General features: G+C 37.9%; 6 protein-coding genes across 12 annotated transcripts; 1 reads left to right on the top strand and 5 right to left on the bottom strand.

Moving 5' to 3' along the window:
* Positions 1–35,810: 35,810 nt before the first annotated feature.
* Positions 35,811–48,236, bottom strand: micall2a (mical-like 2a). 5 transcript variants are annotated; one of them, XM_031729949.2, is made up of 18 exons: positions 48,121–48,236; positions 47,816–47,982; positions 47,451–47,499; positions 45,442–45,583; positions 45,116–45,282; positions 44,773–44,903; positions 44,159–44,677; positions 43,858–44,042; positions 42,725–42,779; positions 42,098–42,297; positions 41,370–41,477; positions 41,108–41,172; positions 40,805–40,928; positions 38,003–38,105; positions 37,540–37,613; positions 37,348–37,462; positions 37,191–37,237; positions 35,811–37,112 (listed from the first exon to the last, which is right to left on the bottom strand). In XM_031729949.2, the coding sequence occupies exons 2-18, from the start codon at positions 47,956–47,958 to the stop codon at positions 37,033–37,035; spliced, it is 2,307 nt and encodes a 768-aa protein (XP_031585809.1). In that variant the 5' UTR covers positions 47,959–47,982; positions 48,121–48,236; the 3' UTR covers positions 35,811–37,032. The 5 variants fall into 5 exon arrangements, 4 of the variants coding, with proteins under 4 accessions (XP_031585809.1, XP_031585807.1, XP_039467241.1 ...); XM_031729947.2 differs by having other exon boundaries at positions 48,078–48,206; XM_039611307.1 differs by having other exon boundaries at positions 47,816–48,214.
* Positions 48,237–49,361: 1,125 nt separating this feature from the next.
* si:dkey-43p13.5 (visual system homeobox 2) lies at positions 49,362–52,531 on the bottom strand. The gene is made up of 4 exons (XM_039611097.1): positions 52,502–52,531; positions 52,015–52,264; positions 51,555–51,712; positions 49,362–51,101 (listed from the first exon to the last, which is right to left on the bottom strand). Exons 1-4 carry the CDS (start codon positions 52,529–52,531, stop codon positions 50,727–50,729), a joined length of 813 nt encoding a protein of 270 aa, XP_039467031.1. The 3' UTR covers positions 49,362–50,726.
* A 7,872-nt stretch (positions 52,532–60,403) lies between these two features.
* ints1 (integrator complex subunit 1) lies at positions 60,404–77,474 on the bottom strand. Of its 2 annotated transcripts, none has more exons than XM_039611351.1 (48): positions 77,330–77,474; positions 76,854–76,973; positions 76,461–76,736; positions 76,149–76,345; positions 75,865–76,002; positions 75,622–75,781; positions 75,432–75,537; positions 75,064–75,250; positions 74,742–74,887; positions 74,510–74,651; positions 74,245–74,421; positions 74,053–74,161; positions 73,849–73,969; positions 73,685–73,762; positions 73,428–73,585; positions 73,062–73,158; positions 72,881–72,972; positions 72,725–72,785; positions 72,442–72,639; positions 72,104–72,233; positions 71,085–71,264; positions 70,771–70,920; positions 70,502–70,681; positions 70,295–70,399; positions 70,012–70,179; positions 69,366–69,477; positions 69,126–69,284; positions 68,888–69,034; positions 68,684–68,782; positions 68,362–68,486; positions 67,897–68,151; positions 67,627–67,786; positions 67,412–67,543; positions 67,102–67,270; positions 66,400–66,526; positions 66,179–66,294; positions 65,987–66,074; positions 65,641–65,891; positions 64,025–64,154; positions 63,283–63,416; positions 62,969–63,161; positions 62,720–62,844; positions 62,504–62,613; positions 62,180–62,293; positions 62,004–62,074; positions 61,826–61,917; positions 61,508–61,617; positions 60,404–61,327 (listed from the first exon to the last, which is right to left on the bottom strand). In XM_039611351.1, the coding sequence occupies exons 2-48, from the start codon at positions 76,906–76,908 to the stop codon at positions 61,212–61,214; spliced, it is 6,546 nt and encodes a 2,181-aa protein (XP_039467285.1). In that variant the 5' UTR covers positions 76,909–76,973; positions 77,330–77,474; the 3' UTR covers positions 60,404–61,211. The 2 variants fall into 2 exon arrangements, with proteins under 2 accessions (XP_039467285.1, XP_031585806.1); XM_031729946.2 differs by having other exon boundaries at positions 76,461–76,751; positions 77,330–77,473.
* A 5,766-nt stretch (positions 77,475–83,240) lies between these two features.
* mafk (v-maf avian musculoaponeurotic fibrosarcoma oncogene homolog K) lies at positions 83,241–93,985 on the top strand. 2 transcript variants are annotated; one of them, XM_031729944.2, is made up of 3 exons: positions 83,241–83,444; positions 89,362–89,438; positions 89,518–93,985. In XM_031729944.2, the coding sequence occupies exons 2-3, from the start codon at positions 89,394–89,396 to the stop codon at positions 89,953–89,955; spliced, it is 483 nt and encodes a 160-aa protein (XP_031585804.1). In that variant the 5' UTR covers positions 83,241–83,444; positions 89,362–89,393; the 3' UTR covers positions 89,956–93,985. The 2 variants fall into 2 exon arrangements, with proteins under 2 accessions (XP_031585804.1, XP_039466787.1); XM_039610853.1 differs by lacking the exon at positions 83,241–83,444 and adding an exon at positions 83,895–83,936.
* A 102-nt stretch (positions 93,986–94,087) lies between these two features.
* Positions 94,088–113,737, bottom strand: tmem184a (transmembrane protein 184a). The gene is made up of 10 exons (XM_031729941.2): positions 113,451–113,737; positions 113,294–113,363; positions 112,879–113,085; positions 104,479–104,644; positions 103,471–103,561; positions 101,719–101,794; positions 98,742–98,833; positions 97,313–97,482; positions 97,020–97,217; positions 94,088–95,558 (listed from the first exon to the last, which is right to left on the bottom strand). Exons 3-10 carry the CDS (start codon positions 113,062–113,064, stop codon positions 95,329–95,331), a joined length of 1,209 nt encoding a protein of 402 aa, XP_031585801.1. The 5' UTR covers positions 113,065–113,085; positions 113,294–113,363; positions 113,451–113,737; the 3' UTR covers positions 94,088–95,328.
* A 3,464-nt stretch (positions 113,738–117,201) lies between these two features.
* On the bottom strand, positions 117,202–119,838 carry psmg3 (proteasome (prosome, macropain) assembly chaperone 3). The gene is made up of 3 exons (XM_031729972.2): positions 119,683–119,838; positions 118,544–118,766; positions 117,202–117,925 (listed from the first exon to the last, which is right to left on the bottom strand). The coding sequence occupies exons 2-3, from the start codon at positions 118,754–118,756 to the stop codon at positions 117,773–117,775; spliced, it is 366 nt and encodes a 121-aa protein (XP_031585832.1). The 5' UTR covers positions 118,757–118,766; positions 119,683–119,838; the 3' UTR covers positions 117,202–117,772.
* Positions 119,839–144,179: the final 24,341 nt, after the last annotated feature.

Below are 144,179 nucleotides of genomic sequence, written 5' to 3'. Positions count from 1 at the left end.
AAGTGTCTCCCAGCGGAATTCTTAGCATATTTTGGTTCCTGCAACTGGTCCGTCGGGTTATTGTCTCCCCAGAAACACTTCCTTTGTACTTTTGGAAATCTGTTTTTTCCTATTTCCGTTGTCGTTTTCCTATTTCTGTTGTGTTTTGTGTGCTTTTGCAGCGTTTTTCTTATTGCTGGTGTTTTTTAAGTTGCAGTCCGTTTGGCCTCTCAGGGCCACCATAGTATAGCATTTAACTGCGCATTGTCAGGACTGAGTAAACAATGAAAACCAAAGGTGAACATTGTACTAATCTCTAATGCACAACAAGTGAATGATAATAGATATGTAAATCACCTCATTCACTTCTGCTTAAAAGCTCATTATGGAACAGTGGTGATCATAAAGTCTTGAGCAATATATTACATTAAAATATTCACAACTAAGTTTTCCTTTCCCTTCATAACTTCCTAATTACTGCCTAAAGGTATCAAACTACTAGAGAATTTGTGATAACAAGACATCATTTTAGAGTACATATTGTTAGGAAGGATCTGAGGATTTTGTGGACAGCCTTAACCACCGCTGACAATTGGACTTTGTTGTTACATGAATGGACCACATGTATTAAATATCTATATGTTGCAATCCAACCTTTCATGTACAAAAACGTCCTTACTTACTACCAATATGCATTTATTATGAGGTCACTGGGGGAAAACAGTGGTGGTCTAGTGGGTCTGACATGAATATGACCATTCAAAATATTAATTTCTTTCAAATGCTGCTAAATTCAATGGTATAACCATCTAATCAGTGGCACTTATGCACACCCTAAAGTGTTACCAAGTATGGTAAAATAATAATAAAATCAAAATTAAAAATTAAAAGTCAATACATTGTTATTATTACGCTTATTAAGTTTGCAGTAGAATAATAGCCTCTGTGAGTGTAACACTCTTATAAATTAACTTAACATTTGACTTCTCCTCAATTCACTATGTGGTGCTAATTTAAAATAAAAAAGTATATTATCACTATTTTTCATTTAAGTGCTATGCTTTCTACTTGTGGAGCTGGATTAAAAAACATATTTTTCTTTTAATCATAACAGCTTCATATTTAAAAAAAAAAATCCTTGTGCTTGAAAGTCTCTAAGTCACCATTTATGCCTTTTTGTCTGACAACAGAGGTGAAAGATATTGAATATAAACACTCACATATTTATCATTTTCCTCACCGGTTAAGTGCATACTAGAGACAGAGACAAACACAGCTGCCACCAGAAAACAAAACCAGCTGAGTTTGTTCTGCTCCCTAAATTGTGTTGTCAGTATCATCATACTACACCTCTCCAGTGAGAATAAACTGAGGAAGAAATGACAGATCTGACAGAGAGAAACACCAGGATGAATTTCGTGGAAGATGCTATTGTACAGCATAACTGAGAAAATCCTTATTTGATTATAAATCCTTAAGCACACAGTAACATCTATCTGCAAGCCAATTCAGTCATTAGCAGTTGCAATATTTAAATATTTGGTCATGCTTGATGTTTTCCAAATGTAACCGGAGTGAGTTGTGAAATCCGAAAGTGAGAGATTTGCTTCTGCTGCTGCTATTTATTGTTTTAGCCCCGTATTTGCCCTACATGTATGTCACAGGAATTTGGCACCCAAGGAAATCCATAGAAATGGGACTACAGCCATTACACAAATTTGCATCGCAGATCTCATGAAGGCATGAAGTTGATTGATTAATAGAGACAGAGCATGCCAAGCCATATCAGGGCTCCCGCACAGGTTAAGTGGTGCTAAGATTGTTTTATATAATCTGTGATTAGGGGATGAGGAAGGAGAGTTTGATCTCTCAGACTTGCTGACCTCCTAATCACAGGGGGTCTTTCGATCCAGCCTGCACCAACAACTTCAATCAGACACACTCTGTGAGTTTAAAACTGGCAGCAGGGAAAACTAACAGGGAAAGAAATCAATGTTTTTGCATTCCTTTTAAGAATAGATATATAGGAATACATAAATATATATGTATTTGGTATTTATATAGGTATTACTGAAATCTCATGGTGTATGCAATATTCTGCCATTATAGCTGGTTGATATAGAACAGGTTCCAGCTGCTTTATATACAATTCAGATGGGTAGTTACACACAGTGTTATCTCTCCTCCAAAGTGTCAGAACTTAAGTCTGACGGGTACAAATCATACTCTATATGGTACAATGAGGCTCTTCTAGCCATCACCACAGGCATTTAACTTAGTTCTGATAACTCTGCAGCCATGTTTAAAAAGTAATTGCTGGCAGTTATGATTTTTATTTGCAAACCCAATAATTAAAACACCCTCATTTAGTGAGAAACTTAGCCATTTCAAAATTCGACACAGTATGAAACCAAAACTGGATGGAAAATTGGAAAGATATTATTTACACGGGATACTTGTCCAGAAAATACAAAGGATTCAAGGTTTTTCTGTAAATTTCCTAGTGCAAAAACTCTCCAGAGTACAACATAATTATCTACATCATCAAAAGCAATTATGGAAGCATAAATTGAATGCATGTCTACACCCCCATTGTCCCTGGCATATTTGTCCCTTGCACAGATAACGTAGCATTAACATTACAATGGAGGGGCAATAATGGAGTTGCCCAGCTGGGGTTAAAGGGACGTGACAATAGGCGTGACAAGCTTCGGTTAGATGCAGCGCACAAAAAAATAAATAAATAATTTTAACCCATTGAAATGTTGTCTTGTAGAGTCAAAGGATTCACACACATCATGGTTTAAGAGATGAGCCGCCATGACAAGCATAAACAACGTGAAATATACTCAGTAGTCTGAAGATGATTTAAATGTGCTATTTATCATCCTGAGACGAGTCATAATAGTAAGTGAGGATAAGTCGTAGTAATTAAAAAATAAATGCTGTAAGAACTTTAATGTAGGAATAGATACACTTTTAGTCCTTTGTGGGTGAAAAATACATGCAAGACGACAGTGATGCTTACTGGGCTAAAGTTTGAGTTTAATCATATAAAGAGGCCATGAGGAAAACCACTGAGCATCATCTTCTGCATAACCGTTTACTTTGAATTTGTGCACTATCCACTTTCAGGTCCAGTTTTTGTATAATGCTTTATGATTTAACAGGTGTAGATATAAAATCTGCCATAACTTCTAACAATTAACAGCATCAGTCAGAAATAAAAAAACACCAATTATCGATTAGGTTGTAAGCAAAAGAGGAAATATCAGTCGTTGTCATTGCCAAAGTCTTCCTGAGCCTCTTCCTTTGCTAATAGGTTTAAATTTTGGGACTAAAAATGTGTTACCAGGAGAAAATTACAAATAACTAATACCATAACTATGTGCCTCCTGCATTCCACGTGTTCATTTTTAATGCATCTATGAAATAAAGACAAAAACTTTCATTATGAGTTGCTCTGTCGTAATGTGTTAAGACCAGCATAGGTCAGTCAGATAAGCTGGTTTGTCATTAGCCATAGAAATAGTTTGAGTCGGTTATTTTGCACACTGCCTACAGAAATACTGCTTTTGCTTGCTGATGCTGGGAGCACCTTATTCAATGTTTTAATAACAGTGAAAGAACATTAACAGTTTGCTATCAGAAAGTAGAATTATTTTGAAGTCTCTTGAGAAATTAATAAATTTTTTCCTCTTTTTTTTATCAGAGGACCAAATTCTTTAACGGATCCATTAATGAAAGAGTCCCAAACTGCCATTTTCAGACTAATTACAAATGATTGGAGTGTAAATATTCAGACACGCTTCAGTGACTTCAAGTCCACTGACTAATTATTTGTCAGGAGAAGCTGAACATTGCTTCTTTACTTCTTTTTTTTCATCTGCAGTCTGCACAGATAAAATTCAAATGATCAACAGAACCAATAACTGTTTAGGAATATTCAATATTTGAGCTCGTCATTCAGAAGTTCGCATTTGTCAGATGGTAAAAACGGCTCTAAAATGGATCGTCAAACATCAATTCATCCTCTGATCTAACATCCTTATCCTCAATCAACAAGAAGTGATAAACGTCTCCAAATGCTTGATCCACATTATTATCACCGTCTGCTGCAGTGGCTCATTTTGGGCCCTTTTCCTGAGCTGCAGTCAGCACACCAGGCCTACTTTTCCTCAGCTGAGACACTCTGAGAATCCCTGGCAGCTCATATATCAAGGGAGATCCTCACAGCAGTACTCCTCTTCCTTTTTCAATGCACAGGGTAAGTATTTTAATTAGTTGGCTAATTGTCTAAGTAATTGGAAGACAACTTAGCTCAAAGAGTAATCAATCTCTACAGGGCTATGTTCTATCACATCAAAGGATCTGTAATTAACACTGCAAACCATGGGATGGTCTTTGACTGAGCTCGATAGCATGGGGGCGTATGATCACAGATAAAACAGAGGTTGAGGAGACAGATCTGGGAGGCCTCCGCTGAATATGGAGAGGTGTTATCATTTAGACACAAGCAGATTCAGACCCAAACAGAGGCAGTCAGGCCCTCGTGCACAAGCTGTGATGCAAGAGTTGCGCTCCTTAAACAAAAGGCAGATAAAGCCACTGGCTATTAAATAATGTGTATGTGTTTTTGTGTGTTTGGCTTTCACACATCTGAGCATCGTTGATTCTTTTAAACTCTGGGAAAACAGTGTTTTTTCATTTCTTTTTTTGTTGTTGTTGTCAGTTTAAAAAAAAATCAATCTGAACGTCCAACCGCAAAGCTTGAATGTTCAAATGTGCATCCAGCTCCCCCCTTAAATTTCCCCAAAGAATATCTGTTAGCTTGATTTTGACAATAAAATTGGCAATTCATTAAATGTTTTCATATACCGAGTATCAATTTCACTTTGCAGCAAAGCTCACGCCAGGCATTAAAAAAATTATACATTTGGGATGAACAAGACTAATCATGTCTCAGATTCATCCGTTCGAGGCCCCTTAATTTCCCCATTGTGGAAAACAAGACATATAATGAACAATTATACATAAAGTCAATTTCAGTGTTGTGTGGAAGACTTAATTAAAATCACTAATGAAAAAAAAAACGAACTGCTTACAGTGTGGAGGTTTACGTGTCAATTTCAAAATGACTAAATGCTTTGTCTTCATGGAATGTGATGAAAATGACCCGAATGGCAACACACTCTATTTTTCTGTTTACAAACAGTCATCATGAATTTAAATTACCGACCATAACCCCATCCTGTAATTCACTGAGAAAAGAAGTTGGCATAATTGGGCAAATTGTGGAAGGAAACAGCAGCTAAACATCAATACCATTATATTATTGTGGAACAGCGTCTCATACTATCAATTAACAAATGCATTCAAAATGCAGAAATGACTGTCATGCTTGTGGCAGCAGCCTAAAAAGGATAATTATGATGAAACATCCAGAGGAGAGCAGTCATTGGAAGACATGATATTCCCTGAAGTGATCCCCTCCCCCCCTCCAGCCCTGCGCTCCCTGCCACAAGGCACAATTCACACAGTGCCACTGACAGATTGACAAATAAGGTTAATAAGTACTTTCCACCCCTCCTAAAGGCTAATCAAATATTAATCCTTGAGGTGTGGTCAGCAGAAAAAAAATACAACAAACAATTGGTAGAGGGGAATTGATCGAATTGATTCTCTCGCGTAATGCTTGGGGCCGGGGAGGAAGAAGAAGAAGAAGAGGAGGAGGAGGACGAGGTGGGAGGGGTGGAGTTGAGTTGGAACTGTAGGAATTCATTTCAGGCTGAGAATGGACAAATATTTGGATATAAGCGCTTAAAGCAATTTCAATTTTTAATCCATCTCCACGTTCTGGTGGCTCTGTGGGCGCAGTTTATACGCAGCACGCTTGCAGTATTGGGTGGGTGTGAAAGTGGCTCATGACCCCCCACCCACACACAACGAGCCCTTCCCAAACCCTCTACATGTACACACACACCTACGCCTGAAAAACACTGGTTTTTATGTGCTTCTGTACTCCATGCAATGGGGATGCAATTGAAAACTCTCCTTAGTATCTATTTTTAAAACAAACAAAATGAACAGAGGTTTTCAAACATGAAAATCCACATTTATATGACTTTGAGTGTAACCTTGTTGACAAAAGGGTGAGGGTCAAAAACCTGGAACCAATAAAAAAACAAAAAAACCGCCATACTATTGGTGACAAATTTGAATTTTACACAAATCTCTTCCCCCCCTTCCTTGAACAGTTGTCACTAATCGGAAGCCTCGGGACATCTCGAGGCCTGGTGGACCATGTGAGCAGAGCCACACACACTCATGCACTGATAGGGCAAAATTGGATCCAGTGAGAATGCAAAGAAGCTTATCAACCAACACTTCCAGGCAGTGCTCTCTGCAAGAGCATATGTCAACATCATTTATTAGATGTGGCCAGGGACTAAATTATGTATGATCACAAAACGAAAAAAGAAAAAAAAAGTGGGGGGTTGGGGGGGTAGGATCACACGCAGCAGGTGGATAGAATAATATTTGGAGAGAATATGAAATTATTAATAGAGGCCCTTAAGGGAGAATATTTGTTAACATTAACCGGTGAGTCATTTGTAATGCTTGGAGTCTGTAATTAATCATATTGGACATTTCAAAATCATATATAGACTTAAGTGAATGTTTTACTTGCTCTCTGTTTTGAGAGAAGCAATCCATATTATTACTGTCACATATACTTCTATATTAATATGTACTGATACAACAAGAGGCAAATCGTGCCTTTTCAAATAGCATCCACTAAATTATATTTTTTAAAAGCTGCTTGGAATTAAAAAAAAACCTGTTAACTGTATTTCCTTCATTCCAGCCAAACATATACTAAGTAGCTTTAATATTGCCAGATGAGCAATCTCTCAAGCAAAATACTCTTCAGAGATACTATGTAATTGACTCCACATCTAACAGTATGGAACAAATCCCACTAGCAGAGGGAGTTGACAAATTGCATTAAAAACACTCAATTGGGCCAGGATTGGATAGAAGCTCATGTTCCTCCTTATCCCATTAAACATGAAACAGTTTAATCTCTAAAACTTGCTGACATACAGGGAAATGCTTAAGCGTGCAGCTTGTATTTGATTTGCAGAAAAAAGTCAAGGTACAAAAACATGGACTACTGTACGCTTCTGTATGCGCGTAACACATGTAGACATAAGCAGAATTTACACTTGCCTCAACATAGAAACTGCATTACTTTAATCAACATCAATTACAGCGTCATTTAGCAGGACCGGAACAGCAAAACCATACGCACGCACATTATTTGTTTCAGCCTCCTCAAAGTGAGCAATATTAAAGAGACTCAAACTGTCAAATCATCCAAGTTTTTTTTTCTTCAATAGCTTACCCGATTTGAACATGTTCTGCTTCTTTTCATGACATGTAAACAGGTTTTGACATGGGTCTAGTTAAATGTGTAAGACATGCTGAAAAAAAGGAAAGGGAAATGCCTGAGAAAAAAAAAAAACTCCAAACCTGTCAACACACAGTACCTGCTTTAAATCTGTTCCCCATTTCAGGCAATCTGTGGGAACCAGGCCTGTGGAGTCTAATCCTGTTTTCATCCGTACCCCTTCAACACCCCCCTCATCTGTATCACACTTTCAATTCCACTTGCTGGTGCCTTTGTGCGATTTTCATTTGATCTAGCTTTTAAAATTCTAAATCTATTCAAGGTTTTTTTAGTTGGATTCACGCTGTTGCCGTGAAGCCCTATTTATGTTCTAGATTTGGAATTGCAAATCAAGAGTGTGTGATTTAGGGGGAATGGGAGTCCAAAATTCCCCGGCATCACCTTTTATGATGCCGTAGGTTTAAAATGTTAACAAGGGTGTTTTACCAAGCTGATTTGTGCAGTATCAGTCTGTCTCTGGCAGACAAGTCTTTCAGACAATAATCATGGTAAACCTACACTTATTTACAGAGTATGGTAGTTTGTGTCACAGTTTAATTCAAAGGTCTGGACACAACCTGTGTTCCATAGTTAAGCCACATAAAATATGTGATTATGCTTTTTTTTTCTTTTTGATTTTACACCGGTGCACAAAAACAACAGTTAATGTTATAAAAATTATTTTTTGGTCTGTTTATTATTATTACTATTATTATAATTATATTATAATACAGCATTTCAAATATGAATACAACCAGAAATATAAGGCTGTAGTTAAAACTACATTTACAGTACTTTATTAGTGATACTCAGATTTATAATCATACTGTATGTACTGTATTTTAATTTTTTTGCAATACTTAATAATGCTGCAACGTAGCATGCTCCTTGACTAGATATATCAAACATGCAAGTTACAGCCATGAATACTGAGCTGCCCGAAAAATGCTCCACCGCTATATAGAGTGATTGTTATGGTGTATTTCTCTTCAAATGCCTGATTAATGTTGTCTCCAAAGTCTCAACAAGATGTCACATTTGCCAGGCTGGCTATCAGCAATGAAACAAAACCAGGAAGTAAACGCAGAGAGTATAAATAGATGATAACTGACTGCTGAAAAATAAGTGTCATTCCAAATAGTACTGTGTCCTTAATCTTGGACACTTGTGCACAATCACAATCCTTTGAATCGTAGACATCTATATCCAGTTTCTATGCAAGAGTATAACAGCATAAAGAATACATGAGACAAAAACATTAGCATCCATAAAAGGATAAAGTTTGGATTGATTTTCTCTCACACCATTATAGTGATACCAATGGGACAATATCAGTATCAATATCAACCAAATTAATGACTTCCCTACTGTGAAAGAGTTCTTGCCTGTATTGTACTTCTGTCTATTCACCGTCTATAAAAAGTAGTGAGGAAACAAACTTTGGATCTATCGAATAAATTCCTGTGAACAATTTATGCAAAGAAATTTAATATTGCTGCAGACTCTCATCCGCTCTGCAAATAAATGGTTACTTCTGCACTCAGATATGACTCTAAAGAGCACATCACAGAGAAGCCACAATCGGTCGATTCATATTCCCGAATCACAGACGTTAACATTCAAAAAAGATACACTTGGTTGTTTTTCAAATGTCAAGGCATAATAAACAAGTAAATATTTTTTATGTGTATGTTTGTGCTCAGCACTATGTTGCGTATCTGCGGCGTGAGCTTTAGTAAGCACGTGTGAACCTTTGATGATCACTTTTCAGCCAATGTTTGTTTTGGAGTAAGTTGTAACTGATAATCGTTTTACGGTAAAACAGTGTATCGGCTTATCAGAGAATAATATTGCCCCACTTGATGCCCAGTCAGGGATTTAGGTGAGCATTATGAACTCAGCTATAACAAGTCCCGCTTCCTGTGATTATCTGACACAAGGTGCTGACAGACACTCACTGTTGACATTTCTGTTCATATTGGCAGTGAAAAAGACAGCAACAGCAGAGCCTTACAGCGCTTACAGGGCTCCAACAGTTGTATTTTCTCTTTGTAGGCCTGTGTTGTGGGACTTGGCGTATCATCTGCAACTGAATGAGCTGTGTTACTGACCTGTCGTGACAGACCAGGATCGTACATTAGGGCTGTTTTCTCTTTGTCATCGCAGTTGTGTGGTCAGGCCTGACACCTGGAACAGCTGAAACATCACAAATGCAAAATGTAAAAGCCCCATTGTAGAGCTGCATGTCAAAAAGTAGTATGTGTAATGGATAGAGGGTCACAATGTCAGCGTTTTTTTTATGTTGTGGTCGGATCCTAACCTGATTGGTTTCTGTTAGAAGTTATTATTAGAATAGCACAGACCCTACTTACCATAAAATAACAGGTGAGGTTAATGGCAAATGATTTGTTGCATTAAAACCACAGTTTTTGCATTTCCATCGCTTTTTTTGCCCTAATGGATTTTATTTTTACTGAATATTATCTGAAAGCATACATAATTCTGTGTGGAAGCAAATCTGTGTTTCATGAATACAAAGCAATATTAAAAGCACAACTTAAGAGACTATGAATAGATAATTTTGTATTACTAAAAACCAAAAATGCACAATTAAGACCATTTTTCCACACCTCCTGTATGGTAGCATAGTCGATAATGTATTATAGTTTATGCTGAAATAAATTTCGAGTTGTTTAGATCCAACATGTAACAAATCCAACAAGTAACATTGGGTTTAGTTGGTACACTACATTTTTATGTACAAGACCATCCATGATGGTCAAGCATCCAAAAACACATATTTTATATATACATTACTCTGAAAGTTCACCCTTATTGCTTCTAGAGGAATTAAGAGGGTATTCGGCAGCCAAGTGCTGCTAATCAAATGTACTTGATTAACAAGTGTGAGTACCTTTATAAAAACAGCTTCCTGGTGTGGAACATTCAGGGTGTGTTAACACAATGCCTTAATTTTCCCGGGAGTGGATGTCCCAGGACATTTACATCAATGATCAATGAAAGATAAATTGCAAAAAAAAAAAAAAAAAACATGTGACAACACTTGCGATGTAAACAACTTACAGGTCAAGCTTTATCCCTTGACCTTTGACTATACAAGCCCTATCTACAATATAGCCTTGATGACTGTGATGAAGGCCACAACCCAAAACGTGTTGGCCAAGTGATAAAACTTTTCTCAGTGCACCTTGGAAGTAGCTGAAGTTGTGCCAGAAGTTGTGTTTGGAGAAGTTCACAGTAAGAGACATATCAGCACAAACACAACTAGGTTTTGTTTTGCAGCCACAGGACCTGAGTACCTTACGGTCACTGAGTTGACTACAAACTCCTCTGTATACCAAAGTATTCTAGAGTCAAGTTAGAAGAGTCAACGTCTGGCTGAAAAGGCATCATTCACCAAGACAATGATCCCAAGCACACCGGCAAATCTACAACAGAGTGGAAAAATAATCAATGCTGCAATGGCTCAGTCAAAGACCAGACCTTAACCTGACTGAAATGCTATGTATAAATGAATGCTTGTAAACCTCAATGTGTTGAACCAATCTTGTAAAGAAGAGTAGACCAAAATTCTTCATAATGATGTGAGGAAACTGATAGTCATGCAGAAAATTATTACTTCACCTTTTTGCTGCTAAATCTGGTTCTACAAGCTACTGAATGATGGGGGGTACTTGGATAGTTTGCTGTAAAGTTGCCACGCTGTGCTTCTCTGTCTGAAGGTCTACTCTTAGTATGCAGGCAACTAATTTACCACTAAGAAAAACAGTATAAAAAAAATAGGTCCCCTCAGCAAGTGTAAGTGAATAAGCGAAGAACTATTTTTAAACATGTAATTGGCAACCATTATGGCTACTTAGAGCATCAGGACAACATGGATGCTTCTTAAGTCAGAACTCATTAATAGGATATTATGGTCTAAATGGTCATTGAATCGTCCATATTTTTAACTCATTTTATAATCTCGTTTCTTCTCATTATTAGGAATACACTGTACATACCACAGACTCAACATCAATAATATAATGGGACTTTACTGCCTCTTATCATCTCACCGGCTCACAACCCAGACGACATACAACAGAATTTGTTGCCTTTTGATAAAGCATCAATATTAATTACATGTATGTATTAGATTTTAATATTTATAAAAGCCTATTAATATTGATATATGGTTCATAAATAGATACTTCAATTCCTGTGATATGCAGCTATATGTCCGCTATAGTGCAGTCACCAAGATTTATCTCTAAAGCGCATACAGTAATGATTGTGGCACTAGCTTTTCCCATGACATTTAGAGGTTAATTTGCACTGGTTTCATGGTCATTTATCGATGGAGGGTTCAGAAATTAGCATTCACCACGCTTTTTATTGACAGAAGTGTTTAATAACCCATCAAATCAAATGGGATAGTGAGCCAGGAAGTGCTTCTGCACCGAGAAAATATGGTCTATTCAAACAGCATGCATGTTTAGTTAAAAGCGTAGCCTGCTGATGTTGGCTGTTAAGACATAAAAGTTTCTGTGTAGAATAAATTTTAATGTAACACGGGAAGCTAGGAGACTGATTCTTTCAAGGGAAGAGATAAATATTCTTTAGGAAGTATGCCTTATGTGTGGAGAGATTTGCAGATGACACACCTGCATGAGATGCTTCGATCCAGATGGACCTGGTCAGTTTAGCGGAGACAGATGAGACAAGCGGAAGGAGAGGCTTCTTGTTCTCGCCACAGGTTTCCCTTTATTTTGACAGATTTACAGCATTACTCAATCTATTATATCTGTTTTCACCTTCTGCCAGGGACATTCTGTTTGCGATTTACAGTCTTTCTTCTCACTTTCTTTCACAGCCCTATTCCCAAACTTTGTCACATTCCTGTGAGTAAGAGTGAAATTGTTTACCTGTGTGGTTGAATGAAGGACAATTTTCTATTTCAGGGGCTGCAGAGGAAGCATTGTAGGCTGTGGAACAACGTAGCATGTTCACAAACATGTATTTTATTCATCAGACAAAAGTGCTCGTACTAGCTGGAATGCCAAAGCAAATCATGCACATATTTGTCTAGGAAATTAGTTCACGCCTAGGAAATGCACTGCACATAATTTCTCTGATCTCCTTTAGAATTCCTAGCTTTTTCCTCCACTCTTATCTTGCTCTAACCACTGTTTGCTCGAATGTGTATAATTTCACATCCGCAGATTCACACGGCATGTCACTAACTCAGAGTGAAATATACTTATGTTCAAAGGAGTCCTAATGTGGATTGATGGGTGGGCCTTCAGTAGCCTCAGAGCCGTTGACACACAGCTGTCTTTGCTATAAATCTTACAAATCCACAAAAAAAAGTCTCTTGAGACGCCTTTGAGTGCTAAATTACTTCAGCTCTGAAAGAAAGTGTAGCACGAATCTTCCTGTATACACAATTACGGAGCAAATCATTTTAGTCCAATAGAGTTACCCCGTCCTATCACAAAGCAGCTCTTTCATGTTACGCACATGTGACCAAATGTAAATAAGTAAACAAATCTGACTTCTAACGTGTAGTCGCTGGACAAGGTTAATCCTGCAGGTTAATAAATACAACATATTCCCCCTCTTAATAGCACACACGGCCATGTCAGAGTTCCTTTATCTACAAGCCTTGTCTTTGACTCTATTTTATAATTATATCATTGCATTTGTCATTGGGTTTCACCCTTGGGGTGAAGAACAAATTAAAGCACTATGAGTATGTTAGCTTTATATAAGCAGAACGTCGGCTACACAAACCATAACAAAAGTTCATATTTTCAGTGTAATGAATGTTACATTATTTATACTATGAATTATGGATGAACTTGTGCAGACCTATGCAGCCCTGACTGGGATGGCTTGTAATCAATCCTTGTCTGATGGACCTCTCCGACAAACATTTATTAGTGGTTACTCTCTCAAGTCTGTCTGGAAAAACCTCGCAGAACAATAATTATTACTATGATTACTCTTTTTACCTGCACTCAAGGTGTATATTACACTACTATTTGCAGAAAAAGTATTGCTGTGAATAAATATTAAGATATTGTTACTGTGATAATTTGAAGATTGTGGCAACAGAGATTAAGCAGCTCACTGGTTCAGTGTCAATGAAAAGCTTATTGAAGCAGACTGTTAATACTACTCGCAAAATACTAAAGAGAATGCACATTAAATGACAGCATCCTTTGAATTAATACACTTTGTAACTTCACAGGCAGCGATATAAGCACTGAGCTGAGATCGGAAAGAAACATTATTCATGGTGTTTTTCATCCTAACTCTACTTTATTAGCTTATTTGATTCCCCATTCTCCTCATAGTTGATTCAATACATTTCCTATTTGCATAAAACTGTCCGGTAAGATTATCTTCACTTATTCGATCTATCCTAAGAGTCACCTTGTTCAGGATCTTATATGAATAATGAGATTTTAAATTGGAAGACACTCACACAGAGAATAAGGCATTTACAGTTAATTCATCTCATTGAGTTACATTGCTTAGAGGTATTGGAGGGTTTAGATTTTCATTCAAGCATCATATTTAACAGTGTCTGCTTCCCCCACTTTACTGGCATTGAAATTTAAATGGCCTGAGCCTGACAGATCCAATATTGCGACCCACTGTTGCTATTTTCCTGGGAGCAAATATATTGTCAAAATCCGTATATTGAGAGAATGAGAAGGCACAAAAAAAGAGTGATCACATAAAACTCTCACCTTTGTGGTCTCCCCCCTTTTTTTAAACAGATATTTCAAAGGAAAAAAAGTACTTTTTATTTGCCTATCTATAAGGAACTATACATATCTAAATATTGCAGGAATTATTTCAGCATTTTTTAAATAATGCAGTTTTTTCATGGGAATACACATTTGTATATTAGCATCACATACTCATAGTGATTTGACAGAGAAAGAGACAGAGAATGAGAGAGAGGGAAAGAGCAAGGGGGGGTGGGGGGGTTAATTGGCTTTTTATGACTCCAATTAAATAACATTATGCATATACTGGCTTAACGGCTTATATGTGGCCTCCATTAACAATGTCCTCTTGATTGGTTCTTAGGCTTAAGGTCTCCTCCAACTCAGGCTTGTCAAAGTGTTAAAATCCATATGTGCAGAAAACGCTTGTGACAGGGATTTTATATATATATTTATATATTTATATACGTGTGTGAATAACTTAAAAGAAACACCAGAAATCTTTAAAATATCAATGACCCTATCTCTACCAAACACAACCTGCAACAAGACCACTTCAAATGTTCACTGTCTGAGATGACAATTGAATCAAATAAATCTCATCATTAAGGCCTTAGTGCGTTATCTTGAAAGCAAAAGAGAGAGAAAGAAAACAAGCATGTGCCTGTCCTGAAGCGGAGCTCCTGAGGTGTTAACTAATCTCTGGTGGCCAGTCTATGCAGTGCCTCCTCTAATTGCTCCCTGTATTTCAGTCTGGTGTGAGAGCAGCCATTGTAGCGAGCGCCCAGTCAGCCCCCAGAGGTCTCACACCTTCATTATCACTCTTTATTGCAGAACCTTATACGGGCACTCGGCACCAAACAGCCTGCCCGTTAAAAATAGAGCCTTCTCCTCTTCTCTCCTTTTGGTGGTTTCAGTTTTAATTACTAACACAGAGCCAAAGCCAGAGTCCTCAGCAGGCCTGGCGTTTTTGTTCACTAATTAAAGCGAGGATGGAGTTTATTGAAGGGACCCTGACTCTGCTCTCTCATCTATTATTAAGAGGGCAGGACAAATCATTTTCAAATTTATATGCTGAAACCTGTCCAGGGACAGGCAAGGGGCGGCAAAGGTTGGAGAAAGGTGGGGTGAAACGGTGCCGAGCACAAGGGAAGGTGGCTGAGACGCTGTATATGTGGAGAGTGGAGGATATCCTTGAGAAGGAGCATTGATGCAGAAAATCAGCTGTTGTATAACACAACACGAAGAAAGGAGGTGCAATAGATTAATGCTAACTGCTTTATGTGAGCAAAGTTTCTGTGATGCATTTCGCCTTAATTTTGATCATTAAGGGATGAGAGCCTGGCAGACCTGCACCAATAGTATTAGCAAAGATAATGGCATTGATTGGAGGACCCCCTCTGTGTGCTCTGTGTAAACAGTGGGCATAAATACCAAAACAGCAGGGTGGTAATGTGAGAGCACAATGTCCAGCCAGATTGATGTTCTCGGCGATTCACTAACCTCCTCTGTCTAACATTCTTAATTGTCTAAACAGCCCCGACCCTGACAGCTGCACAGGTACCTCAATGAAGGAACAACAAGACAAGGATCTGACCAGGGAGATGAGGCAGGACAGCTGGCAACAAAATGCTAAATAGAGCAGACGAGACACTGTACACAAGTAGTCTTTACAAGCTCAATTTGATGAGAAATAAAGTGTTTTTACACACACATATATAAGTAATGTTGCATTTTAAAAAACTGATATAATATGAGAATAAATGCTACATTGCTTTGCAGATATACAGCTGCTTTAAAAATCCTGCAACACTCAGTTCTTGCACAAAATTGTTGAACATGACAAAAATTGATCATAGCGCAGCATTAGAAGAAACGATTCAACTACATTTAATGTGCTGGGTTGGTTTGGGAATCCTATTAATTTGATAGCTTGAAAAAACAAAACAAAAAGGAATTAAAAATCACCACATTACGGTTGAAGTGGTCTCAGAGTTGCAGTGTGTGTGAGCTTATCCATGCTGGAAAAACACAACCGGGAACAAGTCTACATGGAAAATTAGCAACATACAATTAGAGAAAAAGAAAACCTTCATATCTGGCTTCTAACCTTTATAAGATGAGGTAGAGTGAATTGAAAAGGAGAAATAATGAATTTAGCCAGCTGAAGAGCAAGAGAGTCCTCTCTTAGCCTAACAAGCAGCTCGCATCCTCAGGGCAATTAGTCACTGTCATATGAGGGCAAATGTAAAACCCTTTGCATGCTTGTTAAGTAAAAACTTACACAGAGGTCACTGACATGTAAGAGAAATGCAGTGTAACCACTGAGATATAGACCATTTCTAGAGTAACAGACAAAAGTCCAGCATTACAATAAATCTGTTATTAAAAACAAAATCTATTATAGCCTTAATAACTGAATGTACAGCAAAACACAAAACACAAGAAAAAAATGCTTTTTTATTGCTGTACCATTAACATTACATTCAGCTTGGACCTTCTCTGAATTTTAGATTCTTTATAAGCTATTTAGTCTATAGCATAAGCACAAAAGAGCATTATTTTGGAATTATACAGAATAGCTGCTATGTTTTATACATGATTTCATGTGCTGCATCTATTGCACATATTTACATCTAGATAATTCTCTCCACTTCTTCACCCAGCAAGGCACAAGCTAAGGAATAAAGTGAATTTCATGGCCATTTAATGCACAATTGTTAAATTTGGTCACTTCTTTGCATTATAAATGTACACTTCTTTCAGGGTGAATTTTTCCAATACATACAGGGAGGGATATATAGGTCACAGACCCCAGTGCCTTATCAGTAATTCGCCATTGCCTGGTTATTAAGGACAGCTTAGGTGGAGAGGGCTGGAGTACCAGGAGGGGTTAAGGTGAATTGATTGCCTGTGGACATGTTAAACATGACCCTGTCAGGCCTCCACTCCACTCCTAAAATGCGCCAACCTGTGCACCTCACTCCAAGTAATCAGCTGTAGAGGCTTTAATAAAATTCAGAAAGCCCCGAGAACTTCCCCCCAGGGACTGTACCAAGTTGGAAATAATCGAAACCTAAGGCAAAAGACATTTGCACTGTGTTACTGTAGGAAGCATAACAAAATGCCTAGTGCTCTGGCCTCTAAAAAATGTTTTCAAGTAAGAAAAAAAAAAAAAAACAAGTTGTGGTTTATGAGCGTAATGGAAGCACATAGGTTGTTGTTGTTCACTGTTTAACAGATTGGAAAGTAATCACCAAAGTGTCTGTTCCTCTGCTGACTGGGTTCAGATGCAGCAGCTTGCAGCAGAGGGGCAGTGGCAGGGTAATTACGGGGTAACTTGGGCTCAATCTGTCTGTCGACGCCCTCCCTCTTGGAAGGGGGTGTTCCCCTTGATTAGCCGGACTCAGGGTGAAGCCCCCACTGCAAACGGCAGATTGAAGTTCATCACAGGGGTCTCAGCTGCCAGTATGTTGCAATGAATTGCTTGCTGTAAGAAGGTGTTGACAGGAGCAGCTGGACATCAGAGAGTGATGAAAAGAAAGGGAAATTCATGGACAACCCAGACAGAACAGTCCACTCGGGAAAAGACAGAGAATCGGTCATCTGGCGGTGGAGATCAGAACTGCAGCTTTTGTAGGCTAGCCTCAGGGTGCGTGTGTGTGTGTGAAAGGCATATTTGTTTATGTGTGGCCTTCTCTGAGGAGAACGCCTGCGTTTGAGTGTCGGGAATACCAAAGTGTAAGAAGTTCAGTCACACTGATTGATTGGATCACCGATGCCTCTGGCAATTACTGAAGTGATAACCTCCATGAAAAAGATATTCAAGTCAAACGATAATGCAAACCATTCAGAGTGATGACACGCCTGCAGCATGTATAAAATTACATTACCTTTAAGACTTTATAATAAATATTCCTATTATCTTTACATCATCATCACTTGGGCAGCAAAGTGAAACTGGCAGGAATGAATGTCTGAAAGTGTTAAATGTGTCACCGTTTCAAACAGATCACGCTGAACCATGTTTAGCATCCACATGATAAATAATGAGAGGTTTCAGAGGGGCTGACAGTGACTGTAAAACATTACATACATATGTGTCTGCTCCTTAGCTCAACAATGGTGACTAATGTTAGTGAAAATGAGAAATGTGTGTGTGTGTGTCTCTGTGTGTGTGTTTTGATGAATAGAGATGGTGCCCTAAGGTGAGGACAGAGTATATTGGTGTGATTCTACCATTCAGTATATTAATGAACTGCCTAAAGGTGCAAATTAGGTTTTAATGGGTGTTACTTTACTATCTTGGTAGTACCACACACAAAGCCATTTCAGTCACGTTACTCCTCCACTTAAAAAAAAAAAACAGCTATTATAAATTTTAGTCATTTTATCCAAAACGAAATACAAACATCGACTTTAGGAGAGAGAAATAAAAGCTTATTCATTTTGTTATGACTCTATGCTCCAAGTCTAGGCTAGGCACTTGAAATGCCTCAACTCATATTGCCAAATTCTGTCTTCCACCAGCTTTACTGTGAACAAAGCCGGGCTATTTTGCATGTGTGCATGTCTGCTGCATAATTTGCTGCTCTTTATTTTGAAGCAAGAGAATTTGAGGGAAAAGAACTGTGGATTGCTACATTTCAAAGAATTGTGTGACAAAAGATGAGTTTAAGAAAGACGAAAGACTCTGAGAACAAATATCTTATAAGTCAGTGGTTTGAGGGAACAGCACCCTGCCTAACATGGTCTCCTAGCACACTTGACACCAGCCACTACTTAATTAGCTGCCATCATTGCTGAGCCCTGGAGAAAGGAAGACAGGCTAATGATTAATGATAAAAAAAATTCCTGGAAAAAAAAACTTTGACGTAACACAAAGTACTTCTATTTACCTGCACTGATGCTACTGTATATGCACACAGGCTGGAACCATTTTCTTTCTCACAGTGGGTAATTGATAAGACATTTTTTGTGGCACATAATATGTGACTTTGACGGTCTACAGGGAAATCTGAGGAGTCATGTTTCTGTCTGTATGGTCAGGCTGAGTTGCATTTTTCATGCTTTAACTCCTCCACTGGATCTCTGAGCATACTGCAAAATAAATAGCTTTATTGATCTACAACTAATTAGGAGAAGATAAATGGTTCAACTGTACAAATACAGGCTCTGTAATGAGCCGATGTCTAGCAAGACGTTTTAATTGAGTTCTGCATATGAGGCTATTCTTCTGTATTAGAACTAGCACTGTGTTCAACAAGAACCAGTGTGACTGATATCCTTTGCAGATACCTGCAGCCTGAACTGATGTGGATTTCGAGTTACAGTTAATAGTATGTCTAACCTTCGCACCAAGATATTTTTTGTGCTCATGTCAGCGTAGCAACCAGATCCCGTGGTAAAACCACCTCTCGGGTGTGACTCGTGTTGTGTGCAGTCACCAGCGATCAAAGGCTAATTAGTTTCAGCTGACACGGGGTATGGCCCTCAGGTCAAAGATCATGACTGATGTTATGGAGATGATGGCGGAAAGAGGGAGAAGCAGGGAAGAGCCGAGGGATCCGAATCCTCATTAAACAGATATTGTTGCTTTTGTATCAAATCCCAGGCCAACCTTAACATAGTGAACATGCTTCTTATTCTAATCACTTGTTTTAGACTCAAAAAAAAATCTGAACTTTGAGTTGCTTATGTGAATACCTCTCCCTTCGGTCCTTTCAGTGTGTCTTATATAGAGAAGACAAAAATAGATAGGGTTTAAATGTAATCATTTTTCAGTGCGTTCCCCAAAAGTAATTAAAAATAATATATAGAGTGTGTATAGAGAGCGTACACAGTGTATATATACAGTGTAGCCAGTGTACTTTACAGACAGAGTCATGACGAGGGGCTCCCTCTACAGGCCGACCGCTAACTCCAACAGCAGGCAACTGAGGCGCTTACTGACAGCATGCTCTCTTGCAATGCTTCATTTGTCATAGCAGATGTTCAAAACTATTTTCCCTGGAAGCCTAAAATCTGAAGAAGTAAATTAATATCCCCTCCCCTCCCATTTTAAGTCCCTCAGACTCAGTTCATAGCCTGCACTAAGTGCCCTTGTTGACTCAATTGGATTAGCACTAATATGTAAACACAGGAGGTAAGAGGACTAATCCTCTAATGAGAGGAGAAAAAGTGAAATAAATAAGTTGAAATGCCATGCCTTGCCTTTAACTGAGGCATCTGTCAGGTAAGCCGGATATGTGTAGATTGAAAGTCGGTATCAAATGGGGACCAGGGGGATATTGTGAGATAAACAGTTGTGACCATTCAGTGACAGCGCAATTACTTGTTTGTAACTTAGTTGGATAATAGGAATACAGCCTCAAGGGGATAAGACAAAGACTTGTTAATTATTAAAGCTTACATCAGCCAGGCACTAGAGAGTTGCAATTATTAATGTCGTTGTTCTTGTTTGTGCTTAAACACTACCTCTGCTGTTAATATACTCATTAACCAAAATGAGTGATTTTATTACTCTTGATTTGGTTTGGGGTTTGTTAAACATATCAGCGCCCAGCTGTCGCTGTTTACTGAGGGATAAACACTTCTGGCATATGTGGACAGGTGATGAGAGAAACATCTCGTTCTATGGCATTAATTATAAAACTCGGAATTTAAAAACACCTTGTTGCTCTTTAGGTACACAGTGTTCTCTTACTTTTGGTAAAGTTAACTGTATTTCTTCTCCTTTTTTTTCATTCAGATCTAATCACACTTATTGTGCTGCAAAGATCTGCTCACAATTTAAGCAGAATATAATATTATGCTCAAAATTAAACGCTGTATTTTACCTGGAATCCTGAATATAATGCCTTCATGTATTTGTATTTTTAATCACTCTGTTAATACTTGAGCTAAAAAAAATGTCACGGCAGAAACCACTTTAACAGTCAAATATCGCGACTCTATTTTTATTATTGTATAAAAATGTGTTATAATCTGGCATATTGTAAATGAAAAAAAGATTTTATTCTGTCACGTGCAGCTCGTCAAATGTTTTGTTTGTTAAATTCTTACAAATGAATTGAAAACAAGTTTACATCTTGCCAATAGTGACTTAGGTGTCCATACCGTTCTTGCTGCTCAAGAAGTCTCTCTAATTAAACCTTTTCAGTCGAGCGCAGCGATAAGGTGGGCGCTGATATCTGAAAACAACATGATTAAGAAAACAACAGTTATTTTAACTAAAACTTGAGTTAGCATAGTATTCTCAGCTTGCGTCAGTTGCTCTGTGTTTAATTCACTACTTTTGATACTGAGCTGTAACTGCTGTGACTCTTAAAATGTGCTCCATATCTCCATGTACTGTAGCCTTTGCCTAATTTAGGAAAAAAAATTTTTTACATGAACGTATTCTTGAAATACTCAAAGAATTAAAAAAAAAAAAAAGTAAGGCAAACAAGCAATTATATTTGTTCACCCTCCATTGTGAGCTAAAGCCATATGCAGCTTTAAAGGGTGTTTCTCTTCCTAATGGGCCCCGTGAGGATGAAGGGGTTAATTGATGCAGATGTTGATCGCTTTTACACACGATGCAGGGAGCATCTCCCCGGTGGCTCCTATTAGAGGCAGTTTTAATGAAGTGCTAAACAGAAGGCTTTCCTACAGTGTGGTCTGTCCTCAGGAATACACGGCAAAGAAAGCACTTCACAGGAAAGCAAGGTCCCCTATTGATTGCCATGCCAAATAACTGAATCCCTTCCCAATCAATGCTTATTTATGGAACCTAATAGAAGACAACATGAGAGGAAGTCAATCGGAGGGGCGTTATGTTGCTTAGGGCACGTGAACGAATACAGGGTTGTCATGTGGAGAAAAACTACTGCAGATTTCTACCTCTTGATGGTAACGGTCCCCATAATTTAGCTTTAATTTGACTAATATGCTGGAGTTCCATTAGTGAATTTAATATAGTATTAATTAGGATATACTGAGGTAAACAGAAAAAACATTTAACACTTGTGGGAACTTCAATACCCCAAAGGAACAGTTTCAAGAAAGGATGAATTATTGTTTTGACCATATTAAAATTTAAGGCCAAAAATGACATTTTATATGTCTAAGATTACACACGAAGAAAATCCCCCACATACTAGTCAGTGGAGGTTGGTTAAAGTGATGGTAATGCAATGGGGCTTCTCATGCAGCGTTACCAGCCCATAGTCACTAAATTCTGCTCATTAAAATGACAAACCCAAACACACAGTTACTCAGGCGTGATCTTCAGCTGTGTATGGCATCTGGCCCTGATGCACCTCCGCCCCCAACTCCCCAGAGCATCACACGCACACATTTGTACGCACACACAGACACACACACATACAGAGAGTAACCCCAATCAAATTTTAAAACAATCAGCATCCCTTTCATTTCCAATTTAGTCACCTGCCACAGTTTCCTATTAGTGTCCACTATGATACAGTATTAGGGGTTTATAAATACGGATGGTGTCTCGCTCCCCTTCAGTCTGAAAGAGTTTTCTCCATTTCCCCCAGTCAGCCTCTCACTCCATCCTTCAGCCTCTTCCATCCTGATTATCAGGAGACACCAGTTTCAAAGAGACATCTTAATAGTGATGTCAACGTATTAATTAGAAGTGTTAATGAGCTAAAAGCAACCCAAATTAAATTAATGCAGCAATAGACAGAGAGCGAAATTAGCTTCAATTTCTGTAAATGATTCTGAAGTGTGCACAACATATCAGCCTGTCTGAACATTCCCATCCCCCAAAGCTAATCAAGAGCTACATTGCAATTAGCTGCTTAATTAAAGCAACACTCTGCTCGGAAAATCCGGCACAATTAAGTAATGGCTGTTATAGCATGAAGACAGACTGTATTTTTCTTCTGGAGGAAAAAAAAATAGAAAACAACATATTCTATCCCTAATGGCCTGCAGGGGATTGAGCCAGCCAAGATGTGCCAAGATGGAGAGGTTTCTATCTCACGCTTCAATGGGAATCTTTGCTCCAGCTGGAAGCCTTGTGAATCAATGACAGCAAGGCAGATCAAACTGCCGTGCCCAGGGTTGCTAAGACATCTGAATTGGCACTGACTGGGGTGACTGCGTCCTAATCACCAGTTCTATTTTAGCAGCTCAATAGCTTCCAGTTGGACAGAGGGGCTCCAGACTATTGACACTTTGCACATATTTCAGCAGCAGACCTGTTACTGATCCCTGTGGCTGTGGACACTGTTGTCCTTCAGTCCCTGCTGGTGTGGCTGGAATTCACCACAGTGTGGAATAAACAGTCCTAGAGCCAGAGGGAAAAGTGGTTATGGCTTTATATGCAATGTTTACACATCTAAATGGATAAATTAGGTGCATTTATCATTCAAAAATAATCTAAACAAAGAGGCATTTGGAACGCTAATTAGTCCCTGACATTGAAATTTCCATTCTGTGGATGTTAAAGCATTTGTTTTAGGTGCTCAAAGAGGGCAAAGGGTTTATACTGTTGAAAAGATATCCATATTGACCACTTTATACTACTAACTAGCAATTAATTAATTAATTAGCAATAATTAGCACTGAAACTACAAATTTTGTAGTGAATTATATTGATATACTGCTAATTCTTCAAGGTCCTTGTATAGATAAAGAATGTGGAGAGATCACAATATGATCAAGCACTTGGCAACAGTGCAAAGGAAAACCCTCCAGCAGAACTGGACTCAAGGAGCTCCCAGTTAGGGGGTGCATGGAAATAAAAGGGGAAAAAAATGGAGATAGTAACAAAACACATGATACACAGGATGCTTCAGTCATCTCAACTTTCTAAGATACAGGAGAAGAAAAGCATGTTTGTATTATTCAATGCATTTTCAACACTAATGTGAAATATAAGCAAACTACATAATAAATTGGGGGGGGTTTGCATCATCTCTTGATTTTGTCATGCTCCATGCTGCAATAAATATATCTAATTTGCGACTAACAAGAAAGAACAAAGCCAAGTCCAAGTGAGAAATCCCCTCTGCTACTCAGTTATTTTCTGTTTTTAAAACTGCCTGAATGAGTGGTGAGCTGTGATTAACAGCCTTCTCAGAGGTGGAGTCCGGGGACTGTGGTGTAAACGCCATCTTTCAGCAGGTGTAGGCCACAGCAGACCATATGCCGTCAGGTAACCAGACCGGTATGCTCTACCGAGACTCAACTGTGATCATTTCCCTGGGCCTGCTTCTACTGGGAACCAGTGTCACTCACAAACACCATCTGCCAGGAATCAGGTCTGCTGCAAAGAGCGTTTATCAACGGGTCAAGGAGTGGTGCTTTCCTTTCATAAAAAGCCCACACACCTGCTGAAGGAAACAAAAGAAGAAGCTGCTTTGCACTGCTTCAACAGCAACTAATTTCTTCCAGGAATCAGCCGTGAAAATATAAAGCAGTAATAGCACCATGCACAAGAGATGGCTCCGACCCCACAGTGCTCCAGGATACCTTTCCCTTTGCTAAAGAGAGGGGAAAAGACACCTGAAGTGTTTGACGCTAAATTAGCTTTTCAAAGACAATAATTAGACTTCCACCCTAAAGGTAAATTACCTGCTAACCAACTGAACTGTGTTCTAATTATAGGATCTTGCCTCTGAGCCATTGCCAAAGATCCTCGTTCCTTGCAAGAAGATGTAAAACACATTTGGAAAAAAAAAAACATGTTGAAGTGGTAGAGCCTACATAATACAGAGTGGAAATGTGTTCAGTGCTTCCATTGCTCTGTAACACAGAGCTGGGAAAGTGACGGATCACTTGCATAACTGCAATAACCTTTAGAGGATTTAAACAAGATAATTTCATACAGCACCCAGATGGCAGCAATCGCTCCCTATGTGCAATTCTGACAGAGGAAGTTGACTGAGCAACACTGGATGGGTGACAACTAGGTACTTATCTGTGCTTTGCATATTTTGCAGTTGATGTTGTGACACTGCAAATTGATTTGTACGACACAGTCAGTGGAAGGATATTGAATATGTACACTCGCACAGTAATAAAACCTATCATGTCTCTGATGAGGAGGGCTTCTTTGGCCTTTAAGTCGAGGTAATTTCTTATTGTTCTGCTGGGCTTAGGACTGAGCCTCCCGCAAGGTGGCACTGTGACAGTGGATCCCTGCAAAAACACAGCGAAGGGCCACACATTTGAATTCATCACCTGTGCTGATAGCCTGTCTCTAATTAATATGTAAATTTAACATTGTTTGTTTACAGCTGTGTCGAACTTTGATGTGAAGAGTGGCTTCCAGGTTAGCTGAGATTTAGTGGAGATTGAGGGTTGGAGACTTGCCACATATCCCAACCAGCCTGTAATTTAATATTTTATTTAAATACACCGACTAATACTGTACGTCTCCACAGCTTACAACCTGGGAGACAGGCTAATGATATTTTATTAAGCCAGAGTAATTGAGGATCCCATCAAAATATGTAATTAAACACTTAAGCATAATTATCCAACACAGTAGGAACCCAAATGAATTAATTAAACGTCAATACATCAATTTATCTGAATTCCTTTGTCCCTTTTCTACTTGTAATAATTAACATTTTAATTGCCTTAATTTGTGATGAGTAAAAGAAATTCACACTTTATTTGACACCAGCAATAAAGCAAAGAATTCGAGCTCGCAGTATTAGCAGGAAAATTATGATAAATGTTAGCCACATATAGCTCATTGCAGGAAAAAAAAACATGTTAAAAATGTATTTTAGCGTCTGTGTGTGTGTGTAGAATAAAAGTGGGGGATGTGATTATGGGTATATCCATTTGCGTGCATGTGTATATGCGTGTATCTTTGCTTGCTTGCCTGGGTATATGTTCATTATCAGCAGGCTGCCTGGGTTTGATGCATACCTGGAGAGCAACTTAATATCCTCGGGCCACTACTACATGTCAGGCCATGAGAAAGATACACACACAAGACAGAGGAACATCTCTGGCCCCGGTGGAGCCATTTACCTTTCTCCAAGTAGGTTCAAGATATTAATTAAGATAAATCTACCTCAATTCACACATTCTGCCATCTGCCTATTTATCAGAATTATGTTAATCATTTCTGTAGGGCAAAAGAATTATTACCCATTTTGTACGTAATTCGTATTAACATTCAGAACTAAATGATTTTGCATTCTGTTCCATATGGACTCCTTACACCATGACATCTTTTCAGCATACAGTGGAAAAATAAGGGGACACATTCATAACACTCGTACAGGGCGTATGACAGCACTTTCCCTGCGGTACTCCCACAAACAATATGGAAATGTATCCATTCTAATCATACACAGCCTCTCAGGATTTATTCGTCATGAAGCACCTCGTCCGTTTGAACAGCTTTAAACAAAACAATAATTTTATGATGATCCATGCCGTCTCCATGGCTGTGATTTCAAGTGATTCAAGGCAGCTTTTTTTTTCCTCTTTCCTTTTGGCCAATAGATGAGGTAGTTAATTAAACTCTGAGGAGATAATTAAGATGAGACGGCTGCTTGAATCACTCTGGTCATTTTGCCATTATCTGGGGCAGACCAACAGGTGGCACAGGCCTGCATCAGGTGACAGCTAAGCCAACAGATCACATGATATGCTGGTATGGGCAAATTTCATAGCATCCCTTGGTGCAAGTCACTTCATCTCACACACAGATGTCGTGAAATTCTATTCTGTGGATCTTCCAACTAGTTGTGCTTCGGAATCTCAGCTTTGAGTTTGTGCCTGTGTGGATGCTGCTCGCACGTTTGGGTCAAAGCTGGGGCTGGAAGCAGAGTGCCAGGGCGAAAACAGGGCAGATCAGACTCCTGCACAAGCCAAGGACTAATGAGGGTGAAGACGGGGCCAGGCAAGGCTATGTGATTAAATTTAGATCTGGAGGGATATCTTGACCCATGGTGGCCTATGTCTAAGTGACATTTACCCAAGAGAAACACACTGCAGCTGAGGCTTATTAACCTTTTATAGATCTAAGCACTGCCGCCTGTCTTAATTGGCAATTGGACTATTAAACAGACCAAATTCAGAGTGATTTGATCCAACAAGGTCTACAATGTGGAGGCTATTTTGGAAGGTCCAGTCTGTGACAATGTGTGCATCCAATCCATGTACGTGATTCAATCCTCCAAAGTATATTCTCTGAGATCTTCAAACTATTACAGGACTTAACAAGCCTTATTTGAGGTAAGTCATTAGGTTAACTGTGAATCACACTGTCGGTAGTACAATTTGAATCAGCTCCCATGAATTATAAGTTAGAGAGGAAATTATATCAAAAGAAGACGACAAAAGATGGACACTAGGTTGAACTCCATCCTCAAAAAGTGTTTCTTTGCAAGCACAACAGTTTGTACCAGTAGTGGTGTCAATTCAGCTCATTAAAACTTAATTGAAATAAACTAAATGATACAGCCATGAAGGTTGCAGGTATATTAAGAAGTATACCACAGCATATGATTACTCTTTGAACATTTACAAAAAGATCCGAGCTGCTGAAAACATCTTCATTTATATGTTAAATAAATACAGATTAGCCCTTAACAAAACTTGTTAATTATTTTGAGTCATGCAAATTTACACGTGTCATCGTAATTCCTAAAACATAGTTTCCAGAGGTTGTCTGTTAAAAGCATTTTTTTATAAATCTGAATTCATTAAGAGTATCATGGAAACACCGAGCGCATTTTATCTGCACCAGTTAATTCAGTGATATAATAATGACCTGAACTGGGGCAATTACAGTACAGTGCTTTTTAAATGCTGTTTTCAGAGCAAAACGCTGCCTTTGATCGTATTTGGAACTTTGTATTAATCACTATTCTGCTGCAACATCATTTTAGAAAATGCAGGTAATTGGGTTTCACTGAATTTTGAAAAAGTCACATATAAACACATAAATGGGGGCTCATGTCATGCACACAAAGTTTTTTGCACGAATGAAGAAATTTATAACTGCTTACAATATTAATCTGAATGCAGATTGATCAGTGACAACAAAGATAAGCCTTGTAGTTTATTAACGTTGCAGGTAAAATAAGTAAAAGTTTTTCATTATTTCCTTATTTAAAAAAACATAATTTACATCATGTGTCTAATGTTAAATAATGATAATCGGCGACAGAGTCAAATATAATCAGCGCAACAAATATTCCGAGCAGCTCTAAAACTCGTGTCTGCCTTGTAGTGTTGATGAAGACTCATTCAGTACATGACGGCCACTTTTATGGACTTCTTACAGTCAGTTAAGATGACCGACAAGCACTGGGAACATTAGTTCTGTGCCACAAGTCCCTCACATCAACTGTCTTGTGGCGAGTAAGGGAGGGGATCAACATATTCTAAATGAGCAGACATAATCCCACTGAATGTGGAGTTAAGCCATTTCATAATTAGCAGATTTTCTAATGTATGCCAGGCTTTAATGACCTTTGCAAATGAGAATGGTTGTTTGAATTTCCATCCTTCACATCGTTTTATCCCTGCCATATCTGCCTGATAGAATGAGTGCACCAGTTGATGATATGCATAAGCTTAATGAACAAGTGCACACACTTCTGAATGGAAACTGATGAGCTCAAGGCAGGGAGATTGGAAATGCATTTCCACACCTTGCATATCATCATCATGACCATAAGTGGTGTCTCTATGACCCGTTAACAATGCATTTCAAGCCTTTTCCTTTAATTAGGTACACTTCTCCCTCAGATTTCTCTCATCAAAATATTATTAGCAAACTATGGCTTAAAAATACACTAGAGTTATAGAGCAGCACACGCTTTTAACTATTCTAAATGACAAAATCATCATTCATTCAGCAGCACTGATGACATATTTCATTGCTAGACTGATGTTTTGTTTGTTAGATGTCTAACCTGAAGCTGAAATTCTCAGACCTAAGCTCAAGGGACACAAATGTCTGACTGATTCAGTTTAAGATTGTGCATTGCTTTTAGATTTGGGTTAAAGGATATACCAAACTGCTGGTGTGGAGGGTTATTTACTCCATGTTTTATGGTCATGTAATAAAGTTCAGGGGTTTCAAAAAAAGGGGGATAGAAAATGTCCTGGTAATTTTCCGCTAGTACATGAGCTTTATTTTATGAAAGTTTATAGAAATTTTTTGGCAAAAATAAAAGAAAAATGTAAATAAAATAGAGAAAACATCTGAAAAATGCACATATTAAAAATAAAATGTGATATTATGCTGTATGTTTGCTTGTTTGTTTGTTTTTTCCCAGTGTATCTGAATATTTGTGATATTTTATATATTCAACTCCATTCAATCCAAGTCTGTTTGTTCTGGGTGATGATACAGAATTGTCGAGAGAAAATAAACATATTAAAAATTGGCTCATACAAACAATATAGAAGGCTGAAAAATTGTTTTTAAAAATTGCAGTATCTATCTTTGTTGTTTTTTTTTTTTTTTGTTTGTTTGTTTTTGTTTTTTTGGATGAACCTGGATTTAATGATGAAATGTGCTTATAATTAATTATGAGTGATGACTAATGTTGGGTGGGTGCTTGGGTGCGTGGAAGTGTATTTATGGATTATGATATTGTAATTTGTGGTAGTAAGTCTCTGTTTATTGTTGTTTGAAATAGAAATAAAACTGTTAATCATAAAAAAATATCTCAAGCTCAATCACTGCTGTAATAAATAATAGATTAAAATTGCTTAAATTTACTCTGTGTAACATAGAACTAGACGGCAATAAAAAAAAATAAACACCTATTAGTGTTTTTATTGTTTTTAATATTTTTACTCACAGAGGGCAGATTTTAATGAAACCGATGAGATAAATCTACTTTGCAAAAAGTAAATCAGCTCAATCAGCACAATTCAAAATGAAATTAATGTTGCCCCTTCCTCTACTGGCTGTTTAGACCTTGTAAAACAGAGCAACTTACAAGAAATTAGTTATTGCACAAGTATAAGTTTGTCGTTTGCAAGTTTTTCCTCTCTGCAACTACAGCAAAGATGACGGTCATATTGTTCAGGTCATATTATCATCTACTGCAGTAAAGCTTTGCCAGATGTGATTGGACAAACATAGAAAACTGATCAAAACTTCTTTGTCACAATGTGCGCATGAAAGTAATGCATCAATATCTAGTGAAACCTAATTACCTATCTAATTATCTAACAGTTAGGGTTTCATACATCCATCTATTTTCTTCCACTTATCCAATTTAGGATTGCCGGGGGGCTGGAGCCTACGCCAGCTGTCATGGGGTAAGAGGTAGGGTATATCCTGGACAGGTCAGGTGTTGTGCATAAATAGCAATATTAATCCAACTACAAGTGGGCCTACTGTGTGTACCTTTCTTTAAACTGTAAAAAGAGACATAAATAACACATTGATAACTGAAAAATCCCACACATAAAAACAACTCACTCATGTTTAAAATACAGTCCATAAATGTATGAAGATAACATGGCCAGCAGTAGCAATTTCTTCAAGACAGAAAAGTTTCAGGATAATAAATTGGCTCACAGAAAGAAAGTTTCATTAAATTACACCAGTGATGTATTTACCACTCTACTGTCAAGCTGCCTAACTTCTAGCCCTTCACAGGATCCTGATAAGAAGCTAAATGGTGGGTTCTGCTAAAAGCCACCAGCATTCATCGTGGCTTTAATGCTATCAAACTCTAAGATGTCTGGGATTTCATGTGTGTTAACACAGCTACAAATGAAGGGAGCATACACTTCAACAACACTACATAAATGTCTCAATATCCGAACTAGACAATAAACAACCCATTCAGTTCAAGGGATTTGCATGAGAAACGTGAGCATTAGCGAACACAGAAGAGTCTTCTGCGCTTCTGCAGAGGGGAACGATGGCTTCAAACATGATTCTTTGTCAGTCAGGATGGGGGACACAGTCGTGAGCGCTTCTCAGTTTTGGCAGATCTGGGCTCACAATGCCATAGATTAGTAACAGCCTGACCACGGATCTGGAATAAGCTAATTGCTTAATTAGCTGACCCAATTCTATAAGCTTCTTTTAGCATATTAACAAGAGCTATGTAACAAATAGTAATGTTTCACAGAGGCGGTGTTTGTTTATGGAATTACAATAATGAGGATCAAATACAAAACATCCGGTCAATGGCATTTCTTTTATGGAACCTCTGCTTTAGAAAATCACTGCATTATGTGATTTCAGCAGAACACTGAGGTAAAACTTTGCTCTGATCATAATGCTTATTTGCTTCTTATTTTTTCCTTTTCTTTTAAACAATTAAGCTGCTTTGGGGTAATGGTTTGACTGCCCTCTTAATGATACTGGACATTTGAGCAATGTGGGACAAATGAGGAAAAGGATGGGGGGAAAAATGTTATTAGATTGAATGATGATTGAAATGGATTAATTTACATTTTCGGCATGCATACTTTACATACATGATCTTTGCTCAGCACAGGGAGTTCTGGGCAAAAGAGCACTATTTGTATGAGATGAACTCATCTATATGCTAATTCATTGGCATGTAGACCTGCTTCATTTCTACCATTCAGGACTGTTTACCTATTAGCTCTTATAGATGCAAAGGGAATTGGAATATTAAAATAAAGTTAAAAAAAAAAAAAATACAGGGCATTAGCAGCACATCAGCTGTTATTATATTTATAGAAGCGGTGGCATTTCTGCCCTTTGTTTAAGCTGTAACCAGCACCACAATCCAAGACTCAAAATGAAATAAGCCAACTCTTTCACTTAAGTGGGACTTGTTGCCACTGACAAAGGCGCCGCAGCTTTTTAGAAGTCCTTCAAAAGGACTAGAACAGACTAAACCAGGCTGAAAGCTATACGAACTCCTTTGATTCGAATGAAAAATGATCAGATGCTCAAAAAGCGCAAGGCAACTTCTCTTTAGCATGGAGCATTCAAGTCGATTTAAGGTGCTACATTATGTTTGTGTATTAATCTACGTGACTATAATTCAAGCAAAAAAAGGATGTGATTTAAATGTTGGCTGAGTGCTGCGTAGTAACACTAATATGGCCTTATAAAGAGATGTTTGACAGATCAAGCTGCAAGTGATGCCTAAATGCTAATGTAATTTCATATGAACCAGGCTGAAAGAGATGCAATCAACCATTCCCGATTCAGATGACTGTTGTGTTTAAGAGGATGACAACCCCTTTTCTCATTGTCTATGTAATTCACCAAAATTGCCACTTACAGCCGCTAAGAGCAGGACGTTTCATCTCCAAGCTTCCTCTGGTCTTTGCTACTCATCCCATTTCTACTTCCTCCAAAAGTGCCACCACTTCATTAACCTTGCCAGGCATGAGATAAGAGAGGCAGTGCATCAAAGCTGCCAGCCCACAGAGAGAACAGAGCCCTGCATGTCTCCACTACACAGCGGCCGTCACACACACTAGCAGATACACAGTCCAAAACCCATCCAACTCACAGAAAAGACCTTTTGTGTTCCAAACTGTCATTCACAAATGTGGTGGTTTTTTTCCTGTTCTTGTGCACATGACATCATTATGTTTTAAATATAAGTCCGGGTGGAGCAAAAGCAATTGGTTGTTCTAAAGGTTTTAAGTGAGTTTGACTGTGAGGAATGCAAAATAATTGGTCTCGGTCAGACTTTTCATTGCCTCCAACACTTATCTCCTAACACGCATTGTCTCATTGCATAGTCATAAGAAGAGTTCAGGTACACGCTGCTGTCATCGCTATGACCTGCACACTTAAAACCTCGAAAGTGAGAAAATTAAACAAGAAAAGCATCAAAGCCAACTTCAGCCCGATGAGTAACAACTCCCGACTTCCTCAAAGCATGAAAGTAGATGGAAGGAAATATATTAACTGAGTCACAATATTGTTTTACTTGCACCACATACAAATCTCTCTGGTGTATTTAATCCCTCTACCCACAGTTTCTCAGAAAGGAGGATATAAATTATTTTCCTTTGGTGGAAACGGCAAATCCCTGTCTGGATTCTGTTAAAAGGCTTAAAATGTCACTAAATGCCAAGGCTGAGACTCCTGCTAACACGTAGGTCTTTAAGACAAGATGTTAAAGCGTTGAAAGTTACCTGAAATTGATGAGGTTAATATTCTTATCGCAGACTGAGGCTTCTGAGAAAGTGGATATTGAAAATAGCCAGGTAACCCTTCATATTAGAGGCTATCAGGCGGATTAGTAGCATAAACACCAATTACACATTTCATTGTTTGTTAGTATTTTAAAAACATGCCACAATGCATAAATTAAAAGGACCGGGATGTGAGGGGTGGGGGATGTATTTCGCTGTACAGCATCATTACCAGTATGGATTTCAGTGAAGAAGACAAGGAAATGTCCCTAAATAACAAGTCGAAATGCTGAATGCTGGGCTATAAATGAGTAATTTACCATGAATATCCTTCTCTATCCCTTTACGGCCATATGAGTTTCCAAACCACATTATAGGATCATGGAGGGGTCTGTCACTGAAATTTGAAATAGAGGACAAAGGGCCACGGAGCAAATAGGTTTTTTAGACACCATCCTCTGAGTTCTCTGCCAATGTGAATATGAGGTAAAATACAGTGCATTAAGTCGACCTCTGAGGCTGCACAGAGGAGGGTAGAGTGAGACATTCTGCTATCTATTAAGACTTGCGTTATGTATATATTGTGTTTTGAAGGAATTTTACTGATCCACAAAACCAGCAGGCAAGGATAAGAGTGAGTCCCTAAGACCATGTGGTAAGCAACTGCAGTGCAAAATCTCAGGCAAGTTGAAAGTTGCTGTGCCGTTAAGGAGAAAGTCTGGCAGAATCCTGCATGCCCGCTGATAACATGGTTGGATTAAGGATGTTTAAGGGAAGTGAAAATTATTCATTTGAGATGGATGAAAGCTGCACTTGTCAAGTCTACCAGTCATGCACTTTATACATTTCATTTCCACTAGCCAGCATGCATAATTTCCCCTCAATGCAAATTTCTACACACTGAAAATGGTGAGCATATTTACACCGCTCCCTTAACACATTCTCTGACACAGAAAATGGATAATCTCTATTGAACAGGGAACAAAACAATGCAATTTTGTTTGCAGAGGTGTGAGAATCTAATTTTGTGCAGAAAGATAAACTCTCAAGACTCCCTAGAATGCAAACAATGGCTTTCATTTGAAATCATGCCTGATTCTCCCCCCAAAAAAAAAGAAAAGAAAAAAAAAAAAGACGACTATGTTTTGTGCCCTGCTCATCACAGTCACATCTTTTGTAATTTTTAAAGCATGTGCCCAGTTATCCAAACGGACTTGTCTTAGGAGTGTAATGACTGATTTTAAGTCACAAAGTCTTGGCCTCGGTGTTGTTCTAGGAGCTTTGCAACCAAGTGTGTATATGTATACTGTATCAGTCTCACTCTCACTCTCTATACAAATATTATGATCTCTCTGATGAGAATTAAGTCTCCAGCCTGGATGGCCAATAAATTAGAGGCACGCTTCTCGTTTACTCATCAGAGCTAATGAGCCTGATAAAATTACCTCGAGGATCATAATTACAGGCTAGTGGCAGAGACTCTGGCAGTGACTGGAATAAGACGAAACACACATACACGCACGCACACACAGAATTTAGATGGCGTTGGAAGAGGCAGACTAACAGCCAACCTAAAACATCACAAAGCACTCACGCCCTATTAATAGAATAACACACTAATTTCAGTAAAAGAAAAAAAAAAAATGCTTTGTACATTTTCATGAGACACACAGAAACCTATACTGTTTGACATCACATCGTCACAAAATGCACAAGATTAACATAATGTAAGGTTCTGAACAATATTACGATTTCCACCTTTCTGTTCAAGCAGTTCAAACTGATTTTACCACCCTTTCATAAAGATTAAGCACTTCATGGGTAATGGCATATTTTAATGAACGATGGCAGCCTGGACACAAGAGCTCACCTCAGAGGATTCCATTTCATCACACATTCACAGGATGAATTGTTTTACTTATGAATATTAATGTCTCTCTAATTTGAGGCTGTTGTTAATGCTTGTCGCTAGGAGCTCGGCAAATCAGGTCCCATTCCTGTTAAAACCATGTATTAGACACCCCCCTGACACTAAGCCCTCGCCTTTGATTCTTAATTGCAGAAGTGCAAGCATTTGCAGTAGATGGGGCGCAAAGCTTTAATTAACTCTAATATCACACATTCAGTCTCGACTGTCACCCACATCACGCGTGGCATTTTGTACCAATATCATCCTCAACTCTGCTCAGCTAGAAAGATTGTGTTCCAAGTTCATGATCACAATTTCATGCATCTCAAAATGAGCGATATGTAGTTTATAAGAAGCTGCGATATATTGACGCCAGTGAATTATCTTGATGCCGTCTTTAAAAAGCTTTAATGAAAGCATACATCGATGCTGCTCCGTGATCGCTGCACAGCTTTAATGCAAAGGAGTTCCAGTGCTGTTGGCTTCTTACTGAAAGCAATGTCTGATCTTGGTAGTGTCATTGTATCAACAGTCATTGGTGAAGCTCGTAACATGGGGAGGGAAGAGATGAAAAGTTTGGGGATCTATTTAAAATGGAAGGAAGCGGTTATTGAGTAAATAATTCAACCTCTCGTTCGTTCTAATCTTCAAAGGATTTATTGGACAACAGATTTCAAGTTTTAAAATACTATAAATAGGAGAACGCATGCACACACCTTTCAATAACACTTCTAAAATGCAACATTACAGAGCATTCCTTACAAACACAGCAAATGCCATTTTCACAGATGAGTGCCCTCGCACATCATTTCAACATTTTAATAGCTCAGGTATGGAGCAATTCTGATGCAGATATTAGTAAAGAGTAATGTTTAATTAAACCAGGTTTGAAGATAAAGAGCTCAATACATCCTATAGTTTATAAGCCTTTGCCAGCCATAAGCTACTGCTCTTCCTAATCCTCTTTCACATAACATTATTGCATCAGCACAGCTGAACATTTTTGCAGCATTTATAAAATTAGCAAAGAAATTAACTGTCTGTACTGTGGCAAATTGGATTTCCAAGTTCTTGCCGTGTGATACAGCATACCCAGGCTGCCACCTACAGTACAGTCTGAGAGAGGAACTACAGTCCAACAGTTCAACATGTGTGGCTCCCCATTTTACACTCCACAGCCATTCAAACTTAATTGTCAAGGCTCCCTCTAATATCCTTACAGGAAATTTGTTAAAATCCATTATTAAATAAATACTGAAATAATTTCATTTTGACTCAAGACTGGCAAAGGATTACACATTTATCCTCCTCACTCCTATTCGCATGTGGAAGAGCCAGTGTTCCCTCATCATTTTGACATTATGACAGTTGATTCAATGCTGCTTTTATTTTAAACCATGTGCGATTTTAAAATGGTTAAAAAGGTTACTTCATTCCAAGAATATATATATCTAGAAAAATTAGTATACCCCCAAATGTGATATTACTTTACTTTAGTGAGACTGAAATTATATTAACAAAAAATGAGAATTTTCTGTACGAACAACCTTAACAGTGGAACAACAGTGGAAAAAATATATATCTGACAACACCTACACTCGTCTTAAGTAGCAACAAACCAAGAATTGAAAGTGATTCTTTAAACAAAAACATTTGCACTGATTTTTTTTAAATGGTGTATAGACAAAATATGGCTTGGTACATTCTTCCTAATTTGAGATCTCTTCTCTTATTTTTCCCATGAGCACAAATTATACATAAAAAAGTTAAATATTTAAAAGGAATATTAATACAATAGAAATAATGACAATTTAGTAAAAAATAAAAATAAATAAATCAAATAATCCCCTTTAGGATCATTCAAAGCGTCTTTTACTTCTTCGCCTGAACAGTTTTGAGATGGAGGATTTCCTTTCATTTTTGGCTTTCTTCACTCCTGTTCTCAACAAAACCAGTATATTAACAACTCAAATCAAATTAAAACAGAAAAACAGACATTTTATATGTTGCTTACCAAGGTTTTGCATCATTTTATTCAACTGCTGATCTTCTTCCACTTCCCTGAAATTAGCCAAAAATCAAACTAAGAACTGTCATATCTTTTTACCACATCAATCTTTAAGATTAACTGCATTGTACTTAAGAATTAATTAGAAGATTGATAATGTTACCTCAGCCTGTCCTCATCGAGACCCTCCACAATTGCATTTCTGCCATCCACGATCTCCATCAATTTCTGCATCAGTTTCTTCTCCTGCTGTTGTTCCTCTCTGGACTTTAAATGATCTGTGACAAAGTTAACAACCGCACGTTGGAAAAGGAGGTAAGACAGATGCTGACAGGCAAAGAGACCGAGCGCTTACCTGGCTTCTCGAGCAGCCTGCGAAGTTCCCCCTCAACACCTGGCTGCTGCTGCTCCAGCTCTTGAGTCCTGGCTCTGAGTTTTAACACCAAATACTAATTCTAAACGCACATTATATCTAAAACTTCTAAACAATCCTAAAAATGTTGAGTTTCTCAGTTAAGTTTGATTTTTGTCCTAATGTTAAATGCAAGTAAAAGTGTAAAAATTGTGTACAAACAATGGGGGAAAAAAATCTTTAAAGAAAATATCAGGTACAATAAATAAGGTTTGGAATTAATATAATCAAATATATAAAGAGAAATCCAACTATCAAGTCACAAAGTCAAGTCAAAGTAAGAGTATTGTTCAAAAGCCTTTTCTGGTGTAAACAAATATTATCCAAATGAGTAATAATTCCCCAAATAATGGAGAAAGGGTCATTTAATGTTCTCAACCTACATCGATCCTTCAATAATACTCACATGTAAACGAGCTCTGATTCTTTCCTAATGAACATTTGTTTTTTTCGAATGAGGTTAAACCAGTCGACCATCAGTGGGTCCATCAAGATGTCACCTTCTCCATCTGCAAAACAGGTTAGTAATACTCAGCTGAATTTATTAAAAAAATAAAATAAAATAAAAAGTTTTATAATGGTCTTGGTCTTGTTATTCAATCACTGATGTGCATATATTGTAGTAAATCAAGCAGTTATGATCACTGACTAGATGTTTCTTTAACAAGCCCATAACATTTATCATTTCACGTAAGCCAAATATTTTGTGCTGTTCTGATGTTGACTGATATACTCCAAGAGCAAACTTAAAAAAAATAAAAATAAAAAAAATACCCCACTTGAGCAGACTCAAACCAAGTGTTTGCAAGAAAAACATTAAGTAGAAATTAGGGGGTAGGATAATTTGGCTCATATGCAGGTAGGTGGTTCTCAATTTTTATTAAGAGAAGAAGTGACTCACATCCTGGAACCATGCTGTCACCTTTATTAAGACACTATGTCACAGCCAACAATCTTAAAATGGAGCTTAGCCTGCCAACCCCAAATCTATTTTATTTAATAATATCAAAATGTATGTCACAGAACATGATGTTACAAAAACCCTGTCTATAGACACTGTATAGTTTATGTCAGTCATCATTCCTGTGGCATCGACTTCAGAATATAATGCAATTTGCTCAAAAACCAGTAAAAAAAATAATGAATTACTAATTAAATCATTCACGAGAATGCTGCTTATATTTTCCCAAAGCTTTCACATATACAAAGAAGCATTTTAAAATTTCACTTTCAGCCCTGAGAAGTTATATTATTACTCAGATTTTAAAGAAAATGTGAGAATGGATGAATTATGGATACATGATGCAGGGAACAATGCAATTTACCATCCAAGATGATTCAATATTTAAGGTTTTCAGGATACAGTGTATACTTTTCAGTATTGGTCCACCACAGTATTCCGACATGCACTGAAACAGCGCTTAAATTTGCTGCTTCACCGAGTCATACCCGAGTAGGTGGATCAATTGATTTTAGGCTGAATATTTTGCTAATCCTAATTAGCGACCAATCAATCAAGTCACATTTACAACAGAGAGCGAGCTGCAGAGACAGAGGACGGAGCCCCACACATCCTGTCATTACCAGAACAAACATGATTTGATTCTGAACTGAACCCGAGTGCCAGGGTTTAGTTTTTATGCCAACAAATTCCAGTTGAGAAGTAGATGATCTCCTAGGTAGTGTGGAAATGATGTTAAATTCTGGCCAAGTGATTGCACGCTCAGGCTTCCTGGGTGGCATGTAGAAAAAAAAAAATTAAGCAATCGACCAGAATATATATAACTATACCCAAGTCATGTTGACCTTGAGCAAAGCAATAAGGCCCCCTACTCCTACTACCTCAAAGGAAACGCAACATCCCTGTGGGCTAGCTGTGCCTCTCACCTCATTTGACTGCAGAAACACTAATAGAAATGGCAGGCAATTCCCCTGCACGCACACACACACACACACAAACCATCAGCTGATGGTGAGCAAATGTGTGAAGCACCCAAGATACAACTCACCAATGCAGCAGAGCGATTCAACAGTTCAAACAAAAATATGATGTCAAATTTTATTTTAACGTTATTGCACGACACCTTTTGCTTTAGAATATTACCTCATTCAAACCAACATAGCAGTGAAGGGTCTACCAACCCCCCTCTTGCTCAGAAATGGTCAGGTATTAAATATTACCTAGCTTAGTCCGATCCGCATATACAGATGTCATAATTGGTCATATTCAGTGATACAGATGTTACAGATGGGATAGGATAAAATAAAACAAAAAAAGGAGATACCACAATAAAATTTAGTATAAACATTTTGCAGCTCAAACTTCTTGTTATTACACAGAAAATCCTTCACGTTTCCAGATAATCATACTTCAAGCAATGTGATGATTGTGTGGAAAGATGTAGTAGCTTTTGCTTTAAGAGGTTCTTAACATGGAATTAGATACAAATCAGCGTTTTTAAACCCCGATTCCTGGTTTTTACATTACCATAGAAATAAGAAACTACAATAGACAATATGCCACAACATTAAACATAATATTTACAAATAATAATAATACTAATTATTAAAGGAAAAAAGATAATATTTGCATTGTGACCTTGTGAATAAGGAAAATGCTGGGGACACAACATCCCATAATCCCATCATCATAGTCTGATAATACTATCCTGATATGGTGAAGCATCACCCAAAATAACCTTATGATTATGAGGTTACTACCACTTTAAAAAAAAAAAATTAAAAAAATCAGTGTATGAAAAATGTAAATGCACAGATGCAACTTATATTCATTGCTAACAAGTTATAATATCATTACCAATATACTGTACAATTAATAATTGGGTTTGCCTCAAAGGCATGTTTGTTTTCATTGTATTACCCCTAGATTTTGGCCCCTTATTAAATTTCAGTTTAATATTACTAAAGTAATTAGTAATGTAAGATATCACATGATATTCATTTGTAATCAAGATGTGGTAACTTGCCATTTCCATATCTTTAACTTATCATATCCAGCTTATTACCCCACTACTGCCCTCACACTTGTTCGTGAATAGTATGGAACTACGCTGCAGAGTTAAGAGTGAAAAGTCAGCTACTAAATGTCTCATGAACCGTGTCTGAAAGTGGACTATTGATTGCACTGATTAATATTTGTATGTTTTTACAAGTAAAAATGAGAAGAAGTGGAACAAACAAAACGTACCTTCCTCACAGCTTCGGAGCTTCTGTTCCAGCTCCACACCCTCCTTCTCCAAATGAGCCAAGTTTGTCTCAATATCATTCAGCTCCCTTTCAATCTCCTCCATTGGGATATGATAAGACCTTACCTGGTGCAAAACAGGGAATTTAAGAGTCACTGTCAAGTAAAGATTATTGTAATTTGAAAATTCTGACTTTGGCCACTTTAATGTAAAGAAGGTCATCCATTTTTTGCTGGGAATGTAATGAAAGCATATTTGTAGAGCTGTTAATTAATCTCTTAAGAGACTTAATGGAGGGAACTTACAGAGGGTGACCTCATTTCAGTCCTGGAGGCGTTGGTGGGTGACAAATACTTTCCCTTTTTAGCAGCTAAGAGGTAGATAAAATAGGATTAGATAGTCCTTTCATGGCAGCTTTTTAGAAAAGTATTGTCACATATGACTTAACCTGTTTTCAGTAAAATAACATTTTTTAAATGTATTTATACACTTTTCATATGAAATCAACAAGAAATCTGAAATCATGTATATTTGGCTTTGATAGCTATTTAAAAGATGGGAAACAACCTGATGGATTTCCATGATTGGCTGGAAAAGTAGTTGAAGAGCTAATAGATTTCACAGCTGGCAGTCTGGGTGAGGATTTCACAGGCAAGCAACTCCCAAATTTAAAATCTAAAATAAAGAGATGAGGTCTTAAATGCTGCAGAAGTGCAGAGTTCACAAAACATTGTTTTCATTTTGTTTATTTAATATGGGAACTAATACAATGGGGTGTGTATAATTTCGTGGACGTTCAGAGCATACACAGGATGAGTCCCATTGGCTCGAGTGATTCATTTAGCATTTCCTCAAGCAAAACCATGAGGTTCACATTTATAGTTTTCAGTAAAATAAGCCAACTAAAACTGGCATAAAAAAATTACATTCAAAGTACAGCTATTTTACCATCTTAATAGATGAAAGCGCATATTTTCTACCAACTTCATAGTTTCCTTATGTAGCTTTAGATTCTTCAAAAGCTTGAATAAGTTAGCCAAATAAATAGAATAAAATAAACATACACTTGCTTTACTTGGGTATTGCTGCTCTCAGTGTGTATTATTTGATTCCAATACAGTCATTTAACACATGACTGAACTTTGTTATTTAAACATGAAAATGGCAAAGACAAAACTGCTTGGATCACTAAAACCTTACAAACTAGTTCTGGTTCACTTTGACATCAAACACTCAATTCATTTAATATATCAGCAGACAAATGTCTCTCATTATAATGCAAAGAAGCCTCTCACCTAGGATTTCAGAGGCAGGCTGAGGTTTCTGGGGACTGACTTCCCTACAGCACGCAGGATCAAACAGAGCAAAGCTAACTCCTGGTGCTGCAGGTGTTTGAGCCAGAGGAAGCCTTGTTGGACTAATTGAGACATTAGATGGAGGTGTGGACATGAATTCAGCTTTATGATTTTCAGTAAAAGCTTGAGGTTCAGCATCTCTGCAAGATATAAACAAGGAAATGAACTTATTATTTTAATACAGAGGCATTAATCCGACACAGGTGAAATGTACTGATGGGTCAGATGAGTAACAACCTCACCTCAAATTTTGAAATGTTAAAAAGGTGATGAAAACAGTTGAGGAATCATCAGCAGGGGTTAGAAATGAGAAAATCTAGTGTTAAGGAGTAGGAAAGTAGGAGTTCAGGCCTTGCACTCCTTGGGACTTGTTAAGATGGGGGACAGAACTAACGGCTCCACTTTGAGCCAGTCAGCAATAAAAGAGATGGACGAAGCTTGATGATTCTGGATTCTGGTGAGTAAATAATCTGATAGGTCAGATGTATTTCAAGGCAAGTCTTTCAAGACATTCTGGTCCACTTCTGCAGCTTTTCAACTTGCAGCCGAGTAACTGTAAATACTTACTTTAGCCTGAGTTCAGTTTTAACAGGTTTTCTTTGCCACTCATGGCATACTGGATCTGCAGAGAAACAACAGACAGTAAAAACAAAAAACAAAAAATAAGGTCATTATTGCTAGTCTCCAAAGACCATGAATACTAGATATGAAAACTATAACGGCATATCACTGTATTTAAGAAAGGACTTGCTTGATAAACAACTGAAACAACATTAGAATTTGCTGTGAAATTCCAACAAAATTTTGTCTGTGATCGGCATCGCCACCAAGTTTCCCAGCATCTCACTTGGCAGTCTTTTTCCTAATCTTGCTGACAACAATAACACGAATCACAATGATCACAAACGTCTAACTCTGCATTAGCCTTGGCGGATAAAAAGCACAATATTAAATCTGCCATTACACTTCACCTTATCATCTTGTGTAACTACTGTTTTAAAACTTTTTAGAACGAAAGAAGATGGCACATTGCAGCTTATGAGACATCTGCTTTGTCAATGACGTGCACACTCGCGGCAGCTCCAAGTTATTGTACACAATAAACAAACAAACAAAAAAAAAAAATTCCCTCGACTCGTGTGGCACACTCATCTAAACAGCTGTCAAGCGCACAGTTACTGGTTTCATTATCTAGGTATTCACAGCACTCCAATAAAATGATTGCGCTCCACATTCTCATCTGTACACAAGACCCAAATGACGCTTTAATCATTGACCTTGGCGTAATGTCCAGTCAACATATGGTTAATATTAGTAAGAAACAGACTTAATTTCCATGTCTGGAAAACTTCCATCAATGCTAAAAGTAAAAGTGACTGAAAAACCATTCTCAGTAGACCCACCAGTAATTGTGTTTCTGTCTACGAACCCACCGACAGCCAGAATGTGACACCCGTGCATGCACATCCATCCCAGGAGAATGACAGTTCAACTATGAAAGTTCATTAGTGTGAGACAGGAATTAAAATGTCAGCTATCAGCATGCGAGATGCACTGGTTTTATAAATAGGGTAAAAATGACAAAAGGGCTTTGTTTTCTAGGAATGTGAGAGACAGACTGAATGGTGGGGGTGGGTGGATGCTGGCTGGATGTCAAATAATGGATCAGACACAAGTAAAATGAATTTAGTGGAGCTTGCCTTTGTTGGTTTTGTGTACAGTTGTTGGCCCTGTGTTGTCTTTATTGATGGCCTTTAGACATGGCAATTCCTTATTGTTTGCCTGAGTGGTGGAGGGCTGTCCTGCGTAGTTTCCTGCTGAGGCTTGGCTGCATTTATCCTTTTTCAAAGCAGAGCTGTCAGCTAAACTTGGCTCATCACCAAACCTGGGGACAGAGAAAGCCCTCACCATCAGCTTTAAAAAAAAGACTGTGGGAAAGTTTCCTTCAGAAGCATTCAAGTGCATTCATGGCTATAGATTCTATACTAATGCAATGCTCACCATCTCTCATCCGCCGATCGGATTGTAAATGGGCGTTTGTTATTATTGTTGTAGTTTTGCTCTGCTAGTTTTTTTCCAACCATTACCCTCGACTGGCTCTTTTCATCATCATCATCAGTCAGGACCTTTGGCCTTACTTGAACACTTGATTGCTCTGTTAGCTTCCTGTTGTTGTCTTTGGAGGTTTCAGTAACTTGTGGCACAGCCTGGAAAAACTTCTGCCGGGCAGCCTGTGTCTTCTGGGCTGAGGCCGTCCAGGACTGGGAGGTTTGAGTAGGAGCAACTGGTTTCAAAACATTATTCAGTGGGGCTGACAACACCGAAGGGGGGGGTGGTGAAGGCCGTTTTAGGCTGGCATCATTTGGTGGTCGCGCAGCTGAACTGGTGAGACCATTTTTGATCAGAGCCTCAGAGGGGGAAGTCTTGGAAGTGTTCTGGTGGGAGTTACAGATAAAAGTGTCTGGATTCGTCCCAGATTTGTAACCGCCTACATGAAGTACGCTGGAGCACTCGCCACACCTGGTGGTGGAAGTTTATTAATATTAAATTATTAATGGAATAAGCCCCTGTGCATAGGGGGGAAAAGCATCTATGAATATAGATTAAATTCTTACTTGAAACAGCTTCTGTGATAGAGCTTGCCTTCCACAAAGTGCCTCTGAACAAGATGAACATGGCCCTTGCATGCAACACATTTGCTATTGAGAGTCCCGTTTTTGTTGGTGTTTTCAGCCAAAACTACCTTCTGTGAAAAAGAATCAAAAGTGAGAAAAACATTTATCCAGAAAGGTATCCCATTTTCCCTAGGATTCCTTTGGCGACCCATTGAAAATAAATGCCATGTTTAACCCTAAATATTATTTCTTTAAAAAGCAAAAGTGTGTAAAAGAAAGACGTTTTAACACACAGCCTTAATTTTAGCTGCCTGATGACGTGCCATTTGACATGACTACTGACCTGAGTAGAAGCTCTTGCCAATTTGGGTGAGGTCTGAGCTGTGTGAGTGGAAGGTAAACAACTCTCAGTGGCAGTTTTAGTTACAAAGCTTTTGGCAACCACTGGGAGATTTTTTTTCTCCGATGGCTCCTCCTTGGAGCCCTCTGCTGGCCTTTTTACACCTCCCACTGAAGACAGTAAAACATCATTAGTGTCAAAGAGTTGGGGAAAAAAAATACCTCAGCCTGTACATAAAAAAGAAATATATAAGGAAAAAGCTCAGAATTAAAGAGGATGAACTACTCAAATGTAGTTGCTAGGGATTTTTAAAGCAGACATATTCTCACTGGGAGGCCGTCCTTTGAAGTAGTTGTAGTACTGGGAGACGTAGGTAAGAATGCTCAGCCTGTCTGGGATCCTTAAAGCCACCATGTCCTCTGCATCTAACAAAGCTGGGATCCCCAGCTTCTCCTCTGCGATCTGAAAAGCCTTAAGAGAAAAAAATAAATAAATAAATCAAAGTTTAACCAACAGCCCCCAACTCCAACTAAATATGACAAACAAAGTAGGCATATCCAAAGCACTTTTTCCATGTAAAAACATGGCATTGGCTGGGTTAACTCCTACAGTTACAACATGTGTAAATATGTCACACAATACAATTTACTTTAAATAGATTGGCGGTATTCTGTGGCACAACCCTAGGAGGTTTCGAAAGGGCTCTATAATGAATGGCACACTTCCTGTGAGCTTGTAGGGATAAGAAAAAGGATGGGAAGAGCGGGATATCAGTGCATTGTTTAGGATCAGCCTGGATATGCTCATTAAATTTAAAGAAAAGCCTTACGGAATAGCAAGTGGGCATATATAAAAGAAGAGGATACTGAGGAGTTTAAGTGGACAAAAACACAAATTTCAGCTCATGGGGAGGAAAAAAAGTCTAACATGGTTATTTATGAACTTAAAATATATAAATTTACTCACCTTTAACCCCACCCCCCCACATGAGTGATTTTCCTAAACCTCCAGTAATATAAAAATAAATAACGGAGTATCGGAGATGGGGACAATGGGTGTTCAATCAGGAGTTAGGCCCATAGGTACAGAATAGTGGATGTTTTTGACTGTGAAGCAACCAGTTGCTCTGCTGGCCTCCACTGTGAGACGTCTGTGGGTTCAGATAAGGGCAACAAGAGGCCCAGTGAACTCATAAACATCAGAAGACCTCCGCTGCTGGCAACAGGAGGAGGAGCATAGGCCAACTCCTCCATTGCAGACCATGTTAAAGACCCTGGAAATAAAGGCAGCTGGGAAAAAAAATCGGTTTCTAATATCCATGTTCTCCTACAGAATCCTTCCTTCAATTACTTCTCTTGATAGGTCTTGTTGAACAAAAGGCTCGCTTTCTGTCCATGTGGCTTGAGCTGAACTAAATAGCTTAGGCTTTTAGAGTGTAAAAACACACCACTGTCAGGTAAAGGGGGGTGCTTTATTTCTAACACAAAACAAAATTAGAGCTTTATGGTGAAAATGAATTCTAAGAAGCAATTTCATATTAGATTGTACCTGAAATTAAAATCCAATTTATCATCCAGCCCTACCTGTAAGAAGCGTGACACCATTCATGAAATATAGAAAGGGTGTGAATTACCAGTTGCTCTCTCATATTTCAGTAGAGGGAGCATCTTCAGCAGGGTATCAAACTTAACCTTGACCAAACACAGTTCTTTGCCCACAAATCGTTTTGTTCTCGTATACCATTCAAGATGTATGTATCAGCAGTGCCTTCAAGAGAACAGTCACCATAAGGACCGACTGGCAGACGACAGTAAAGCCTCATTCAAAATGAATAGACTTGAGAGCCTCTCCCCTGAGCTCAGGTCTGTTGCTGACACAGCCAAGATGATCGAAAACAACAAGGAAGTCGTACGGAGCGCGTACTGTAGCGCACTGCAGGGCCTGTAACCCTCAGAGGAAGCCGACAAGAGGGTAGAAAACTAAATAATGGAGAGGTCCCAGCAGTGCTGCTCATGTCACGCAGGGGTTAACCGAATAGATGAGTTCAAACGGACAGAGGCAGAGCAAAGATTGAGAAAGGTTGGGTTTGACAGGAGTCTAAAATTAGTAGAGAGATATGGCTTTTGCTTAATCTGCTGTGCTGTGAAAACTGAAACAGCTAAATATTTGTCCAATCTGCTGCGTAGATGCCAAGGCAAGAACAAACAGCGTGCTGCTGCGTGGCCCATCATGTCTGGGGTTAATGAAGTGGATGTTTTCTGCTACATCAGATTTTGCAGTTTGTGTATGAAGTCTGCTCCTCTCAGTAAGACAAAGGCTGAACATCTTGACATCTTACCAGTCTGTTGTTCTCAAACACATCCTCCTTTCTGAGTGAGTCATAGTCTCTGGGAAAACAGGAATACAATGAACACAGAGAAGTTACCTCAACTACCCAGAATAGCTCTTTTACAGCATGTAGGAAAAATATATATTTAAAAGGGGAAAAAACAGCACTATGAAACTGAACAAATGACACTGTATTAATAAAACAGAAATAAGAATAAGGATCACTTAAGTTAGTACTTATACAACTAAAATATTAAAAACAAAATTTGGAGAAATTATTAGAAGAGGCAGGCTGTCTATATGTATCACAATTATTAAAGTACTTGACCAAACCAAAGTAAAGTTTTTGGAAAAAAAAAAGTTTTCAATACTTACATCAGGTCCGGTCTGTACTTGTGTATTAGCGCACAAAAAGCCAACCCGTTCCTGAATGAAGTCGTCATGTTGGTGATGGCCACATCTCTGTAACCCTCACATTGCATTTTACACCACTGCTCCAAAGCCTTGATGGCAGCCATGCTTGTAGCGCGACAGAACCACTACTGCAGACAAAGTGTGCAACAGGCAGGAGGTTTGAGTGTGACGGAGTGAGAGGAAAGACAGATATAAAACAACGTGTCTCTGTTCTGGCTTTGACCGTGATCTGCGAACTGCAGCTGCGTCCTGTTTCCTTCTTTCACCTGCTTGTCTGACTCTCCGACTCTGCGAAGTGCTGCTGCTTGCTGCTGCTGCTGGTGTGTGTTTCTCGGCTCATTTCACTAATTGACGCGACTGCCGATTCGTCATTCACGACAGTTGAATAAAAGCTCATTCAGCAAAGGAAATAGTAGGCTAACTCTGATGTTCATAATTCATGCACGTTTTAATCCCAGGAAGTGGATCGTGTTGACCTGTTATTTATTTATTTTCCCTGGAGTGGGAGTATTAAAAGACTCAAGAAATTTGAGTTAAATGATGTTCAGAAAACCAAAAGAAGGTTAAATTCAGTTAGTAGGTTAGTGTAATCTGTTATCAGACAGCACTTGTTGTTATTTAGTGTTTTTAGATCCTCGTGCTTGTCTCACCTGACCTTTTTTCACAATTATGGCACATTTGAACCATCATCTCTAATAGTCTTTATTGCATTTATTGACCCTGGTATGACAGCCAAAATGATGATCGGGGAATAAGCGCTTCTTGATTTTATTTTGCTGGTAAAACACAGTGTTGGACTTATATGCACGTGAGCCAGTTACGAAATTGAGTTTTCAGTTATATCTTTAAAGATGTAATTAAAAAGATCAAATTAAATAAAAGATATTAATGACATGACATTTATAGTTAAACATACATAAGAGATATAATTAAACGACAGCTGAAACTTCTTGAGGACAGACGTTTTATGGCCAAAATATATTAATTTAATGCTAAATAAAAATATCCTTCGAGCTAAGCTTTGAAGAACAAGTGTGCTCTGGGATATCTAGAGTATAAAACCCCAGTATTGCTACCTCAGACAGTGTACATAAGGATAGTTAATACTCTTCTACATGCATTCTTTAACCTTATTGTTCTTTGTGTGTGGCCTAATTGGGGACTAATTGAGGCCAGCAAGCCTCATCTAAAGATTCTGACCCAATTAACCCATGTCGCCATGTCCCATTAAATCTTAGGGAAAAGTTATATGTTAATTTCTGGGCATTTTTTTATGTAGTAAACTGAATACTTAGACATTTGATTTGCAAAGACAGCTTGCAGAGTCATTCCACCTTAACTGGGAACAAAATAAGTCTGTGTGCTTCCCTGGTCCGTTCTGAAAAGTAGTCCCAAATCAAATTTGACCCAGACCTCATCCATGTGTATTCAAACCTCTGACACAGAGAATGTAATTAGTGTGAGACCAGAGCTGAAATTGAGTCTTTGAACTGGGAGCAACCCACACTGACCTCATCATCGATACATGTCACAATTACTGTAAGACATGAATTGTTTATTAATTGACACAGGGTGACTCAGAATATGAAAGCAAAGTCTAAAACTATTGTAGACAACAATTTAAAAAAAAAAGTTTCAATACGTTACAGTAAAATAAAAAAAAATAAAAAACGCATTCAGTCGGTACATGTAAAAAAACAAACAAACAAAAAAAAGACAATGTTTGTTGCCCTGTCCTGTCTAAAGACGTATTGAAGCCCAGAAGGGGGCAGTGTCACACTGTTATCATGCCGCTTTCAACCTGTGGTCAACTCTATAAACAAGGCACACATAACATAATTAGTATCTTTAAAATCTAGAAGTTTAGGTGAAGCAGGAACAATTAAGGAGGCACAGAGCACATATCTTTCCACACTTGTGTGTGTGATTCAGCACATCAGAGCACAATTTCCTAATACTAAATAAATAGACTGTAATTATAGTACAGAGGAATTAGTATAAACAACAGGTATTGTTGATCCAAAAACACCTGAAGGTTCCAAAGAGAACCAAACCATCCCACCCCTCTCGCAAGCGCTAATATGCAAATATGAACAAAGCTTTTAAATGTATTGTAGACCACTGCTATCTCCTTTAATCTCAATATTAAACATGAGGTAAAGTTTTGACCCGACATCAGAAATGAATAAATGCAGATTTTGTAAATTTGAAGTTTGAAGCAGAAATGTTGTATTAATTAGTATTAAATGTCTAATAAATGAGTGTAAATACTGCAGTTAGTCTTCATGATTTCATTTTTTAGCTATTTGCGTTGTTTCCTGTGAGGACGTGTGGCTGCATGTAGACATCCTGCCTGTGTGTGGAGGTAACCCAAGAGGTCAGGGATGGTTGTCGTGCTGAAATCATTTACAGATTACTTGAGTGTATCCCATTTCAGTTTTGCCCTGATAGGCTGACACAATAAGACGTCCACATTTATCATTTGTCATTGTTACATGTTGAGGCCCCACCATAGAGCATGTACCATTCATTGGGAGTGGATGCCACTACACACATTTGAGGTGTATCTAAAACTGTATTCAGCATATAAAAAGACATGATCATCTCTAATAAAATGATCTTTTCAGTAAGTAAAAATATATATACATATATGTATATGTGCTCAAGAAAACATAAAGAAAGTTAAAAGTCAGTTGGAATGCACGATAAAGCCAAAACCTTAAACTTTGACATTATGTAAAATTTATTTTTCAATATAAAATCTTACAGAATATATAGACATACATATATTCAGCTAATGACGGCTAAATATTTAAGTTCCACTTCCCCCCAAAAGTTCCAACTCATTTATAAACAGGAAGATTGAAAATGATCAGTCATTCTGCGTGGAATCAGTTTCCTGTGTTTGTGACTGTTTGGTGCCTCCTGACATGCTTACATTGCTGTGGATCTCAGCCTCGTGCTCTCTGGCTTTGGCCCGCAGCTTAGCAATGCTGCAGGAGCGGAGCTCCTCTGAGCTCGGCCCCTCCGGCCTCTCCCACTTCCCCAACTTCTGGGTTGTCCATGGATAACCTTCGGCTTCCTGTTGTTTCTCCCAGTGCTCACCGTCCGAAGTCTCTGTGTGTTTTAAACTCTTGCTCGCTTTTGCAGATGTTTCATCGTTGTCCCTTTTCACATAAGGCCCTGGACATTGGCCCTGGAGTTTCAGTTGCCGCCTCATTTTTGCACGGCGGTTTTGAAACCAAACCTTGGAATGAATGAAAGAGATATGATATATGAATGTAAGTAACAAGGAGATTATATAGTTAAAAAACAATAGTTGAAATGTAACTGCACTAAACAGGCTCTGATGTATTTTTAGTCAAGAATTGCTTTCATGTTGGTATCAGCTGAAACTGTGATTACATTTTTGTTGGGACAGAAAGGAATCTTGACCCATATGGATAGCAAAACAAATACAGATTAATCTAGTCAAGTTATTGTATTTATATAGAATAAAATACTTTTTTTTTTTCTCCAGGCATTTATTTGGTGTGCAAGATGATTTTACTGTGAATTATTGTTATTATTGTCAAAAATGCCTATGATGGAAAATAAACAGTAGGGCTAAAGGCAAATTTGCACATTGTGCATAAAAATTAATATCAGCTAAATGAGTACAAAATTAACAACTCCAGCAGGAGTTCGTCGTGCCAATTACCTGGACTCTGGCCTCAATAAGGTCCAGTCTGAGGGCCAGGGCTTCCCTCATGAAGATGTCCGGGTAGTGGGTGGTCTCGAATGCCTTCTCCAGCTCCTCCAGCTGCCAGCTGCTGTAGTTGGCCCGTGCACGACGCTGCTTCACTGGCCTCTGTTCATCTGGAAAGTGCACCACAAGCACCAATTACACAATCGCCAATGGGTGACAAGGAACTAATGGCTCTAGATTGGATAATTAGCACAGCAATCATTAGGCCCAATTTAACACTGCTTGATAATTGATTGTTAGTTACGAGCTGTTAGTCAGTCTTTTGTAAACATTTACACTGCAATCAGATGGTGCTCACAGACTGTCTTTGAGACTGGTCATACTGTGCCAGTTTGGCTACGCTCTATCTGAACAAGTCCAGTATGATACAATCAGTCCCATTTTGGCTACAGCAGCTGTGGCTTGAACTCACCTATGCTCTCTGTGAGTGGCCCAATCCCGACCGCCTGTGTGGCCAGGAGCAAAGCTTCCTTGCATAGCTCTGGCTGCAGATAATTCCTCAGGGATTCGTAGCTGATAAAAGGCCCCGGGATCAGGAACTGAGGTTGAGAGCCCAGTCTGGCTGGGAAGGCAGGAAAAAAATGAGCTGCAGGTGAATGGAAAACTGCAGGAAGGAGAGAGGATACCAGCTGCCCTGCGCCAAACATGTCCAAGTCCAATATTTAATGTCAGTCCACTGAAAAGGGTCTGGTTGATTTCTAGAGGTTTGCTGGTAGAAAGGAGAAATGCATTCCAAGGTCCTGGGTGAAAATAGAAGAGAAAATTAAAGAGCTCCGATTGTCCAGCAGATGCATCCACTTGGTTGTCAGAGCTGCTGTTTGCTGCTGAGGTGCTCAGCCCAGGTACAAGGTGTTGCCTGAAGAGGAAAGGTAAGACTTGAGCGGTGGAGGTGGGCTCACCTTAGCTTTCTTCCCTTCCCCACCAATCATCTTCCCGTCTCTTCCCAGTCACATGACATCTAAACAGATATAGGTTTATGGCCTAAAAAAAACAAAAAAACCTATGATTTGTTTCTCACAGGATTAATAGTATCACCCCATCACTATTTACTGTATTTGTCATCTCTTCTCCAACCACACACATCCTGCAGTCTTTTTCAGACATGCCCCAAACCTCCTCTCACTCTCTCTCGCTCTCTCTGCCTTTCAGGGACAAGTTGCAACATCTTTGGCTCCTGAAATTTCAGTGAGTGAGACGAATGGCAGCTCAGTAAGTAGCAGAGATGTTTATGTTCACTTAGGCGCATACGCTTCAGACAACTAGTTCAACGGTTGTCAGATATAATAGCAACAAATTACTGTACAGGAGACATAATGAAAGCAGTTGTTCAGTTTTGTGGAATGGAAGTAAATACAACGGTAGCTGAACCTGAATAGCAGGTCTCAGTGTTACTGTTTTTGATTTTCTTCTTCTTTTTTTTGGGCTGTTCCCTTTCAGGGCTCACCAGGGTGGATCATATGCCTACATGCTGGTTTGAGTGTATTGTTTTTAGTAAATGAATGCTGTTATATTTTTTTAACAACAGCAAGGATAGCTGTACATCATATCACTCATCTTACACAGTAGCAGAAGTGCAGCACAAATCATTTTTACATGATAAAATAAACTATTTAAATATTAAAACAGATAAACAAAGTTAGTTAAAATGTCTAAAAAAAACCTAATAAAAACATAAAGTATTTTTACTGTGTGCATTTTGCTTATCCTATACATATTCTATATTCTATCTCTTAGACATCTTCTTTTGCAAAATTTGGTCCCGGACACAGTGGTTTTTTGTTTGTTTATTTACAACTAATTTACAATTTGGCAGACTTCCATTATAACTCCTGAAAATCTAATCTAATAATCTCAGTCTCCTGTAGATGATTAAAGATCAGAAATAATAACTTGTCTCACCTGTGTTTGCTGTACTTTCTATTCTTCTGAGTACAACAAAATGCTAGAAGGAGCCTATTAAGGTAATTTTTCAAACTTTTATTCTTGCACTCTACTCAAGTTTCTTGCATTTATCATTCAAAATACTGCTTTGTTGTATAGCCCATCTTCCATCTGACTGTCTGTTAGCAGACTGTAGGTTTCATCCACAGGTGGGTGGGGTTTCCCTGCCTAAAATGACCATAGTAGGTATATCCACTCTCGCTGATATCATACAGAGCCCGGATTTGAAAAAAGTGGTACATAGGTACATTTTAGCATGTTATCTGTATAGGTCAGTTAACATTTAAGATGGTAAACTTAAAGGTTTACAACTTTTAAAAGCATATCATCAACAGCTGCATGAATTGGAATTAAATTTTTTGACACGTCTATAAATTAATGGTCTCCTGTGGATGTTTGAAATTTTAGTACACTTTAAATGGTGATCATAAGTACTCTAACTGCTAACAAGTGTCCATAACAAAGGGTATGTACATGCAAGGGTAGGTATATGCATTTTCTTCAAATGTTTAAGGTTCTCATATTATGTGGAAACAAAATACAAGTTTTAGAGAGGAAAACATTGCATCAGAAGGATATGTCCTTGATAGAAAATCTTTAAAAAGGCAAATTTCTATTTTTATGCATTTGTATTCTGTCACTTATCTCCTATAAAGACCCATGTTAGAAGCTAACTAGTGAGACATAAAATCTAAAAATGTTCTGCAGTAACAGTAAAATACTTTTATCATATCATGTGTTTGGTAATGATAATCTTACTTCCACAGCTGTAAAGTATGTAGTCAGTAGTCAAGCCCTGATGGGATTCTTCCATCTCAGATCAAAGCTAACACATCAACACATTAACAGCCAAGGCACGAAGATTATTAACACTTTTTTTTTTAAAGCAAGACAGCTGTAGCTTAGTGGTGATGGCTCTCTGATGAGATGATCTCCAGCACTGTCTGTGAGAATTAAACCCAGGTGTGTCAATTAATCCAAAGTTACACATCACCTAACAACATATCTTTCTAACTGCTCATCAGCTCAAACGGTGGTGAAAACACTCAGCTGTCAGTGTTGTCACCACAGAGCTGGTGGGCTGAGGTGGCTTTGATCAGCCTGGGATCTCTGCAAGAGGCAGCTGGTCAGAGCTGAGGTGAGTCACAGGATGGTCATTCCTATACGTGCTGTGAGGACTGCAAATCCATCACCTGTGTGGCCCTTTCATCTGCACCTGTTCAAACACTAAATTAGGAGGCAGGATTAGGGGTTGAGCAATTCGGATGTCTTTACAGCCTGAGTTGTACCTGAAAGGCAGTATTTAGATGAAGTGGAGTGTCTTGTCTTGAATTGCAGATAAAAATTGCTCGTTTTCCCTATATTATGATTCCATAACAAAAACCTAACAACAATGAAATGTCAGCTAACAAAGCATTTTAGCATCTCTTTAGCAATCAAATCACCCCAACCAAAGGAAACAGCACTTTTAACTGCACTATTAATCAATATGAATGATCTGTTGTTTTAAGTGAGCCAACTCAACAATTAACAGGTTTTAGCACCACTTTCTACTCGTGTGGAAGCGTTTGCATGTAGGGATTGGAAAGGACAGATGTAGATTGAGAGAAATAATTTTTTGGGTTTGCAGGGAAAAGGAAAATAGATTAGAAGTGTCTGGTTTGAGCTGTGGCTAAATAAACACTGTGTGTGGCGGGAGTGACGACTGAATAGCCATTCCGTTTGTCCCTGGCACACAGATAGTTACAGGGATTTCTGGATTGTCTGAAAGTAGACCCCTTTTCCCACCCTCAAACTACTTCTGTTTGTCCTTTAATGCCCATTGATCCAGATAATCAGGGACAAGATTGGTGAAAAACCAGCGAGGGAGGTTCTGACAGTAGTTGCTCAAAAAGCCTGATAGTGGGTAATTGAAGGAGGCATTAAGACAACAATAGTAATGGCTAATGCCAGCCTGTATTGGAGTTCCAGCTTCTTGAATGACAACACTGGAGATCCACAGCTAAAGTGGCAATCATTGTATTATTAGCAGACCTTCAAGTGAAGGGACAGACTGCACATTATCTGAGATTTCAGTAAGTCACCAGTGGGATGCTCTTCACGTGTCTTTAGCTTGAAATGGGCATGTTTGAGCTTGAAATTATTCATTGTGAAAGTTAAAAAAAAAAAAAAAGTAAAATCAGTTTTTTGGTCTCACTTAAAGTGAAGTAAAGTGTTTTGTTTCTTCCTCTTCAGTCACACTTGAATTTAAAACCAATCATCAACTCTATCTGACATAAAGAAGCAGAAAAGTAGTAATAGACAAAAATCATTATTCAGATTTGAATATTTGTATACACCTGAAAGCCAGCCTGACTGTTATATAGCCATCTGGCAGCAGTGTATATAAACACTGATATGCACGACATTGATATGCAGTCATGGTACAAACAAAGTCCACCGGCTGTCCCTTCAAAGTTTCACATATCAGGACATAATATAAAATTATGTAATCCTTACTAGGTCTTAAATAAGGTAAATACAATCCCAGATGAACAACGCTGACATATTACGCCGTGTCACTATGTAGTTAACAAAGTCAAAATGCAGAAGCAGTGTGTGAAAACTACAGTACAACTCATGAGTCAACAGCTTACAAAAGCACTTCTGGCAGCAACAACTTTAAGTAATTATTTTCCATATGACCGAATCAGTCTCTTGCATCATTGTCAACTCTCATTTACAGCGATGCTTGAGTTCATAAAGATTCGTGGGCACTCACAGCTCTTTTAAGTTCCCACCAAAGCAGTTCAATCCACCCAGTTTGGTACAAAATTCAGCTATTGGACAGATAGCCTCAGATTTCACTCTAGAATACTTTAGTATACAGAGGAGTTGTGTTCATGACCCCTCCACCACCGTGCTTGACAGCTGGTTTGAGGTGTTTGTGCTGATTTGCTTAAAGTGCTTCTTTAAGATCATTGCTTATATATCACCCCTTAGCATTGTGTTAAAATACACCTGAATGCTCCATATCGGCAAAATTCTGCTTTTATAGAAGTGCTCACACTTGCTAATGATCAATTAATCTCGTGCAATTGATTATCAGCACCTGGCTGCTACTTACCCTCTAAATTCCAATGGAAGCGGTTTTCAGATACGTCTTCTGCAGTTTGACTTGATGTTTGTCAAATACATAATGACACGTTGTAATAAGACTTCTTTTGTTGTTCACCTGTAGTTGTACTTATCTAAATTTAAGACCTGTTAAGAACTAGATAACCTTTCATTAAGTCCTGATACGTAAAACCTTAGAACTGGCAAAGGGTGTATCTCCTTTTTACCATGACTTTATCACTTTTGGGTTGATATGCCAAACATTTTATCAAACAGCTGCTTTTCATTACATCCAATTAAAAATAAGCATAGGGAAGTATGAATTGAAAATCCAGATTCCTGATAAATCTTTGTCTAAAATTAATGCTCTTGAATTAGTCAGTTTTGGTCTCCTTCAACTCTTAAGGAAAATACTTAAAGTGACTATAGCAAGCACATCAGGAAGTTGCAGAGTGAGTCTGTCTGCAATTTGTTTTTTCTTTAACTTTGTAACCTAAAACAGCTTCTGGCCGCAGCCAAAAACAACATTACAAGAGCTGCGTGACACAGGAGCTGATAATTATCTGTAGGTTCAGTTTTCAAGTATATAAATATTAGTGGGGGAAAATAATAATCTCAATATCTCCAAACAAAGCTATGTATAAAATAACCTAAAAATATTGTTTATAACTATCTACTGAAGACATGATTATTGTATTTAAAGCTATTAACAAGACTTTTTCACTGATGCAGGAAACTTTTTTTATCTTCAAATTTGTTGCACAAAAAAACACTTTCACTAAGCTGAAATTTAAATTAAATCACACAGGCTATTTACCCACTTTTTTCCTTGACAGACATGGCTGAAGTGGATTAACTGTCACGCTCTGCCCTCAGTGTCATAAGATACCATCTGCTCTAATAGAGATCGTGAACACTGTGCATTATTATTTTTTCTGATCCACTCCAGTGGCACTTTAGCTCATAAAACAAGAGTTCTGCCAAATGTCATGCGAAGATGGATGATTATCGTCAGCTCCACTGTCATGGGAATTTATCTATCTGGTGTAATTTGCAGGCTGGAACAGCAATGAGCACAGATTCAATATTTAATGAAAGTATAAGTGAAGCTTAAGGGTTGTCACTTATGCCTCTGCTGTTAATGACATGTCACATTATCATACTTATCTGATTGGGTCAATTTTAACTGCAATTACTAGCCTCATTTCTTTTTAATTCATTAAAAATGTTGGATCATTTCAGTTGTCCACCTCTGCAAACACATTGGGAATGTATTGTAATGTATTCTCTAGCTGCTATATATTTTAGTGTCAACTGTCAGTACAAACTTAAGTCTAAAATCTATTAATGGGAGCTTGGATTTGTATAATTCAATCAACACACCTAAAATATTTTAGTTTAAAGGGGGAAAAAAAGTATTTTATGACCGAGGAAGCCCCCATGGTTGGTGCCTCACTCTCGCTGGTAACAGTATCCCACAGCGAGCAGGTTGATTGTTTTAGTCCTGGATCACTGGCCATGGGATAAACCTGAGAGCCCAGCCTGCTTTTCATGTCAAAACCTTCAAGGGAAAGCGGCCACAATCCAAAAGCAATCACACTTGAGACATCAAAGTGCCAAGGAGAAGAGAGGCGAGAGACGGTCCACATTTTTTCCATGCAAGCCAAGTGCAACTCAAGCGTGGAGTAAAAGGAGATGATCTAAGACGAGGGTGCCATTGAGAGGAAGACGGAGAGCAGACAGATGTGCATGGGCAGGTAGTGGCACATCAGGGCCCCTCCTGCAGCTGAGAGGGAGACCAAGAGGCCTCCAGTGGTCGGCATTCCTGCTTGCCGCTCATTTACTGGCCACTTTGACACGGACAGGGGAAATCGGTGATTTTTCCAACACTTGCATGATTGGTGCTGGAAGAAATATTAAGACTGTGTATTCAAATTAAAGTGATCATACACTGAGCAAACCAATTATAGCATTCAAATAGTATAGTACCAAACAATTACAGCAAAATGTTCTGTAAAAATGAAAACTCCAAGCACTCGTTATGCACAAGTGACTGCTGTTAAAAAAAAGAAAAGTGTGCCGCAGGTTGAGATGGAGCTGAAATGTTTTAACCACAACTTAAGCTGTTTGGAAGATTTGTCCACCCACCCCCACCCCCACCCCACCTCCAGCAAGGTCACGGCCTTAACACAAGAGTGTGTGTTTTGGGGGCTGGAGACCATATGAGAAGCCTCGGTGTTGGAGCTGCAAACAACCAGGGAGAAATCTGAAATGTGATAAGGAGTACCAACTAGCCACTGTTGTTTTGCAAGTGGTCATGACTACGAATCAGAGTTGACGTTCACGGCATTAAATAAGAATAACATTTACTTTTATTCTGAACTCTTTACCCTCAAATCAACAGTTAAAGCCGGTGCAAAAATACATTTGGTGCATAATTACTTTCTGCAGTGGATTTGTTTTTTTGAAAGGATTCTTTATTTTACCATGAAGCAAAATGTTAACAGTGATCACGCAAACATTTAGCTCTTTGCAGCTGCCTTTGAGGGCATCTGGAATAAAGACAGAGGTTGTTAACTTGTCAGTGGTCCATCAGGCTATTCAGCAATAGGCTTGCCCCCCCTGCTCTCCCTCCCACCACTTCCTCGTTCGCTGTCACTCATCTCTGTTCCGCCTCACTGCTGTCCAGCCAATGGGATGCTGGCGCCGGACCAAGAGCCCAAGCTGCTTGGACTTGTGTAGTCCGTTGATTGATAACCGTAAACAGAATTTTTGGCGAGTTACAGGACACCATACAGGTGCAATTAACATATCACGCAGCAAGATGAGCAAGTACGGTGCACGATATATATTTTCAAAACATTTAAAGTTTGAATTATGTACATTACTGTTGTCACAAGTCACCCTGTGACAGTCCCCAATAAGTAAAGTAATCATTTTTATAGCACTTTGTCCAACAGTTTTGGTTATTGTCGTTTTTCTTATAAGAAAAAACACATTATTTTGATCTGAAGAAAACCTGCTTCCAGCTGCCTGGCCCATATATCTCAATGGGTGACTGAACATTTCTGAATGACAGATTCCACTGACCCACCAGTGTGGGCATGTCTTACCATCACTGATGATCCTCAACCGTGCTGCGACTGCATCGCCACGTCCTGCTATGTAACAAAACACCAAGAGCACTCTACGTTGTAAAACAGCCTACCCACATCACATCTTCAAAGAAGCCTTTGGTCTGTGTGATTGAACAATTACCACCATGGTTAATTTACCATAAATGTGGACGTCCACTTTGCTAGTTTACCGGCATGCCCGCACATTGTTTAACTTATCCCTTTGACTCCATCAAGAGGTTTCCAGATGAAGTCACTGGCACTGGGCAAAACAACTCACACTTTCATGGCAAAATGGTTTCCATCACAGCATGTGCATCACGCCTTTAATTTGTCTGTTACACCCCAGTGAAGAGCAAGCGTACATGTGACAGCTGTTTCCAGTTTTATCAGGATCCAAGAAATATTGGAATGAAATGAATCCTTACAGCATGAATTTTTCCTCCGTTCAATCTTTTTTTTTGAGGTGCTAAAATATTATTTTGAAAGCTAATAATGGGTTCTTGTGAAATTTCTGTTGCTACATTTTGAACTTTAAACTGCTTTCCATATTAAGTTCCATCAAAGTGTCTCCACTGAGCTTCCAAACTACTGAAATATTACACTCCTCACATCCTGTCAGGTTGAGTTGAATGAAAAATAAAAAAGTGGCAGTTTCAAAAAGTTATTTTATTAAGTTCACAATAAGGTTGCTTCCAAATGGTGCGCAGGGTTGTAAGGAATTCACAGCACTGTTTAAACAGTTACACTTTTTGGTTTCTTAGTTTTAATGATTCACAAGCTCTTCGAACATTTTAATAACTAGTTAATAAACGAAAGCTCTTCTCGAGCCCAATACAGTCAAGAAAATAAGTTAAACTCTTAATTTCAAATTCTGGAAATTCAAAAATTAAAAGAAGGACTTCATTTTCTAAACTATTAAAAGTGTGAAGCCAAAAAACCCTTTTCTTTTTTCATGAAGCGTTGAAATAGTGGATCTGTAAATAATTTAATAACTTCAGAAATGCAAAAGTTTCGCTCCAAATTACACCCCAAATTATGAAATATCAATTCCTATATTAGATTTATTTTTCATTATCTTCTGTTGAGAATTTCTTCAGCGTTATCCGCTCTGCTGTCTCCAACTAATATTCCTATATAATAATATGACCTTTTGATGTTCCTTTTAACTTTATTGTTGAAGTAATCGAACCAAGTTAAATAATCCATATCTATTAAAATGTAGCACAGTAATACCTGTTCCATTACTACAATTACGCAGATTTTACAGTTTTAATTAGATTATTTTCATTTTATTCAAAGGGATTTTTTTATGCATTTCTTGAAGTTAATAAATTATCCTGAACTTATATCGCTGAACTGAAGTTAAGGGATTTAAAAAAATAATATCAAGATGTGGAATGCAAAGAATGACTGACACCGTTTTTAGTCAGACGTGGAGTCGTACACTTTATCGTTAGGTTGTTGCTTCCATGTGAAGGACTTTCATGGACTCTGAGATCATTGAACTGGTGTCGATTTGTCCGTAGATACCCACCAAAAACGCCTTGTAGAGCAAGATGTCTGCATGTTCTGGAGAGGGAGGGGGGAAAGAGAACACGCCATCATTCAGCTACAAATGTGCGACTCTTTTACAACAAAGACCTTTGTTAAAACAACTAAAATATTAAAAATACACAATTTACAAAATGTTTAATATGTGGTTCGTTTGACCATAATACCAGCGCAGGACTCAAAGAAGTGTCTTCTTACCTTGACAGAGAAGCACATATTCTGGAAGATTCCTTAATGCAGTCTGCACCACGTCAAAGTTGCCACTGCCCATGCAATACATGAAAGTTGGCAGGAAGTCTGTTGCCAGGCTACAACACAAAAAACATAGACTCTTATGTAAGCAATCACAAATTATATAAATATCTGAACTAAAGAACAATGACAGACAGATAGAGATCAACATATTTTTTTCATGACTATTGGCCTTTTCCCTCCTCTCAGCTATTGCCACACATTTTCTTTTGCTATCAGCATGTTTTCCTTTGAGTGGTTTGTCCTGAAATGCTTTGAACCTACCATGGATTATTCTGAATGCAGCGTAGGGCAAGACTGAAGGCCATGTTCCGACACAACTCCTCAGGCGAAGTCATGAGCCTCTGCAGATCATTCTACCAGAAACACAAGGTGGTGATTGACGTGTCTCACACTGAGACACTGCACTTGACCTTTTTTGTGTCCATTTTCTGTGACTCACAATGAAGTACTGTATGATCTCTGGGCTCCTCCTTGACTTCTCATCCACCTCTGTCAACACCTCCAACACATCTATAGCAGTTCAGGAGGAGAGAAAAAAATGAGTGTATTACTCACTATAGGTATTAAAACAGTGCATTACTCAGTATGATGTGGGACATAAAGGAGAGAAGTTACCCTCGACTGCCTCTCCCTTTGACATCTTTTTCAGGTACATTGTCATGTCTGCAGCGCTCAGTGAAAATGAGGCCGATATGTTGACTAAGGGCAGAGAACCTGCAGCCAAGTCGTCTGGTAAAGAGAAAAAAAATGAGATTAAAGAATTCATGCTTTGTGGAAACCACAGTTTGCATAGAGAAATTACAAAAGATGCTCTCAAAGTGTAACAATGTATTCAGATATACAGTATGACAGCAGGCACAAGGTGATCACTTGTAGCTTCAATGTATCTACAACTTTAATTACACATAAGGATCAAATGTGGACAATAGCAACTCTTACCATCTCTCTCTTCTGTAGATACCTCTGCAGAAGAGCTTTTTACGGGCAAAGTGAGTCCGGCTAGGAGAGATTTCAGCTGGACCAAGTCTGGATTTTCCGCACACAAACTCCTGAAATCAGAACAGAAAAATTTGCCAAATCTTTCTGCAGTACAGACTTTTTTTTAAAGGTGTTTACCCATCAGGAATGCTTTTTAAAGTTACTGCTGCCACTTACTGTAAGATGTCAGAGTGCTTCTGTAGATAAGGAATGGCTGCTGCTGCGTCGTGCGTAATGTACTTCTGTGTAAACTGAAGAAACTTGTTAATGAAGACCAACGGTGAACGCGTCCTCTGGAAATTCTACAAGGCAAGGGAGAGGCACAAACATAAAAAAGACACTATTAAAATCTTATTTGTAGCTCCTTTTGGTAGGATCCCGATACTAAATCCCCTAATGAAGATTTGGAAACGTGGAGCTGCCCACCTGAAGGACCTTCATAAAAGACAGAAGGCAGTCTTGAAGCGCCCTCTGGTGATCACTGTGGAAAACAAGTGGCTGCAGAAGCTCCAGAATAGCGAGCACATTGCTGAAGAATGTCATGTGGTTTTGCTGGCGAAACTCCTGCATGTTTAGGTGCATGCGACCGTGTAGGAGGCCTGCAATCATGGGCAGGTGTCTGGAAGGCCAAAAGAAACGAAAGCGCATCAGTAATCAGCTTAAACACGAATCTATAGTGGTGGATAATTTACAAGCTCATGAACAAAAAACTGCATCATAGTTTAGTCTTTCTTTTTCACCTGAGTAACAGTACAGGGTGCGATACAGCCAACTTCCTGCAAGCGAGGTTGGCATCAGACACGCGGTTCTCGGCAGACTTTGAGTCTCCTATATCAGCAAGCAGTGTGACCAGGCGATGCACCAGCACATCAAGCTGAGAAACATAACATTTTGCAGTAAGTGATATGTAGTAGTGAAATTGTGATTTTAAGAATTCAGAAAACAAGACAAAATATTTTACAGAAACACAATTCAGCATTATGAGAACTTTTAGTGGGTACATCAGAGACGGTTAAACCATTAAACAAAGCTGCAAGTCACGATGTGTGACCCGTTTCTAATACATAGTGTAATACACCATTGTCTTCTACTGCTTCTGTTTAATTATATAGCACTTAAAAATTCCCAACAGTATCCATCAGTTATGGTGCTAAAGCTACTAAATGTAGCCATGTGAACTGAACATAAGGGGACCTTTAGCATGATATTGCTATAACTAATTGTAACACTGAATAAAGGGAAATAAGAATAATTACATTTAAAGACACAATCAAATCACTCAATTACTTGTATTTAGTAAGAACTATACCATTCAGTCTACAGTAACATCTTGTTGCAAAGCTGGATCACTATTGGATCCTGGCATGTTGATGTTGTTTATACTCATAATCCACCTTTACGTTGTTGGATACCAAAAAAAAACACGAGGAGCCTACACAAGATTAGGCAGGAAGTTCTATAACAGAGGGAAGACATCTTTACCTTGCAGGTGCTGCCATCTGCTGCCCCGCCGCTGCTGAACGTGCTTTCAGGCAGGGCAACGTGCTGGATGACCTCAGGGAAGTGCAGATAGATCTGTAGCAGCAGGTTCTGGCACCTCTTACTCATTGCACTGAAAGCCAAAATAAACAAAACGCTAAGTATACTATATGTTATGGTTTAGGGGCAATCCACCATGGAAAGTTTCTTCGCGGGGGGAGGACATGCATTAATGCATTATTGGCTTAGAACAGTTCAGCTGACCATCCTAAAGCTACAAACTTAGCGAGAAAATAATCAAGAGTTTAATCCCTCGTGTTATGGAGTTGTGTCGCTTGGATCTATTTATTTGACAGTAAATAGGTGCCTACTTTTTATGCAGTCACAGAACACTTGTCACAGCTTTTCTGCTCAAGTGAGCTAGAGTCCCACTAACTTTATAACGTAACTTCACAAAAAAATATAAAACTTTCATCAAATTTACTCAAACTAATCTTTTTGCTAGTGATTATACACCAAGCTGATGTGACACCAGTTTAGGGAACACGATATAGTAGTTCCCTATTATTTATGTCTGTAGGCAACAACAATTAACATATATTAACACAAGCTATTGACATGAATAGCTTAATGCAATTCAGAGGTATTCACCTTCGAGTCACTGCAGTTTTATAAAATCCTCTTACTTGCTAAGGCTCTTGTCAGGCTCAAATGATGCACTTCTACTAAATGAGCAGTTCATTACAGCTATGCATTAAGCAAATCAGAGCGACCTTGACCAAGACTAAAACATCGGCTCACTGTTCAATAGTTTCTGTGTAATTAGAATAAACACCAGCTTATCTGTCAGCAAGCTCTCGCAAGAAGAATGCTTAACATACAATCAAGTATTTACTCGACACAAGGCCGAAACCCTCTACTTTCAACATGTTTTTATCCCGCCATATTTTCACTAGCAACCATTTCACCAAACAGCTTAGCTGCACTTAAATTACTGTAATTCTGAAGCTAATTTTCCTTGACCTTGGCCAAAGTTTCCTCATTAAAGTGGTTTAATAACCAGAGACATATTCATGAAAGGAGGGTTTGCCTCCACAAAGAGTTGCACCCTGATCTCTGACAGCTAAGTCAGTGCAGGAATTCACAACACAGGCAAGTTTAGAGCTTCAGCCTTAATCCTCTTGCCTTCATTATAATACACTGAGCTTTTAAAGAGATCACAGTACAGACGACTTCTGCTGGTTTTAATTTCACACCAATAGACCTAATTATCAAGTTTTCCCTGGTCCACAGCATTGTGGCTGACAGAGGAAGTCTGAAAAGTTCATCTGCACTGAGAAGGAAAATCTGGTGCGATTTACCCCAAGTTTATCAGCACAGCATAAAAGGGAAAAAATGACTTTCAGTATTGGGGCCAATTAGTGTGAACAATACAATGTGTCACAATAAGATTAGTTGAATACTATGGTAAAATATCCACAACTAAATGCAATAAACATATGTATTACCAACTAAGAATGGATAAAGAAAAAAATCAATCTGAAAAAAACAAAAAGATAAAGAAAAAGAGGAGGTGTTGCCAATAAATACAGTAGATTTTTAAATAATATAAACCTTACCTGTCCTCCCATTTTTTTGAGCAGTTGATGAGGTACTCTGATACTTTCTTGATGTCTTCTAAATTTCCATTACAGTACGAGTGAAGGAGGGGCAGTCTGGATTGGATGAGGGAGCAGGGAGCCTGGTCCACACTGTTTTTGTCATTGTGGAGTGTGTCGTGGCTGTTAAGCTCTGATTCTGACAATATCAGGTCCATCAGGCTAATGAGCTCCTCTGAACTGAGCCGGAGAACAAACTTCTCGGTTTTCTTCTAAAAAGACCAAAAGGAGAGCACCAGAGTCACCAACATCAGCAGAAAAGAAATAAGAAAAAAAAGGTGGTAACTATGAAAGCTTTTGATCCTACTTGAGGGATCTTCTGGTCACGTCCTTGCCAGATACGAGGAATGTGGCTGCACGCCCACAAGAAATCCAGAGCAGAGGATGGGTCCAGTCTAATAAAAGCAGCAAAGTGAAATTTTGAATTCTCTACACATAGGATCATCCTCAATAAAACCTCAAGACTGTGGCAGACAAAGGTTGTGATAAAACTACATACTTGTAGTCTCTGCGCTTGCTGAGAAGAGCACTGATACACTGCAGCAGAGTGGACCAGTTTGACTGATGTGTAAGCAAGGCCAAAAGATAAGGTCTGTAAGCTGGGGTCCCTCGTGCCTGAAACAGATAAACAGTAAGAAAGGATGCATTGCTAATGCCAAGCAAACACCTTCTCTGGTGTGATAAGCCAAGAACACTATCTGCACACAAGCCTTATCTTACCTTGTTGAGGGCAAACAGCAGCTTCTGTTGAAGGTCTGGACACACTGAAGTAACCTCAGGGTCAAGATGCTCCAGCCAATCAACCAGAAGCCCAGAGCTAAGTCCTGACCTTGTCACCTCGGAGCCACTGGCAAAGATCAAACCAAAAGATTAGTTTATACAAACGTAACTCAGTATCTGTTAACTACTAACAGGAGAGCTATGGCACATCTATAATCATATTTAGTGTTAACAAAGCTGTACTGGTCAATTACAATCAACAAACCAATTTTGAAGTTGTTACATGGAACCTGTCTTTGTCACCTTTAATTATCATTTTAGCCTCAATAAGCACAAGAAAATTGCTTTTAGAGCTACATCCCTTTTCTGACAATTTACAGAGAGTATCCAATAGTGCTATTACTCCCTCTACTTATACTCCTTCTATCAGAAAATATATAACACAGTAAGCAACTTCTCAGTGGCAGAACTGATTACAGATGTCTTTGATGTCACAGCATGTGCATCTGAAAAGCCAACACAAAGCTGAAAAGCTAATTCAACGTTCCCGAATTAGATTCCAAATGGAGTTTAAAGTACAAGGCCACAGGCAGCAGGCGCTGTTCTGCTATTTGTCCCAGGCAGGCATGTTTGCCATCTAGTCCTGTCAAATATAAATGTTTCTTGCATGACTTGTGAGGGAAATAGAATTGTAGTGCTCACTTATTAGAATCCACTTCCTTTTTCACAGCTCGCTCCTCGCTTTCCTGAAGGAGCAAAGAAATCACCATAGCAACAGAGCCCGCTGTCCCATTCTGTGTACCAACAGTCATCAGCAGAGACAGTAGCTCCTCCAAATATGGCGACTTCACCTCCATCAGACCTTGTAGCACTGAAAAATATTAATAAGTAGTGTATTTTTCATAGGCTTTGGACCATCTTTATATTGTTTAAACACAGCCAAATGGGACTATGGGACTCTATCTATCTATCTATCTATCTATCTACTACAATCCAGTGACTTCATTATTACCTTTGCCAACAAGTTCAGGTTCTGCATTACATTTCTCTCCAGTTTTCAGCATCGCTATGATGGCTCTCAGTGGAACTTCAGTATCTCTGCGATATGCCAACGCTTCAGCCAGGTGAAGGAAACCTGTACGTACTGCAAAGCAGAGAAACACATTACTCGTAGTTTATAAAAAATGAATAAAGCAGCATCTGACAAGAAATTACTGGCATACTCACCATCACTGAGTCTGTGCTTGTGAGAGTTCTGTCCAGCAAAGGATCTGAGCAGAGTCTTTAGTGGTCCTGCCTCTACAGTTGGGTTGTCTAACCAGATTAACATCTCAACAATGACTTTGAGAAACAGTGATGAGAAAGCAATGTCCTGGGAAACGAGACGCTGCAAAGAACATGCAGAAAGCAAAAGACGGGAACATTGTATTTAGAAGCTTTATAAAATACATAGAAATATGAACGGACTCTGCTTGTGAATGTGTATGTGTGTTCCACCTGGTAGAGGTGAAGCTGGCGCATTAGAGGACAGGACAAAGAATGACTCCGATGCATTGATATTACTATTGGCCCTGCATGAGCAGAAGCGAGCAAGGCTGCAATGGCCTGCAGGAGTCGAAATGCCAAACCACCCTGCTGAATCTGGCCCTGCTTAGCTCGCATTAACTCTTTAGCTAAGGCCTGCTGGAGGGCCAGGGAGACCTGACTGGGAGGAGGGCCATGCCAGCGGGGGTCCACTTTCAAAGGGAAAATCTGTAAAGATTATGAGAAAAAAAAGTAGGAGAAGTTACAGAAGTTACCCAACATCAGTCTGAAAAGAAATAAACTACTTTTTATTTGGATTTAAAACTCAAATTAATAATAAAATTCACCCCAAAGGAAATTGTAACTTGCTTACTAAGTGAGCTAATAGTTTAAATAATGCCAGAAAGAGTGGAGAAATAAATGGCCAGTACATCCTACCTGAAGCAACATGCCAGTGAGATCATCGTCAGGCCCGACTACAGGAAGCTGAGTGGCTGCTCTCATCTTCACAGAGCTGTGAGGAGTTTCCACTGTAACTTTGGCCTTGCTTGTTTCAGATGAATCTGTCGGGAACAGTGCAATAACAACATTAAATAATGTTGAAAATGCAATAAATTCTGAGGTGTAATTTTGCAATCTACTTCAAATTAAAGCCCAGGGTCATGTACTGTTAGAAATCAAAGCATAATGTGGATAAACATTTAATCTATCCAGTGATTTTAATGTTTACTTAAATGTTTTGCAGGATAAAGACACTGACCTCTGTGTGGAGGAAGAGACGAACTGAGTAAAGAATGGAAAGTATGCCCCCCAGTGGCACCTCGCTCATGCTGCACTTCAACCAAATGGGCCATGTAGTCTGTGACAGAGGATATACACAGTAAGATCAATGTTAAACAATTTAAAGAAATCCCCCAAAAGTAAAAAAATACAGGTAGAACACAGAAGAAAAAAAAAATCTTACGCTTGTCCATGATGTTTTGCTCTAAAGCCTGTGGATCATGGGACACAGCCTGATCCAAGTACTGCAAAAGTTTACTCATACTGGAGACTGGAATCCCAAAAGATTGAACAAAAAGCAGCAGCTGCTGAGCCTCGAGATCTTGTAAAGCTGAGAAAAGAGTACGCACACATTCATTAAAAAGTAAAAAATTAATTATTTGATGAAAAACAAAGATTTCTATCCACATGAGAAGTTGTACCTGCATCGACCAGTCGTGAGACCTCAGAACGAATCATCCTCAATTTCAACCAATCGGGAAGCAGCAGGGCTTCCTCTGAGGTGTCAACCAGGAAGGCAGTGGGTAGAGGTTTCTTGTCAGGAAACCAAATGTCCAAAAGCATGTAGAAATCACTCTCTCCTGTAATGATACACAATGCTAAACTTGTTCTTACAGCCCTTTAGCAGTGCTGACAATGTACTTTAAAGCAAACAGGGCTACCTTTGGGTGGTCCCAGAGTCAGCAAGATAACAATAGCATGGACTACAAGAATGTGCATTGTAGCAGTCTCCCCTGTAGTCCAGCGTAGAAACACCTGATCTTGAGATTCTGACTGGAAATTACAAAATAAAGCATAAAGTTACAAAATAAATGCATCTTTCCCTGGTGTATGTCCACAGTTTAAGAACAGAAATTACTCTTCGATTTAGAATGACTCTCAGGTGGAAGTTCAATATTTTCTGTACCTGGCTATTCAGTACTAGAATTTTTTTTTTCTTTAACTCAAGACTGCTCAGTGAAAACAAAAAAAACACGGCCTAAAATCTTAACATTTATTTTAAAGGGGAGCTATTTTAAAAATTTCTGTTATACTTTCTTAAAATAACCCTTATTTATCTTAAACGCAGCCTTATAGTGGGCAGTTTTATCTCCTCTCCCTTTAAGACCACCCTCCCTTAAAGAAGGAGGGTGGAGTCTAAAGCCTGAGCTTTTGGATCACAGGGATTACTTTTACACAATTATTTTAAATCTTTAATAGAGAATCTAGCATTGTAACAGTAGTTATATGACTAAAAATGAGGAAAAGTTTAAATTGCTGTGGGCTAGTGAGAAGATCAAGAGAGCAGCATTCATCGCCAGTGCTCACCCAGCTGTAAAGATCCTCGCCCTCCTTGGTCTTCCTCATCCTCTTAATATACGTAGAGAAGATGGAGAGGAAAGCACAGAGCACAGCATCAGACTCAGGTCTGCTGGAGTGTTTGGAAAAGAGGTTGTTCATGATGGTTGAACGCTCGACGATGAGCCGGGCAATGTCCTGCAGAGAGCAACAGGGAGACCAAACTCATGTCAGCGCTGCTCATAGATAAAAAAAAAAAAAACTGGTTAAAAAAAAGTGACATGTGGAAACTCAAGCAACTCGCTGTGATTACCAAAGCCAGGTCATTATGTGAAGCCTGCTCCTCCACTGGTGCATGCTGGGATAGATAGATGAGATAGGCACTGATCGTCTGTGGATCTGTCTCCATGTGAATGGCCTTTAGAAAAGTAACAGACATTAAAATTCTTCAAAACTCTTAGTTATTAACTTTCATTAAAGTTTTACACTGATTTCCAGTCCACTGTTGAGAAAAACTGACCTGCTGCAGAGCAGTGGATGTCATGCCCCTGACACTGTCAAACAAAGGGAGCTTGGGGAGGTCCTGTAGCAGCCACTGGTAACCCGGCAAGAGCTCAGCATCTGCAGAGTCTTCTTCCATGGGCTGGTCTCGCTCTTCCCCATCTTTCAAGCCTCCTTCAGTCAGCACCAAAGACAAACCCTGCAAACAAATATGCAATGTATATTTTAAATAATGCTTTACCTACAACACAATACCATGAAACATTTTTTATCCTTTCAGGACGGTACCTTCATGGCTAAGACTCTTGATGCCACTTGAGAAGAGCTGAGACGGCGCAGGAAGTAATCCAGTACTTCACATGTTGTCTGCTCATCAGCCTTGGGACCTAACAAAAGATCCTGGAGGCGTCCAAGTAATTGCCTCTGCTTTTGTTGTCTCTGACAGGAATAAAGATCAGAAATCATAGGATTAGTCATTAAGTCTTATTTTGTACGCAGATGCAAATTTCTATTATCAAGCACATGTATACATTTTGTATGGAGGGTATGAATTTGGGATGAAGCCCTGTAATTAAGAAATAATGTTAAACTAATTAAAATACTTGTCTCTTCTTGGCTTTCTGCTCTTTGCTTTCTCCTTCTTCGTCATCTTCTATGAGCAAGCTGTCATCTGCAGCATCGTGAAGAAGGAATTCACACAGGCATTGCACTGGGAGCACATCCAAGGACCCCTCACTGGACTGGACCAAATCAGCCAACCATGGCATGGACTGAGAAGAAGCCTGTCAGGGATTGAAAATATACATTTTCACACTGACATTACAACAGCAACACGAATAAATTCATATTTTCTTCCAAGTCAGTCCCATCCATCCAATCGGTCTGGATGTGAGAGGTGGGGTACACCCTGAACAGTTTGCAGGGGTTACACAAAGAGAGAGACAACCACTTACACTAACAACTTAGAAACACCAATTAAAGTACAATGCACGTCTGGGGAGAATCCACACAGGTACAGGGATAACATGTAAACTCCACTCAGAAAGGCCAAACCCAGAAGCAATGGTAATAACAACAACACAACCATGCTAAAGCTTACAACACTCATGTGGTTTCCCATCCAACTACAAACCAGGCCAAACCCTGCTTAGCTCTTGAGATCAGATGAGAATCGGGCACACTCAGGGTGGTAAAGCCTAAGCCCCAAGCCAAGCTTATATAGCTAATATGCACATCATATGATTGTTGAGGCATAATCTAATCTCTTATATCTAATATATTTATAATCTAACACTGGATGTTCTTGGAAACATTAGATAAGTACTGAAGTCAATATAATACAACAATGACCAGGTCATTTTGGACATTAAATCAAAATGTTCTATGTAATACCTTGAATTTGGTCATTGTTTGGCAATTGCTGAAGATGAGTTTGAAAAAAAAATGTGAGCAGCAACAGACAAAACTCACTGATTAATAACATAAACTAATGCTCTTTTTTAGTACTGTGGCTGAACTGTCGGGACTACAACAATAAACTGAAAAGGGGGATAAAACAGGTTATTTTATGGAGATGGGGGGGGGATGCAGTGTTTGGGAGAGTTATTGAAATGGTCATTACCTGTCTCTGGATGATGTTGAGAAGAAAGTCAGGGTTCCGGCTGCGGCATAGGAGGTGACCGAGACGCAGAGATTGGTTGAGACTTTTAACCTGCTCCTGGACCTGAGGAGGGGGTCTACGAGGAGGTCCCCTAAACACAAACACCAGCTATGATTCTGACCATCAAATAAAAGCTAAGAATATCTGTTATGACTTCATTCAAACTGTGATGGAAATATATTGAGCTTATATAATTTTTTTTCGGTAAAATGGGGGATTTCAAAGGTCATTTCAAAGGTAAGACGTTTCATGCTAGTATGGATGTCTACTCTCAAATAACTTCTGTCTTGGTATCTTACTGCGGGTCCAGACTGGTAAGCTGAGACAAGAGCAAGCTGTTGCTCTCCGTGATGGTCTGTTTGGTTGAAGCTGCAGCCAAGTGGCTCTCAAAGGCTAAAATCTCTTGTTTCTCTCTCTGGGAGATCTGTAACTCTCTGTTGATCATCTCTGTCTTTGTGTCCTCATCCGCAATGGTACAAGGAGGGTATGTATAGTTACTGTGAAACCACAGAGACAGAAGTGTTAGCCAATCAGAATTATTACATTTAAATAATTTAACTGTTACCGATAACTTTTACTTACTTTGTCATAACCATCTCCATAAGCATTTTTAGGGTGGGATATCCATCCCAGGCAGCCAAACCTAAAAGAAAAAAAGATGTCAGACACCATATCTGTCAACAGATACCTATAACAATTTATCTTATGTAAAAATGTATGTAAATATGATTGCTGTACCTATCTTCTGAGGGTTAAATGCAGCCACAACAAGCAACAATAGCCATGCCTTCCAATAGAGTGTGGATATTGCCAAATTTGGTGGTTGGTACCTTAAACAAGAGTAGTCATTTGTTACTTAAGTCTGTAAACAGTATGACCTATATGTGTTCTTAAAAGCCATTAAGGATAAGTGACATACCCGGCAGGCAGCTGAATGTTCTCTGGGTGGTGGTATGTACACAGATTCAGAACAGCATCAATGAGCTGGATCCTCTCCACTCTCAGGACCTCGAGATCTGTTTAACAAGAAACAGGCAGACAGCTCAGCAGCACGCATTAGATTCATGCCAAGAAAACTATAACAATGAAAATAGTATTTCCTTTGTTCCTAACATTACTTAGCAAACTTAAAAAACATAAAAGTTGCCCCTTGAAATATTTATGACAGCTCATTAAAGAGAGGCACAAGTGTTTAACAAATCTACAAACATTCGACTAGAGTTTATCATAAATAACTTTAACAGCAGCCATAAACATTTACAACCAAAATGGGTCTTCCACAAACCATCTGACTGAACTCCAGCAGCTCTCTTAACCAGGTGATCAGCAAGCTCCATTGCGTCTGCCGGGCCCAGAGGCAAATCACGCGACAGCCCGATCACCAGAATACGCATCAGAGTGTCCTCCAAAAGAGGAACTTCAGAACAAAGGCGAAGGAAGAAACTGAGGAATGAAAAGAAAAGGTCCATAAAGTTAGAGAAGCTAAAAACATAAAGAAATAATGAAAAGCAAATTATGTGCTACTATTTCAGGGTTGCTCACTTTCTGTCACTCTCTGGAGGCCAGTTGTCCCACTTGTAATATGTCTCAGGCTGCTCTGTGAAAAGCACTTTGTGAAGGCTGCAGACATGAAGCAGATAAATGATTTATAAAGCAGCAAAAATATTTCCACGTGGACAATCGACACATCTGCTACGGATACTGACCAGTGAACGTAGTCTTTTGCACCAAGTTTGCTGATGGTAGGAACAACAGTGTGAAGCCACCACACAGCATCTCTCTGGATGGCAGCAATCTGATTCTGAAACGACCTCAGGACCTCAAGATCTGAAACAAACCAGACACATGTTTAACCCAAGCCAAGTCGAGCTACTTTAAATACAGCATAAGGACAAATAGATAGAACGCACTCTTCTTCTCTCCTTTGTCCCATGCAATGCCTGCTTCCTTGACCTGAGCGGTGATACCCAACATCATAGAGACAGTGAGTAAATCAGTCACCTGGATGACAAATCGCTCCTATGGGAGAAATAACCAAGTTTAAATGCATGAACGAAACAGCTTCAACAAAGTAGGCCTGCTGAATTTTCATATCCACTTACTTTAAACTCCATGTCAACGTAGCTGGCCTCTTTTCTCTCCTGCATCAAACCAAAGCAAAAAGACTGGAAGTTGATCTCATGCTTAGTCTGTTTGATGATTTCTCTGAGCAAAGCTCTTGAGGCACGAAGGTAATCATCCTTATTGGTTAACAGGTCCTGGAACACCATTGCCAAGAACTGCCGAGACAAAGACAAAATTAAATGCAGAGTTTATTAAAAAATAATTTCATTTCTGTTGAAATGTTTCCAAACGATCTAGTTTTACCTTTGGAGCTTGCTCTGGGCTGTGCTGCAGCACTGTATGGAGGACTTGCATGTTGTTGGGATTCCGGGCATTAGACAGCTCATTGAAGATCACGAGCTTCACCATAGTTCCCAGGTTGTCTCTGTGTGCATTTAGTAGCTCCCTGCAAAGATACACCCAAAGCTCCAGTTAGTGCGAATTACTGACTGTGATGACAAAATAGATGTGTGACAATAAGAACAACTTTACAGACCTGACACATAGCATGTAATGATTAAGCAGAACTTTGGGTTTGAGTCGGATCTTGATCAGGTTGGAGATAACCTCCATGTCATCTGCTCCGTGCGTGTTGCAGTTCATGCACAAAGACATCAGGAGGTCCTGAGCAGGGCGAGTCAACTGCAACCACAAAAAAAGCAAGTTAATGCTTAGTGACCTACTTTTAATGTATTGCAATATTTGTATCTTTAGAGGCCACATTTCACCTTTTATTTACACAAATCCTGCAACATATTATTAGTACAACTATATAACACTATGGATTTATTTAACACAGTCAGTATCAAATGTTTCACCTTTGGGTTCTGGAGCCACATCTCCAGCCTTTGCACCGCCATGAGTCTTGCCTCTTTGTAGCCACATGTGGCTGTGAGCAAACGCAACAAGTTTCGGGACACATTGTCCATCGGCTGCCTGCGGTTCAACTGATCCCTGAGGACATCAAGCACATAGTCCTCCACACTCTCTGCAAGTTCGTCATACCTACAAGTTTCCAATGAATAAGAACAATAAACACAAAATGATCAAGGAGCTCAATGCATTGTTTCAATCATTTTTCATTGTTCAATTGTGAAAATTTAACCGCTTTACCTATATATGCTGTAAATCTGAACACACAGACTGTACGCTATGGCTGTCACATTTATGTTGGTAGCTTTCATACCTTGGCATAACCTGCCCTTCATCCTCAGGGCTGAGTTTCTCCTCAGCTATCAGCAATTCAGTCTGGCTGTCATCCTCATCTGGGGTTGATGGATGAGGGCTGCTACCTAAAGATCAAAAGCAGCATGACCAATCAGCACTTGTTTCTGACATCAGTAATCCTGACTTGCAGAAACCTGAATGTACCATACCTGCACTCAGATCTCCAGCAGAGCGGCCTGTATCAGCCTGGAGCAGCATACTCTTTGGGGGCATTTTCGTTCCAAAAGCAGTCTGAATGTTGTCAACAAAATTCTTACAGTGAGAGCTGTCCACCCAGATTCTTTCACCCAGAGAGTCCTCAATGTAAACCTGAAAGTATACGTCAGAAGGACAAATTATAAGAAGAGCTCATGCATGACAGAAATATGTTTGAATTTTGTGGGCGTTCTCACTTTAACAAATATCTCTGGCCAGTTCTCATCCTCCTCGTATGCTGCCATCAGCAGATTGCATGCCAGAACAGAGACCAGGCTGTTGCCTTTTGCTTTAAAGTTGATGGAAGCATCCCTACGCAGGAGGCTGCACAAGGCCTAGTGACACAAGTGTAACACATGGAAAGTAACAAAGATTTTGTCAAATCATTGAGGTTCACTTGGCAAAATATTGCAATGCTGATATATTATACATTATTCATCTGTGTATATGTACTGAAGAATAACTGTGTTAAAAGAATTACCTCAATAATTCCCTCAGTTGCAAAAACATTGGGCTTGATTTTGGCCAGAAACATGAGGCTAAGGTAAAGTGTGATGTCGGGCTTGGCTCTGTTCATCTTGAGCTGTTTCACTGCTCCACACAGCAATCCCTCAATGCGATCGTCATTTCCTTCTGATTCAGCAGCTTCAATCTCATCCAGCAGCACTGCTGGAGAAACTGCCATATAGAAACATATTTTTTTAATTTCCTTGTCAGTTGTCACCTGAAGATTTTCTGACATTTCTATCTCAAATTTTACAACACTTCAGAAATGCACAGACTTCAAAGTTACCTTCAATAGGTACTACTGATGGCTCCTTTATTGAGGGCGATATAGCCCTCTTGTCCACTGCAGCAACATCAGCGAGACGTCCAAGGGCACTGACAGGAGGGGTGGTGGATAGTTTGGGCCGCTTGGTTAGGTTGGCTAGCCCTGATGAGGATGGCAGAGTGGAGGAAGTCTCTCTCTTGCGGTCAGCAGGTAAACTTGTAGAGGTTGCCTTCAGGAGGACAGCAGGGGCTTTCGGCTCTCCTGCCTGGCTCTTAGAGCCCAGAGCAATGAAATCTCCTGTAGGGGGATGGCCTGCAAAAATGCAGATGTTACAATTTTAGTTTCTCCTGCCTTGGTGCTATTCAACATGGAACGCACAGCTAAGATTGGATTTGGTTGCACAAGTAGTCCGACCTGATGGTTTCGCTGCACTGGGGCGCCTAAGAGTTGTAGGCTTCGGACGATTCATATTTACTGGTAGGCACAATTACAATCAAAGTAGAGCGGGAGACATGTATGTGTCATATGTGTAGCCTGTGTAGGACAAAACAATAAATAAACATGAGGTTAGTAACAACAGCAAAGGTAAAAGCCAGTAACAAATAGCAGTTTAAATCTCTCTAAATCTCTACAGCTAGTAAATCATTGCATAAGAAGACTAGCAAGAAGGATGTGTTCAATGCCGCTTAGCACTATAAAGGTTATTAATTACATGTTTACAACACACAAGACAAAAAATGCTAGGCTAACAACGAAAACTATGGCTAATATGACTAGTAGCACGACGTTAAACGTTAACACTGACAACTAACAGGCGTTAGGTTTCATTTAACTTAAACCAACCGTAAGTCGTTTGATAAATTCAAATAAAAGTCATACTGATTTGATACCTGGACGATATACTTCACACAAAAAAAGTCATTCACCGCCTCAAAGCTATCAGACAGACAGAGCTGTTGTGGCTTCTTTTTCTCGACTGAAATTACTCGATAACACCAACAAGTAACAAGTAACAAGCGCCACCAAGCGCCAGGGAGGATCATGTACAATCTACTTTGAGCGTCACCTCCTGCTCGTCGTGCTGTGTATATACACCAAGTTTGTATACGAACTTGCTCTCTTATCTCAACTTTTTATTATTAAGGCATTTCCAATCAGTTCAAAGTAAAATAGTTCGCCGTATCCTTAAATGTCTATGCAGCAAACCTTTGTGTTTAATGACTTTTACAGATTAAAATGGTTAACTCTTCCAATCATGGTGGAATTCTTATCTTTAACCCTCATGTGTAATATTTACGACAAAACTGCGCCATCACAGCTTTATGATTTTATTCCCCAGCTTCAGTACCAGTAGACGTGGTTTGCGATATGTAAAAAAAAGTTAAAAATCTAAAAATAAAAACTATATATGTCTAGCCAGTTTTATTTGCGGGGAAAAAACTTATCATTTAACCACATCTGCCTTGGTAGACATGACAAATCTTCTCCTTTGTGTAAAATTTTGTAACAAGTTTTTTTTTAACCGGAAGTCGTATTATGTCATTGTTCCCGTAAGCTGACGAGCCAACGGTGATCGTCAGAGGGCGTCCTTATACAAAATAACGACATTATAGATTCATAATACATAACTGTTTCCATTAACTGTTAATATAACATAGTTAGTGTGTGTATAATGCTGCCACAGTACTATCTATGCTAATATAATACACGTGAAAGGAAACGTGCTGTACACCACAGGGTTTGTACCACAGCAGAGGAACGTGTATATTTGTGTGTACTGTCATTGGTCAATACCATTGGTCAATACTTAATTTAAAACACCTTCCGGTCACCTCCAAAATAAAAAAAAACTTTTCTTTTCTTTTCTTTTTTTTAAAAAGCGAAGTAATTACGTGATATTACCAATTGGGGGCGCTAAAGATTCACATTTTTTTCTTCTACCTTTAGTGTTAATAACATGAAAATAAAAATAAACAAGAATGTGTTGATAAAAATGTTTTTGTATCAAAATTACTGATGTTAACGCATGTTATGAAAAATAAATATGTGTTAATTGAAATAGTCTATGGTAAAGTTAAGTTGAAATCAGTGTCACACAAACAGACAGAAATAATAATTTTACTACTGTCTACAGTATTTAAGTATATTTATATTTAAATATCTCATTTTTTTTTCCAATAGAATCTCTAAAATCTCTTTCTATTGGAGAAAAATATGAGAATAACAGCAATGTTTTATACTTGGACTCAGCTTTTTTGATTAGGTCTTTTCTAAAATCCCAAGTGAAAGATAAAGAAATGGCCAGCAGATGTCATCACTCCGACTCAAATGCTGCAAAACCGTGAATCATTTTAAGCACAGTTACTGGCATTTGCTTAATGGGGTTCAGTCATTGCCTTGGAAAGCTTTTTCATCATCACTTGTGCCAGAGTCTGCAGATATTTTGCCATCTCATAATCATAGTCATCATTATTTCTGCACACTGTTCCTCACCAGCTTTAGACTGGTCAAGCTTGAAAAAATACCCCTCTTCTTTATCATTTAACCTTCATTTTTAGTCTCCTTTGTGTTCCCTTGTGAAGTCGGAGGACAAAAAGGCAAGCATTGCATTTGAACTCTGAGTTTTAAGCGCTTTATTATGAATTAAGAGACGAGATAGCTCTCATCAATTCATTTGATTCACATCATGCATTTAATTACTTTCATCCTTTGTGAAAATTAATTGAAAAAAAATTAAATCCAAGCAAAACTTTGGCTGCTTTTAAGCTTAATAAAAGAACTGCATTTTGCTTTCAAAAACACCGCAGCCAAAGGTCTGGAATGAGATGCAGGTCAATCAGCTATTCTACTAAAATATGAAGATTAAATATTCTTCTGTGGAGGGATGCAGGTGCTTTTTTGCCCCCTTTAGCAGAAATAACCATTTTAAGAGTTTTTGCATAATTGCTTACTATCTGGCACTGGGTGGTTGAAATTTTTTAACCACTCTTCTATGCAAAATTCCTTCAGTTGCCAGATAACCATAGGCGGGAGGGTTTTCAAACAGCAGTTCCTCTATCAAATCCTTTTTGAACTCTGGTCTTTAAGGCCATTCCATTACCTTACAGTTCTTCCTTTTGAGTTATTCCAGGGTGGACTGGAGGTTAATTATTGCCTTGTTGAAATGTCCCTTTCTGATTCACTTTTCAGACAGGTAGCCTCATATTATATTCCAATAATATTAGTTATGATGCAGAATTTATAGTTCAATGAATGATTGCCCAGCCCCCCAAGAGAAAGAAAGCAACCCCAGACCTTACCATTTCTGCCAGTTCTTCATCTACTAAGCTCCCTGTGTGACAAACATGTCTACTGTTACTTTAACCAAAAATCTGCCTCTGATTTGTCTATCCAGAACAAATTATTCTAAAGCTCCCAGCCTTAGCCTGTTGGCAAAATGTATTTTACTCTTAAATTATTTGCTTTGAACATCAAAGTTTTTTCCCTGCCACATCTTCAGTACAGGGAGCCATCTCTTTCTGATTATCTAAACCTTTGCTTTGACAGCAACACTTGCATGAGCTACCTGCAGCTCCTCCAGTTAAAACTAGGGATTTTGTCACTCTGGGGTTGGATTTGCTTTGGCAGCCGGTTCAGTAAAAACTGGCAGCCATCTAAAATCTACAGTTTTTACTGAGAGTGGAATCGTGGACCTAAAAAAATAATTAAAAAAAAAGAGAGAACTTAAGATCGTGGCATGACGATTTCAAAGTGAAGCAGCAAACTCTAGATGGGTTTAATTAAGACAGGCTCCACTTGTCACTTTGCAAGCAGAGGCTTATTTTATGCTTATAGTGACTAAACTTTTCTGTATATAGTTACATTTGGAGAATTAACAGTGTTCATTTTGAGTGTTAATCTTCACTTTTTTTTTTCAAATTTACAGCTATCAGTAGCTTTAGGGGGAAAAAAGGAGAGCATCAAAGCGTTACACTTTATAATGCCCATATTTAGTCCCGCCCATAGTCAGCAGCAGTGAATTGTTCATTCCTTAAGCATTGCTCAGCTGTGACAGGACTAAAAAAGAGAAATTACTCTGTCCTTCTCTCTGCTCTCTTGCTGTCTGCAAATTCCCAAACTCACTTTTTTTTTGCCATTTAAAGCGTAAAAGAGAACCTTGGTATTAGACTTTAAACAGTCCACCAATGTTTGCTCCAGCTAGTACTGCCATCACTACCACTGTAACCTCACCATGTTCATTTCCATGCTGCTCTAAGCTGCCAGCTGGTTACGTAAAGTGTTTTCATATGAAACACATTTTGGTGAAGTCAGTGGAATGTTCAGTAAATGCTCCAAATTAAATCTTGTGTCACATGTGAAGTCTACAAATGTACAAAAAAAGCTGTTTTTTAGCTTTCGAAATTACGTACAGCTCAGACTGTGCCAGAGCTGGCTGTCTAATATGTCGGGTATTTTCAGCAAGTTGTGCCTGGACAATGTGGAAGGATCTAGTGGGAGGAAAACAGGATTATTATTATTTTTAATGCAGTGTGAGTTAATTGGCTGTGAGTTTAAACTATCCTATTAATATCTTAAAACCATTCTTCTGCTAACAAATCATTTGGAGTATTTGGAAGAAAAGGAATGATCCCCTTACAACAGTGGGCCTCTTTGTACCAGATCAGATTTCTTAGGAGTTGAGAAGTCTGAGTCAGAAAGAACCCAGATTAGTGAGTCAATGTTACTTCCTGTAATTCAAAACTGCCCGCAAGAACCCAGACCCCACAGCACGTCGGTCTGACAAAAACCCCGGCAAGTCTGCTGCACATGGTTTTGCTGTTTTTGTTTTGTTTCACACATCGGGTGTATTTCAGGTCACCGGCATACGCTGCTGCCAGATGGACAGTAACTGAGGGTTATGCCATTGACTGAGCAGCTGGATGTCTGACTGGTGCAGAATATTCGCGGTGGTCCTGCAGAGACTCTCCAGTTTGATCTCTTTCTTTTCTCTGTCTGCACATTCTCTAGAAAACAAGCAATACACCAAACTTTTGTATTTTTTATTTACATTTTCTGCATTGTATCCCATCATCTTATTTCACTTAATATGTGATCCTGATTTACTTAAGCTCATCTTTAATACAGTCCAATAACAGTTATTCTAATAACTCATTTGGGTCTCGTCTCATCTATAATCTGTGATGTGATGCAAGTAACCTGTACAAAAAGAAGGTTACTCATCTGGTTTATTTGCTTTTTACTCGAAGCAGGTTCCAGCGCAGATGAAAGGACGGAGCCAACCATCCTTAGTAAACAATTGATTCCATATGTGATTCGGGGGAAAAGGTTGAACTGTTGAGTCATTTGCCATAAATGATGACATTCATTTTAAATCTATCCCAGTCTGCTTGTCTGGCATAAAGCCAGAGTAAAAAAAAAAGATTCTAAGGAATTAGTCAGTTTTTCTGTAAGCAAGCTTTTGTGAATCGTATAAAGGACTACTCCTCTCTGACTCAGAATTGTCAGTCTCCAATGTTTTTGTCCAGTGCTTTGGAAAAACTGTAAATGTTAAACCATCCACCCACCAGAGAGAACTCTGCACAGAAAGATCTCAGCGCACTGAATCGCACAGCCAGAAGCCAACTCAGCATTTCGTCTTTATTTACTAATAAACTACAACTCATTCTTTATCTAAAGGTCACGCTTTTCGTCATGGATCTGACATCGTGTCTGTGTGCTGCTCTGTTTCCTCATTCGTCTCACCACTTGCTAAAGATAGCACCATTAAACATCACGGAACAAAAATGATTCAATAATGAAGCTGCTTTTGGCCTAAAATGGTCAAAGAAAAAAAAAAAAAACTTCCCTGACGTCCTGACAGCATGTCCATGCTTAGAAGAGATGTATGGTAAATGCACAATAACAGATCAAGAGAGTATTTAACGGTTTGATATTCGTCATAGGTAGGCATAAACCAATAAATAACTACAAATGGCTGAGTATGCACTTTAATAACCCAAAACCAGAATCTACATATTTGGATGGCTTTGGATCCAGATGTTCACTTTTCCCAGGGTTTTACTGCATTGTTTCTAAAAATGCAAGCTAAAAACTTTTTGCTGGTCCAACCAGCAAAAAAAAAAAAGTTTTAAGTAATTTCAGCTGCCCAGTGTTTTCTAGTGTCAGCACACTGCATCTGACTTTAACAGGCACCATAGTTCAGGTCAAAGCTGAGATCTTCTAATACCATATAGCTGCAGAGGAAAAGCCATACAAGTAGAGGCCATAAAAGGCTAGTGACTTAACATATTTACATTCAGTACTTAATTACCCAGAATAACCGGTGACGCTATTGGCAGTAGTGCAGTTAAAATAAGAGAAATCCTGGGACTGCTGAGCTACTACACCACATACTTTCCTCAGGAATGGAATGCTGCTGCTGCTCCTCAAGTCTGAGGGAGGAGGTCGCTGTTTTCCCTCACTCAAAGGTATTTTTTTGAATACCTTGTAGTGCAGAGCTGACTCAAAAAGAGTGTGCTTATAGGAGGAGGAGGAGGGGGAGGAGGAGGAGAGGGGGTGGTGAGCATACTTAGAGAGCAACAGGTTTATGACTTCCTTAAGAAATCAGAAGTTTTTCTTGGCTAATGCTGGCAACGTGAGCTGACTTTGTGCAGATTAGTTTTGTAAAGTAAGCAAAAGCAGTCCAGCAGTATCTGTCTTCTATTTATGGCCTCCCCCAGGCCTCCCCCCCCACCCCACCTCCCCAGACTGACGTCAGCACAAAGTTATTTTCATGAATGGAGGGGGCGGTCACGAGGAATCAGTGACGTGAGTGCTTGCGGAAGCAGAGCGTGGAATGTTGGTACATTGTTGTTGTTTTGTAGTTAATTTAGTACGAGGATACGCCGCTGCCCGTCTGTGCTGGACGCTTTTTACCAACTTTGTCAACTTACTTCACCGGTTGTCGAGGAAACATACTTTGACAGTTTTACGCACTCCGGTCCACAGATATCTGCGTCCACAGAGGTGAGGTTGTATTTTATTTTTTAATTTAATTATTTATTTTTTTCGGGAAGATGTTTTGACATTCCTTTCTAAATTACTCGAGTTCTCACGGTGACATAGTGGCGCACGCAAACAGGCTTGTGTGGTGCATCCTCCTCGTAGGATAAGTTTTGATCCCAGTTATGAAAGCTCATGTTGATTTCGTAGATTTGTTTCTTTCGGGCGGACACGTGTTGTGCTGGAGATACATAATACAGTGCTTCAAAAGTGGCGCAGACCTCGGAGCATTCGCATATAGGAAGTTAGAAATGGTATGAAAATATGTAAAAGGGGGAAACAAACGGTGTGTTTTGCCGCTTTCCTGCGATTTGAAATAGTTCTTTGAAAATAACAGAGGCGATTATGACACTGACTGAATGCGGTCCCTTTAAAAAAATTATAGCTAATAAATTTAATAAACTGCGAGCGAGGAGACGTTTTCGACCAGCATTGTGGGAGGGAAAAATTAAGACGGTAAAAATCACACTATTTCTTCGCACTTCCCATTAAACGTAAAGCTAAAGTTATAGAATGTGTTACAGAATATGTTCATATACTATTACTAAGCACACCTGAACCTCTAAGGTTTTAGATTATAACTTTTTCTAGAACGAAAAAAACCCAAACTCCCCAAAATGCATTTTTTTTCCACATGTGTGTTTATTTATAGCGTTTCTGTGACTTGAATGAGATTTTCGGAAAATGGAAGTGAAATAAACTTCCTCACTTTCCTGTTGAAACAAATTCATGTACAACATTTTTCACATCCTCCTTAATTTTCGCGCTCTTCCCCAGTTCATGGCAGCGAGGTTGATAGCGGGTGCTATAATGCAGAATACCAGCCTGCTTTTGACATTGGAATCGACACGTGGTCTGCATTTTTAGACATGTGGGACAAAGGGCACGATGTGGAGTGGAGGTAGACCACCAGGGTTGACTAGCCTACAAAGAAGGAACAGCAGAAGGAACCCATATTTCCACAAACGATAAATCACTTTGGAGGACGAAAGAGACTTTATCTTATCGCTGTGTTTAGCTATAATTCCTGCTCTGCATAACTCTTAATGACTTGGGTAAATATTAGAAAACCTTGTCATGGAATTACATTAACTAATTGAATTTTTGACCATGGCTCCAAAATAGTTCACAATGATCTTCTTCACAGTCTTGTATGTCCACCTTTCAGTTTGCCCTTTGCCATTTACTTAAGAACTTGTGATCTTGTTGTGATTAATATATGGAAAATATTTGTGTCTGAGTAACTTGTTCCGCTTAGATGGTCACAGGTTGATGTCTTGAGGGGGGGCTTTATGATTCACTGTTGTTTCTGGTGGGTGCACAGTGACTTTCAGTCTGAAGCAGTAGGAGCAGGGTGTGCTCCTGTCATGAGGTTAACATGTGGTTCAATCACCAAAGTGATGATATCTTTTTTGGATGGAGAAGTTACAGCAGCTGACTCATCATACCAGTATGGGACAGTGGGGGGGAGAGAAATTCCCCTGAAGATACAGCATGTGGTCAAATTGTCTTCCCTTTGTTTCCCGTTTTGCCGGACAGTGGTGATGGATGAAAGCAGTGCAGAATGCGAGACCGTTTTTGTGGTGGAGTATTGTGAAAGTGAAATGTTTGTGGTTAGCGATGCTATGACTCACAGAGAACACGTTCGCTGTGATGTGTTTTGCTCCTCTTACTGGAAAAAAGATGTCAAGTTTTGATTACTGACTGTGGAACCCAGTGATTTTTATTTGCAGCCGAACATGCCAGCCAGAGTGGACACAGGCAATAAGAGGCGATTGTTTGAACAGGTCTGCCTGGCATCTGTCAAACGTGACTCCCTGGCAGTTATATAGCATTTGAGATTGTTCCCTCTGCCACCGGCAGCGGCTTGTATCAAGTCTTTTCTGTCAGAAAGACTGGATCTCAAACCACTGCTTTCACCTCATTATGGTCAGAGGTGTGGCAAGTGTCAGAGGTACTCCTGTAATTATATTGCCGGGTTGTGTTGCTGGGAATTCTCTGTTGATTCCTGATGGAGCTGGATGCAACTCTCGATTTTGTTGTGATTCAAACTCAAATCAAATCATTTGAAATGTTTGCTCAACCTATCTGTCCTAAAGGAACATCATCGAAATCTTTAGGACTATTATTAGCAGTGACTGAATATTGATATGTCTTCTTTTATTCACTAATTATTAGTTATAATTAAAAAAAGGACCGAAATGTCCACTTTTTTCATTCTTTACATCGCTCTGAAAACCAGTGTCCATGACTGGGAGAATATCTTCTCACAGATATTCGGTGAGATCTCCTCCCTTTCCGCAAGAAAGTTCCGCTGGTCATGCCAACCATTTCTGAGGTTCTCTGTACTTTTCCTTCCTCTCCCTGAAACAACGGGATTTTCCAGGAAATGTCAGATCAGGAGGGTGTGATTCCCTGCTGCTGGTTGTCGCTTTTACCAGTAAACAGCATGACTCACTGCTCAGCTATGCTCTCCATTTCCTTCACATAATATCCCACCAAATGTGCTGCGCTGGAGAAAGAGCAGAGTGCTGCGTGCCTCAGTCTGTGAAGAAATCTCTCCACCCCCCACCCCTTAGAAAAGTGCAAGAAACGCAAGCGCTTTCTCATGAAGACTAAAGTTGAATGTCAAGGGCAGCAGTGAGTCTGCTTTGCGCTGAACCCCCTCCCCAACCTACACAAAAAGAGAAGAAAAACAAAGAATCCAGACAAGCCAGCTCTGCATTTATTAGTGAAGTGTGAGCGCATAAGTCTTTGATACGCTGTTTATTTTAGGGGAAGGCTGGGCCCCACAGTTACCTGCTGTAACTGAAGAGCAGCCATGAACTTGACCCGATCCCTGACTTCAAAAACAGTAAGCTATACTTTAATCACGAGGTATCGGTGAAGTAAGGGTACATCCATTTATTTAACTGGCTTAGTCTCAGATGTGGAGCAAGGTTATAATGGATTTCTTGTCCCACAATTGTTTACCTAGAGATGTTTCTTTTTAAAATCAGTGTTTTCTTGCTTCTGCTCTGGTTTACTTGCTTTTGAACTAGTTAAAAGTATTCATAACATGCATCTGTACATGTTCAAAGAACACAGCAGGCAACATTGTGCTTTTTGCTCAAATCCCCCAGCAAACAAGCAGAGCCGTGAAATGTTTGTGTTTATAGTGGATAGACAGTGGAGCATTTACTCTAGTGGGCACTTCTTTGGTTATCAGTCGTCAGAGGGGTGTCGTTAGGAATAAAACAGTATTGCTTGTTGTATATCAAAATGAGGGGAAAGTGAATTAAAAAAAAAAATGAAGCACTTTGTTTACAATTTGTCCCACAAAGAAACACAACAATAAGAAAGAAAGACTGACTTCCACACGTAAGCATGCGCAGGCTGTTTTCCATTTATTTGGCCAAGTGACAGATGTGCGATACTTCAAAATTCCAGACATTTTGTGAAATTTGCAGCCATTGTTTTACAAGTGGGTTTGTCTCCACTCCACCCCCGTAGCTGAGCACGTTGCAGGATATATTCAGACTGCATGTTCCCTCTTCAGCGAAGGTTTGCCTGTGTGCATGTGAGGGTTTGCACATGTGTGTTCGCTCAGGAATGTGGTTTTGTTCTTTACCCGCCAACTGTGGCTTTTCTTTGAGGTATTTTCCCAGACTCCTTTCCTTACTGTTATGAAGAAGAAAAAAAAAAAGCCTAACGTAAGTTGTTTTTTTGACTATAGCGAGAGGACGTGTTTTGTCTGTCTTCTCTGTGTGGTTGCTGAGGTTTTTTTTTTTTTGTTCTCTGAGGAAAATTTGGTGTCTTAATCAAGAAAGCCGTGTCCCCGTGCAAGTTGCAAAAACATAAGCACATGCCTTAAGAATTTCAGGCAAACAATCTGGCATATTGGTTCAGACTGGGGACCTCTTGTATAAAGATCAGAGAGGCCCCAGACCGCTTTTCCATGATTTTTGCAAGGAACATACCCAGGGACCCCCCTCTGACGCAATACCACTTAAATTAGACCGTTTAGGGCCAGCTTGCTTTTGAGGAATGTTTTATTTTAGTTCATCATCTTTATTTGATGCCTCTAAAATCTCAGTTATGTAATTCTTTGCAGCATGTTTTGCAAATGAATAAAGGACATCAGCGAGCACACCAGATGTTCCTTAAATCTCTAAACCGAAGTTTATGTGGATTCTGTTTGTAGCTGTTTGCTCATTACACACATTTGCCATGTGTTTATTTTCCAAGTTAGGATTCTGACTTGATTTTCTATTTCAGGACAATGACTTAGTAATCTTTAAAAGACAAGAAAAAAAAAAAGCATTTGTTTTTCACTGCACTACTGATCTGAGTTAGAATCCCCTAGAGGGCGTGTATTAACAGAAATATATATATATCACACAATGAACAGCCACACCCACAGTATTTTCTTCCATGAATGCTTCAGCTAATAGGTCTGAAGAGAATATTTCCCCTCTTACTGAGGGTATCACTTATCGCATTGCTCCCTTTAAATTGTTTAGTTGGCAGAAATTTGTGTCAGCACTGCGGGCTAAATATATCCACCAGTGTTAAATAAGGGCATAGGGCAGCTCAGGAAAGCCCAATGTAAGAGGATCCAACCACAGAGAGACGGCACTAAATCGATAGACTACATTGTCTCCCAGCAAAAATACATCAGTGACTATAAAGGAAACTATTTCTCTGTGACACTCTATCTTTAGGAATTTTCCACATGCTGCCCTGTAAAGTTCAGCAGAACTATAAATGTTATACTGATGTGATGATTTGCTTTGATGAGGAGGCAGAATCCTGTAGACTGCTGCTCTGTAAATCCAGAGATGTCAGATCAGAAGATAAATGATGGGTCAGAGATTGGATTTAAGAGGAGAATTGAGGATTTTTGTACACAGGTTGCCTTGAAGTTACCAGCACAAGTTAGTGCTGTTCTTTTTTTCTTTTTTTTTCTTTTGGTCTGTACTATGTATGGGCTGTGTTGCGGTTATGAATGAGACTTGTTTACCCTTTCGGTGACCATGTGACTCACACTCCCACGCCCATTTGCAGGGCGTTTCCATGGTATCTGTTGAGCATGGAACAGTGCACTCGTAGTCAAGCTGGTCTGTAGGTCTTGAAATGGAGCCTTTGGGGGATGTGTGCCTCTCACAGGATCGCAGCTCAGCGCTCTCGCTTTTTTTGGCCATGGCAGCAGTCTGGAAAGCATGTGGCTCACTGTAATGAGTACAGAGAGGCTTTTCTAAATACTGCCCTGGCAAAATCACTGAGGCAGAGAGCTTAAATGCAAAGTTCTGTGACGAGCAGGAGAGAGGTTGCCTGTTTCTAATTTTGCCTGGTCTAGTGAACTACATTGTCACGGCCCTCTTTTTAATATGTAAAGACAGACAAGCAACAGTGCTGACAATTAATAGAGTCATGCTGCCATCTGCTGGTATTTATGTCACTAACAAACAAACATGAGCACTGACATATGATGTAACCCTGGGATGTGACGTCTGTGCAGTAAACTTCTCGAGTATCACCAGTGGGGGTGTCATTTCTGCTTATCTGCCATATCTCAAATGTCAAATAACACGCCATCTTGAGTAAAAAAATATCAGTATCTCATTTTTAAAATATAGTGCATGAACTAAAATGCACTGTTTAAAATTCCTGCATGTTAACGCACTCTGCAGCAGAAGTAACCCGAGTAGTATAAACTAATGATATGTGCAAAGTAACACATGCTGTCCAGTCATTCTAGTAGTATGACTTGAATACCCCAATTGCTTCTAAATTGCCAACATAAGTAGCTGAGTAAATCTGCGTGTTTGTAATTACTTTCGTCCATCAATAATATGTTCTGTTTCACTTACTTGAGGTCGTATTTTTTTTTACTTTTCAGTGTCTTCTGTGAGATTCTGGTCATTTGTCTTCATGCAGGGAATGACGACTACTTTTAAGACGAGCAAAGCTTTAAAGGTAAGCATGAGAAGTTTGAAAAGTGTTTTAGTGATTCATGCTTGCACACAGTTCTTCATGCACTGCTCGTGTCTTGCAGGTCAAGAAGGAGGTGGGTGAGAATGCCCCTGTGCTCAGCGATGATGAGTTGGTTGCCATGTCTGTGCGGGAGCTCAATCAGCACCTGCGTGGGCTCACCAAGGAGGATGTTGTGCGATTGAAGCAGCGACGGCGGACCCTGAAAAACCGCGGCTATGCCGCGAGCTGCCGCATCAAACGTGTTACCCAAAAGGAGGAGCTGGAGAGACAAAAGACCGAGCTGCAGCAGGAGGTGGACAAGCTGGCACGTGAGAATGCCAGCATGAGATTGGAGTTGGATGCGCTGCGAGCCAAGTATGAGGCTTTGCAGTGTTTCGCCCGGACTGTGACCAGAGGGCCTCTCTCACCAGGCAAAGTTGCCCCCACCAGCGTCATCACCATCGTCAAATCTGCCAGCCAAAACAACTCCAGCCCATCCGCTTTCTCAGCACCTTCCTAGTGTTGACAGGACTGGGCTCTCCTTTGCCTGCCTGGTCCTTCCTATTTCTGACCTGGTCTGAACCCACTCATCCCACACTGAGACGAGGCTCGGTAGTTAGACTGAGGGGTGGCCGGGGTGGCAAGCTCTATGTGATGTTATGCTGCATTCACAATTCTGTCTCCCTCTATTTGTCTCTTTTACACAATCTACATTGTCTGTGCACTGTGCAAACCCCCTCCCTGACACCCAGCACCGGCAGGTTATCGGGCCTCTGTGACCCTACCTCCATGACTGACAGCAGAGATTTGCTTTTACTCAAATTTCAAGTATTTGACACGCCTTAATGTGGCAGCACATGGTCTGGGACACCTCTCATACTTTATGATGTAAAGAATAAAATACGACAGGTTTAAAGTAACGCATATGAGACAGTATGGATACTTTTAAAGCCTTTGCCAAATCACATTTTCTTTGTATAAATATTAATGAGCTTCTGTGTCTGTTGCCTTGAATAGTTCTACATGTGATCTATGCTATATCTCACATGTATTTTAACACAGAGGTGATATCTTTCCACTTTGAGGTCAAATAGACACTTCTTCAAGGCCACAGTTATCAGATGCCTTTGAAAGCTAGCCAAACAAGGCACCGGAAACTTATATGCTTAGCACTTTTAAGAGGTGCTAAGCAGTAAAGTCACTTGATTGAGTGTTTGAGTAACATGAAATTTTATGTAGAAATGGTTCTGAGGGATCTTTGGATTATACTGTTGACAACTGACCAATGTTTAGCTAAAAAACTATACTAGTCTTTTAACCATGATAACTATATAAGTAACTTATTTAGAAAGCAATACCAGTACAGTTCAGAGAAGTTTGAATGATCCAGTAAAGTTGTTTATATACAGCTGAAAGCGATCTAATCTGGCAGTTTTGAAGAAACACCTTAAATTAATATTTAGAAAGAGTTAAAATCACCCATTACGATAGAATTTATCTTTGTTGGACTGGACTGTTTCCTTATACAATATTCTAAAAAGTGCCATTTGTGCCTTCATTCCTCCTACTGGCAGTTGAGAAAAGACATGTCTGAGTACCGTCAGATTTCAGAAAGGGTTCCGATCTCTCTTGTCAACTACATTCTAGTTGACAGATAGCTGAAAAGTACTGTTACGTTATGTTGTCAAAGACAGTGTAGGCAGTTGGAGCTGTTGCATGTGATTGCAATTGTGTGTAGCCCCTTGACTCAGAAGTTTCTTGATGTATATTGTAGAAATTTTTTTTAATTCTGTTTAAACGGTAAACTTGGTTAGACTAAATTGTAAAACTGGAAAGTGATTAAGGAACACGCGTTTGACAATGGTGTCTTTCATCAAATAGCACTTAGAGAAGACTGTTAAGATACAGTAAGTAAAAAAAAAAATAAAAATCACAGGGCCACTTGTTTAAAGAAGGAAGTTACGCTTGCATTTCCGCAGTTACTGGAGCTTAACTAAGTGACAACAAAATGTGGTCGAACCACTTACAGGAAAGTTGTGCCTAATGTAACTAGTGATAGTGAACTACAGTCTGCTGTGGCACTTACTGAGTGGTGTTTAATCTCTTTTCTTTGTATGCAACTCTTGGTAGGTAATCCATATTGGATATAATAATAATAAGAGCAGACCTTTTAAGTATGATGCAATTCAAGTTACTTACTGTATATTACAGACTAGAGACGGCAAAGCTCCCACTGCTTCTGTTTTCCCTTAGATTGAGAACTCCGTCCAAATAGAAATCATTCCTAATACTGGGTCACAAGAAGTGCTGCTGCCGGTGTTGGTATTTCCGAAACAGTAACCAGTTACTTTTCTTTTGACACGCTCTTCTACAAGAGAACTCCTGACGCCCATCTCTAGAAACTGTGGTGTCAAGATAACTAAATGCAGTAAAGACCTTGCTCTCATTGTACATTTTGTAATATTTAAATATGAAATTCACTTGAAATCGAGCTGTTCTTACCGAGAATCCATTCCCAATTTGGAGTGAAGTCAATAGATTGTTCATGTCAGGATTTTCTCTTGGCTAAGAGGACATGACTGTTCTTCCCCTGTTCCATAGCTGCAAAGAACAGTATGGGGAACTTTGCTGCTGTACAACCTGCTGTGATTTATAAGCAGGGGCATTGCTGTGTTCTTACTCTCATTTTGTATTTTTCATTTGGTTTGTGTCAATACAGCCCATGTTCTTTTTTTCCTGATACTTAGTTTTATAAGCATATACATTATATAAATATACATTATATAGTACATATTTTTCTATATTTATGTCTTTTACTATGCTGGGAGTGGTGTGATTATGTAATCGGTCTTTGAAGTCTAATTATATGGATGCTGAACTTTTCTCTTAAAAAGAAAAAAAAAAAAGGAAAAAAATAGTATTCAAATTTACAACGAGAGAACTATTTTCGTAACTTAAGTCTTGTGAGTATTTATGGCCCAAGAATAGTTCTTCTCAGCACATTCACAATGTATCTAATGCACGACTTGGACAGTAACTAGGGTTACATGCAGGTTGCAGATGACCATCTGTAGAAGCTATCATATTTTGTCATGTCAAGTTTGATCATTTCGAGTGAAACACTGCCTAACATTGAAAGTGCCTAATTTCAATCAAGTGTTCAGTTTGCAAAATTTGCTTTTGGGCAGCGTTAACTGAGGAGTTATCAAGATTATTGCAAATAGAATATGAGGAAAAATTGCTCTTAAAACAGATCAACCTGCATGCAAACCTAGTCCGCCCCTGCAGCCACTAAACCTGGTATACTTTTCTAAATATGTCAAGTCAGAAATTTCAATGACTGCAATGCTTTTGTAACTGCTTAACAAAAAACAAACAAAAAAAAGAACCCCAAAGCTGTTTTAGGACTGTTCACCCAGGCCCCTTACAGATAAGGAATGTGTCAAGCCTTGGACAAATGAGTACATATTACCTGTTTACATAACTTATTTCTTGAGCACATTCACCTAAAAGGCTTTGTGGCTAAAAGCATTTTCTGCATAGCATTACAGTGACCTCTTGTGGTTTAGTTTCCAAGCAAAACTAAGCTACATCAGGGCTTCTTTAATTTTAGCACTTATTACTGTATTCGAGTCTGAGGTGAATACTTTTTTATGAGCACACCTAAATAATAATTACCTGAGAAAAAAAAAAAAAAAAAAACAGTTTCAAATTTTAAAGTATATATTTATGTATAGTGCCTAAATAAGGACAAACCTTCCTCTGGGTGAGTTAAGTTCTACATTTCAGTACGACCTAGCAGAGAGTTTATTCATGCTCTTTTCTTAAGCTACCCAAAAAAGTCTAGCAGACACACAAGTTTAAAGAAGTTTAAAGATGTAGATACATTAATGTAGACATGTTTATGGGTGAAAATAAAAAACCCTCCTGCCATGGGTGAATACAAACCTTGGTTTGATCAGCTTTCTTTCTACATTGAAGTAAACCGCAGTTAATACCAAGGAGCAGTAATAGAACTGAGATCTTTTTTTAAATCTTTCATAAAATAATTATAGCAAATGCATGTACAGAAATGTGCATGCTTGTATATCTTGAGTAAGCATTCGAGGTGATCAGCTGTCTTTGATTAAATAAGCTTCGACACACAAGCTTTGCCAGTCCTACAAGCTATAGTATTTAACTTTAGCCATGTAGAAAGTCAGTTTTAATTATGTAAGAGTGGAGCATGTATACAGATTAGGTGTGGCTAAAATTATGGATGAAATACATTGAATGTTAGTGTAACAGCAGCAACTTCTGCGTTTGTGAGTATGAGATAAATGTCTTGAGGCTTAGAGTGACTGTCAAATAGCAGTAAAAAGGCAGCATAAATTGAGTATGTACCATTCATGACTTGTCATTACTCTGCTCATATATTTTATATTTATTTCAATGATTTGTGTAATTTTATTAAAAAGAAAAAACACCTAAATTATTTTTACATTCATTTACATGTTTTCTTAATGAACTACCCTCATGTACAAATAAAATCTATGTTGTTTCTGCTCTTATTTAATGTGTGGTAAATTTATTCCTATAAATAAGGGTCACTCTGTCTGGTTTTGTATTTCCAAATGAGGCTTTTTTTCTCATTAAAACAAATCAAATGCAAGTTAGAGAAGGAAAACTCTTATTTTATTTGGCTGATTAAGAAACAAGAATAAAACCTTTTTGAATGTTTTTATACCCACATGTAAATTAATTTCTGCTTTCCCAGAAAGACAGGTATTATTGGCACAAGAGGGTATAAAAATTCACAAGCATTTGTTAGCCTCTGTTTTAAAAAGCAACAACTCTTATGTTTGCTAAAGGGGGAAAAAAAGAAATTAGCAAAAGTCTTTTTCTCCTAGCACACGTTTTGGTTTTATCTAGGCCTGAAATACACACAATAAATATATTAGGATCTTTCAAATTATACTCCAAACAGAAACAGAACATATGAAAACATCAAGATCTAAACTAATCAAATTCTGTACAGATTTCACAATCCCTGGAACATGGAATCATAATGTGAATAGTGATGTCTGCATGTCAGCCTAAAAAACAAAATAAAGCGCCACTAAAAGTATTTACAATGCTGCAGGAACTGTGAAAAATGAATCTGGTAAACGGCTGTCTAGTTGCACTGAGTTTCACTCTTTAGCACACTGAGGAAATTAATGAGAATAATGTAACTCCCACACTGTAGGAGGCAGGTTTATCCAGTTTATCCCTGCTACAGTAGACACAAAGCATTGTGAAGTGCCTGCTCCAAAACTAATGTGTCTTTGAACAAATCCTTCCATTTGTCAGGAAACTGTGCGGAGGAATGCTCAGCAAATACTTCAAACAAGCAGATGCGGGAAACGGTCCATGAAGTGCCACTCCCAGCCATCGCTGGCTTCCCTGCTTCCCACCTGGAGTCACACATTAATCATCTCCTCTTTGAAACTGACATGAATCAGAGGGAACACACTTCAGACGGCCAGAGCGCGAGCGGTGACATAATGACAGAATCAGCATCGGCGACACAGCTGAAAATCCAGCAGCTTGATTTAAATAAAACACAGCGCTCCAGTCTTCTCTGATAGAGTGAAGGCGACATGTCGTTTTCCTGCAGTTATTACTGCTGATATGAACACAGATCAGATATCTGGCTATTAAGCTATTCATTTTAATACGTAATCCTTCATGTGGTCAAATTAGCATTGAAACGGGACAGAAGTAGGAAGCCCATCTGAAATACTGGGAAACTGGAAAATTAAACACCTGGGTTCAATCCAGCTTTATGCACTATAGGATAAAGCTGTTTCTCCAGGGGGTCAGCAACAGGGGCGGGAAGGGCACAAACACCTGGATCTTGCTGGAAAAATGCCTAGAACTCATCATCAGATGTAATCAGCATGATTTTGTCAGACTTGCGGGAGCTCTTGCTGCCTGTGGCCACTTTTCCATTTGTGCTGGGCAGGGTCACCTCCTGTGTGGATTGCTGGGTGTACTGCTGATAGGCTGGAGAGAAGTTGTGGATGGCATCCTGCACCATGTCTCCCGGGTTTATTGTTTCCTTCAGACCACTGGAAATGCTCTGCATTGGTGGGAGGATTTCTGTAGAAAAGCAGGAACGAGGACAGGGGCACATTAACGATCTGACAAAATGAGACTGCAATATAATTGCTTTAAAATTTTCACAAAAGTGATCAATTTGGCCATCTGAATGCAAATAAATGTGAAGGATGTGAACATTTATTTTTAAAAATAACTGCATAGTACTTTATTAAATCGCTGAAAATTTAAAAAGGAGTAGAGTTTTCATGTACTGACAATAATGTCTATCAAAACTTTCCAATTGCAATGTTAGCAATTGGTCACAAAAAGTAAATTTATGTCTTAAAAAACAACAACAAACTAATAAACCCTTAATAAAGAATCCCTATTATGGGTGGGAGCAAGTTTTAATAATTTGTTAGTACTTCTAAATGTTCAAAACATCAAAACATCTGCTATTCTGTGCAATCAAGATTTGATCGTTGTACTGATTTAATTGTAGAGACAAAATGTTTTTTGATCTGGTTAAGTGACCAGAAATATTGTTTGTCGCCATCAAATAACTGACTAAATATTTAATTTGTACTGTCTGTTTATTGTAAGACAGCAATAAAAAATAAAAAAGGGAGTGGGGGGCTGGTAAAAAACCACAGGTTTTGGTTTCAGGGTCACTGGCTCAGGCTTACGAAGGTGTGCAAAGAGAAGCTTAAGGTGTGGTAGTTAGGCATGGCTGACCAAGGTTTGGTGAAACTGTAAACCAGGGGTGTGGCAACTTCTGAAATACCACATATCAACACCCGAGGGAACATGAATGTTAGTCATGTTCAGCTGTATTCTTGAACGGGGTGACTTAAAACTGCAATCTAATAATGAGGTGCTCTCTATAGAGAAACACTGTTATATCCAAGTGGACCACATTTCAATTTTGAATTCAAAGAAGTTTAAATTAAACTATGCCTTTTCATCAGCATTTCCAGAAATTGTGTATGGTAAGAATTTTAAGGAATGTAGGATTTACTATATCATGAAACACTGCAAAATGGCAGAAGGCACATCTTTTAGCTTCTATTTGCAATTTTCTTGCAAGCAGCATCACTCACTTCATCCTTTTTAAAGTACAGTGCCTTTCCCCTCATTTTCCTCTGGTTTGCTCAAAGGCAAATTTTCTCGAACTTATTAGTCAAATTATATGCTCTTAGTCTGACAGCAACTCGTACAGTCACATACTTCATGTTTGCACTAGATTTAACTCAAGTACAAATGTGTAAATCTATAGCTACACATTTCAGTTTCTATATCGCTTAAATCAGAGGTATTGTGACTCCTCTAAGTTGCTGGTCTAAAGAGGTACGGGGCAATTCAATTACTTTTACTTCTCATGCTTTCAGGCCAGTGTCACTCCTTATTCTCTAGGGAAGAAGGGCAATTAGCCTGGGAAGACGTCAACAGATTTTCAAGGCGAGGACAAGAGGTAACAATCAATTGGTTTCCTCTGTTCTCTGTAAAAACGACATCACTCACCGGGCACTTCATTTTTTTTCTCCTGGTAGACAGTGCAGGTGAAGGCGTATCTGAGGGCAATGGCAGCAAAGAACATCTCAATGCAGATGATAAAGTTCTGCCAGCCTGCTGCCACAGTACCGGCGCCAACCTCGTGTCCGTCGATGAAAAGTGCATTGGGAATGACGCCACAGCGCTCCAGGATGGCGAGGACCATTCCTTCAAAGAGACAACATTTTAAAATCAGTTTATATAATTCTATAGGCTGGCAAAGAAAAGAAAGAAGAATAAAAGGACAAGCACACTGAGCTTACCTTGCCAGAAGGATAAGAAGATGACGGATTTAATTGTGAGAAACTTGAGCACCGGTTCGTACGGTCTGAGCAGGTCACTTGTTGCAAAGTAGAAAAGGAATAGAGCGTAGAGGGCCAGGCTGACTGAAATATTGTAGATGATTGTGATATACAGGTATCCTCCATTCACACTGCATGAAAAGAGAGTTGGAAGAACGGCATAGTAAATTTGCAAACATATTTCCCCTCTGAGATTTTTTTGATAGTGTCTACTTATTCAAGTTTTGACTTCTTCAGCTCTTCAAGCTGACAGAAAAGAAGTGGCTTAAATTTGAGGACATTTCAGCCATATCGCATCTTTTTGTCCTCTTCTTTGAACAAGAGGTTAAGACTTGTATATATACACACAGCCTTCTTATTTCTAGGATGCATCCAGTAAACAGACATTTTTGATTGTCAGCCTGCCTTTTTACCCTTTTTGCATTCTAGAGAGCCTCTCTGAGGATTCAGCTGTGACTACACTAATTACTCCCATGCAGTATACCGTGCACGGTTGGATGAAAGCGTATAAGTAAACAATCTGTGAATCATTATAGCCTTACTGCAGAGCCTAAAGAAAGATGTGAAGAAAGACACTTATTTCTGACTGCCATTTTTCCTGTTGAAGTATATGAAGAAATAAGAAGAAGAATTTAATTAAGTCTAACTTTAAACTTCTAAAAAGCGGGTGATGATATAAAGCTGATTGGATACTTCTATATAAAGCCCTCATTGAACTCTGTGCTTCATTTTGAAACAAGTGTTGTCACAGCTGAATCTTCAGAGAGAGACGGTGAATCAAGAGGCACAGAAGAGCACCTGAAAATAAGTCGGGCAGAATTTACGGCCTGCAGATTTGATAGCTTTTGATTATATGCTAAAGCTAATTTTATTGAATATATTACACTCTCCTTGTTCTGTTAAAAACCTTATTGGCACGTGTGAAGCACTAAAGTATGCTGTAATTAAATCTTTCTGTCTGCAATTTATCCCCAGCTTTTGACAGACAAAGTAAAAATGTGAAATGAAGCAATGCTTCTCCTCCAAGCATAACATAAAAAGAATGAAGGGCTTTCATTTTAAAACACTACATTTCAGGGAAAGTTGCAAAACGCAATAACTTTACTCAATACATTATCAACAATGCCAGTGAAGCTGTGAGTGTGGCTACACATGTGACACAACGGGGACAAATGCAGCAGGGCACCTGTGAAGTTTCTATCCATCAGTTTCAGCTTAAAATAAATACTTTTAATTCAACCATTTTCATCATGCCAGCTGTGAAGAGGTGATATAATTATCTCTATTTGCAAATTGTTCCCATGCACATAAACAGCAAACAAGCCTCCTGGCTATCATGTGGAAGCATATGATACATGGAGAAGGAAATGCAAAGAGAGGTGGTGCTCACTTAAAATCTCCATCGTGATATTTGCCAAAGGCCTGCAGGATGATGGTGATGACTGCCATGATGGGTTTGACAACACAGAACTGGAGAGTCGCCTGAAGAAGAAATTGTAATTCAGAATGAGACATCAACTATGAAGGAGGATGCGAGAATCTGTTTGCACATCTGACAGATGAAAACTGTGTTATATCCCCAATCCCTTTAATGTCATCACCAGCCATTTTCTCACCTCACAAGGTATGATTTTTTTACATTATATGTCGTATACACCAATTCAGTTATTGTTTGTATTTAGTAAAGCTAATAAATGTATGAGCTTACACAACTGCAGAAAAAAGAAAGGAAAAAAAAAGTCCATCTCCTGACATGGTAATAAACGGGTTAAAAGACAAATAACCGTTTTATGAGGGTTTATGCACTGAACCATTTTTTGCTCTGAGAAACAACTTCCTGCGATCTCTTCTGGTTGCTGGGCAATTGCTCAAAGGCAACAAACTGTCCTGCAACATCCTCCCATAAAACAACAAATTGTTTTTAAACATCAGTTTCTGTGCAGATTTATCATATCCAGTCTTTGAACTACGCTAACTGCTCTTAAATCAAGCTGACAGATGCTCTCAGCAACAAACCAAACAGGCATATTTCATACAACAAATCATTGCTGTAATTATTAAAAGACATAAAACACCTTATCATTGTAAAATATATATTTGGCTAAATCAACCTACAGGATACAATGTTTTAATGCTGATGTGGATGGAAGGTGGATGAAACAACAAAGTAGGCAGCGAATTGAGACCTGCATGCATGCATGCATCCCAAGAGTGAAGGACAGGTGCTTTCTGTGTTGTGTATTGAAGCCAGAACTAACCGATTTGAAAGAGGTTGCTCTAAACTCCCATCACTGCTGCTACACTTGAAAGCAACAGACCAGGTCTTTTCAACTTGAGGGATTTCCAGTGACGATGGTCAGCTTGGCAAATGGCATCGATAATCGTTTAGAACACTGATTTACTTTGAAGCTCAAGTACCAGCAGTTTTCACTTACTGTACGCCTATTCGAGTGCAAGCTTGTCACTCAGAATATCCCCAAAGGAAGTAATTTGCATGATACTTCCTGCCATGCTTAAAATTGAAAACAAAATACGTGGCCATAGTTTGCAGTGGATTAAAAGTCAAGCATGGTTTCTGCTTCAAATTAATTCAGTCAGTAACTGCATCCAAGCAATCCACAGTCTTCATACACTTAAATACTAATCTGAGATACATGTGAGAGTGCACTGCATGATACATATGTAAGAGGACACTGTAATTCTGCATGTTTTTTCATCTTGACTAACAACTAGTCAGTGAGTCTATTTGCTGTTTGGTGTTAACCATGTAGATTTCACACTACACACCAGAAGTGCGACAAGACAGAATCAAAACGGTAAAGCTGAGGACAAAAAAAATATTGTGAAGCTCTTCAAAGCCCTGGAAAGCTGAAGATTTATGTTATTCCTCTGCCAAGGAGCTGAGATGGAGTTATGTTTTCAGAGCTTTTCGTTTGTCTGTCAGCAGGATTACACAAAAAACTACTAAACTGAGTTTCATAAAACTTGGTTGAGAAGAGGACAGTGGGCAAAAGAAGAATCTTTCATTTTACAAACGGATCCAGACATTTCAAATTCTAAAACAGGGCATAAGCTTTGGTGAAGGATTCGCTCACAGAGGGTGACTTCATGTCAGCCTAATTCAACTTCTGATTACAAATTCACACATTTGATAGAATATTAAGTACATCAACCTATTAAAATGATCAAACTACAACATTTTGTGATCATAATGAGTTTTACTGCACTTTATTTATTGTTTATTTGGAAGCAAAACAGCCACACTTCACATCCACGTGATTTCACTTGTGCTTAGTTTCAAGAAAATGATTCCCCAAAGCACCCGACAATGAGATAAATGACTTAAAACTGAAATGTCATCGAACAGTTTAGGATGTAAGAGCAGCTTATCCTCTAACCTTATCTTCAAGAAACACCATGACTCCAGGCTGCTTTTTCATATCAGCATTTCATTTGTTAAGCCCCCTTATAATCACAAACTGACGCGTTCTCAAAATGTGCGAAGAATTTTAATGCTCCTTACACCCGTAACTGTAGATCGAGGCCTATCAGATGTCACGTTCTTCCAGTTTAAGTACTTTCTTGTAAAGAAACTCATAGAGAACAGTGTTTTCTTATTCTGAACCACAACTTTGTGTGATCGATATGAAGTGCTTCAGTGATTTAGGTGAAATATATTAATATGTATGGCAACCACTTAAGCTTGTTTGGAGCAACTGTCTATGACTTTGCTTTGGTTTACATAAGCAAAACAGAATTTAATAATTTCTAAAGTGCTAGATTTATAGAAAGCTTAGTATTAAGCCCTTTCTCTAGGCCTATGTTTCACTGATACACAACAAATTACAAATAGAGAATTATCTTGTTTATAGCTTTATCTCAAAGAACTTGCAAGGTTTTCCTTTTAAAACATTTCATGGAGGACTTCTGCCAGGGCACAACAAGTGTTTATCACTTGCTTCTTATTAAAAAAATGTTCATTTTATGCATTTTGTTTTGAAGACAGTTCTAATATCCATCAATGTTAGACTGGAAGCTTGTGCAGCATCCCAAGACACTGGGATGAAGCACTGCGCTGACAGCTCATATCATCTCTCTGTGTTTATTATCAAGCTGCTTTCACCTGGCCTCGATTGCTTTTGTTTTCCTTTTTGTAACCAATGGATGTTATCCTCTGAAAAAACACAGAGCCAATTATAACAGCTGTCATTTTTAAGCAGTCTGGAGACTTGAAGAGAATAATAACTCGCAGTGAGGGGTTTTCTTTTTTTTTTGGGATGTGTTCTTGTTTTCACTTTGTGTGAGTTTATTTCAGAGGCCCGAAGGAGAGTTTTTAGAGCAGAGATAAAAGCATGATTGAAGCTCACCTGTTTGCAGAATCTCAAAAAGCCAATGGAGTAGCTCATTCCAACCAGGCAGCAGGTACCATACAGACAACTTGATCTGTCAAGTCAACAGAACATGAGGAGTTTTTAAGGTGTGTCAATACTGAAATGTCAGATAACAAAATCAAGTAAAGTACACAAAAGATATTTTTCAAAGAAAAACTTATGACATCAATTTGTTCAAGCTTTTGTGGAGATTTTACATTTTATCTGTCTGTATTTTAGATTACTGTGAACTGAGTATATTTGGGTTTTGGATCATTGGTTTGACAGAAAAACACATTAGAATGTATCACCTGGGTCATGAGGATCTATACATATCTATATCAATCTATATAGATAGATAGATACAGATATAGAGATATAGATAGATATCCATCTATATATAAATATCTATCTTTTTTATTTTTATTTTTAATTTTTCAACTGTTTAACTCAAATATCTAAATCAACCAGTGGCATTGCAGCAATCCAATGCATTTAGGCATGTAGACAAGCACAGGATAATCTATTTAAATTCATCTTCTCTTCTCCATTCAATCATTAGAATGGAGAAGAGTAGTGCTTTAAGAGAATTTGAGCTTGGCATGGTTGTTGGTAACAGCAGCTGGACTGAATATTTCAAAAATTGCCCATCTCCTGAGATTTTCCTGCATCTCTACGATTTACAGAGACTGGTCCAAAAACGAAAATATCCAATAAGTGTCAATTCTCTGGGTGAAAATGCCTTGTTGATGCCAGATGAAAATGGCCCAACTGCCTGAAGTTTAAAAAGGCAACAACAACTCAAATAACCACTTGTTACAACCAAGGTATGCAGAAGGGTATCTCTGAATGCACAGCACATGTAACCTTGATGAAGATGGGCTACTGCTGGAAAAGAACACACCAGGTGCCACTGCTGTCAGATGAGAACATGAAACAAAGCTGCAATTTCACATGGGCTCACCAGAATTGGAAGATGAGAACTGGTCTGATGAATCTTAGTTCCTACCATTCGGATGGTAGGGGTGTTGGTGTAAACAACATGAAAGCACCGATTCAACCTGCTTGTATCAATGTTTCAAACTGGTGGTGGTGGTGCAATGGTATGGGGGATATTTTCATGGCAGACTCTGGGCCCACTGGTACCAACTAAAGATCGTTTAAATGTCATACCTTATCTGAGTATTGTTGCTGACCATGTTTTCCCTTTATAGCATGGTCAGCAACCATTTATAGCTTTATATGCAGTGTGTCCATATTCTGATGGCTGCTTCTGATAATGCCACAAAGCTCAAATCAGAGTTTCCATTGAATTCCTAAAGGGTGAATGATCCTTAAACAAGATAAGCATTATACATCTTGTCTCCACCAGTTCTGTCAAGAAATACCATCATCTAAAAGAGATCGGCATTAGAGTCTGAACACACTCGAGAAACTGGCCCAGACTAGCTGCCCTATGGCTGAGTCAGCCATAAATACAGCTTATGAACACTGGGTAAAAGCAGAGAGATAAAGAGAAGCCTCACCTATGAACAACACAGCAGTTTATTGGTAGCACTTTCACTGTGTTGCTCAAACGAAATGCTAATTCAAGAGTAGAAAACGCACTTTGGACCTTTTGGGATCATAAAAAACAACTATAGTTGGCTCCAGGTGATCTAATGTATTTATTACTCCTAGGTAAACGTAATCATTAACACTAAAAAGCTTTCCATCACGTACATGTAACATAGAACTGAGTGCACTCACTGTATAGGCTTCCCTCGGATCTCTGACATGATTGCACTCTCTCCTCTCAAATACTCAAAGGACAGGCTCAGGAAATTGTAAATGACAAAAGCTGTAACAAAAAAGGAAGAGTTATTTTTCTTTTTACCCAATGTCAAACGCATTTCACTGAATAATTTAAACTGTAGGATAATTTTCCATCACCTTTAAGTTTAACTTCACCAAAAAGGTCAAATCATTTTAGAGGAAAAAAACTTTCACATGATAAAAAATAATTAGTCCTACATTTTATAACAATAAATGTTTCAGTCCTTACATTAAGAAGCTTCTAAGGGTTCCGTGTCTTGGAAATCCCTTCCTAATCCTTTGTTGCTATTTAAAGAGGGATTAAATGAAGCTAATGCAGATGGTGTCCAGTCAAGAGAAGGTTCATTATGTTTTAGCCGTAGCCGCTGGTGGTATTCCAGTCTTCCTGCTTCCTGATGCACCGCACTATCAATCAGCCACAAAATTGGCCTGCAAACTGGAAACTAATCTCTTGAATAATGCATTTCCTATTTTTCTTCTTTCTCAAATTACTTGTAATCCATTTTGCATATGATTCACCTTTGCCACCGGTGAAGTGCTTTAGTCTCAAAACTTCAATTCATAATTATAGGTACACTGTAAAAAGCGACTACTCTACCTAACTGCCACCTAGAGAACAGGGTTTAAATTATATTTGCATATTGAAAGTTGCTGCAGGATTTTCAATATCAAAACAAAATAAATTACCTTTCCTGAAAGACAGAAACACTGCAAACCAGGCTACAAAACAAACTCACCCAAAAAATTCAACTCATCCTAGAAATGTAACACCTGAAATAATGAGGTCTACCCACATGGGAACAATGACTGCTGTGAAAAACTAGTTTGGCTACTTCCTTGTGTTTCTAGTCCTGGCAGCCATATAAAACAAAGGCAGGGAAGTAACAATGACTGCCCATGAAGAACACCATCACCCACAGTACTGGTGCTTGTGATACTTACCTTCATAGCAGTCTCGGACAGAATCAAAGTAGACATAGTACTGGTTGTTGCTGATGAAAAGAAGGCTGAGCCAAGAATCAAAGGCATAAACTGGCACAATAAACAGGATGCGAATGATGTAGCGCTGCTCATTTGGGACGGTGTAGGATCGAAGGTGTGTATAGATCTACAATGAAAACATAGTTAAAGCATAGGAGAACAATTAGGAAAAAAATAACCCTTTTATTGCCAAGCATTAATACAGAACCACAAAAAAGGGTTATGAATTCAATGACTTATATAACTATAGAAGTGATGTCGGCCTACATGTGAAAATTGGTTCAGACCTCCCTTTATTGTGCAACGAAAAACTGGTTATAAGGAGTATTACAACACAAACTTGAAAATAATTGTTTTTTTTAATTCATTATTTATGAAGTCTCAAAATGACTTGTTACCTGGCCAAAGAAAACATATTTACATTCATATGAATCAAATAAAGTAGAAAACCATCTATCTTTCTATGCAAATTAAGAACAGATTATACAGTTTGACATTTATTCCTTTTCACCTTTTGAATTGACTGAAATTCTTTAACAATTTGTTAACTCTAAATTTAACTTTAAGTTAAAAATATATCAATTTTAATGAAGATGCTGGCCAAAAAGAGCTTTTGTATACAGTGAATCAATCATTTAAATACTAATAGAACACTAGAAAGTGTGCAGACAACTAGGCTAATGACATCACAATAAGGCATTAGGAGTTGGCAAACCTAGAGTACAAAACAGAGACGAACAAACCACTTGCTACTCACAAACAACATCTGTTGATATTTATTAGAATAGTCACCAGACTTCTGTTTAGTCACTAGACTTTGCATAAACATGAAAAGGGTTAAGGATTTATTAAAGGGTTGTTATTAAGTGGAGATGATTTATTGGTATGATTTAAATCATTCAAAACACCAAGTTTTATATGTTAAATGTCAGTATGTTATTAGCTTAAAATCAATATGTTTATCTTTATCAGTAGCAGAGATGAAGATCATATCACATTTTATGACCAGGTATTGCAAGAGTCAGGTAATCCAGGCTCCATAAGGCTTAGATTTTTTAATCACTGCATACTGATAATAAACTTAATAAAACTGTAACTCACCATTGTTTAATGTCTTTGGACTTTGAAGTTTTTACTTTATGGTTACTTATCAAGTTTTTCAGCTTATCAGACATCCTTAGTGGAGAATGGTAACATAGGGGTGATAACTAATTTATTTTTCTACAGAGGAGAAACAATATAAACCACAAGAGTGTAAACACTAAAATATCAGGCTCCCAGGAACAACCATATCCTCATTTTCTTTTTAATCTGGATGGTATTTCTTGCCACATTGTATCTTGCCCTGACTGTTCTGTCTGCCACAATGAAATACTAGTAGCATGTTGTGTAGAATAAAGAGAAATTACCCAACGCCCATTTTAATGACCAAACATGCCTGATTCAAAGTTACTGACCACACCTTACATTGTACAGCTCTTAACAATATGATCGGTAACTGGACTTTGTTTCAATTTAATTATATTTAAAATGTGACGTAGTGTATCTGGCAACACACACATATCACATGGCAGACAACTCAGCTGTAGTTTTTAGACTTTATATAAAAATCGTCACCTGACAGGATAGTTTTGCAATCAATGAGTAATGTTCAAACAGTGAATCATTTTTTCAAGCTCCTACTAAAATTAATTACGGATAATAAAGTTAAGAAAGTGACTGGGTTTTACTATGTGTTTATGTTATGACAAAATGTGACAAAAGTTAAATGTAATTGTTCCTTTTGATGCTGTAAAGGTAACATAATGCAATGCCACCACGGAAGTACTGCCTAGTACCATCAAGATTAAGAAATCCACAGCAGAATGCTGCAACATAAAGCAGTTGGGAAATATAGTGGGGGTTATATCCCAACAGTTTGTATCACTGCAATTTAAATTGATACAATCTTGTCAAACTTATAATCATAGGAGCAACTGAACACAACAAAACCCAATGTTTATACTTATATCAGATTAAAATTAGTCTGTTTTGTATAAGAAAAACTTGTTCACAGGTTCTGTGGTAATGTAATGATAATGCCTTTAATATGCAGCTAAACAATGGCTGTTAGTAGTAATATATAGTAGTGAGAAAAAGTGTTGCCCCTCCCCCCGCCCTTTCTGATTTTCAATTTTTTTTGCTTGTTGTCACTTTTAAATGTTTTAGATGATCAAACAAATTTAAATATTAGACAAAGATTTAAAAAAGTAAACACAAAATGCACTTTCTAAATCAAGGCGTTTATAATTAAGGTGGAAAAAACAAAATCCAACCCTATATGGCCCCTGAAAAAGTGATTGCCCTCTAAACCTAATAACTGGTTTGACCACCCTCAGCAGCAACTGTTTGATGAGTCTTTTACAACACTGTAGAGGAATTTTGACCTACTCATCTTTTTAATTCTGGTATGACGTTCCTTTTCTGAAATGCCGCGCTACTTTTCCGCCAGATGTAATAACATAAACCTTCCAAAAAAATTTAAACTTTTGTCTTGTCAGTGCACAGAATATTTTCCCAAAATCTCTGGGATCATCCATTTGTTTTTTGGCAGATGTGACATAAGCCTATCCATTCTTTCTGTTCAGCAGTGGTTTTATCCTTGGAGTTCTCCAATGGATGCCATTTTTGCCCATTCTCTTATCTGTTGTTGAATCATGAACTCTGACCTTAACTGAGACATGTGAAGCCTGCTGTTCTTTCATGCTGTTCTGGGTTATTCTGTGACCTCCTGGATGAGCTGCCAATGTGCTCTTGGAGCAATTTTGGTAGGCTGGTCATTCCTGGGAAGGTTCATCACTGTTCCAAGTATTCTCCATTTGTGGATAATGGCTCTCACCATGGTTCAGTGGAGTTCCAAAGCCGTAAAAATTGCTTTGTAACCCTTTCCAGACTGATAGATGTCAGTGACTTTGTTTCTCAGGTTTTTCTTTAGATCACAGCATGATGTGTTGCTTTTTGAGATCTTTTAGCCTGCTCAACTTTGTCAGAAAGGTTTTATTCAAGTGATTTCTTGATTTAACAGCCTGCCAGTAATCAGGCCTGAGTGTGTTTAGTGAAACTGAACTTAGTTTTCCATAAAATGTGGTTAATCACAGTAAATTTGTGATTTAACAAGAAGCGCAATTACTTTTTCTACACAGGACCAGGTAGGTTTGGATAACTTTTCTCCCTTAATCAATGAAATCATCATTTAAACACTGCATTGTGTATTTATTCAGGCCATCCATCTTTGTCTAAAATAAAATTTGTTTAATGATCTGAAACATTTAAGTGTGACACATATGCAAAACACTAGGAAATCAGGAAGGGGCAAACACTTTATCACGCAACTATAACTTCAGTAACTGCAATGTAAAGGTTCTTGATTTTCAATTAACATATTTTTTCAATATCTTGTACCTAGAAAAAGTCTATCTATAATAATAATAATAATAATAATAATAACTTTATTTATAAAGCACCTTCAAGCAAAGTGCTGTACAACTGTTTGAAATTAAAAGGGTTTAAAAGTAATACATAGCAATACAGATAGGAGACACAGTACAAGTTAAGAACAGAGAAAAAAGAGAAATTAAGAACAAAATAAAAAGAAGAAAACATTTAAAACCTAAAAGCCATAGAGTTAAGACATGTAGGATAAGGTAAACAAGTGTGTCTTCAGCTTAGCTTTAAAAACCTCAACAGAGCATGCCTGCCTAATATCTTGAGGGAGGTTATTCCACAAAACCGGGCACGAAAAGAAAAAGCACGCTCTCCAATTTTCTTTTTCCTGGCTTTAGGAACTTTTAAAAGACCAGAGTCCTGAGATCGGAGAGCACGGGATGGAATATACCGGTGTATCTAAAGCCATTTTAATTTACAAGTGCTTGTAGTGCCATTTTCAAAGTTACTTTTTACCTAGACAACAGTAAAAAACAAAACATGCCCAGCTAACCTTACAATTACTGTAATTAATTACCAACAATTTGAAGCAAAAAGGGTTCTCTTGCTTAAATGTATCATTTAAACATTCAAAAAGTGTCTAAAGACGTATAATAACACCCAAATTAGCATATTGGAGTGAGGCGCTTGCAAAGTCGGAGTCTAATCAATGAAACAAAATTGTAGGTGTGCATTGGAGCTAAAGAAGAAAAAAAAAAAATCCACAAGCAAAAGCAAACCGCATCCATTGATATTTCTTGGTCAAAACAGTTACTACACTTATGATCATGAACTGTATTTACATAAAAAAGCAAGAGTTAAAATTTACTAATGAGCCCAGTTAGAGAGGTTGTCACTAGGTGGAGACCATTTAGTACTGCGGGTACTCTACCTAGAAGTGAGTTCTGGGCTACAAAACCACAAGTATGCGGTTTTTAGTGGTTATTGGCTTAAATTAATTGTGTTTGTCCATATTTGTGACATAGAGGAAAATCATGTCACATTTTATGACCAGCTATTGCAAAAATCCAGGTAATTCCATAGGGCTCACATACTTCTTGTCAGATGTCATGTATACTGATAACAAACTTAATAAAACTGTAACTCACTTTCTGAAAATGTCTTAAAAAATGAAGTTAGTGATGTGTAAGTTTCAACTTTAAGCTTATCAGACACTCTTATACCGATAATAACTAATGTTCCTTGTGTTTCTATAGACCAGACACGACACATCACAAAGAGTGAACACAGACATATCAAACTCCTGAGTGCAACCATCTTTTTCTTTTTAATCTGGATGGTGTTATTTCTTGCGGCATTTTATCTTGCCGCGACTCTTCAGACTGCCACAACGGAATACAAAAGTACGGAGGCATGTTGTCTAGAATAAAGAAAGATAATCCACCCTCCCACACCCTCCCAGAACATTCCTGCTACTAAATTACTAACCACACCTTACATTGAAGAGCTCCAACTTAAGTATATGTTCGCTAACTGGACTTTGCTTCAACAAACTGGTAAACTGGTAAAAAGTCTTAACTTATTATTTTTACACACATGTGCATACACATACATACATACACACACACACACACACACACACAGTTGCCTCTATAAACACAGTTGACGACACGTAAACTAACACATGCACCATATGGCAGACAATTCAACTATCGTTCTTATCAGTGACCTTTAGCTTTTAGACAAAGCTTTACATAAACACGGAACAATTATTACACCAGTGAGTCACATTTATTGATTACTACTGTTAATATGGTTAAGAAAGGGATTGGCATTTTCCAGTCAACTCTTAAATAAATAAAATGGAAATAAAACACATATCTGTTAGATAAGTAGTGGAAAGTCTGAGGAAGGTTCTTCCTGTCAGGGCTCTTGGGTAATGCAACGCTAATACGTAACCACAGTGGCTAAGACCGTCAAGATTAACAAATCAACAGCAAAACTGTTGGGAAATATGGAAGAGTTATATCTGTATTAGTGTCTCTTCAGCTAAAAAATACAATTTCACTGAAAAATCAGTCAAATTATTTCCCCGGTATTGCTATAGTATTGCTGAAAATGGATGCAGTCAAGCACAAAGACCTCTTAAAGTAGAGTGATTATTAAAGAATAAAGAGAGACATCATTTTCTGGTAATAACTCAAGATTCATTCTTCATAAAATGATAATTTGAAGAAAAAAAAAAAAAAAAAAAAAGGACTAGCAGTTTAAATTTCCTCGGTAAACGCAGACACTTATGACTCATCAGTCAGCTACCTCTATATGAGAGGTAATCCAATTAATCCCACCAAGCTCAAGTCAATTTAGCCTAAAAATGAAAACATCATTATGTCAACTCTAACCATACCGCCTCCAATATTTGTATGATTATTTTTGTGGTTATTTCTGGATTGGCTGTAGCTCAGGAGGTGGAGCGGAAGAGTGATGGTTAGATCCCTGACTCCCCCAGTCTGCATGCCAAATATCCTTGGGCAAGGCACTAACCACAAGTTGTTCTCTAATGCATCCATCGGAATATGAATATATGTGAATGTTAGCTAGAAAAGACTTAAAGGATAGAAAGTGTTTCTGTGAATGGGTGAATGTTGTATAAAGTGCTTTGAGTGCTCTGGGAGAGTAGAAAGGCACTATATGAGAATTAGTCCATTTACCAGTCCATTATTTTTTATCTTTTTTAATTGTAAACTGAATAGCTTTAATTTAAAAGGTTACTAAAGACTTTAAAACAAACATTCTCGGACATTAGAAAAGCGGTGATAATTTTTTTTTATAATTTTGGGGTATCTTATAAAGACAAATTGATTCCAGTCACTCAAAAAAAAAAAAAAAAAAAAAAAAAAAAATGCCACATTAACTGATACAGAAAATAATTACAACTTCACCTTAGACAAGCATAGAGCTAGTCTGTGGATTACTGAACTTTCTCTACATTAAATGAACTATAACCTTGTGTAGAGCATAAAGGAGAAATCCTTCAGATATATCATTTTCAGTCATTTTTATCACAAATTTATGCAAAGCCAAAAAGATGAGTGCTTTGACTGGTGACGACACTGGTGTTTATGACAACCCTTCAGCGTACGTGGTAATGGGTGTGTTTAAAAGCATTTTGCAGCGCTGTAGGAAATTGAGAAAATTATTACCAATTTAATTTTTTTCACATGAATGCAAAAAAATGGCATGAATGGATCTAAAAATCTCACTTATAGCACTTTACTCAGCACATCCCCATTTCAGCCTACACATTAAAGCCTGATTACTGTGAAAACGGTGGCCATCATTTCACATATAGTGAAGCAGACTGTAGAATGATGCCCTAAATTTGCTTTAAAACACGGAAATATATGTCCTTTCTGAGCCCGCAGGTAAATCGTAGTTGTGTGATGAAAAATGGCTTCAGCCCACAGTATGGATAAGGGAAAAATGAATACACAAATAAACTAGAACAAGACTGAATCCAAAGTATACATGGTAGCTAAAGCAGAATGCCTCCTGGAACACATAATACAGTCGTAAAACATGACATAAATTCAGTCTGATGTTCTTAATCCCAAATGCTTCACGTTGCAAAGGGACCAATAAGCCCACCACACACAAGCACAGAGACACACTTCACAGATTGCTACTCCAAAATGCACTGGAAACATTATAGCAGAGGATCTAAGGTCATCGTCGATATGTGTTTAGTATTCAGAAAGTGAATTTAAGAGTCTATAGCAATCCTCTGGAGCGGAGTCAGATGAAACACCACCAGCATTGCAACACTACTCCTGCAGACCGTTTTATTCCCTCCTGTGCTACACAGAGGATGTCGGTTACAAGCCAGCATCCTCCCTGTGGAACACTTGTTGTTTATTTGTTCAATTAAGATGTCTTGCTGGCAAGTGTTTGGCCAAACATGTACTATATTAAAAAGATAGAAAACCAATTGGCTCGATACTGTGTCACAAATCCCTAAACACAGATTGCTTTTGGATCACTGGTTGCAACATTTTAATGCTCTCTATGTTGCAAACGTATTTATCTACGTAAATAACATGTCTTTCATTCCTCACACTACCTAATATAAATATGACACTGTATAAATTTAGTTCAATGATTCTGGATGGGTGCATAATCAGTATTTAGGCTATAAGATCAGTGAAGAGGAACACAAAATCCTCTTCCTTTATAATGCGGAAAATGTTATAAAAAAAAAAATCAGTTGGTTTCCCTGCTGATGGTGCACAGCACTCTTTGGCATTCACTATGAGTGAAAAAAACATAATGATCAGCTATCATCTCAGCACAGTGGGCACATCAACCACACATGCGGAAACACTTATTTGCAGCAGTGATAAAATGGTTTCTGGGTAAAGGTAGTCTGTGGTGAGCCACTCATTCATCGTGGTCATGCTCTTCCCCATACAGAGAGGGCTCACTGTGCATTCATTGTCCTGTAATAAGCTTGGGTATTTTTGTCAGTTTTAATCTAGTAGTCAACAACAACTAAAAAGTAAAACAACGCTCAGACTCACAAGAAGTGAGGAAGTCCAACCAAGTTAGGGACTTACTTGTACTTGCATGGGAATAAAGTAATACTTTTAAATTAGATAAGAAAGTGCCAGGGTGAGAACCAAAACAAATAAACAGTAAAAGCAGGGACAGTGAAGTCAGTGCACTAATAAGCCTTTAGGAATAGAATAATTTGTTTCTGTCCTCTGGACAGGGAAGTCCAGCATATCTGTTTCTGTTACATTAAAATGGTGAGCTGAACTCTCTTTATGCGTTTACATCTTTGAAAGTGTGATGCTTTGTAATGCAGCGATTTTAGTTCTTGTCACATTCGTATTTACAGTGATTTACATGAAAGCCTTTTGTGAAATGGTGCATACTCACCTGGTGACAAGTTATTAGCAAGGCAGACCAGACGAATATCCCCGAGAGGACCTGGGCAACCACTGTGTTTAAAAACATCCCATTCTGTATGATTGCTCCGTTGCCTGATACAATAATGGTCATGTTGGACGTGCCTGACTTTGATGCATCGAGGGCAGACGAATTATTTTCGGTTAATGAAGCCATGTCTTCCGAAGAAAGGTTAACCTGAAACAGAAAGAAAACACACCAAGTCGGTATAGTTTTTACAGACAGTGTAAGCACACGGCCCCTCTATGTGTTTGACTGAGTGACTGTATGCTGCCCATTAGGCACAAGACAAAAAAAGGCAATAGTGTTTGCTTAACGGACACAAGAAGTGCCATTTTTAAAGAAAAGAGATGAATGTGGTTCAAATGATCTTGTCGTCTCGTACCTTCTTTACTGTCAACAAAGAGATCTTGTCCCGGAGAGGGCGGAAGTAGCTTTATCGCGTTTAGAAGTCACTGTCCACGAGCCAAAATTACACGACGAACTTTAAGGTTGAAATATATTTTCAGAACAGCTAAACGTGACAATTTAGACCCATTTACCAACTGCTCGTTGACTTCACCCGCGACGCAGTCAACAAACTAGACTTCCTTGTTTGAGGCAGGTGTCTCGCAGAGGTCGAAGTCCACACAGTCGGAGAGCATTCAAAAAAATGCTTCTATAGAGTATACAGATATTGCGATAGACCCCGAAATTACTGCGAGATGCCACGAAATAACAAATAAAATTATAAACAGCAGAGATTTGAACGTATCCTCGAGTGGCGACTCTGGGAAGCGACACAAATCAACAGGTTTACAGGTGGAGGGTTCACGTGACCTGGGTTTGACGCCTGTCGTCATCACGTTGCTTCAGTGACAGACAGTGCTGCACATGTCCGCTCACAGGTGCTTTTACACCTGAGGCTAGTGGCAGAGGTTCGCATAGAGTTCAGAGGTTACGTGAAAGGCACATCAGGATCACCCATCATCATCTATGACACAGCCAAGGATATGCACCCAGACCCCAAGAATATCCATATATTGGTGAACTGGATGATTGCACCGTCTGTAGCAGCATTTGCTGGCCTCCTCTCATACTATACATCATGTATAGCAGGACCGCTGACTGCTTCTGCAAGATCAGACGGTGGCAGGGCTTTCTTTAAAGGAGCCTGGACCAACAAACTTAGTGACACCTTGGTGCTGGTTTTGTATAATTAGATAAAGATCATCTTGTTCTTTACGTTGTCATATTATTGTAAAGTTTTGATTATTGACTTTCCATTTCTATGGGCTCTGCCTTCTGCCCTATTTATGGGGAAAAACCTAATAAACTAACATATAATATGAAAGTGATTACAGTAAAAAAAAGTTCATTGTCAGTCATGACTAATTATGTTAAATCTATGAATTTTTAAGCAAACTACAAAAGGGCTGGCTGTAATAATCTATAATAATCCTGACAGTTTGTTAATAAAATACACGTTTAGTAAGTTTAGCAGATCATAATTCAGCTTATAGGCAAACACAACAGGTACACCTATATGTGTATATTAAAAAAATGCAAGCCATTCTTCTTCCTACAGTTAGATCAAAGATAAGATGGTATTGTCTGATGGATTTAGATGAATGCTCAAGTGCACCTAATGGTTTTAATCTTTTACTTAGCCTGACTTAACATGGGCGCACCAGTTGTAAACAAATTTGAAAAGCTCTACTAGCCTGTCTCATCAATGAGGGGCGCCCCTATGCAAAGTTACATGAAATAACAGGAAATTGGATAAACGCAGTGCTTTATTAGGTTCCATTTCTAGTTCTACATTATTCATTTCTTTAGATGTTTTATTTAATGATGATGCTTTGACAAAAGTTGATAAATTTACAGTTACATCTTGTCTTCTCTTCAAGGCAGACCCTGGGAGGTATTCGAGGAAGTAAGACAGTTAGTCTTACTTGGCTATGAAGATAATAAAATATGTAAAATATGACCTGGTGTCATTAAGGGAACATCGGGTTATATGACAAAAAGTGCTATTCAGTAGCTGTTCATACTATTTTTATGAACTCACAACTTGTGACTGAATATTTAAAAAGTGTTGTCTTTGTCTTTTCCTAATCATTTTTCCTTGACGTTAGTATAAAGAATCATGAGGGCAATAAAAGCTGTGAAAGTAAATAAAGCCCAGTGCTCCAAAAATGCTTCTGCTTTATTTTACTTGATAATGTGACAGCGGACATTGTTGATGTGACTCATTTAAACTATGTTGGCTGGAATAAAAGTGGATAACAGTGAAAAATATAATTAATTAAAAAACTAAAACCAAAAAACCGTAACAGGAAAGATTTCAGTTGCTGCTGTGTTTTTCATCTTATACTAAAATTAGTTAATTTATGAATATATTTTGAAACTGCAACAAGTTGTTTAACCCACAGGCAAACTATGAACACAGCACTTTAATAAAATCGGCTGGTAATGATGTTGTTGCCCTGTGTGAAGCACTTTGTAACGTTGATTTAGAAAACTGTCTTGCTATACAAAGATAATTAGCTATAATAAAATGATCAAAGTGAAGAGGGCTGTAGTGTATCTCAATTTGCATTATGGCGTTGCTGAGAAAATGCTAATAATACTTACCCTTAACAAGTGCAAGTGTTAAAGTTAATCATCTCTTTAAATGGAAAGCAACCATATTTATTTTAGTTCCCTTTTTTTTTTTTTTTTTAAATTCCAGCCTTGGTAATCAAGTGATAATATATCACCTTTATTTATTTCAGACAAGATAAGTCCCTATTATTATAAAAGGGGAAAAATGAACAAAAATATTATTTACTTTGTTGTATTTATACTGACTGCCAACTTATAAAACAAAGCAGTGAGATTACATGGGTTTTCTCAGAGAGGCTTTTTGTGGTCACTTTTTTTTAAATCACATTTTTTGAGGCAAGTTCTCATTGAGCATGAATGAAAACAAAAACATTAGAAAGACACATTTTTTGATTTAAGACAAACAAAAGGAATTCATCACATGCTTTAATTTAATACATATTGTGTAACCATTGAAATGTCTGCTTAATCTTTTGAAAATACTCTTTTGTAAAGCAAGAGCCTGGAATATGTTCAACTCAGAAAACAGGTAGTTAAAAGTTTTATGCCATGAAGAAAGTTAAAAATATGTGATGCCATTCCTTTTAGCATCATTTGAAGCACTTACAAATTCACACACTCAGGCACTACTGCTGTGTGCACAGCTTACATAATGCTAGTCTGTGAGGGTTTTAGTTTCATGTCTTAGGATGAAATTTGGATTAAGATACTAACGTTGACAATTGGGTATAACAAATATGCAAAATGCTTTATTGAATAAGGTGCATTTATATTTTTGCTAGACTGATTTCAACAGAACATGTAAACATTACAGTCTCGAAATGTATACTCTGAGTTATAGATTATATACATTTATGTTTTAGGACAATTAATTAATTATTTTTGTAATTTTATCTCTCTATGCCACCACAGTTATGTCCCATTCCCATTTCAATCAAACAATCAAGATATGATAGAAGTAGCAGGATGAATTTTGAAACATATAGAGCTATACTCTGCTCAGATCCAGCCAAATGCTGCAAAACTGATCAGATAGTGCTTCACAGTGCAAATGGATAATGACCCAAAGCATACTGCAAAAGCAACCTAAGGGTTTTTCAATGCAAAGTCATGGGATATTCAGCGTGCAAGCCAGTCACCTGATCTCAACCAATGGAGCATGCCGTTTAGTTACTGAAGACAAAACTGAATGTAGCTGCAGTGAAAGTCTGGAAGAGCATCTCAAGGTGAGAAACATTTGCTGATGTCCGTGGGTTCAATGCTTCAGTCAGTCACTAACTGCATTTTGAAAGTGGGAGGCCTTGTATAAAAGTGCCTCTAACTCTTAAATAGTTAATGCAAATCATTTCGTAAAACCACTTGAATTAAAATTGACGGTCTGCACTTCAATCACAATTTCACTGCTTGACTTAAACTGCCCTGTGGGGGTGAAGAGAAAAAAATGTGTCAGTTTCCAAATATTTATGGACTTAACTGTACAACTTTAAAAATGTAACAAAAATGTAGTATTTGTATATTACTGTCAGAAAATAAAATAATTTTTAGATGGTTATAATAAAAACATCTTTTAAGAAAGCTGTACATTTTTCTCTGAAATTTAATGAATATCTCAGTGGTTTGGTCTCTAAGTCCAGGATAAGACATCTGAAGGCTTTTCTTACTCCCATCTTACATTTAAACCAAAAAAATTGACCAAGCAAAACAAAATTGAGCATATTAATTACATTTAATGCATATAAAAGTCAGCTATTGTTCTGATATCAAAGCTCAAGTAGTGAGATGTTATAGAAACAAATGAATAACAAAATGTACTTGACAAAACCAAGGCTCTTATCTTAACCAGGCTCATATGCATCTTTAAATTCAGTTGAAAAAATACAAATGAATCATATGTTCTATAAAAGGTTTTCTTTCACAAAAGTACAAAGTTCTGAGGATGATGACAAAAATAATCCAGAGTGTTAAAAATGACCAAAATATACAGTGATGACATCATTTTGCAAACCCTCACTTAGTCAGCACACATTCAGTTTTTGAAAGCAAAATAACATGCAGAAAATCTTTCTTTTTAACAAACAGTTAATTATGCGTTTCATAAACTATGTTTTGTGGAAGACAATCTGCTCTGCACATTTCTGCCTTGGAGCCATTGTTTTAATCAGATTATTTTTTGGAGGAGTTTCATTTTAAAAGAGATGCAGAGATAAAACGTGACAGTGTATCCAGACGAGCTGTATTTTACGCCGCCTACAGGCTTCATGTCCGTTTTAATTACTTCCTACCAGACTTGACAACTTTTGATCATCTCTTTAATTTGTTTTATTGCATCTATGGAGGAATCCTTCAGTGCCAGTCCCAGCAAGACAGGCCGGTTGCCAGATTCCTGCGACACGAACATTGCCAGGTTTTTGGCACAGACATGTGTCAGAGGCTGGAAAGAGAAAAATCAGGCATTAGATTATCACCAAAGCATTATTTGTTCAGTTCCCTTAAATCACACATATTATGACTACAACTAATTCATTTGTTGAGGTTCCCCTTCAGGGAAATCATACAACACACTTAAATTTTTTTGTCATGACTGTAAACTTCAAAACACACAGAAAGCCTGTGTAATGACCTCTATGTACTTTCTCACTCGATCTAAAACAGTTGTTCACTTTACAAGAAACAACATTGCAAGTATCACCATTTAAAATGGCTAGAGGAGCAAAAACAACAAGAAAGTATTCATAGGCAAGTAAACTTTGTATTAATCCAATCAGGCGCTGATACTACTTCTCCTGCAATGTATGACTGTGAGAAAATGACATGCTCATGCAGAGATGAAATAGGTTTTCTTGAGTAAATCTTAACAGACCACTGAGCTTCAGGCCTGCACACATCTAATTTCGCCACAATCCGCCTGAGCAGTCCAGAATCAATCTCATTTGCCCTTTAACAGCATGAAATGAGATACCCTGTGTTGCAACAAGTCTGCCTGATGTCCCGTGAACAAGTTTGTATCACACTGACACGATATTTGTGTGAACAATTTCAGCCAGTGTACCTCATCTTTGCCCAGCAGTACTTTTGTAGAGAACGTTGGGGTGCTTAGATCATTAGATCTGGAGTCGGGTGTGACAGAGATCAATGTCCCAATTTTGCCATACTGAGTGAGAACTACAAATATGTAATTGCTGAACTCTGTACAGACGACTTCTGTTGAAATTCCATTGACTTCTCTCTGAGCTTGTTTCGATCTGATGACAGACTCAGACATTTTGTTAACCCTGCAAAGAAAAAAAAGACAAAAATAGGTACATGGAGTTTACAATGCAAGAGTATTTGCGGAGTTTTTAAATATTTTAAACACAGTATTTAAATATTCATTATCTGCCACATGTTGTGGACAGGTTTAGTTTCCCACAGCAAAATTATACATCTGGAACTTTATACACCATGCAACTATGCTTACAATGACTATCACAATTTCTGTAAACCTAAGATTAATTCTTAAAAATTGCATTTTCTATTACACCTAGAGTTTATTATCACATATGACAATTAAAGAGGACCTTTCTCTAAAAAAAACATCATACCACTATTCAAGTATAATATACACATTAATGCTGTTAATCATGCCATAAAATAATCTACCAAAATGTTTCACTCATGTATTAATTTGGTGTGAACTGTGAAGTTCTTCTAGGTTTGTGCAAATGCAAATGAAAAACCCTCTCCAGTCAGCTTCAGGTTTTCTTGATTACTAAAGGGCTTGCTATGTGTTGCATCCTCCCTGTTGATTTTGTGTGCATGCTCGTTTTTAAACTGCACATCTAGTGGTTTCAAACCAGCACTACAGGCATTTCTGACCATGAATATTACCTCATTTATTAGTAAATTACATATTACATTTTCAAACTAATAAGCTATTAGACCTTTCAGATACTATGCTGCACTAAGTACAGCTAGAAAAAGCTTGCTTTGAAGAATTATGCCCTAACTAAAAAAAACGCATTCAATCACTTGGATCAAAAATTGACTATATGTGTTATTTTCCTACCCTGTCGTCATCAACTCCCCACAAGAGATGCTGGATGCTCAGAGGCTAACGTTAGCTACACAGCTAGTCTGAGCTCAGACACTGTATTAACCGATGGAACAAAAATACACACATTTCCCCCCGTCTGTGAACAAAGTCCTCACCCTGTGTCTTCAGCTGTCCACAGTTTAAACTTTACTCTTCACAGAATCGCCTCACTTTAACTCAACTTCAGCCGTGCTCTATCATTCAGCCTCCACCGTGAAAACAAACCGAAACAAACGTGCCTCGTTTTGTTGAGCGTGAGCACTCTGCGTGATGACGTTTTGACGTCACGTTCATTCTACCTCACAGGACAAAGCAAGCAAGGAGGAAACGCTCGCGGTCAGGTTGAATGTAAGATAGATTTGTATAAGCAAGGTTATTATAGTTAACTAAAATTAAACTAAAAACTAAAACAACATGTGAAAAAAATATTTTGGTTAACTAAAAAACATATTTTGGCTCTTGAAAAAAAATACAAGTGAAACGATTTGATAAATTTCAAAAACTAACTAAAATGAAATATAAATGTAGAGGAAATATCCTTAGTTTCAGTATCTGTTAGTTTGGTTAAAAAATATATTACAACTTACCTGATGAGTTATTGAAAGGCATGTATATTAATACTCTGAATGTCTACAATATAACATGTCCCCAAATCTTGGCTTCGACACATGCCCTCCATACAATAATAATCAAAAACACTAAAACTAACATTGACACTAATAAAAACTAAACTAAAACTAAGCATTTTTAAACAATAAAAGCTCAACTGAAATAAGAAAATCCGCTTGGCAAACCAAAACAAAATAAAAATAAAAACTAATTAGAAAACAGAAAACTATAATAACTGCGTATAAGTCAGCATAAAGTGCAAAGAGCCTTGATTCAAATTCATATTTTTGTGTGGTTCAAACTATTTGTCGTTGTGAAATAAGTAGCTATTAACAATTTTTAGAGAGCAAACATATGACATTTACAAGCATCAGGAATAGGCTATATTAAAAGCTTCATGAAGTTGCACCTGCTGTGACTATGTCTAACATCATGATAAAGTTTTTTTAGTACAGACTTTTTCTATAAAATTTTTAATAAGTATACTTTTTCCATAGTTATTGGTTTTCCAGTGCAGCTTTTATGGTCCATATGATGATGATTAATTTTGAAAGTCCTGCAAAAATATATGTTTAAGCAAAATGGGTAGCTGCAGCAAAGTAAATATACATCTCACAATAAAAGTTATTATCAAGCCCTCTTGTTTCTGGTTTGGTTTAGGAGAACAGTGTCCTTTAAGAAGGATTTGCAGGTTTTCATGCCCTTGGCATTGCTCTCATAAAACAGTTCCTTAGAAAACCCTCACAAACATGCCACGGACAAGGGAAGTTTAGTTTCCCACAGACTTTAGAAATTAAAACACTTAATGCGTAAAGAGATCTTTGAGTTTTATTTTTCCTCATAAATTAAAAATTCAAGGTTCTGGCATTGTTCACTTTGCATGATTATACTGAGGATGATTTAGCCAACTTTCATAAAGTATTATCAAAAGGGAATTTGTTTGAGTTTAAATTAAATCGGATCCCCTGGCCTGGTACATTTCAATCAATATTAGCCAACAGAAAGAGCTTTTCCAAAGCAAGAAATCACAGAGGCAGGATGTTTTTAATTAACTGTCAATGGAGCTTTAAAGAAGCAGATAAAGTTACGCCTTTTATTTTTCAGTTTATTTAATTATTTACTTTTGCTGTGGGTTTTGTTAAAATGTGATATTTCACACTACCGGCTGAACAATCCCTTTGTCTGACAAGGAGGCTGTAAAAGTCCATGGCACTATAATAGGAGATGAAAACAACAGATAGGGATGGACATTAGAGTGCAAGAAGTGGTATTTGCACTTCATCATTTTCTTTGTGCCTGACCGACGGTAATAAAAAATAGCTAACACACATGGGATGAAAACCACCTGCAAATGTATTGCCTCGACATTTAACGTATTCTAGTATTTGTGTGTAGGCCATGCAAGTACTGTTAAGTCGGCCCTTTACATTTAGACTACAGATTGGCCAACCACTGCAGTCAGATTTGCTAATACAGCTAAAGGAGATACAGGCAGATGAGGAATTTTCACTGTTGGCAAAAATGCTTGCATGACTTTTTTTTTTCAAGCGGATGTGAGGCTTGACTGAAGTTTGCGAGTGCTGCATCAGGCTGATTCGAAAGGAGCCATCCCTATGAACATGACACATTCACAATGTCAAATAGAACAGGCTCAGCAGAATTGCTATGCACTCTGAGTAGGCAGCATTAGCTATGAAATTGGTTGGACCGCTCCCTATACTCCCTGACTGACCATCTGTGTCCTTGACTGATGATTCTGATCTAAACAAAATTGTAATGCAAATATCAATATATAGTATTTCTACATTAATGTATAGAATCAGCTGATCCTTTCTGTTGAATTTGGGTGAGTTAAAAATCACTGCTTCATTTCCACAACATGAATTGAAGGCTTAGAATTTTACACTTTGTGAGACATCAAATGCACCGAAGGGCAAATGGGCACAAGGTTTGGGAAAATTGTGAACATTCATGTTGGAATAAATAAACATGTCCTTGTTGAAAATTGATAGTGCTACTTTCATAGCTGATTCAAAAAGATGAAGCTGCTTACAAACACAGCTTCCAGCTTTTTCATATCCAAGGAGTACACTATTTTATTTTTACAGATAAATAAAAGATGACAGATGATAAGACGTTAAAGAAATAAAAGAATGAAAGAAACAGAAATACTAGGATAAGGTATGTTGGATCTACCAGTCATGGTAGGCAGTCTTAACATGTGATTTATGTGATCTTTTAATTTTTGTGTTGTAAGCACATTCTGGGCATCATAAGAAGAATCAGGTTTTTCATTCTCAACTTGAAAATGGAGACCATATTTTTTTCTTCAAAGTTCTTCAAAGTTGAAGTCAGTTTTTCAAAATTTGCACGAGCTGTTAGCAACTTAAGCTTTATGGTAATGTGAATCCTGTGCAAGACCTTAAAATGAATTTGTTGAATATTTGTGTTGCACAAAATTGAAAAACTATTATTTATATAGATTGCTGTTGATGTCTAATTACTCACTACTCAGGTCTGATGCCCATTTATTTGAAGAGAGTACACTTTTCCTAATAAAGGACGCAGAGCTTTGTTAAAACTATGGATATCAATTTTGTACTTTGGAGTTTCTTTCAGCTGTATATAAATCATGTAAAGCTACACTTTCAAGTTCTTCATAGATTCAAGATCAACACACAAAATAGAGATCTGCGCTAACTACATGGCCCCTTCACTGAAGATTCTCATAAAAGTTTTTTCATCCTTTAGTTTTGTCTGTCTTTGTCTTCACCTGAGCCACATCAGTAATATTTCTTCAATCTTTAATCAGTTCGAATAATTCCTCAGGGTCCTTGTTATTAACAATTATGACATGAAAACACAGGCATGTGTTGCCAAGCTGTTTCTAAAATCTTGCCTGCCGTCTTTTTTACCACCTCATTGATTTTCACTTCAGATCTTCAAATTTTCAAATGTAGGGTCCAAAGAAGCAAAGAAGAAAAAGTGGTTTCAACAGGTTTTTGGGATATAGTTTAATGACTGCAAATGACACTAAAACTTTGAAATGAGTGATTGTCATTATTATTGTTTAAATGACAAATTACTAAAGGCATTACTAAAGGAACAGATTCAACTTTTGGAGAGATACTAAAGGCATTGTTGTAAATAATGAATTTTAGAGACAATAATGTCTACAGTGGGTTTTCCTGGGATTCAAGGGCTCTTGCTGTTTCCACGTAAGATGAGAAACCACATGTGGAACTGTAGTTTAGGTGGAAGAGCAGGTTGCTTACTAATCAGAAGGCTGGTGGTTCAATCCCTATCTGCAGTTTGTCAAATATCCTCAGTTAAGGTAATAACCCCATTTATAATAAGCTTCATGTGGAGACAGCAATATTTTTTTTTTGTAATCAATGCTTTGTATTCTTCTCTTTATCCTTTTTTATATTTGCTGCTCTCTTTTGCCCATGATGTCACTAAAAGTAGCCTTGCATCTGTACTGAATGAATATGCTCTGGAACGATGCTTTGGAGGTCCTTAAAAGTAAAGCTTTTTTATTTCGAATCAGATAAGTGTGGACATTTTATTTTAGTTTCTAGCTGTGTAAATAGATTTGTTCTCAAAAGGGAAGTTTGACCATGGTACATTTCTGGAAGAGTTACTGATACTTAAGTGTTTTCAGTTTTATAAACACATCCCATCCTTCTGTATGAGTAGTCAAGCGTTTTCTCTGTATCACACACAGACGGTCTGTGTCAAAATGTCAACCCACGTAAAAAATATCTTGTTTTGCTGAACGAGGCCGCGGCTGTTCGATCACTTCATTTTGATGTTCTGTTTCATATGATTGTCTCATCCAGTGTCTTCTGAATACATTGAATGCATATAAAGCCTAATATGTTTCTTCTTTACACCCTTTTTTGAATAATAACTACCTTAATATTTAGTCATCAGTACTGACAAACCTTTTCTTCAAATCTGAAAAGATGAGCAGCAAAGAGAAAAGCCTTCACACCTTAGTGTGAGTTACAAACACACCCATCCTGTATGTTTAAACTTCTACATATCTAAACCAGTCATTAACAACACATACCCTAACAACAAAAACTCAAGTCGTGAACCTCAAACAGGCCTTTAAAGGTTTATTCCAAAGTGAAGACCAGCCTGAACCTCACTCACAAACTCTATATGTTAAACTCAATAGGCTAGCCATAAAAGTATACATGCACACGCACACACAATTATTACCCTGGTGGCCACTAGAGTGCTGTGCTGTATTACAGATAGAACTCAAAAGCGTCTTTATCATGACATTTTAAAGTTGCACTACTGCTTTGTGGGACTGACCACTGGGGCTACTATCCGTGAAGTGTTTCTGAAACAGAGACAACAACAAGCCACAGTGAGCAGAAATCATATGTGCTGGCAAAATGTCAGACAGCCTGTGATTTACCTCTTCTGTCTTAGAACTACCCAATTACTATAATTTTTTTTAATGATTTCATTAGAGTTTATTTAATAAGATGATGGAAAGATGCCAGGGCGAAATTGGTAATTTGAAAGCTTTGTAAAAGCAGCAGAGGATGACTATAATCTGGGGGGATAGGAGCTGTACATTAATAATTAACGATTACATCACAGGCCAGAGTTTCTGGATTTGAAAGATCACTCTCAAATCAAAGCCAAAAAGAAAGAAAATCTCTGCCTGCAGCCTTATGATTGACCAGGGTCCCATCCACTTTCCATTTATATTTAACTTCTCAATAACAGCGGCTAATACACCAAGCAACTGACCAGACATATATGTAATAAAGCAAAAAAAGCACTTGACAAAACCATTTTTTGGGGCTACTGATTTATTCCTCACTTCCTAATCGAAGGCATCATTTGTATAGTTTGTTCTATGAAAGAAATTAGATTCAAATATTTTTCAAATGAAAAGAAATGGGAGTTTAATTCATTATAGACATTAAACCTTGTCACAGTGAGCTTCTTACTGTGTTCCAGAATTGCACACATGCAGCTATGACTGGAATGTCTTTCGGTCCCTAAATGTTTCTGGTTTCATGCTGTTCCCCACTCTTGAAATCATATCATGCACAGTTAAGACACAAGAAATTTGCTTGAAAATGATTAGGAACCAGAAAAAGATTTCCAGGAAATGCTGCATACGGACTGATTCAAGCATCTTTGAAGTGCTAGTGTTCATGTGAAGTACACAAAATTTTGGTTGAAGTACTTCAGAAATTTGAAGCAAATGCTATAATCTCTCCTTCTCTACCTCCTTGTGATTGGCAGAGAGCAGTAAAGGAGACAGAGGGCAGATACTGTGCCTATACAGGTTCAAATCTGTAGCCGCCATTAATGCTTTGGAGGTAATACAAACTTAGCATGGTGAGGAAATTGTTTAATCAAACTGTGCTCTGAGTAGGGTATCTGTCTATTAACATGACATTCAGATGAAAATTTCTAACTCACGTAATATTTGTGGTCATAGGTTACTAATTAGACCTGTTAAAGGAACAGGTACCTAATATTACTTAGCTATCAATGGTACTATTTTAGTTTTAATGTGCTAAACTGATTTTTAATCTGCAGATAATCATAATGTATCACTATTTAAAATTTAAAATGAGTATAACAGATGTTTTTGTCTTTTGATAACTGTTTATACAATGAATGTATGCATAAAAAGACAAACCTCACACTCCCTGCTGTATAACTAAATGCTTCACAAAGTACAATGTCAATGGAACCTGCAAATAGTTTTCTTCCCATGATGTGTGCAATACTACATATTTACCTGTTTTAGCTGATTATATATATTTTAAAAAAATATTTACAAAAATTTACCACATCACATACTAAAAAATAATCTACTGGTAATGTTACAATAAAATATTTACACCAGGAGAATGGCCCTAAAAAGCTCATTCAACCATCTTGCCATAAAACTACTGCTAATATTTAATATTTAAAAACAACATAACATGAAAGATATAAAACAAGGCATGCTGTATCTTACTTTCACAGTTTGTTTTAATTTTAATTTTTGCATTTATGAAATAGCTTTGTGCCAGAAATGTTTATTTTAATAAATAATAAAAAAAATTGCTTTCTAAACAAATTATATATTAAATAGTCTTTTTTCTGTTTCAAAAAGTGTTTGTGTGAACTACTTCATGAAATATCCATAATGAAAAGAAGGGTAGAATAAATCAGACCAGAGTGAAGGTGGGAACTGTGCAATATTAATATTTCCATCATGTTGAAAGTGAAACATCATCCTTTGGTTGAAAGTCACAAGGGGTTACATAACTGGTAACTGTTCAACACCATCAGATTCCTCAGTATTCAGCTGTGCATGTATGCTCTACTTGTCCTTGTTAGATTACTCTTACAAACACACTCTCAAGTCTTCTGCATTTTTTTGCAAATGTGTCTTTTTGGAAAGACCCTTCACCTTTTGAGCAAGAAAATGTGAATAATTAGCAGCAAAGAAGGCTTACTTTTAACAAATTGCTCTCATCTCAGGGGTGCTTAACATATTAAGTGCTTCACATTTTCTTTGTTCTCACACATTAAGGCGCTGCATAACGGTCTTCAGTCTTGTATTTGTGAACATTAATCATCACTAATGACCTTCATTAGTACTTAACTTATTCTATCTAAGTCCATGCATGTTTGCTGTGCCAGCTGAGAGCAGACTTGGCCAATTATGTATATATAATAGTTCATACAAGATGGAATTAATGTCACTGAAGTTGGGGATATTGATGGGTTTCAGCAAGACCTTCTAAATAGTTGAGCATATTTGGCTGATGAATTCATTAACGGTAATCAGTTTCAACTGGCTCTTGCCACGTGCATTGAAATGAAACAAAAAAGCCGCGTGCCCTTTAGTGGAGTTTAAATTTTCACGCAAATATATCACCTGATTAATTCAAATAACTTTGTTAATTTGTGCCACTGATTATCTGCCTGGTCTGTGATATAGCACCTCATTAGAACAGAATAGCCAGAAGGCATTCATAGCACCCCAGCTAAGAAATTAAATATTCTAAACAATTAATATTGATATACAGAGGTATGATGTAAGACAACATAATTAAATGTAGAGTTATTAAATATATACTGAAACACACTTCTCATCTAAAAAGATGAGGATGAGAAGAAAAATACAAGGTGATAATTTAATACTTCAGCTGAAGTACTAAAGTGCACTTTACTTTTCTGAAGGACGATGGAAAAACTGCAGAGGAGAAAGTATAAAAAGTATATCCTGTGTTATTTATTTATTTCTAAATTAATTAATTCATTTTAAACAAATGTTAATGAGGAAGAGTTATTTTTTCCCCAACGCCTCAGGAACTGGACTCAGTGGCATCTATTAGTTTGCTACACTGCTGCTTTTGTGGTCCATGGAGTAATACCCCCACACCTTCAAACTCCATTGAAGCCAAGAAACTCAAGGCCACCTAGAAAAGCACTAGGCACACACACACATACACATGCACACTATTGTGTACATCTTCCAACTCACAACTGCAGTTAGAAAAAACAAGCTGCTTACAAGAATGTCATCCAGATTCTCCAAGTTCCCATCAAAGAAGCCAGAAGTCATGTGTAGAAAAAATGTGCCTGCATTAGAATATAGTGGATAAAAATTGACTTATGGGAGTGAGTGATGTTTTCACTTTCACAAACTAATCTTCCACAAATAGTTGTGTAAGTGGTACTTTTGAATAAACAGAATAAACAGTGAAAATTAGTGGAGCTGAGTAAATACCTAAACATGAGCCCTTCCAAATTTGAATTAGTTAATGTACCTACATATTTTCAAAACTGTGAGTTTGTTTTTGTTAAAGCTATCATTAATTAATTGAAAGAATATTGTATTGCTGTTATTATAGCGTGCCCTCTTGTTAGAAACCAATACCCAGAAGGAAGGAAACATGCCTGAAACTCATCATGATTTGCAGATTAGCACATGTTTGAATGATGGAGCAGTGAATAGAACTTTTTTATAACCTTAGTGTCATTTTATATTCATAGTGCAGCCTCATATTTAATCTGCTTCCATTTTTGCTGTCCTCGATTTGGTTGAGACTGTTCTTATTAGTCTCCATTTTCTAAGCATCGGCTCAAAATACCCAAAGGCTATGTATAAATTGTTGTTATTTCTTGTTCTTTTCTGCAAATATTCTTTTAAAACCTCGACAATTATAGCAGTAGTGCTTTGATTTGTGTACACCTAAACAGCAGGCAAATCCAAAGCAGCTCATTTAATTTGGAGCAATACGAAGGCGACTACATATTTAATGACTTCGTCCTTAATTGAACATGCTGTGACATTTCCACTAAAGAGGTAGGAGCTTTAAAATGTGCTGAGGAGTAAAACTCTGAAAGGATAATTTGCTGTGATTAATTTACGCATCTTCTCACAAACAAACAGAAAGCAGAATTATACAAGTTAATGATTTGCATTATATGAGACAGTGTTGCCTGTAAGATCTCCCACACCCAAGTGTTGGAAGGGGTGGCGTTTCATGTTGGATCAAAACATACAAGATGTGCATATTTTACAGAGCTGAGCGTTGTCAACCATGCAGTGTTAAGAGGGGATTCGCATCCTAATAATACTTGATGTGACAAAGCGATCCCATTTGTGAGTACACATACATCTTCTGCCCAGAGGTGCAGCTACCATGAGATGAGCCTCAAAACAATGAATGAATAAAACAAGACTTGTGGCGACTGTGAGAATGGGTGCTTTTAATTTTCCTCCCCAGATCAGTCTCTGAGCAGCACTGAATTTTTCAGTAGTCTATCAGTATTGCTGCCTAAGAGGAAGCCTGTCAAACAGAGCTCTGTTGTCTGTCATCTGTTCTTGAGTAAGATGGCAGAGCAACTGAGAAAGGTTTTGTCAGCAGACAAAGAAACCTTTTAATCACAGAAGGGGCCTCAAAAGACAGCCAGGGCAGCAGGTTCTAATTGTGTGGCTCTTCATCTAATATTCCTAAAGGTGGAAAACACTATGAACAGATTTTAGGCTGAGCCAGGGAAGTTAAATCTATAATCTACAGTCTCAAGTAGCTTTCTTCATCTCAGGGCAGACCTTGTTTTGGGAGTTGGTTTCAAGTTGTTTTTGACTTGTGTGTTTCACTGCTGCTTTGTGTCATTTCTTATGAGTGCTTTCCTTTGTGATGAGAATAAGAATTGGGTCTGGAGTAGCTGGCTGGAACACAGTTAAAAAACAATATTAAAATTAAAAATGTTTTTTTAAAAAAAGAACAAAAATAGTCCTATTTCTTCTTCACTAAAAGGCATCTGTGTTTAAAAATTGAAAGGCCCTCAGCCTTTTACTAACCTTACATTTGTGATTTCAATAGCAATAATTTGGCTGGTATTCAGTTTGTTGATGAATACCTGAGACCACTGGGTATTGTTTTTCATTCAGACATAATGGGCACAATATGTTACAGTGACATGGCAATGTCTTTGTAGACAGGCCATCTTAAATTCATTCATCAATCTGGGTCCTTGTGTTTGATGACTGGTTGGCATTTGGTGAAGACTGAGTGCAGGAATGGTGTCTGGTCTGTGATTCTGCTTTGGCATTATTTAGAACAGCAGAAGGCTCAAAGAGACATTGCACACACGTAAGAAAAGGTCACAGAGAAAAATGGAAAACAGCAGCAAATTGCCTCTCCAGCCCATTACTGGTCTTTCTTACCACAATATGTTACCCAGTCTGGCATGCTGGAGGGCCAATGTGAACTATTGGCTCTGACTTAGGACAAGAACAAGTTAATCTGGTCTGGGTGCTTCCCTCTAGTCAACACAATCTATTTTCTTGCTTATTTGACTTACTCAGGTGAAAAAGGAAAAGAAAAAAAAAGGAAATTACCTCTTTTAGAATATTTGCAATGTTTAACTTTTGATTATATACTTACCTAAAACCAAGGTGTGAATATACTGATAATGACACTTTGAAGTGTGACATTTAATAATATGAGAAGACTCTAGTGAGCTGAATTTACTCCAGAAATCCCAAGGCTGTTTTTTCTTCCAGATAAGTTGTTCATTTGTTCCTGTTTGTTTATTTTTGCTTCGAAATAAATGAAAAAGTGTTATAAATGATTCACAAGAAATTGCAGTTGCTGAAGCTAATGTTCTTTTTCATTCATTCCTGAGGTTTGTGACTAACAGTTGTACATCTGGTCTCTGAATGAGGATGTCACATCGTCATGACAGATTGGATAAACCCACAGAGTTCATGAATGACTGTGGTACTGCAAATGATTTGAATTTCACATTCCTGAACTCTCATATTTATCAGAATGAAAAAAGCACTGTAATCAAAGACATTTGCATTTATGCAAAATATGTTTACTGTAGGGCACCGTTTTTGCTTCAACTGACCCGTTCATTGTTTCACTCTTACATAATATTGCTATTCTGTCTCAAAATTGCTCATTTGCATCTGTCCAGCCTGCACAAAGAGATGTAATCCTGACATGTTCTTGAGGTCTGGTCTCCCCATTATAAGTGAAATTGGGATATACTCCATTTTATCAGTTTCCTTGCAAATTTAAATTACTGGCAGCAACTGTTTTGTTCACAGTGAGCCTGTTGTAATCTATAACAACAGTTTCTTTCTATGAAAGTATTAGGATCCTGTGTTTTGTAGAACATTAGCTTTACAGTATGAAATGCAGCTTATGTGTAAGTTCAATGAGGAAAATCTATAATCGCTCATTTGCTTGCTTTCCTGGGTGCTCTACTGCTTGTCCGTTCTTTACATCACTACCACTTTCCCACACTGTCTATCTCAGTTCTCACATCATTACTCTAGTAGCTTTCAGACTTTCCTGTTCTCCCTTTCAGACTACCATTCATGCAAACCACTTCCTCCTCATCTTCACTTCACCTGAATCATAGACTCAAGCCTCCAAGCCCCAGTCTTGATCTTCACCACCACCAGAATCTAGACTACTGGAAATTCTGTAGTGCTGAAAACAATTTGTTACTGTAAAATGTATCAAAGTGTGACACAAACCCACTTCTGTAAAAGTTGGGAAACTGTGTAAAAAATGTGATTACAAATTGTAATGTGGAACAATTTCAGAATGTTACTCCAAAGTTCACTGTGCCATCCACAAATACAGCTTAAAGCTCTATCATGCAAATAATTCAACTCAATTCAGCTTTATTTATATCACAACAACTGCTGATTCAAGGCTCTTGGTATTAGAAGGTAAAGACCCTACAATGATACAGAGAAAAAAGACAAAACCCCCAAAATCAGATGACCCTCTCTGGTGACAGTGGGAAGGAAAAACTCTTTTTTAACTGGAAGAAACCTCCAGCAAAACCAGACTTAGGGACTGTGACTGACCATCTGCTGTGACCACTTGGGGGTAAGGGAGGAAGGCGGGACAAAGACATGCTGTGGAAGAGAGCCAGGGATTCATAATAACTAATGATTAAATGCAGTGTGTAAACACATAGAGAGTGAAAAAGGTGAGGGAAGAAGAAATACTCAGAGCATCATCTGAGCAGCCTAGGCCTATTGCAGCATAACTAAGGAAGGATTCAAGATCACCTGAATCGGATCCAACCGGAATTATATTCTTTGTTTTTAACCTAATATTAAAAATATAAAACGTGTTTGTCTCCGGAATTCTAATTTAAAATATTTGGTGCATCATGACACAAAAACATGGCAGAGATGATCAGGACAGTTCAGTAGCTAAAATCCTACATCAGACAAGAACTGGAAACTACTCCTCTCATAAAAGTTCAGCAGCTGATCTCCTCAGTTCCCATACGTTCACTGGCTGCTGTTAAACGAAAAGGGAATACTATTCAACTATTCTCCCTGTCCCAACTTTTCTAAGATCTGTTGCTGCCATCAAATCTACAATGGTACATCTCCTAAATTTAAACATTTGATATGTTTTCTATGTTCTATTGTGAATAATTTTTAACATTAAAATTGTAACATCTTATATAGTATCCCAACGTTTTTGGAATTGGGATTATATTTTGATTGGAATATTACTTTAAGACACATTTGCCCACGGGATGAACCAGAAAGCTTAGTATTTATCTATTCAGGGACTACATTATATTTGATTAAATAAAAAGTGTGTGGGTTGCCTGATACTGTACATGCTGTTGGTTTGGGAGAGCTAAGTGATTTTTCACTCCCTTTGTAGAAAATTACATAAAAGGCTGCTACATCATATTCAGCTTTTTAAACTCACACCTGTTGCTGTTATGTGGGTCTTACAAGTTCAAACAACCTCTTTAAAATGTACCATTAAGAAGCATGGTCACGTCCTTGCAAGTACACATGTTAGGTTTTGTCAGTGTCCATTATATTCTCTCAAGCTCTATTTAAGTCATTTCTTTAATTTTAAAATAAGAAAAAAAATAGATGTTACCACAGAAAATTCTGTTAATATGAGCTGCTGGATTTGAGGCACTGTATCTTAATAGGTAGGTTGATTTAGAACAAGATTTACTCACTGCTATTACTGTCTACAGTAGGTGTTCTGAAACTTATAGTGACAGAGAAAATGAACATTTTAAATGTTTAATGGCCTGATAAGTTAGTTAACTATCTTTACTGCTCTTATTTTTCATGCATTCAAATCCCAGTGAGTTCCCAGTCACGCAGACCTAGAGACCTGTCAGCGATCCCTTGACAACCTCCAGTGCATGGATAAAAATCTGTGTTCACTCATCAGTTGGTGACTGGCTGATGGAGCTTCCTGGCAGTGAAGTTGCTCTCTTTGGTGAAATTGGTCACAAAGACATGTAACATGTTGCAATTATATCTGCCTTGGAATTTCCCTGGTTGCTTGCAGATTATCACATTTGCCTGTTGTTTGCATGAAAAGTGCTGACTTGTCTGAGAACACTTTGAAGGCAAAGATTTTCAAATTCACTACTGCTCAGTCAGTTGTTGTTGAGTGTTTAAAGACAAGTTGGTTTCAGTGCAAACTACAGCTGATCGTGACATTCTGCTACTGACCAAAACAAGAGGTTTTTGGTGCAGGACCCTCTTTGTGACCAGTTTCACGCAGGCCAGCAACCCCCAGTAACTACTCACCAACTGGCTGGGAAACACACATTCTTCCTTAGTGGCTGAAGGATGCCAGGGAGGTTAGTGCCTGATGTCTAGGGCTGACTGACTGAGGCCTAAAGCTTTGTAACTTACAATTACTGAAATAGTGCACACTTACATGTTACGAATGTTGCAGTTCATGTTATGAATTGAACTGCATTTATTCTTTAGTAAACACTAACAAATGTGTTATCTGGAAAATCTTTCCAACAGCTTGATGTTAAGTTTCCTATATTGCTAAACTAAATCAGCAACATGTCCTGAGCCATTTAGAGTGAGTACACCGCTTAACATCACTTAAAACTGCATCTGAGAATCAATACTGACACGTGTGTTTGAGTGTGGGGGGTGAGGGGGTAGTAGCTGATGAGGTTAGGGAGGTGTGTGGGTCTCTGTGGTATTTGCTTCAGTTTACAATCTGTTTGGAAAAGACTCACAGCACAGGCTCAAATGTTCAAGGCTGTGTTTTTTCGAGTGTATCCAGTGTCCAGGGCTCGTCAGGCATACAGCAAAAATCTGCCAGTTTAATGTGCTCACTGAACAGGAACATTGTGTTTGACTGCGGCTGTTCTTATCTGCCCCTTGGTAGTATCCTACTCACATTCTAATTTACTTTCCACTGAAAGGCATTTTTGTTATTAAATTATTCAAATGAAGACTGCCACAGTATATGAAATAAACTTAAAGAGAATGGGCTTAGATTCCACTTTAGGCAATAATGGCTGCTTGCCATTTTCCAAAAAGAGAATCATTTAAACCAATAACCCTCAAACCATGTAGGAGGGGAAAAGCAATAAAGCCTACTCTGTCATGTGGATACCACACAACAAGAAATGATCAATCAAAATCCTCTATGAAGAACATTTCCCTCTAAGTATCACTGACAGTTATATTAAGTAGAAGGTATAATTCTGTGATAATTTAATGCAATTCATGTTGCTTTAGATCATTTTTGTATCTCGTCTTTGTTAAAAATATATAAAAAGGTAGAAATGTAGGTGGAATCAAAAGGGTGACCTACAGGGTTTAAGTTTATCATAAGAAACTAATTCACTATTTCATTAATCTGACCATAACAAATAACACATGGGAAACAAAGTCCACTACAGCCCCACTTTTTCAGGAGTGTGTTCACTGAAGTGAAGAGCATAGCAGCATTTTTCAGAGCTTTGTAGAAGACATGATTTCAAGCTGAATTTCCACAAGTAATCTTTCAAGAATTTATTAGCTTAAGCTTTGACACTACGAGGAGATATTTTGAGTGGAGTCTTACTTCCACTAGGGGTGGATTAACCATGTGTTGACAATAAATGTGATATTTATTTCATATCATAAATGACTGTGTAAATATTCTTTTTGCATGATTTAGTACAATTATGGTTACAGGCTCTGTTACTAGATCATTGCACTTTCTTTTCTGATTTAGTTAGAGGAAGAAGTTAGAGGTTAATCTCCCTGTTGGCATTTATGATATATTATGGTATTATATTTCAATAAATACCATTATTGTGAAGTTGTTTGACCATGATAATTGTTTTCTGAAAATCTGATATCTTGGCATCCCTAACTTGGATGTTGTCAGGTATATCATTTGCAGAACTATACTGATCCATTTAGTTTCAAGCCATATTAAATTGACTAGAAATGTCTGATGTTTGGATGGGACGGCTATGTTAATTTCACTCCTTTGTGGAAAATGACATGAAAGACCATCACATCATATTCACCTCGTTACATTTGTACCTGTTGCTTGCCATTTAGTGCTTCTGAAGTCCAATAGTGTAGAGAGCCAAAAACATAAAAGAACAACAACAAAGCTGAAATCTGACAGGTCATTGCAACATCTATGGTATGGCACACACACACACACAAAGAAAAAGACTGACAAGAGTGATGATTGTGAAAAAGTAAACTTTTTTGAAATAGTTTAAATTACAGGAAAACTGCATTAGCAGGAAATTTCATTTAGTCAGCTAAAACTACGCAGAAAAACTAAGTCAAGCTATCTTGTAAGACAGTGATCAAATACACTACATAAACACCATATACCATTAAAAAATATCACATGAGGTACAAAGCAAAAGACAAAGAACTCTCCCTTCAAGACATGCCAGCCTAGGTAAGGGTATTGCACCAAGCAGCATTACTCATACGAGTGGCTTCTTCACTCTGTTCAGTCAAGCCGAGACTGAAGAAGTCACATGGATAAATGATGAAATGTTTCTCCCTCTGAAAAAACTACATCCAAATGAACAGAACAAACTTTCTGGCATATATATGTGTAAGTCATTACTCCCCAACAAGACCTTTCATACATTGCTGCACCTCCTTGTGGATGGTGAAGGACATGCATTTTCTTAACTAGATGTAAATAAATAAATATATAAGTAAATATGTCACTTATTTTTCACAATGCACTATATCTCTTTTATTTTTCAAAAAGTCTTTGATAGTATCTGATTGATCTTCAATGGTTACCTAGGTTCAGTCAGTCCTGAGCACACGGTACACCTCACCTGCCAACACAGCACCACAAGAAAATCTTTGAAAGGGTGAATTTTAGATTTCTCAATATCAGATGATCTGATACCCTTGCTTAGTCTATAAATATGGTTTCAGTGATAGATGATCAAGATATTTTATAAATCAGGCTTTCATAACAGCCAATGCTGAACTGCTGTCATACTGTTGTATGCCTGCTATCAGATCATCTCTGGCTTTGCTGGTAAGTAACAGTGTAGGTGGGTGTTATTCTAAAGAGCGGGTCCTTGCAGGTATTTTCTTTGCTTGCTGGCTTTACCAGTAAATAGTGGTCTCTGTTTTATCATCATTGTTTATTGTGTAATTCTGCCAGACACTATTGGTGTGTGTAGCTTGTTCTCCGTGCATGTTTGATTATTATTTTTCCATTGACAGATGTTATAATTTTAATTGAGTGGTTAGGTTATCATTAAGGACGACTAATGCACATTTTACAACATATAACATTTATACATATTTTATTCATATGCATATTGAGAGTGCTACCCAGAACTCTCACACATGCTGTGCTCCCCAACACTGTTTCTATTATTTACATCCAAAGCCAATACATAATGCAAATGTGGGCATATTTTTTGATGTAATGCCGTGAGAAACAAGGGTCTGGAGTAAAACTGGGGTAGTGGATGGGTGTATGAGGCTGGAGTTCTCAGTCTCTTGATGTCTTCTAACATTTGGTAGCAATGAGCTGTTTTGCCATTTAACAAAAATGAAGAATAATTAATAATACAAAAAGATGCACCTGAATGCATTGTGAGACAGGGTATTACACCACAGTCTCCATTAATGTTCTGTGTTGCAGGAAAGTTTACGCACTCTGTCTCAAAAAAAATAAAGAAAGAAAAATTAAAAAAAGGTGTTCAGCGTTGCCATTAAACCAAATATTACCTATTAAAAATCTCCTCTGAATACCTCCAACAAAATGGCTTTGGAATCACCAAATGGCAAATGGCAATAATTTCTGTAACTCATTTTTACAACACTTCATCCCCAGGAAGCTGTAGAAAAATGTTAACTTTGCTCCTGCTGAAAGTGACTTCAGGCCCTGAAGCACTTTAGCAATTAATTAGAGATTTCTAATGATGGAACCATAGTTATGAATAATCATGTCCCAAACCGCCAGAGTTAGCATAACCTTAAGGGAGCTCTACATGCAGGCTTATTGTAAGTATCATTCCTATTCATTTACTTTTTCCAGCCATTACATATTACCCTTTGCTATCTACCGTCTGATAAAATCTGTTTGCATTGGGCTGATCACAGCTCAAGTCAGACATTAAATAAACCAACAGTTTGTTATTATTACCCATTCCCTTTTTCGCATTGAGAGTTTAGTAATTTTATAGCATCTCTGAGTGTTTTTTTTTCTATTAACATCACAGGAAGGATTACTGTTGTGGATTAGAAGCACTGAGTCATGTGTGGGTAGAACAGGTAAGCAGAAGCAGAAGTGTTGCTATGGTGTTGGATTTGAAAGTACTCTTTATGTTTCAAGATATCAGACTTGCGTGGGCAAAGTCTGTGCAGTTGTCATCCAGCCGACCTCCAAGCTCAAGTCACATTTCTCTGTGCAGCATTTGATCTCAAATACAATGATAGATGGATAAATCAGAACTGTGTTTGCAGCAATAAAACTGTGAAAATGAGTCAAAAGCTTGTTTAAAGATACAGCAACATGGAAAAACATCAAATTATTAATACTTCTGCAAGATATTTTGAAAGAAAAATAATAACTATAAAAAGTTGCATATGAAGACTGGAGCTGAAACACAAAAAGGAAAATGGTAAAACTAAAAGAGCCACATGTTAGCATTTGTAGAAAAACCAGCAGGTTTCTGCCTTCCAGCTGAAGGAACCTGTTTTAGAAACCTACATTGCCTCTCATTAAATGTTCATAATATAACTATGTCATCCAGTGCAATCATTAACTTTTCAATAGCCAATAGCCAAAACTCATTAAATTTTACTTCAGCTCTACATCTACTCTCCATTGGCAGTAAAACAACACACAAAAAATATAATTTCTGTGCTGACAGAATGATTTTGTTCTGTAAACAGTTGAGAAAAATCCCCCCCAAATCACATATTTTCCTAAATATTTGCTTTACATAAATTCAAAACTGTAACTATTAAACACCATCTTTCTAAAGCAAAATGACAACTGAATGAGATTAAGAGTTACAAGAATACAGTATAAAAAATATAACATCAACTGTCCACAATATGCTGAACATGTCATCCTTTTGTATAGTTTTCAAATTCTGAAAGCATATCATTGCAGATAAAAATATCTTATCATATCCTGCAGACACTATCACCTGTGAAGAGAACAGCACAACCCCCATAGTTAAGCTCTGGCATGCAAAAGCAAAGCTCCAGTAGACAAACACACATTCCAAAAAAATAATAAAAAACCCACCACACAATGACTTCTACTTCCCTTGTTTTCTTCCTCAGACAGGCATCCCAGTGGGCTGAACATACTGGCTGATATACTGTACAGCATGTGTACAAAAAAGTCCCATCAGTGCAAAAAGTGATCCAGCTCAGTCACAAATTGTTTGCCCTCTCTGCCTCAACATTCTGTGTGCCAGCAAATAACATTTTTAAGAGGCAGTACCTGACAATGAACACCCCCCTCAGGTATCTGGAAACTGTTGTCTTCCCACCAAATTCAACAATGCAGAGTAAAAATCTCTTTCAGTACAAGTGAAAAAAATATTCATGTGAGTAGAAAATAGTAAACAGGCTATTTAATGATTTATACAAATAAATGGTAATATGTTTAATAACCAAGTATGGAAAAAAAGAGTGGAATATTTTTTTCTTTCTAATTCATCAATGCAGGCTTTTCATTGCAATCAATGTTGGAATGACTCTTAATGCAATTAGTGTAGGCTGCATAAATTGGACACAAGTTAGAATCAAGTGTTTGCTTCACTTTTGGTCAGGTTGGTTAAAAAAAATATGAACAATTATGTCTGCAAATATGAAAGTGGTTACATGGCATCATAATACTGTAGTTTCCATCCAATTCTAATTGATTTGCTGCTGCCAACATATATGATTAGACTTGATCTTCATTCTTCTCTTCCCCTGCATTGTGCTGCTTTTCTTTAAAGTGTGATAGTATCTTGACAGTGTCTAAGTTGGACTGATTTTGCCCTACCTTTTAGCTCCATTCACTATCCACAGTCACCGCTTCACATATTTGTATGAAACACCAACTGTCCAGGGTCCTGTTGCTGTAAAATTTCCTCTAAAACCCAATTAGAATCTGACACCTCTCTTTGAATATAGCTTTATTATATCACCAAGTGACCTACTGTAACAGGATTTCATTCACATAAGTACTATTTTGCTGTTATGTTTAGATATTTTGGCATTCTGATTATTTTACCAACATAAATTCAACATAAAGGATGGGCATAGCTTCCACATCTGAAGGCAGAAAGTCCTAAAACCTAAATTTTTCCTAATGACAATTTTCCTTGACAAAATGACCGCACTGCACATGATTCATGTTCTTACCTCAATTATTTATGGTCTCAATCGTTATAAAGTCCTATTTAATGCAACATGATATTCATTTTATAAATTATAGACCCTGACGGAGTAAAATTGAAGCTCAACTAAGATATGCGCCAGAGCTTAGCTACTCTACAAGTCCCTACATTACTGGTTTTTCAGTTAGATCTACCACTAACTCCTGACATGTGTTAAAAAATATAGATGGTGATGGCCAAAATAGTTAAATGGGCCTTCAAAAACCAGTGGGTGATGTTGTGGTTATAACCATTGACCGTTGCCAGTTTTCATTAGCAGAGGCATCTGAAACCAACAACAGTGCTGTTAAAAGCTATGAACTTCTGGTAAACCAGCTGCGCACATCACTGGGGCCCTGTGGTGTTATTTTAAGCATGAAAGCATCCTAATAAACTCTTAAGCACTCACAATGATTAGCTATTGCATAACTGTGCCAGGGTTAAAGCCTAGTTTTAATGTAGTTTGGGTATTACTAGGCTTCGGTCTTGGGCTGTATTCCAAAAGGACAATTTAGGAGAATTACTGGAGGCACTTCAAGATGTCAAGATACCCATTCCATCAATGAAACTTTAAGAAACATTGTGCTGCTGAAGAGAAATACATCTCTCACATGTGGCCTTTGCCAATTTGCCACATGCATATTTTAAATTAACTAACATACAACAGTAGAGCTGACTGACTGCCAGACCACTGCGTGTTGCTTTATTCTGTTTTTCTTTCTGATTAGAAAAAGAACTGTCCACTGTGTGGGCTGATGCACAGAAATTCATAACAACATAATAGCAGCAGCCTTTTGATTTCATTTGAGCACATTTATAAAGAGAACATTTTCGCGTTAGGTAGAGGTGGGAAGAATTCATGGTATTCATATGGGTTACTACACTTACATATATACAGCATATTTTGCACATATGCTGTTTAACATCACTGTCATCACTATTATCTGCAGTCTCATTGGAAATCTAAAAAAAGGAAAAAATAAATATCAATAAAGCACTGTGAGCCCTTATGTATTCCAGAGGATTTTTTGTTTTGTTGTTTATTAAAAATGAATTAAAGTGATGTTCACTTTGGCAGAAAGCCTTGGATACACCAGGCAATTAAATGCATTATCACTTCTGAAAGACTGATTTTTCAAGGTCCTGGCAGGTACTCCCCATGCTTCCATTGAGAAAAAAAATATGTAAAGGAAAAACAAAGTGGCATAAATGCTCAAATGGAGACTTTGAAAATGTTATTTATTTATTTTTTGTTATTATTTATTTTGCCTATTGCCAGCACTGTTCCACAGTACCATAAAAATATATGGAAACAGTTATTGTGTACATAATCACCGTCTTTTTGAGAAGTTTCGAACACTGACTGTGTAAGAAAAATGAATAAAAGCAACCAATGTGCGAGCCGTGCCAAGTAAAGTAGATCCATCCCTGCAAAAACAAACATAATATATTAAATATTACTATTTCAGATGCATAGTCTTTGCCAAAGTAATATACTAAACTTCAAACATCTACAAAAATTGAAAAGAGTAATCTTGGTGATAAACACAACTGCATGGAATTTTAATAGTTTTTCCTTTCATATGATCAGATGGTTGCACCATACCTGTAGGGTTGTTGGCTCTGTCTTATTCTTTATTTGTATCAGACTTTTGATGATATCCATCAAAGCCTCTAACTTTAATACAAAAAGATAATAATTTAGTTATTTTAAAGTTTGGTTACAGCTGGTGGCAGAGTATCCAACCAAAGGTCTGGTAAAGAGATGCAGCTGATATCCATTTTCTGGAGATATTTTGGCAACTGATAAATAATTACTCATTTTTGAATCAGACCTTTTCAGGGGACCTTCAGCCTGCACGGTTTTTGTGAAGTGAGTGAGAAAAACTGACTCACAGCAGCTTAAATACTGTGAATCAGATATGCTATGATTACTTGAATTTTCGATATAAAATCTTTATGAATAAAATCCAAAGAACTTGCAAAAAGACGCATGCACTGCAATTCATTCATTGTATTTAAAAGTTCTTCTATATAGTTTCTCTATTCAATCTCTATTTGTGTCTAAATTTACAATTTAAATTCACTCTATGCATAATACCTATGCTGGGAAATCACATATTCAAACACGCTGTAAATGACTATGAAAAAAAAAAAGTTTTGTCAGACAAACTTCAATCAAGTCCTCAGTCCAGATACATTTGAAAACAAACAAAACCCCCGGGCAAACCCACAGAGCTAAAGCTACAAGTTTAAAATTTAGTAAGCTGAGAAAGAAAGCAGTGACCAAAAACACAAACACCATAGATATAATAGCATATACAAACAGCAATGACTATACCCTAATAACAGAAAAAATGACTGGACACCCCTAATACCACATCCTCTACAGGGAAAGTTACAAAGTCAATATAATAAGAGAGGCATCTCAATATCAACTATATATATTTAATTTCGTGTAATATACTGGGATATTTATAATTAGAGTGATTTTGCTATATTTTGCTTTATTGCAACATATTGTATTATTTAGTTTAGTTTAGTTAGCTGTTGTTCTTACTGTCTTTCGATCACATAATTTTCTCTAGGATTAATAATTTATTCTGATTCCGATGATTCAGTACAAAAGTCACCATACCTGACCTCCATGCTAGGCTTCTGATTGTGTATTCGGTCCAAAAACGGGGTTATTACACAATTCATCAGCTTAGTTCTCTTGTTAAGTGTTAGGTACAGTAGGAGTGCTGGATTTGCTTGCATTAGTATTTTCTTTGTTTTCCACTGGGAAAGCCCAGCCTGACCTGCTGTACTCTCTGAATATTACGACCTTACCTGATGGACACTGCCTGAGCATAAATATTCAAACTCGGTGCCACCATCTGTGCTGCCACATTAGAAATAGCATTATCATTTTACAAAACAAAAGCTTTAATACCATACACTTGTAGAATTATAATACTCCTTTTCAGCCTCAGAACCACCATGGCATTTTTAAGAGTGCACAATTATTCAAATTCTAGACATGTTTTAAAAGCGCAATTTGCATAATGCAAAAAAGGTAGGGCAGGGATTTACAGAGGTGCATTATTACCAGTGACACTGAGGGTAAACAAATGAAAGCACCAAAAAATACAGATTTTTAACAAAATAAATGTTATATAATATTATATAATGCTAACAAAAATACAACAATGTTCCTTTCCATTTTCTTTGTGTTTTCATTTTAAACAATACTTCACTTTATATGAGTACTTATATGTTCATCACTGATTAGTTCTAATATGGTTATCCTAGCTTATTTCTTACGACTGCCACTGAATAAAATCCTCTGTAGAAAAACTGCATAAAACCCCCCAAAAAACAACTGTTTTTAATTAAAGCCTGTTGCTTAGAAATGCTCAAGCCAGCCTCTAATCTCAAAGCAACATGATGTTGAGAACAAGGGTAGATTATGTTCAGGTCAAAATTTAATTCTCTGCGAGGTTCCTATCAAAATCAAAGACCTGAACAATGGACGTCACTTCTTCATGTTGTCGAATTGGATTTTTTCCTCTTAAAATGTAAGGGGAAATGTTGTCTGATGTCTTTACTGAGTAGAGGATGTCAATGAAGCTTTTTATGTGAGCTGCTGTCTAACTGCTTTACTCTGGTCTGCTCCATTTACTTAATAGTTTTCACCTTTTTAGTACAAGCTATTTTACCTTTTTACACAAAGTAAAAAGTTAACTTACTGCATCGGAAACTCCTGAAACCTGGAAGAAAACACCATAATGCAGAAGAACAGCATGTGAGAGAGAAATGTCTGCATTTAACAGCTGGTGAAATATTTAGTTTGGTAAATCCAACATTTAACTTTAGTTAAATATTTAGTTTAGAAAAACCTTAATTTGGGATTTACTGAAATATTTAACTTAGGGAACACTCTGCATGATTTCATTAAATATTCATTTTGGAAATGTAACATTTAGTTAAATATTTAGTTTAGGACCAACTTCTGTTACAGCAAAAGATGCATTTTTGCCTGTTTTTAAAACATGTTACAAAATATCATTGAGATGATATGATATAAATATAATGTATTTATTCCACTTATTCTATCCATACAGTTCTTCAGCAGCCACAATATAAAGTTAAGGCTATTCAAAGATCATGACGTAGACATACCACATGTTTTCCTATGGATGAGATGTCATATTAAATATATTCCCCTCATGGAAACAGTTAACATTTAAATAAAATGGAGCTGATGAAATCTTACTTGATGAAATGTAATTGTCCACATTTCACTGAACCAGCAGACCAGAAAACAAACAAAAAACAAATAGGTTATATCTGTAGAGTGGTTGAATTATAATTCACATATCCATTTTCTTAATTTTACTTAATTTAGGGTCCTAGGTGGGTTGGAACCTATCCCACCAATTAACCTATCATACATACACTTTGGACAGTGTAAGGAAACCAGAGTCCCTGGAGAGAAACCACATAAAGGCCCCAGCTGACCAGTAGATTTAAACCCAGGCTCTTCTTGCTGTGGAGTGCAACCACTCCACCACTCAGCTACCCTTTAAATTAATCAAGTTCAAATTAAGAAGATAAAATTACAGACCTTACCTACATACATTATCTAAGAATATTACTTGAGTCTCAGTCTGGGAATACATCTAGTCTTATTTCACACGTTCTAGGTGGGCCGGTGGACATCCAGGCCAAAACTTCCTATTCCATCTGCAGGTCATTGTTACAAATATTATACACTTTAAAAAGCTAATGGAAAGTTAAATTGTTATCAGATGAT

This window comes from Oreochromis aureus, linkage group 4 (genome assembly GCF_013358895.1).
Source record: "Oreochromis aureus strain Israel breed Guangdong linkage group 4, ZZ_aureus, whole genome shotgun sequence".
NCBI classification, from domain to species: domain Eukaryota; kingdom Metazoa; phylum Chordata; class Actinopteri; order Cichliformes; family Cichlidae; genus Oreochromis; species Oreochromis aureus.
Note: the sequence above shows the minus strand (reverse complement) of the source record. Positions and strands in the feature narration are given on the sequence as shown.

Bases quoted from the DNA above. Each gene is read 5' to 3' on its own strand.
- mafk (XM_031729944.2), top strand. From the start codon at position 89,394: ATGCAGGGAATGACGACTACTTTTAAGACGAGCAAAGCTTTAAAG. The intron at 89,439-89,517 runs GTAAGCATGAGA...CGTGTCTTGCAG, and splicing joins AGACGAGCAAAGCTTTAAAG to GTCAAGAAGGAGGTGGGTGA.
- tmem184a (XM_031729941.2), bottom strand. From the start codon at position 113,064: ATGGCTTCATTAACCGAAAATAATTCGTCTGCCCTCGATGCATCAAAG. The intron at 103,562-104,478 runs GTAAGTATCACA...TTTTTGTTACAG, and splicing joins TGTCCGAGACTGCTATGAAG to CTTTTGTCATTTACAATTTC. The intron at 97,218-97,312 runs GTAAGCTCAGTG...GTCTCTTTGAAG, and splicing joins CTTCTTATCCTTCTGGCAAG to GAATGGTCCTCGCCATCCTG.
- psmg3 (XM_031729972.2), bottom strand. From the start codon at position 118,756: ATGTCTGAGTCTGTCATCAGATCGAAACAAGCTCAGAGAGAAGTCAAT. The intron at 117,926-118,543 runs GTACACTGGCTG...TTCTCTTTCCAG, and splicing joins TACTGCTGGGCAAAGATGAG to CCTCTGACACATGTCTGTGC.
- si:dkey-43p13.5 (XM_039611097.1), bottom strand. From the start codon at position 52,531: ATGATTGGTGGGGAAGGGAAGAAAGCTAAG. The intron at 51,713-52,014 runs GTGAGTTCAAGC...TGCACTTTCCAG, and splicing joins GCCACTCACAGAGAGCATAG to ATGAACAGAGGCCAGTGAAG. The intron at 51,102-51,554 runs GTAATTGGCACG...ATTCATTCCAAG, and splicing joins TTATTGAGGCCAGAGTCCAG to GTTTGGTTTCAAAACCGCCG.
- micall2a (XM_031729949.2), bottom strand. From the start codon at position 47,958: ATGGCTGCCATCAAGGCTTTGGAGCAGTGGTGTAAAATGCAATGTGAG. The intron at 44,678-44,772 runs GTAAGAATTTAA...TTCCACCACCAG, and splicing joins TATCACAGAAGCTGTTTCAA to GTGTGGCGAGTGCTCCAGCG. The intron at 37,463-37,539 runs GTAAGCGCTCGG...ACTTTGTCACAG, and splicing joins CAGGCTGCTCGAGAAGCCAG to ATCATTTAAAGTCCAGAGAG.
- ints1 (XM_031729946.2), bottom strand. From the start codon at position 76,908: ATGAATCGTCCGAAGCCTACAACTCTTAGGCGCCCCAGTGCAGCGAAA. The intron at 73,970-74,052 runs GTGCGTTCTATC...GGTTTGTTTCAG, and splicing joins GGACAAAGGAGAGAAGAAGA to ATCTTGAGGTCCTGAGGTCG. The intron at 68,783-68,887 runs GTAAGATTTTTT...CCTCTGTCACAG, and splicing joins GCAAAACATCATGGACAAGC to ACTACATGGCCCATTTGGTT.